Raw genomic sequence first — 144,179 nt, forward strand, 5'->3', positions numbered from 1 at the left:
TGTGGTTGTGTACGTGTGATATACATACACTTTTTTGGGATCATATTTTCTATTCCGTTATTTAATCAAAAACCTTTGGGGATCAGTTAAATTGGGGGATAGTCTGTGTTGGTACGTGTGAGAGAGATCCACCTTTCCAAGTTGTTGGGGTTCATCTCATACTTCTGAAGGTTTGAGGGTGCTGCCTGTTCCATACTCCCCCTACTCCTAGCCTTTTAGGGGTACAAACAATAGTAATTGGGGCCTAGTGTGGTTGTGTACGTGTGATATACATACACTTTTTTGGGATCATATTTTCTATTCCGCTATTTAATCAAAAACCTCTGGGGATCAGTTAAATTGGGGGATAGTCTGTGTTGGTACGTGTGAGAGAGATCCACCTTTCCAAGTTGTTGGGGTTCATCTCATACTTCTGAAGGTTTGAGGGTGCTGCCTGTTCCATACTCCCCCTACTCCTAGCCTTTTAGGGGTACAAACAATAGTAATTGGGGCCTAGTGTGGTTGTGTACGTGTGATATACATACACTTTTTTGGGATCATATTTTCTATTCCGCTATTTAATCAAAAACCTTTGGGGATCAGTTAAATTGGGGGATAGTCTGTGTTGGTACGTGTGAGAGAGATCCACCTTTCCAAGTTGTTGGGGTTCATCTCATACTTCTGAAGGTTTGAGGGTGCTGCCTGTTCCATACTCCCCCTACTCCTAGCCTTTTAGGGGTACAAACAATAGTAATTGGGGCCTAGTGTGGTTGTGTACGTGTGATATACATACACTTTTTTGGGATCATATTTTCTATTCCGCTATTTAATCAAAAACCTCTGGGGATCAGTTAAATTGGGGGATAGTCTGTGTTGGTACGTGTGAGAGAGATCCACCTTTCCAAGTTGTTGGGGTTCATCTCATACTTCTGAAGGTTTGAGGGTGCTGCCTGTTCCATACTCCCCCCTACTCCTAGCCTTTTAGGGGTACAAACAATAGTAATTGGGGCCTAGTGTGGTTGTGTACGTGTGATATACATACACTTTTTTGGGATCATATTTTCTATTCCGCTATTTAATCAAAAACCTTTGGGGATCAGTTAAATTGGGGGATAGTCTGTGTTGGTACGTGTGAGAGAGATCCACCTTTCCAAGTTGTTGGGGTTCATCTCATACTTCTGAAGGTTTGAGGGTGCTGCCTGTTCCATACTCCCCCTACTCCTAGCCTTTTAGGGGTACAAACAATAGTAATTGGGGCCTAGTGTGGTTGTGTACGTGTGATATACATACACTTTTTTGGGATCATATTTTCTATTCCGCTATTTAATCAAAAACCTTTGGGGATCAGTTAAATTGGGGGATAGTCTGTGTTGGTACGTGTGAGAGAGATCCACCTTTCCAAGTTGTTGGGGTTCATCTCATACTTCTGAAGGTTTGAGGGTGCTGCCTGTTCCATACTCCCCCTACTCCTAGCCTTTTAGGGGTACAAACAATAGTAATTGGGGCCTAGTGTGGTTGTGTACGTGTGATATACATACACTTTTTTGGGATCATATTTTCTATTCCGCTATTTAATCAAAAACCTCTGGGGATCAGTTAAATTGGGGGATAGTCTGTGTTGGTACGTGTGAGAGAGATCCACCTTTCCAAGTTGTTGGGGTTCATCTCATACTTCTGAAGGTTTGAGGGTGCTGCCTGTTCCATACTCCCCCTACTCCTAGCCTTTTAGGGGTACAAACAATAGTAATTGGGGCCTAGTGTGGTTGTGTACGTGTGATATACATACACTTTTTTGGGATCATATTTTCTATTCCGCTATTTAATCAAAAACCTTTGGGGATCAGTTAAATTGGGGGATAGTCTGTGTTGGTACGTGTGAGAGAGATCCACCTTTCCAAGTTGTTGGGGTTCATCTCATACTTCTGAAGGTTTGAGGGTGCTGCCTGTTCCATACTCCCCCTACTCCTAGCCTTTTAGGGGTACAAACAATAGTAATTGGGGCCTAGTGTGGTTGTGTACGTGTGATATACATACACTTTTTTGGGATCATATTTTCTATTCCGCTATTTAATCAAAAACCTTTGGGGATCAGTTAAATTGGGGGATAGTCTGTGTTGGTACGTGTGAGAGAGATCCACCTTTCCAAGTTGTTGGGGTTCATCTCATACTTCTGAAGGTTTGAGGGTGCTGCCTGTTCCATACTCCCCCTACTCCTAGCCTTTTAGGGGTACAAACAATAGTAATTGGGGCCTAGTGTGGTTGTGTACGTGTGATATACATACACTTTTTTGGGATCATATTTTCTATTCCGCTATTTAATCAAAAACCTCTGGGGATCAGTTAAATTGGGGGATAGTCTGTGTTGGTACGTGTGAGAGAGATCCACCTTTCCAAGTTGTTGGGGTTCATCTCATACTTCTGAAGGTTTGAGGGTGCTGCCTGTTCCATACTCCCCCTACTCCTAGCCTTTTAGGGGTACAAACAATAGTAATTGGGGTCTAGTGTGGTTGTGTACGTGTGATATACATACACTTTTTTGGGATCATATTTTCTATTCCGCTATTTAATCAAAAACCTCTGGGGATCAGTTAAATTGGGGGATAGTCTGTGTTGGTACGTGTGAGAGAGATCCACCTTTCCAAGTTGTTGGGGTTCATCTCATACTTCTGAAGGTTTGAGGGTGCTGCCTGTTCCATACTCCCCCCTACTCCTATCTGGAGGATGAGGAGGATGAGGAGGAGGAGGAGCTGGAGGAGGAGATGGAACCATGTTCACAGCAGGGTGGCACCCAGGCCAGCTCATGGCCATCACTGGTGCGTGGCTGGGGGGATACAGAGGACACGGACCATACACCTCCCACAGAGGACAGCCTTTCGTTGCCTCTGGGCAGCCTGGCACACATGAGCGATTACATGCTGCAGTGTCTCCACAACGACCGCCGAGTTGCCCACATTCTAACTTGTGCTGATTACTGGGTGGCCACGCTGCTGGATCCCCGTTACAAGGACAACGTACCGTCCTTAATTCACTCACTGGAGCGCGATCGCAAGATGCGCGAGTACAAGCGCACGCTGGTAGACGCCATGCTGCTGGCATTCCCATCTGACAGCGGGGCCACAGTGGAAGCACAAGGCAGAGGAGGAGGAGGAGGAGGTCGCCAACGCAACCAGGGCACCGCCAGCACCTCAGAAGGCAGGGTTAGCATGGCCGAAATGTGGAAAAGCTTTGTCAGCACGCCACAACAAACAGCAGCACCAGCAGCTCAGATGGAACGTCTTAGCAGGAGGCAGCATTTTACCAACATGGTGGAGCAGTATGTGTGCACACGCCTACATGTAGTGAATGACGGGTCTGCCCCCTTCAACTTCTGGGTCTCCAAATTGGGCACATGGCCTGAGCTTGCCCTTTACGCCTTGGAGGTGCTGGCGTGCCCTGCAGCCAGTGTATTATCTGAACGGGTATTTAGCACGGCTGGGGGCGTTATAACAGACAAGCGCAGCCGCCTGTCCAGAGACAATGTGGACAAGCTCACGTTCATTAAAATGAACCAGGCATGGATCCCACGGGACTTTTCCGTACCTTATGCAGAATAGCAATGGATACCGACCTTACCCACCCATTGTTCCATTTTTGCTCTTTCTCACTCTTTTGGGGTGTACCCTCATTTAAAATTTGTGAAAAGAAGCAGTGTTGGCTACCTCGTCCTCCTCCTCAGGGCCAGATTAATGTAGGGGCTATTGGAGCTGCAGCTCCAGGCCCCTACCTTTTATATAGGCCCCGGGTTGGCCATATTCACTGTTACCGCTCTTCTGTCACTTGTAAACACAGAAGTCTGGCTTCTATGCTCGCTTCCCCAGGCAGCACCCTCAGAACCTCCCCACACAGCGTGAAGGCCGGACAAGGAGGGACAGTTGGCGATGCATGGATGTGTTTATGGGCTTCAGAGACAGCATCCCATGTTGAATTAGGCATGCATGGCTGCACCCTTCCTCCTCTGGGTGCATGGCAAGGCACGGCCCTAAGGCCCTTCAAAATCCTCAGCACCAAGCCCATGATGCTGTTAATCCGGCCCTGGTCCTCCTCCACCGCCGCTTCCACCTACACCGCCCATAGGTGTGCGCAGCCTATTGCATTAAGGTGTGCACCCCAAAGTTGAAATACACATGCATGTGTTTGCCAGCAGGGAGAGTAATGTATCGGGGCCATGTACCTGTAGGCAAGGAGAAATAGAGCAGAGCAGGTCCCAGGGAGATCTTTCCCATCTCCTCACTGGCAATGCTATGTGCCCTAGGTGATTAGGGTGTGCCCAGGCACACCCAGCACACCCTGTGCGCACGCCTATGTCACCGCCACATCCACCACCACCTCAACCTCCCTCCTACTCCATATGGGCCTCGTCCTTCAGAGATGAAGAAGAACATTGTTTTATTTTTCTGTTTTTTTTTGTTGTTTTAAGTTATTTCCCTATCCACATTTGTTTGCAGAGCACTTGCCATGCTCTTAATTACGTTTTGCTGCCATTTGCAGCACTCTAGCCCTTTCCTTTGGTGTTTTAGAGCCATTTTAGTGCCTTAAAGTTCGGGTCCCCATTGACTTCAATGGGGTTCGGTGTCCGGGAAAAGTTCGGTAAAAGTCCGGGACACGGACCCGGACTTTTTTTTAAAGTTCGGCCGAACCCGTCGAACACGGACATCTAGGTGTCCGCTCAACCCTACTCCTGTAAACTATAAATCTCACAAACACGTGATCAATCAGTGCCTTGAAACTGCATGTGTGCAAAAATGCAAACATAAAACTACATATTCCTAAAATACATAGCAGCATATACAGTGAACCATTATCATATATTGCACATTTATAAAAAAAGAAATCAAACCAAAAAAAATCAATCAAATTTTCTTGCATAGTTCATAAAGTCCCAAAACAAAGATTGAAAATGTTTTTTCCGTGCATATAGTAAAGTGCAGAATCTTTAGAAATAATAAAGTGCGAACTCTTCAAAAATAAATGATTGATCACGGGTTTCTAAGATTTATAGGGTTTCTAACACACCCCTCGTGTGTGTTGCTTGTACTGTGCTATGTACTGTGATTGGCTGCAGCTCCTCTGTATCTCAGCAACGGATCAGCTTTGTGGAAACAAGGCCTGGGAATAGGAAAACGTAGAATATTTGATCAAGGAGCTTCGCAGACCCAAGTCCAGCATCTACTTTCTCTGAAAACGTAGAATATTTGATCAAGAAGCTTCGCAGACCCAAGTCCAGCAACTACTTTCTCTCATTGCTGTTATTTCAGAAGGTTGGGGGTACTTACAGTATGTACCGAAGTGAAGCCCCTCTCCTGGTATATCAGGTGTCACTAGTGGGCCCCCCAGACAGTTATAGCGGGGGCCACGCCCCTGAAGACGTCAGTCGTGACGAAACGCCGCGTCGGGCCGCCCTCGATGGACGCCTAATGTAATAGAGGACACTGGCTACCACTTTGCTGTCCAATTTGGAACCACGCAGGTCGGCGTGACATTTGCCTGTTATACCCTTTGTAAAAGCGAGTGCTGTATTATATTATACTTTCATTAAAGCGTATGAGAATATACTGCACTATGAAGGGTTTATTTCATTCTCTTCCTCTGAGTGGCTCCTATGAGATTTACTGTTAAGTTATCAGCTTGGGGAATCACCTGTGTGAAGAGGTCCGGTCTAATTTGTCACCAAGTGTGTTGCAGTCTGAGGACAGCTTAAAGCCCAATACTTCCAATTGTCTGGTAAGCATGTTTAAACACTCTTCTTGGTGGTGGATCTTCTTCACTCTACTACAATTGGTGGCAGTGCAACAACACTGGTGGAAATGGACTAATGATGGACTTTTTTATAACATTTTAGCGCTACATACTATATATGTTTATCTGTTTTCTACATACGATCAGTGTATGTATTGAGTGTAGCAGCTTTTAGAAAGATTTTATTGTGAGTTTATCTGCTCACCTTTTAAGTTTTTAGCGCAACTTCATATACCAGTATATTTCCATGACCACTGGGTTACGCTCCTGTTCCATGACAGCTGTTGGTCCCATTCCAGCATCCGTGTTTAGGCTGTAATGCATTCTCTATGACTGTATGTCTGTCCACCTGCAGGGGGATTGTTAGAGCTAGCTTTTGGGTGGCAACCAAACCTGATTTAAGCCAGCCAAGCCTGCAGTCTCCTGCTTGTGATAGTGTGTTTAACACATGCTTTAAGCTCCCTGTTTTGCTGTTTGGATTCCCTCATTTATGACCTTGAATTGAAACTTGGACTACTCTCTGAACTCTACCTGCCTGTCTACAGATTTGACACTGACTATTCTGAACCTTGCCTGCCTTGTACCTGGACTGTCACTGAACCACTCTGCCAACCACAAGTGCCAGTTCACTGTGCTCGGTTCATGCCTGCCCAGGCATTGTATCCAGGCACTATAACATTGTGTATAAGACCTGGGGGAAACGAAGTATTGGTAGGCCAGCTTGCCCTATGGGAAAGAGGACTGCTATAGGTGAGGAACAAAGAAGCCAGCTATAGTGTCTGACAACCTGGGTAAGGGCTAAACGTGACTGCCACCTGTATCAACTGTGTTGAGAAGATACCCCAACATTTATATTGACTCAGGAAGCACAGTCACCTTCAGCCAATCACCATGGAATTTGTAGATATTGATTGTCCAATATATGACCTATTTGCTATAGGTGAAGAACACAGAAGCCAGCTATAGTACCTGACCACCTACGTTGGGTGTAAGTGTGATAGCATGGCCCCCAAAAAAATGATTTACTTGAAAAAGGTCCTGGCCAGACCCTATGCCTATTGTGCAATTCAGCCATGGTCTTATTCATTCTAATGGCTGATCTGTACCCATGCAGCCATCCAGAGGGGAACCTATGCGGCCTCCGATCGAGACTTTTTACAAGCAAATGCTGTGTTGAGCATCAAAAAGATCTCTGGAGGAGGCTGAAGGAGGAGTTTACCTCTATGGATAGTGGAAAGGAGGGAAAGTAAAGGAGAACTTCATCAAAAGTCATCAATCCCAACCACAACACTACCTGCCTGGAGTTTGCATGTTCTCCCTGTGCCTGCGTGGGTTTCCTCCGGGTACTCCAAAGACATGTTGGTAGGTTAATGTGAGTTAGGGACCTTAGATTGTAAGCTCCTTGAGGGTAGGGACTGATGTGAATATGTAATGTATATGTAAAGCGCTGCGTAAATTGACAGCGCTATATAAGAACCTGAAATAAATAAAATAAATAAATAAATAATGGCAGCTTCCTTTTTCTGTCCTTACAGGTTCACTTTAATGAGGATAATAGAAGTTACCGTGTTTAGATATACGTTGAAGCTTTACAATGTTCCCTCTGGGATCTCTTGCAGTTTCCAGTTCTACAATCGCTGTGTATTTTTCCCTGTTTATATCAATGTGTATACTTTGTCTGTCCTCAGTCTTGGCCTTCTCCAGCTCCATGTTTGTCATTTTGTCGAAGGGAATAAATTTGTCTCCGCTGAAATATCCCCATTCCACCAGATTACTGTAATGCTCCGCCTCCCGCTCTTTCATCCTCTTATCTCGCACATTCTTTATAATGTCTTGGATTTTTTTACTGACCTCCAGGACATCTTTGCACACGCCCAGCACTTTGATGGTGGAACTCAGTGAGTCAAAAATAACAGTAACGTGATAGGTCTTCTGAAGCTGGCCCAAAGCCTCATGGTCCTTGTCATCAAACTTTGGGATCCAGTCATCTGTGATGATGTTCTCATTCTGCTCCTTCATTATCAGATCACGGAGCCAGACTTTCGTCTTGTCAACGGCGTCCTGACTTTCCGCACACAGCTGGATAATAGCTGGTTCAATATTTTCTCTTATCTCAAAAACCTTGGATTCCTCTTCTTCATCTTCCTCTGCATTATAATTCCACGTCACAAGACTCACTAAGCCTGTTTGGGAGACAAAAATTAAATGTATGTAACTGGACTCTGTGGGAAGAGTCACACCAGAAGAAGGACTTAAAAATAGGGTCACTGTAGACCAGGGATCCTCAAACTACGGCCCTCCAGCTGTTGCAGAACTACGATTCGGGAGGCATTGTAAAACTCTGACATTCACAGACATGACTAGGCATGATGGGAATTGTTGTTCCTGAACAACTGGAGGGCCATAGTTTGAAGGCCCCTGCTGTAGACTTTATCATACAATCAAAAATAAGCAGCTTCATTTTATATTTACTGCGGCAGTCAGCCCCTCACAGGCAAAGCGACATAGGACTACTGTGAGGCTCTAGGGGGCGAGCGCGCACCGCCGGAGGCGCGCTCCTGCCCCTGCTCGCTCCTGCACATCCCTGCGCGTGTGACCGGCGGACCTGATGTCCGCCGGTCACTCGCGATCGTCCGGTGCAGAGGGAGAAAGGCAGGCGGCTGATGTAAACAAAGCCGTCTGTCATTCTCCCCTGTGTAAGTACAGAGATCATACGGTCCTGCTATGTAGTATCGTATGTCCCTGTTGTTACACCACTAGCCACGCCCCTTTACAGTTAGAAGCACGCCCCTAGGGACACACTTAACCCCTGGATGTCTAATAAAGTTAACCCCTTCCCTGCCAGTGTCATTTTTACAGTAACAGTGCATATGTATAGCACTGATTACTGTAGTAATGTCACTGGTACCCCCAAAAGTATCAAAAATGTCAGTCAGGGGTCCGATCTGTCCGCCACAATGTCGCAGTCCCGCAAAAAAAAAAATCGCAGATCGCCACCATTACTCGTTAAAAAAAAAAAAAAACAACAAAAATGACAGAAATCTTTCCCTTAGTTAGTAAATGCAATAACTTTAGCGCAAACCAATCAAAATACGCTTATTGTGATTTTTTGTACCAAACATATGTAGCAGAAAACAAATTGGCCAAAAATGTTAAAATATTTGGATTTTTACTTTTTTTTTTGGGAATTTCATGTAAAAAAATTTGAAAAATATTGTTATTTTTGCAAAATTTACGCTCTTTTTTTGTTTATAGCGCAAAAAGTAAAAAATCGCAGAGGTGATCAAATACCACCAAAAGAAAGCACTGTCTGTGGGGAAAAAAGGACGTCAATTTCGTTTAGGTACAATATCACATGACCGCGCAATTGTCCGTTAAAGTCACGCAGTGCCGAATAGCAAAATAGGCCCTGGTCAGGAAGGGGGTAAAATCTTCCGGGGCTTAAGTGGTTAAGAGGGCAGTGCATAGTGCAGTATCAGCCGATGAGATTCAATCTATTGTAGGTTACTAAAAAAAACAGCCAACTAACAGAGCCCAAACATGATTGGTATAAAGGTATCAGCACTCACATTTCTTGATCTTAGAAAATCCAGACAGCCAGGAGGATTGTTTTGCTGCAGCAGATTCGGCCTTCACCTTCATGGCATTAAGGAAATCATCTACGATTTGCTGAAGCGGAGTGACCAGTTTCACCATTAGAACTGATCTGGGTGAGTTATGGCTGACAAATTCCATCACTGCATCTAACACGGCTTCGGCCACCACATCAGAGGATGTCATTCCCAAACCTGCCAATGATATGTGTATGTTACTATGTAATCATGAATTATACATACAGACACTGTGTGGCCTTACCAGCCTGGACCTGTATTCAAAAACGTATGTCATGTACATGTAGCACTGCCCCTTTATGAGCTGCTGGGTGTGGATTCCCCTGGGTTACCCAAAGCAACAGTCTGTAAAACTTATCACTTTAAGACTTGGCTCAGACAATGAACAGTCCAGGGAATTTGGTTTTTGTGTTTTATTTTAGGACTTGGATGGGAGAAGGGATGAGTGGGATACTCAACTTGAACTATGCACAATTTCTGTAATGAGTGCGGCAAGGCCGCTGCTTCACCTTGCTACAGATATGAAGTAGAAAATAGGTTCCTGACTGTATTATTCTTCAGGGACCTGACTTGGCACCCCCTTTCTCACTTCCTGTGCATGCTAGCCCCTTGTCCACTCACTCTCCACTGGAGTGGTCCCCTTCCTGGGCAGACCCCTGGCAAGCTTCCCGGTACTCATGGACACTGTTTTTCCCTGGTTTGCTCTGCCTTCAGCTCCACTTGTCAGTATCCTGGACCTCCTGGCTCAGCATCACACACTTGATCCACTAGACCAACTGCCTGTGACCACCTTCCTTGCTGACAGTAGGAGAGACAAACGTCACCCTCCTCCTGGGATCTGGCTTCCTGCCTAAAGACACATGTGCCCCTGGCTTTTATGACCTATCCCAGGATGCACCACTGTTGTGCCAACCCACTGGAACAGCCAAAAAAGCCTGTGTTTCACTGGCTGGGTTTCCTTCACTGTCCAACAGGCTGCCCTATTGGATACAGTGGGGACATTACCTCAGACCAAGTGAATCACACATGGACAGATGTAACAGGCAAAACTACAGATCAGGCTCCCCTGATAAGCAGATGGAGCAAACAATGCTTTTACCTAGCACCTACCTAGGAGGGTGCTGCATACATACAAGAACGAGGTCTACATCACAGGCATCATTCCACTGACCTGCAGTTATTGTATACATGTAATGGGGGTAGATAGCGATGGAAGGTTTGTATAATGTCGGGATAGGCAGTGCAAATAGACCATGTGTAGTGTACTTCGGCCTTTATTAACTCGCATTGACTCTGATCTATACTTATCTCATGCAATGTCTTTTTTATTTTACTTCCAGCCAGTTCTAGGACAAAATCACCCAGTGCCCAGGGGTAAGATGGGAAACTGTACCCCCAAGCACCCCACAACCTTCAGCCTATCAGACACTCCAAACTCCATTCCAGCCCGCTCCATTGGGTGGACAAAGGGACAAGGCCAATAGCCTATGTTTGTAAAATTTGTGACATACATTGAAAAGATACCAACGTTTCTAGTACACTGCAGCAAATTGAAAAGTTTAAAGTGGAGTTTCGGCCACGGGGGTGAAATTTAGATAAAAATCCGTCAGGGACAGTCAGGGCTAGTACATTCCATAATGGATAGCCTCTGAACTGTCCCGGGTTGCACTTACATTTTAGAAGAAATACTTACCTTGAAAATGTCTTCTCTAGCGCTGCCATCTTGGATGTGGGCAGCTGAAGCCAGCGCGTCCTCTTCTGCGTCCTCTTCCGTGTCCTCTTCTCCCAGAATGCACTGCACCGGCCCCGCTGGTCACTTCCAGTGCAGGCGCGTCATCCCTCCACAGCTTCTGGGCATGCCTAGAAGCTGTTTAGCAGGGAATGAGGCGCCGCACCGGAAGTGACGAGCGGGGATGGTGCAGGCGCATTGATTCCTGGGAGTGATGATGCTCATCTCCCAGGAATCAATGCAAAGAGGAAGTGACGGCGCGGGCCGCGGCCGCAGAGGGTGGAAGTGGAAGAAAGGTGAGTATATTTCCTTCTATAATAAGGTAAGTAAACAAAAAAAAAATCGTAACTATCCATTTGTTTTTCAGGTAACGAAAAGCAAGCGGATGGCCCGAAATTGATTATGTCGATTTTGAGGCCGGAACTCCGCTTTAAGGTCAGTGCACAAACAATGGCCTAACAGCGGTGAAAGAAAAACATGTCCTTGGGTTGATGATGTCACTAAAAAAGAAAAATGCCCTTCAGTTGGTGGTGGTGGTGGTGTCGCTTAAATGGAAAATGTCCCTGCATCGGTGATGTCACTGGAAGAAACACCACTACAAAGCTCTCCCCCACCCCACCCTCCCCTCCCAGTACAGAGCTCTTCCCTCAATCTGACACTACAAAGCTTATCACCCATCCCTTCTCAGTAAATAGCTCACCCCAGGGCACGTGCCCTTTCACCCCTGAGCCCCCCCCCCACCTTGTCCTGGCTCAGGTTGCTTTGATAGCGGCCTTCAGCTCCTCTGCATTGTTGGGTCTGGTGTCTCTCATCTTCCTCTTGACAATACCCCACAGATTCTCTATGGGGTTTAGGTCAGGCGATTTTCCTGGCCTATCAAGCACAGTGATCCCATGATCATGTGACCAGGTATTGGTAGGTTTGGCAGTGTGGGCGGTGCCAAGTCCTGCTGGAAAATGAAATCAGCATCTCCATAAAGCTGGTCAGCAGAGGGAAGCATGAAGCGCTCTAGAATTTCCTGCTAGAGGGGTGCACTGACTTTGGACTTGATAAAACACAGTGGAGCAACACCAGCAGATGACATGGCTCCCCAAATCATCACTGACTGTTGAAAATTTTGCATTTCATTTGGAAATTAAGGTCCCAGAGTCTGGAGGAGTGGAGTGGAGAGGCTTAGAATGCAAGTTGCATGAGGTCCAGTGTGAAGTTTCCACAGTCAGTGATGATTTGGGGAGCCGTGTCATCTGCTGATGTTGGTCCACTGTGTTTTATCAAGTCCAAAGTCAGCGCAGCCCTCTATAGATAAACTTTGTAATAAATGCCCATTGTCACAGTACACAGACTGACCACCTACTGACACAGCACACACAGGCATAGAAAACATAGACAGACCGTGAGCAGTTTGTTTTATACCCTCTATCAGCCTTTTGTTAACCTATATTTTTTTTACCTTGAAATCGTCCTCAAGTCTAGAGGAACTCTTGCTTATTTTAGGGGTCATGGGGAAAAATGCACCTTCCAACTAATAACTATTACATTATATTGGTGTTCCTTACGTTGGAGGTCAGTGGGAAGAATGTTCCTTACCAGTGGCGGCTGGTGCTCTAAATATTTTGGGGGGGGGGGGAGCAAACAGAAAAAATGTAATAGGCATTGCTTTGCGGCAAAAAACGCTGTAAACATTGCGTGACTTTGAGGTCACAAAAGTGTGAAAGAGGCCTTCAGTATTCAAGGTATAGTGTGCCCCCTTAAATGCAGAGTGACCAGCGTGCCCCCTTTTAATGCAGAATGACCAGCGTGCCCCCTTTCGATGCAGAATGACCAGCGTGCCCCCTTTCAATGCAGAATGACCAGTGTGCCCCCTTTCAATACAGAGATTAGTGTGCCCCTTTCAATGCAGAGAGATCAGTGTGCCCCCTTCAATGCAGAGAGATCATCGTGCCCCATTCAATGCAAAGAGATCAGTGTGCCCCCATTCAATGCAGAGAGGTCAGTGTGCCCCCATTTAATGCAGAGAGATCAGTGTGCCCCCATTCAATGCAGAGAGATCAGTGTGCCCCCATTTAATGCAGAGAGATCAGTGTGCCCCCATTCAATGCAGAGAGATCAGTGTGCCCCCATTCAATGCAGAGAGATCAGTGTGCCCCCATTCAATGCAGAGAGATCAGTGTGACCCCATTCAATGCAGAGAGATCAGTGTGCCCCCATTTAATGCAGAGAGATCAGTGCCCCCATTCAATGCAGAGAGATCAGTGTGCCCCCATTTAATGCAGAGAGATCAGTGTGCCCCCATTCAATGCAGAGAGATCAGTGTGCCCCCATTTAATGCAGAGAGATCAGTGTGCCCCCATTCAATGCAGAGAGATCAGTGTGCCCCCATTCAATGCAGAGAGATCACTGTGCCCCCATTCAATGCAGAGTGACCAGCGTAGCGTAGCGTGCCGTGCCCCCCCCCCCCCCGAGACAAGTGCACTTACCTGCAGCTTCTCCTCAGTCCCCCGGCGTCTCCTCGAGTCCCCCCGCCTCCTCCTCGGCCAATGGCATGGTTTTGCCTTTCGGCCAATCAGGAAGCGGGTCTCGGACCCGCTTCCTGATTGGCCAGGAGGAGGACCCGTGTAACAATAGCGAATTTTCATTTACTATTGTCACACAATGGTTGGGCTCGGGGCGCACTGCTCTGCCTATTGCCTCTGCCTCTGGCTCTAATCAGGTGACTCAGGAAAAAAAAAACCCCATTGAGCTCCATAAGTCCGGTGCCTCACATGCAGATTGGGGGGCCGGACGCATGGATAGGGGGGGGGGGGCGGACGCACCAGCCACCACTGTTCCTTACATTGGTGATTGGTGGGAAGAATGTCCATTACATTTGTGGTCAGGGGGAAGAATGTTCCTTACATTGGTGGTCAGTGGGAAGAATGCTCCTTACATTGGGGATCAGTGGGAAGAATGTCCCTTACATTGGTGGTCAGTGGGAAGAATGTCCCTTACATTGGTGGTCAGTGGGAAGAATGTTCCTTACATTGGTGATCAATGGGAAGAATGTTCCTTAAATTGGTGATCAATGGGAAGAATGTTCCTTACATTGGTGATCAATGGGAAGAATGTTCCTTACATTGGTGGTCAGTGGGAAGAATGCTCCTTACATTGGTGATCAGTGGGAAGAATGTCCCTTACATTGGTGGTCAGTGGGAAGAATGTCCTTTACATTGGTGGTCAGTGGGAAGAATGTCCCTTACATTGGTGGTCAGTGGGAAGAATCCTCCTTACATTGGTAGTCAGTGGGAAGAAGGAGGAGGACACACCCAAGGAGCTCTCTGTGAGATCCAGCCCTTTTCAAGCCTGGGCCTTGCTTGCTAGCTTGGCCCAGGAACAATGCCTGATCCTGGGGGAGGCCCTGGGAGGGATCCCCCTGATGACACGGGGCCTAGTGAGGAGGAGGTGGAGGACCTGTCTGTGGGTCCAGGCCCCGATGAGAATGCGGATGTCTTCAGCCAGAAGGTTATCAATCGTTTTAGGGCGATTGGGAGAGCGGAAGAAAAACTTAATGTTTTGAAGGCTGAACACAAATCCTTCAAAACCAAGTATTTCCAGGCCTGGAGTAAAAATCGCACAGCCATGAAGCCTGAGTTACAGGAATTGGAAGAAAGGGTAAAGGAACAAACTTTATTATTGGAAAGGCTGAAAGACAGAAGTGGAGCATTTAAAGAAAAATTTGACAATGAGAGGCGATTTACCAGCCAAGCATCAGCAAGTTCTGTGGATCAGCAGCCTCAGTTAATGGATGACCAGGCTCCATCTGCCTCTGCACCTCTCCCCCCATGCCAGAACTGGGAATCACCAGCGGCAACCAGCCAGGGGGTTGAGAGTGGACATGGATCCCTGACATTCATCCAGCAGATGGAGTCACCCCTGAAAGCAGACAGGTTTGTATTTTCTGATGATCCATCAGAAATCCCTGAGGATGGGCAGAGGAGATACAGGCCAGCAAAGCCAGTAATGGTGGAGAAATCCCAGTACACCATGCTGCCATCCAACATGTCTGCCCCATCTGCTGTAGTGGATGGTGTCCCAGGTGAGAAAGAGCTCTGCATACAGCTACCTATTGGAGTTACCGCTTTGGAGAAACCGAGTGCAGACATGCAAGCCCCGGACCATCAGACGAATGTGGATGGACCTGCATTAAACACCCCAGGCATGGATTTTGCTGGTCTGGCTGAGACCAGTAGTCCCACGGCAAGCAAAATGGCTGCCAGCTCCAAAGAGCCTGCTTCATGTTCACCTGAGCCTCCCAGTCTTCCAGTGCTGATTGCTGATGGGGGAGGGGATCAACATAGTTCTGGAAGTGGAATGGAAGTAGCAATGGAAATATCCTGCAATGCTTTACCTGCTGCTGTGTTAAAACAGAATGCTATTTCCACAGCTGAAAACCCTGTCCTAGTGGAAGAGAAGATGACAGCTGGAGTTCTTACCAATGCAGCAGCAACTATGGATTCTGCTGTGAAGACAACAGCAATAATAAGTATCCCAGCAAGTATAAAAAATGACAATGTTAAAGCAATGAATGTGGTGGGTGGTGGTGAAGGGGTTAGTAATGCTGGGAAAAATAAAAATGACATTTCTCCTCCTGCTCAGCAGAGGAAAGATTCGATTGCACAGATCAATCCCGAATCTGTGCAATCGTTATCTGCTAAGTGTGTGTCAGATAATTTAAAAAAAACTGATGGATTTTCTGCTGGGAGGAATGTTGGAAGCTATGCTTCAGCTTTGGGGAGTCACACCAGGGTGGGTGGTGGGAATTCTGTTATTAGTCAAAATTCAGGGAGGTTTGGTGGGTATAGGAGGAGGAATGTGGTACAGTTGAGGTGGGTGGGGGATGGAACTCCGCCAGTAAGGGGGAGGGTGGCTGAGTTGATTTTGGAAATGGGGTTTAAAGCTTGTGATATTTTTGCTTTAATTTGCCCGGTGGGGAGTTATGAATTTGATTTGTCGTTTGTAAAACCTGAAAGTTTGGATCTCTTCTGGGAGAGATTTAGGAGGTGCAAGGGCCTTCAGCAGTGGAGTGGTTTGGTGCCAAAAGTGATTTCAAGGCAGCCTCTGATAAAATCAGTGACCATTTTGGTGCGTAACGAATCCATACCAGAGGCTGATTTATTAGTATGGCTACGCCGATATGGCGAGGTCCTCACTCCACTGCGGAAGGTCCTTGATGAGCATGGGATATGGACAGGGGCCTGGACAGTGTCGCTAAAATTGGGGGTGCTGGGCGATGTAGTTCAGCACCTTCCCTGCTCAGCCTTTCTGGGTAGGGATAGGCTGACCATTTTCTACCAAGGTCAGCCTAAGGTGTGTAATAAATGTGGTGATAAAGGCCACTTTGCATCGTCCTGCACCCACAAGAAGTGCTCACTGTGCCAGGATTTAGGCCATTTGGCCAGAGAATGCACCCAGATTCGGTGCAATTTGTGCCAGCAGCTGGGTCATCCATATAGCCAGTGCCCAGAGGCACTGCATAACTTGCCAGGATTGGAGACTGAGCTGCAGAGGCTTGATAAAGAAGATGAAGCAGCTGAAGTTAGAGAGGAAATTGTTGTTGCCCCTCCTGTGTCTGTTGTGTCAGATTCTGTTTCCCCTAGTGATGTGGTCCCTGAGTCTGTGTCTGTTGTGTCAGATTCTGTTTCCCCTAGTGATGTGGTCCCTGAGTCTGTCCCTCCTGTTGTTCCTACATCTACTGTGCGTAGATCCTCCAGACTAGCGGAAGCTGCTGGGGGGGCGGGTATAGTGGATCTTCCCCCTCGGCCTACTCCACCTCCAGTCCCTGTCTCTCGACACCGCAAACGCGGCCAAGAGGGTGCAGGGGTGCTGGATGGTGGTGGGGTCGATGGGGTTGAGGGAGGGGTGTCCATGTCCCATGTCTCACCCTCTGTTGTGGAGGATTCGGATGATGAGGGGTGGGAGAGGACAAAGAGGAAGAAAAAGAAGAAGAGGAAGACCAGTAAAGCGGTCACTTCTTCCTTACAGTTAGAGCCAGGAGGGGTTCCTCTTGGCAACACATTTTCGGTTTTATCAGGGGAGGAGTTAGTATCCGATTTATCTACTTTATCATCTATGGATGAGGGGGAGTCACATAGTGTAAAGAGAGCTGTTTCGGGTGATGAGAGTGTGGTGGAGGTTAAGAAACGACTACCCCAATCATCCTGATGGCAGTGCCCGCTCTGATAAAGGTGGCGACCATTAATGTCGCCAGCGTGAAATCTGCAAGAGCTCGTGATATTGCCTTATTTTTGCTCAGTGAGTTTGATGCTGAGATTTTATTTTTGCAAGAGACCTGGCTCAATACTTTGGCCGATGTCCATCTAGCAAAAAGGGAGTGGAGATGCGGTCCCTCCTTTTGGTCTCTTGCGGCTGAGCCTTGCAGCGGAGTTGCGGTTCTTTTTAAAACCAATATGGTAACGTGCCGGCGGATAATTGAGGTAGAAATGGGGAGATGCATGGTCTTAGACGTCTCTGTTAGGGGGCAGGACCTGCGCCTGATCAATATCTATGGACCGCAGTCAAAATGGGACAGGAAATGCCTCTTCACAAAGATCAAGCCCTTCCTTTTTACATCCCAGCAGGTTGTCTTTGGAGGTGACTTTAACACCATAATTAGGCCTGAAGACAGGAGGGTCTCCATAGACAGGCTGGGTTATGATAGCGTTTTTCTTAGAGATATGGTTAGACAAGCAGGCCTGGTAGATGTGCACATTAAGCACTGCCCTGGCAGCACGGGATTCACGTTTCAGAGAGGGAATAGTCAGAGTAGGATAGATAGGTTTTTTTTAAAGGAGAACTCTGCTTTCTCGGCTCCTGAGTTGAGGGCGGTGGAGTTCTCTGACCACTGTATGCTGTCTGTGACTCTGAATGCCTCGGACACTCCACCCAGGGGAAGGGGTACCTGGAAACTGAATTCGGCTCTCCTGGAAGATGTAGAGGTAAGACAATCCTTTGAGGATTTTTTTCAGGCACAGGTTTCTATTCTGGACTTTTGCAGCAGTAAGTCAGAGTGGTGGGAGCTTGTGAAACAAAGGGCGATTGGACTTTTCAAGGCCATAAGTAAGAAGAAGCAGCTTGGTATGTATATTGCCTACCAGCATTTGCGGAGGAAGCTTGATCGTCTTGTCTCGTATGGAGGAGATCCAGGGGAGATCTCGGAGGTAAAGATTCTTCTTAGGAAGTGTCAATACGACCGGCATGCCTCCTTGGTTCTGGAGAGAGATTATGGGAAATATCACTCGCCTGATCCTTACCAGAACTGTAAGCAAGGCATAGCAGTTAAGACGGTCATAGGTCTGAGGGATAGTACGGGTTCCCTGGTGAAGTCCAGATCAGGGATCCTGGAGATCTTCAGGTCATATTACGCAGACCTTCTGGGAAGAAAGGACCTTAGTCGGGACAGGATGGAAAGCTTTCTGGATTCTACTCCAGGATTGGGAAATGATACATTGCCTTTGATGGATTTGACAGAACCAATTTCAGCGGATGAGGTAGTTCGTGCTATAGAGAAGCTGGCTACCAAAAAGTCGCCTGGGCCAGATGGGTTGACAGCTGAATTTTACAAGTGTTTTAAGTCCATTCTGGCTCCCTTTTTAGCGGAGGTTTATAACAGCTGTTTAGAAGAGGGTTCTCTCCCTCCCTCCATGAGGCAATCCGCTGTGATTCTTCTGTCAAAAGGTAAAGACCCCTCAATAATTGAGAACTGGCGCCCCATCAGTCTTCTCAATGTTGATAGAAAGATCTTGGCGAAGATTCTTTTTTGGCGCTTGTCGTCAGTAGCAGGCGATTTGTTGTCCAATCATCAGCACTGCTCGGTCCAGGGCAGAAGTACCTTTTCAGCAATTTTAGCTGTCCGGGAGGCTTTGGAGCGATGCAGGGCTGCTGGATGGAGAAAGTACTTGCTGGCATTGGATCAGGCGAAGGCTTTTGATCGAGTCAATCATGAGTACCTGTATTTGCTACTTGGTAGATACGGCCTGCAGGGGAGGTTTATTGATTGGCTGAAAACATTATATAAAGGGGCTGAGAGCTTCCCACTTGTTAATGGTTGGGTTGGACGGCCTTTTGAGGTTGGCTCTGGGGTGCGCCAGGGGTGTCCTTTGAGCCCCCTGCTATATGTATTCGCAATCGATCCCTTCATAAGAAGGTTAGAGAGTGGATCGTTGTGTGGGGTGCCTTTGGGCATTGCTGGTGTGCCGCCTTTGAAGGTCGTGGCCTATGCCGATGATGTGTCTGTTATTATCTCTGGGATGGAGGAGGCGCAGGAGGTGGTCTCTGTGATAGAGCAGTACACTGAGGCTTCTGGCTCTAAAATCAATCATGAAAAGAGTGAAGTTTTCTGGATGGGTGAGGAGGGTGAAAGCTTCGAACTTCCGGATGCCTTCCCAGAGCCCCAGCAGGAAATTAAAGTGTTGGGCATCAAATTTGGTCCTGGTGACTATGGTCATCGAAATTGGGAAAGCAGGTTGTTGAATGCCAATGCCAAGGTGGCAAGCTGGAAGAAATGGAAACTTTCCTTGAGGGAAAGGGTTGACTTGATTAAAACTTACCTGATCCCAATCTTTTTATATGTCAGCTTTGTCTGTATCTTGCCGGAATCTCTCTATGCAAGGGTGTACAGCTGCTTTTTCCAACTGTTATGGGGAAATAGGCTGAACCTGATCAAACGCAATGTAACTTACCTGTCCAGGCGGGAGGGTGGTCTAGGAATGGTCAACCCTATAGTTTTCTTTTCTCTGCTTTTTTTAAAGTATAATCTTGGTAATATGTTAGCAGAGACCCCGCCGGGATGGGTGGGTATTTTTCAATCTTGGTTTAGGCCTTTTCTGCGATGCTGGGAAGATGGCGGGCCAGTGAAAAGTCTGAGAGTCCGACATGGCAAGCTTCCGGCTTATGTTGCCCCGTGTCTGAAAATACTTAGGCAGTGGCAGGTGACAGTGGGGGATATCAAGTCCCTCCCCAGAAAGCTTCTGGAGAAGAGGATTTTGGGCTCTGCTTTCAGTGTGTCGCTGACCTTAAGGGATTGCCCAGGCCCCGTAATGAGGGAGGGGTTGCGTTTAATTAACTTAGGAAGAATCCCTTTGAAGTTTAGGGATCAAGCCTGGCTCGCTTTCCATGGAAGGCTCTATGTGAGAGGGAACCTGAAGCATCGCCCTGTGGATGATCGGGATTGTCCTAGAGCGGAGTGTGTTGGTAAAGTGGAGTCTATGGACCACTTTTTGCTCCAGTGTCCCTTTAACATAGAGGTGTATAAAAGGGTGGGGAGGGCTCTAGGCATCCCCTTTCTCTATCGCATGAGTTATGCGGAGTGGGTGTACGGGGCATTCCCGACTCTCTGGGATTTTGATTTGGATACACTTTTTCTAGTTAGTATAGTTGTCCGTTACTTCACGTGGAATGCACGGTGCCAGATTACCCTGCGGAAGAAAGTCCTCCCTGTCGAGGTGGTGGTGTACGATATTCTGGGTGAGGTTGGGAAGATTCGGGGTCTTGAGAAGGGCAGGGAGCCTCGAGCGGTCTGGATAAGGGCGTGGAGGAATATCAGACCTGCTTTTGGTGAACTGTCCATCTCTGGGTGAAAAGCTTTTTTCCTATGCTATTTCTTTCACGCCCTTAGCTTTTGTTAGTTAATATCTTCATTTTTGAAGAAGGGCTGCATGCATAATGGGAGTGGTTTTTGTTTCTTGACCTCGCAGGTTTGATGTCTGGTGTGGTGGTGTGAGTCTTATTAAGATTATTTTTCCCGGTAATGATGTGTTTCATGATGTGAGTTTTGTTTTTGCTGTAAAGCCATTCTTTATTTGAGAGCAGAACTTGCTATGTATTTTTTTTCCCTTTTCATGTAAATATGTATATATTTATTTATGTATATTGATTTTATGATTATTGATTGCAAGACTTTTAATAAACAAAAATTGGGAAGAATGTTCCTTACATTGGTGGTCAGTGGGAAGAATGTCCCTTACATTGGTGATAAGTGGGAAGAATGCTCCTTACATTGGTGGTCAGTGGGAAGAATGTTCCTTACATTGGTGATCAATGGGAAGAATGTTCCTTAAATTGGTGATCAATGGGAACAATGTTCCTTACATTGGTGATCAATGGGAAGAATGTTCCTTACATTGGTGGTCAGTGGGAAGAATGCTCCTTACATTGGTGATCAGTGGGAAGAATGTCCCTTACATTGGTGGTCAGTGGGAAGAATGTCCCTTACATTGGTGGTCAGTGGGAAGAATGTTCCTTACATTGGTGATCAATGGGAAGAATGTTCCTTAAATTGGTGATCAATGGGAACAATGTTCCTTACATTGGTGATCAATGGGAAGAATGTTCCTTACATTGGTGGTCAGTGGGAAGAATGCTCCTTACATTGGTGATCAGTGGGAAGAATGTCCCTTACATTGGTGGTCAGTGGGAAGAATGTTCCTTACATTGGTGATCAATGGGAAGAATGTTCCTTAAATTGGTGATCAATGGGAACAATGTTCCTTACATTGGTGGTCAGTGGGAAGAATGCTCCTTACATTGGTGGTCAGTGGGAAGAATGTTCCTTACATTGGTGGTCAGTGGGAAGAATGCTCCTTACATTGGTGGTCAGTGGGAAGAATGTTCCTTACATTGGTGGTCAGTGGGAAGAAGGAGGAGGACACACCCAAGGAGCTCTCTGAGAACCAGCCTTTTTTCAAGCCTGGGCCTTGCTTGCTAGCTTGGCCCAGGAACAATGCCTGATCCTGGGGGAGGCCCTGGGAGGGATCCCCCTGATGACACAGGACCTAGTGAGGAGGAGGTGGAGGACCTGTCTGTGGGTCCAGGCCCTGGTGAGAATGCGGATGTCTTCAGCCAGAAGGTTATCAATCGTTTTAGGGCGATTGGGAGAGCGGAAGAAAAACTTAAAGTTTTGAAGGCTGAACACAAATCCTTCAAAACCAAGTATTTCCAGGCCTGGAGTAAAAATCGCACAGCCATGAAGCCTGAGTTACAGGAATTGGAAGAAAAGGTAAAGGAACAATCTTTATTATTGGAAAGGCTGAAAGATAGAAGTGGAGCATTTAAAGAAAAGTTTGACAATGAGAGGCGTTTTACCAGCCAAGCATCAGCAAGTTCTGTGGATCAGCAGGCTCAGTTAATGGATGACCAGGCTCCATCTGCCTCTGCACCTCTCCCCCCATGCCAGAACTGGGAATCACCAGCGGCAACCAGCCAGGGGGTTGAGAGTGGACATGGATCCCTGACATTCATCCAGCAGATGGAGTCACCCCTGAAAGCAGACAAGTTTGTCTTTTCTGATGATCCATCAGAAATCCCTGAGGATGGGCAGAGGAGATACAAGCCAGCAAAGCCAGTAATGGTGGAGAAATCCCAGTACACCATGCTGCCATCCAACATGTCTGCCCCATCTGCTGTAGTGGATGGTGTCCCAGGTGAGAAGGAGCTCTGCATACAGCTACCTATGGGAGTTACCGCTGTGGAGAAACCGACAGACATGCAAGGAAAATCCCTGACCGTGGAATCCCCGGACCATCAGATGAATGTGGATGGACCTGCATTAAACACCCCAGGCATGGATTTTGCTGGTCTGGCTGAGACCAGTAGTCCCACGGCAAGCAAAATGGCTGCCAGCTCCAAAGAGCCTGCTTCATGTTCACCTGAGCCTCCCAGTCTTCCAGTGCTGATTGACCAGCTGAGTGCTGATGGGGGAGGGGATCAACATGTTTCTGGAAGTGGAATGGAAGTATCCTGCAATGCTTTACCTGCTGCTGTGTTAAAACAGAATGCTATTTCCACAGCTGAAAACCCTGTCCTAGTGGAAGAGAAGATGACAGCTGGAGTTTTTACCAGTGCAGCAGCAACTATGGATTCTGCTGTGAAGACAACAGCAATAATAAATATCCCAGCAAGTATAAAAAATGACATTAATGTTAAAGCAATGAATGTGGTGGGTGGTGGTGAAGGGGTTAGTAATGCTGGGAAAAATAAAAATGACATTTCTCCTCCTGCTCAGCAGAGGAAAGATTCGATTGCACAGATCAATCCCGAATCTGTGCAATCGTTATCTGCTAAGTGTGTGTCAGATAATTTAAAAAAAACTGATGGATTTTCTGCTGGGAGGAATGTTGGAAGCTATGCTTCAGCTTTGGGGAGTCACACCAGGGTGGGTGGTGGGAATTCTGTTATTGGTCAAAATTCAGGGAGGTTTGGTGGGTATAGGAGGAGGAATGTGGTACAGTTGAGGTGGGTGGGGGATGGAACTCCACCAGTAAGGGGGAGGGTGGCTGAGTTGATTTTGGAAATGGGGTTTAAAGTCTGTGATATTTTTGCTTTAATTTGCCCGGTGGGGAGTTATGAATTTGATTTGTCGTTTGTAAAACCTGAAAGTTTGGATCTCTTCTGGGAGAGATTTAGGAGGTGCAAGGGCCTTCAGCAGTGGAGTGGTTTGGTGCCAAAAGTGATTTCAAGACAGCCTCTGATAAAATCAGTGACCATTTTGGTGCGTAACGAATCCATACCAGAGGCTGATTTATTAGTATGGCTACGCCGATATGGCGAGGTCCTCACTCCACTGCGGAAGGTCCTTGATGAGCATGGGATATGGACAGGGGCCTGGACAGTGTCACTAAAATTGGGGGTGCTGGGCGATGTAGTTCAGCACCTTCCCTGCTCAGCCTTTCTGGGTAGGGATAAGCTGACCATTTTCTACCAAAGGCCAGCCTAAGGTGTGCAATAAATGTGGTGATAAAGGCCACTTTGCATCGTCCTGCACCCACAAGAAGTGCTCACTGTGCCAGGATTTAGGCCATTTGGCCAGAGAATGCACCCAGATTCGGTGCAATTTGTGCCAGCAGCTGGGTCATCCATATAGCCAGTGCCCAGAGGCACTGCATAACTTGCCAGGATTGGAGACTGAGCTGCAGAGGCTTGATAAAGAAGATGAAGCAGCTGAAGTTAGAGAGGAAATTGTTGCTGCCCCTCCTGTGTCTGTTGTGTCAGATTCTGTTTCCCCTGGTGATGTGGTCCCTGAGTCTGTCCTTCCTGTGTCTGTTGTGTCAGATTTTGTTTCCCCTGGTGATGTGGTCCCTGAGTCTGTCCCTCCTGTGGTTGTTCCTACATCTACTGTGCGTAGATCCTCCAGACTAGCGGAAGCTGCTGGGGGGGCGGGTATAGTGGATCTTCCCCCTCGGCCTACTCCACCTCCAGTCCCTGTCTCTCGACACCGCAAACGCGGCCAAGAGGGTGCAGGGGTGCTGGATGGTGGTGGGGTCGATGGGGTTGAGGGAGGGGTGTCCATGTCCCATGTCTCACCCTCTGTTGTGGAGGATTCGGATGAGGAGGGGTGGGAGAGGACAAAGAGGAAGAAAAAGAAGAAGAGGAAGACTAGTAAAGTGGTCATTTCTTCCTTACAGTTAGAGCCAGGAGGGGTTCCTCTTGGCAACACATTTTCGGTTTTATCAGGGGAGGAGTTGGTGTCGGATTTATCTATTTGTTTATCATCTATGGATGAGGGGGAGTCACATAGTGTAAAGAGAGCTGTCTCGGGTGATGAGAGTGTGGTGGAGGTTAAGAAACGACTACCCCAATCATCCTGATGGCAGTGCCCGCTCTGATAAAGGTGGCGACCATTAATGTCGCCAGCGTGAAATCTGCAAGAGCTCGTGATATTGCCTTATTTTTGCTCAGTGAGTTTGATGCTGAGATTTTATTTTTGCAAGAGACCTGGCTCAATACTTTGGCCGATGTCCATCTAGCAAAAAGGGAGTGGAGATGCGGTCCCTCCTTTTGGTCTCTTGCGGCTGAGCCTTGCAGTTGCGGTTCTTTTTAAAACCGATATGGTAACGTGCCGGCGGATAATTGAGGTAGAAATGGGGAGATGCATGGTCTTAGACGTCTCTGTTAGGGGGCAGGACCTGCGCCTGATCAATATCTATGGACCGCAGTCAAAATGGGACAGGAAATGCCTCCTCACAAAGATCAAGCCCTTCCTTTTTACATCCCAGCAGGTTGTCTTTGGAGGTGACTTTAACACCATAATTAGGCCTGAAGACAGGAGGGTCTCCATAGACAGGCTGGGTTATGATAGCGTTTTTCTTAGAGATATGGTTAGACAAGCAGGCCTGGTAGATGTGCACATTAAGCACTGCCCTGGCAGCACGGGATTCACTTTTCAGAGAGGGAATAGTCAGAGTAGGGTAGATAGGTTTTTTTTTTTTAAAGGAGAACTCTGCTTTCTCGGCTCCTGAGTTGAGGGCGGTGGAGTTCTCTGACCACTGTATGCTGTCTGTGACTCTGAATGCCTCGGACACTCCACCCAGGGGAAGGGGTACCTGGAAACTGAATTCGGCTCTCCTGGAAGATGTAGAGGTAAGACAATCCTTTGAGGATTTTTTTCAGGCACAGGTTTCTATTCTGGACTTTTGCAGCAGTAAGTCAGAGTGGTGGGAGCTTGTGAAACAAAGGGCGATTGGACTTTTCAAGGCCATAAGTAAGAAGAAGCAGCTTGGTATGTATATTGCCTACCAGCATTTGCGGAGGAAGCTTGATCGTCTTGTCTCGTATGGAGGAGATCCAGGGGAGATCTCGGAGGTAAAGCTTCTTCTTAGGAAGTGTCAATACGACCGGCATGCCTCCTTGGTTCTGGAGAGAGATTATGGGAAATATCACTCGCCTGATCCTTACCAGAACTGTAAGCAAGGCATAGCAGTTAAGACGGTCATAGGTCTGAGGGATAGTACGGGTTCCCTGGTGAAGTCCAGATCAGGGATCCTGGAGATCTTCAGGTCATATTACGCAGACCTTCTGGGAAGAAAGGACCTTAGTCGGGACAGGATGGAAAGCTTTCTGGATTCTACTCCAGGATTGGGAAATGATACATTGCCTTTGATGGATTTGACAGAACCAATTTCAGCGGATGAGGTAGTTCGTGCTATAGAGAAGCTGGCTACCAAAAAGTCGCCTGGGCCAGATGGGTTGACAGCTGAATTTTACAAGTGTTTTAAGTCCATTCTGGCTCCCTTTTTAGCGGAGGTTTATAACAGCTGTTTAGAAGAGGGTTCTCTCCCTCCCTCCATGAGGCAATCCGCTGTGATTCTTCTGTCAAAAGGTAAAGACCCCTCAATAATTGAGAACTGGCACCCCATCAGTCTTCTCAATGTTGATAGAAAGATCTTGGCGAAGATTCTTTTTTGGCGCTTGTCGTCAGTAGCAGGCGATTTGTTGTCCAATCATCAGCACTGCTCGGTCCAGGGCAGAAGTACCTTTTCAGCAATTTTAGCTGTCCGGGAGGCTTTGGAGCGATGCAGGGCTGCTGAATGGAGAAAGTACTTGCTGGCATTGGATCAGGCGAAGGCTTTTGATCGAGTCAATCATGAGTACCTGTATTTGCTACTTGGTAGATACGGCCTGCAGGGGAGGTTTATTGATTGGCTGAAAACATTATATAAAGGGGCTGAGAGCTTTCCACTTGTTAATGGTTGGGTTGGACGGCCTTTTGAGGTTGGCTCTGGTGTGCGCCAGGGGTGTCCTTTGAGCCCCCTGCTATATGTATTCGCAATCGACCCCTTCATAAGAAGGTTAGAGAGTGGATCGTTGTGTGGGGTGCCTTTGGGCATTGCTGGTGTGCCACCTTTGAAGGTCGTGGCCTATGCCGATGATGTGTCTGTTATTATCTCTGGGATGGAGGAGGCGCAGGAGGTGGTCTCTGTGATAGAGCAGTACACTGAGGCTTCTGGCTCTAAAATCAATCATGAAAAGAGTGAAGTTTTCTGGATGGGTGAGGAGGGTGAAAGCTTCGAACTTCCGGATGCCTTCCCAGAGCCCCAGCAGGAAATTAAAGTGTTGGGCATCAAATTTGGTCCTGGTGACTATGGTCATCGAAATTGGGAAAGCAGGTTGTTGAATGCCAATGCCAAGGTGGCAAGCTGGAAGAAATGGAAACTTTCCTTGAGGGAAAGGGTTGACTTGATTAAAACTTACCTGATCCCAATCTTTTTATATGTCAGCTTTGTCTGTATCTTGCCAGAATCTCTCTATGCAAGGGTGTACAGCTGCTTTTTCCAACTGTTATGGGGAAATAGGCTGAACCTGATCAAACGCAATGTAACTTACCTGTCCAGGCGGGAGGGTGGTCTAGGAATGGTCAACCCTATAGTTTTCTTTTCTCTGCTTTTTTTAAAGTATAATCTTGGTAATATGTTAGCAGAGACCCCGCCGGGATGGGTGGGTATTTTTCAATCTTGGTTTAGGCCTTTTCTGCGATGCTGGGAAGATGGCGGGCCAGTGAAAAGTCTGAGAGTCCGACATGGCAAGCTTCCGGCTTATGTTGCCCCGTGTCTGAAAATACTTAGGCAGTGGCAGGTGACAGTGGGGGATATCAAGTCCCTCCCCAGAAAGCTTCTGGAGAAGAGGATTTTGGGCTCTGCTTTCAGTGTGTCGCTGACCTTAAGGGATTGCCCAGGCCCCGTAATGAGGGAGGGGTTGCGTTTAATTAACTTAGGAAGAATCCCTTTGAAGTTTAGGGATCAAGCCTGGCTCGCTTTCCATGGAAGGCTCTATGTGAGAGGGAACCTGAAGTATCGCCCTGTGGATGATCGGGATTGTCCTAGAGCGGAGTGTGTTGGTAAAGTGGAGTCTATGGACCACTTTTTGCTCCAGTGTCCCTTTAACATAGAGGTGTATAAAAGGGTGGGGAGGGCTCTAGGCATCCCCTTTTTCTATCGCATGAGTTATGCGGAGTGGGTGTACGGGGCATTCCCGACTCGCTGGGATTTTGATTTGGATACACTTTTTCTAGTTAGTATAGTTGTCCGTTACTTCACGTGGAATGCACGGTGCCAGATTACCCTGCGGAAGAAAGTCCTCCCTGTCGAGGTGGTGGTGTACGATATTCTGGGTGAGGTTGGGAAGATTCGGGGTCTTGAGAAGGGCAGGGAGCCTCGAGCGGTCTGGATAAGGGCGTGGAGGAATATCAGACCTGCTTTTGGTGAACTGTCCATCTCTGGGTGAAAAGCTTTTTTCCTATGCTATTTCTTTCACGCCCTTAGCTTTTGTTAGTTAATATCTTCATTTTTGAAGAAGGGCTGCATGCATAATGGGAGTGGTTTTGTTTCTTGACCTCGCAGGTTTGATGTCTGGTGTGGTGGTGTGAGTCTTAAGATAATTTTTTCCGGTAATGATGTGTTTCATGATGTGAGTTTTGTTTTTGCTGTAAAGGCAGTCTTTATTTGAGAGCAGAATTTGCTATGTATTTTTTTTCCCCCCTTTCATGTAAATATGTATATATTTATTTATGTATATTGATTTTATGCTTATTGATTGCAAGACTTTTAATAAACAAAATTGGGAAGAATTCTCCTTACATTGGTGATCAGTGGGAAGAATGTCCCTTACATTGGTGGTCAGTGGGAAGAAGGAGGAGGACACACCCAAGGAGCTCTCTGTGAGAACCAGCCTTTTTTCAAGCCTGGGCCTTGCCTGCTAGCTTAGCCCAGGAACAATGCCTGATCCTGGGGGAGGCCCTGGGAGGGATCCCCCTGATGACACGGGGCCTGGTGAGGAGGAGGTGGAGGACCTGTCTGTGGGTCCAGGCCCCGGTGAGAATGCGGATGTCTTCAGCCAGAAGGTTATCAATCATTTAGGGTGATTGGGAGAACGGAAGAAAAACTTAGTTTTGAAGGCTGAACACAAATCCTTCAAAACCAAGTATTTCCAGGCCTGGAGTAAAAATCGCACAGCCATGAAGCCTGAGTTACAGGAATTGGAAGAAAAGAAGAAAAGGTAAAGGAACAATCTTTATTATTAGAAAGGCTGAAAGACAGAAGTGGAGCATTTAAAGAAAAATTTGACAATGAGAGGCGTTTTACCAGCCAGACATCAGCAAGTTCTGTGGATCAGCAGGCTCAGTTAATGGATGACCAGGCTCCATCTGCCTCTGCACCTCTCCCCCCAAGCCAGAACTGGGAATCACCAGCGGCAACCAGCCAGGGGGTTGAGAGTGGACATGGATCCCTGACATTCATCCAGGAGATGGAGTCACACCTGAAAGCAGACAAGTTTTTCTTTTCTGATGATCCATCCGAAGTCCCTGAGGATGAGCAGAGGAGATTCAAGCCAGCAAAGCCAGTACTGGTGGAGAAATCCCAGTACACTATGCTGCCTTCCAGCATGTCTGCCCCACCTGCTGTAGTGGATGGTGTCCCAGGTGAGTAGGAGCTCTGCATACAGCTACCTATTGGAGATTCTGCTGTGGAGAAACCGAGTGCAGACATGCAAGGAAAATCCCTGACCGAGGAATCCCCGGACCATCAGATGAATGTGGATGGACCTGCATCTAACACCCCAGGCATGGATTTTGCTGGTCTGGCTGAGACCAGTAGTCCCACAGCAAGCAAAATGGCTGCCAGCTCCAAAGAGCATGCTTCATGTTCACCTGAGCCTCCCAGTCTTCCAGTGCTGATTGACCAGCTGATTTCTGGTGGGGGAGGGGATCAACATAGTGCTGGAAGTGAAGTGGAAGCAGCTATGGAAGTCTCCTGCAATGTTTCACCTGTTGCTGTGTTAAAACAGAATGCTATTTCCACAGCTGAAAACCCTGTCCTAGTGGAAGAGAAGATGACAGCTGGAGTTCTTACCAGTGCAGCAGCAGCTATGGATTCTGCTGTGAAGACAACAGGAATAATAAATATCCCAGCAAGTATAAAAAATGACATTAATGTTAAAGCAATGAATGTGGTGGGTGGTGGTGAAGGGGTTAGTAATGCTGGGAAAAATAAAAATGACATTTCTCCTCCTGCTCAGCAGAGGAAAGATTCGATTGCACAGATCAATCCCGAATCTGTGCAATCGTTATCTGCTAAGTGTGTGTCAGATAATTTAAAAAAAAACTGATGGATTTTCTGCTGGGAGGAATGTTGGAAGCTATGCTTCAGCTTTGGGGAGTCACACCAGGGTGGGTGGTGGAAATTCTGTTATTAGTCAAAATTCAGGGAGGTTTGGTGGGTTTGGTGGGTATAGGAGGAGGAATGTGGTACAGTTGAGGTGGGAGGGGGAAGGAACCCCAATAGTAAGGGGGAGGGTGGCTGAGTTGATTTTGGAAATGGGGTTTAAAGCCTGTGATATTTTTGCTTTAATTTGCCCGGTGGGGAGTTATGAATTTGATTTGTCGTTTGTAAAACCTGAAAGTTTGGATCTCTTCTGGGAGAGATTTAGGAGGTGCAAGGGCCTTCAGCAGTGGAGTGGTTTGGTGCCAAAAGTGATTTCAAGGCAGCCTCTGATAAAATCAGTGACCATTTTGGTGCGTAACGAATCCATACCAGAGGCTGATTTATTAGTATGGCTACGCCGATATGGCGAGGTCCTCACTCCACTGCGGAAGGTCCTTGATGAGCATGGGATATGGACAGGGGCCTGGACAGTGTCACTAAAATTGGGGGTGCTGGGCGATGTAGTTCAGCACCTTCCCTGCTCAGCCTTTCTGGGTAGGGATAGGCTGACCATTTTCTACCAAGGTCAGCCTAAGGTGTGTAATAAATGTGGTGATAAAGGCCACTTTGCATCGTCCTGCACCCACAAGAAGTGCTCACTGTGCCAGGATTTAGGCCATTTGGCCAGAGAATGCACCCAGATTCGGTGCAATTTGTGCCAGCAGCTGGGTCATCCATATAGCCAGTGCCCAGAGGCACTGCATAACTTGCCAGGATTGGAGACTGAGCTGCAGAGGCTTGATAAAGAAGATGAAGCAGCTGAAGTTAGAGAGGAAATTGTTGCTGTCCCTCCTGTGTCTGTTGTGTCAGATTCTGTTTCCCCTAGTGAGGTGGTCCCTGAGTCTGTCCTTCCTGTGTCTGTTGTGTCAGATTTTGTTTCCCCTGGTGATGTGAGTCCCTGAGACTGTCCCTCCTGTGGTTGTTCCTACATCTACTGTGCGTAGATCCTCCAGACTAGCGGAAGCTGCTGGGGGGGCGGGTATAGTGGATCTTCCCCCTCGGCCTACTCCACCTCCAGTCCCTGTCTCTCGACACCGCAAACGCGGCCAAGAGGGTGCAGGGGTGCTGGATGGTGGTGGGGTCGATGGGGTTGAGGGAGGGGTGTCCATGTCCCATGTCTCACCCTCTGTTGTGGAGGATTCGGATGAGGAGGGGTGGGAGAGGACAAGGAGGAAGAAAAAGAAAAAGAGGAAAACCAGTAAAGCGGTCGTTTCCTCCTTACAGTTATTGCCAGGAGGGGTTCCTCTTGGCAACACATTTTCGGTTTTATCAGGGGAGGAGTTAGTATCCGATTTATCCATTTCTTTATCATCTATGGATGAGGGGGAGTCACATAGTGTAAAGAGAGCTGTTTCGGGTGATGAGAGTGTGGTGGAGGTTAAGAAACGACTACCCCAATCATCCTGATGGCAGTGCCCGCTCTGATAAAGGTGGCGACCATTAATGTCGCCAGCGTGAAATCTGCAAGAGCTTGTGATATTGCCTTATTTTTGCTCAGTGAGTTTGATGCTGAGATTTTATTTTTGCAAGAGACCTGGCTCAATACTTTGGCCGATGTCCATCTAGCAAAAAGGGAGTGGAGATGCGGTCCCTCCTTTTGGTCTCTTGCGGCTGAGCCGTGCAGCGGAGTTGCGGTTCTTTTTAAAACCGATATGGTAACGTGCCGGCGGGTAATTGAGGTAGAAATGGGGAGATGCATGGTCTTAGACGTCTCTGTTAGGGGGCAGGACCTGCGCCTGATCAATATCTATGGACCGCAGTCAAAATGGGACAGGAAATGCCTCTTCACAAAGATCAAGCCCTTTCTTTTTACATCCCAGCAGGTTGTCTTTGGAGGTGACTTTAACACCATAATTAGGCCTGAAGACAGGAGGGTCTCCATAGACAGGCTGGGTTATGATAGCGTTTTTCTTAGAGATATGGTTAGACAAGCAGGCCTGGTAGATGTGCACATTAAGCACTGCCCTGGCAGCACGGGATTCACATTTCAGAGAGGGAATAGTCAGAGTAGGATAGACAGGTTTTTTTTAAAGGAGAACTCTGCTTTCTCGGCTCCTGAGTTGAGGGCGGTGGAGTTCTCTGACCACTGTATTCTGTCTGTGACTCTGAATGCCTCGGACACTCCACCCAGGGGAAGGGGAACCTGGAAACTGAATTCGGCTCTCCTGGAAGATGTAGAGGTAAGACAATCCTTTGAGAATTTTTTTCAGGCACAGGTTTCTATTCTGGACTTTTGCAGCAGTAAGTCAGAGTGGTGGGAGCTTGTGAAACAAAGGGCGATTGGACTTTTCAAGGCCATAAGTAAGAAGAAGCAGCTTGGTATGTATATTACCTACCAGCATTTGTGGAGGAAGCTTGATCGTCTTGTCTCGTATGGAGGAGATCCAGGGGAGATCTCGGAGGTAAAGCTTCTTCTTAGGAAGTGTCAATACGACCGGCATGCCTCCTTGGTTCTGGAGAGAGATTACGGGAAATATCACTCGCCTGATCCTTACCAGAACTGTAAGCAAGGCATAGCAGTTAAGACGGTCATAGGTCTGAGGGATAGTACGGGTTCCCTGGTTAAGTCCAGATCAGGGATCCTGGAGATCTTCAGGTCATATTACGCAGACCTTCTGGGAAGAAAGGACCTTAGTCGGGACAGGATGGAAAGCTTTCTGGATTCTACTCCAGGATTGGGAAATGATACATTGCCTTTGATGGATTTGACAGAACCAATTTCAGCGGATGAGGTAGTTCGTGCTATAGAGAAGCTGGCTACCAAAAAGTCGCCTGGGCCAGATGGGTTGACAGCTGAATTTTACAAGTGTTTTAAGTCCATTCTGGCTCCCTTTTTAGCGGAGGTTTATAACAGCTGTTTAGAAGAGGGTTCTCTCCCTCCCTCCATGAGGCAATCCGCTGTGATTCTTCTGTCAAAAGGTAAAGACCCCTCAATAATTGAGAACTGGCGCCCCATCAGTCTTCTCAATGTTGATAGAAAGATTTTGGCGAAGATTCTTTTTTGGCGCTTGTCGTCAGTAGCAGGCGATTTGTTGTCCAATCATCAGCACTGCTCGGTCCAGGGCAGAAGTACCTTTTCAGCAATTTTAGCTGTCCGGGAGGCTTTGGAGCGATGCAGGGCTGCTGGATGGAGAAAGTACTTGCTGGCATTGGATCAGGCGAAGGCTTTTGATCGAGTCAATCATGAGTACCTGTATTTGCTACTTGGTAGATACGGCCTGCAGGGGAGGTTTATTGATTGGCTGAAAACATTATATAAAGGGGCTGAGAGCTTCCCACTTGTTAATGGTTGGGTTGAACGGCCTTTTGAGGTTGGCTCTGGTGTGCGCCAGGGGTGTCCTTTGAGCCCCCTGCTATATGTATTCGCAATTGACCCCTTCATAAGAAGGTTAGAGAGTGGATCGTTGTGTGGGGTGCCTTTGGGCATTGCTGGTGTGCCGCCTTTGAAGGTAGTGGCCTATGCCGATGATGTGTCTGTTATTATCTCTGGGATGGAGGAGGCGCAGGAGGTGGTCTCTGTGATAGAGCAGTACACTGAGGCTTCTGGCTCTAAAATCAATCATGAAAAGAGTGAAGTTTTCTGGATGGGTGAGGAGGGTGAAAGCTTCGAACTTCCGGATGCCTTCCCAGAGCCCCAGCAGGAAATTAAAGTGTTGGGCATCAAATTTGGTCCTGGTGACTATGGTCATCGAAATTGGGAAAGCAGGTTGTTGAATGCCAATGCCAAGGTGGCAAGCTGGAAGAAATGGAAACTTTCCTTGAGGGAAAGGGTTGACTTGATTAAAACTTACCTGATCCCAATCTTTTTATATGTCAGCTTTGTCTGTATCTTGCCGGAATCTCTCTATGCAAGGGTGTACAGCTGCTTTTTCCAACTGTTATGGGGAAATAGGCTGAACCTGATCAAACGCAATGTAACTTACCTGTCCAGGCGGGAGGGTGGTCTAGGAATGGTCAACCCTATAGTTTTCTTTTCTCTGCTTTTTTTAAAGTATAATCTTGGTAATATGTTAGCAGAGACCCCGCCGGGATGGGTGGGTATTTTTCAATCTTGGTTTAGGCCTTTTCTGCGATGCTGGGAAGATTGGGGGCCAGTGAAAAGTCTGAGAGTCCGACATGGCAAGCTTCCGGCTTATGTTGCCCCGTGTCTGAAAATACTTAGGCAGTGGCAGGTGACAGTGGGGGATATCAAGTCCCTCCCCAGAAAGCTTCTGGAGAAGAGGATTTTGGGCTCTGCTTTCAGTGTGTCGCTGACCTTAAGGGATTGCCCAGGCCCCGTAATGAGGGAGGGGTTGCATTTAATTAACTTAGGAAGAATCCCTTTGAAGTTTAGGGATCAAGCCTGGCTCGCTTTCCATGGAAGGCTCTATGTGAGAGGGAACCTGAAGCATCGCCCTGTGGATGATCGGGATTGTCCTAGAGCGGAGTGTGTTGGTAAAGTGGAGTCTATGGACCACTTTTTGCTCCAGTGTCCCTTTAACATAGAGGTGTATAAAAGGGTGGGGAGGGCTCTAGGCATCCCCTTTCTCTATCGCATGAGTTATGCGGAGTGGGTGTACGGGGCATTCCCGACTCGTTGGGATTTTGATTTGGATACACTTTTTCTAGTTAGTATAGTTGTCCATTACTTCACGTGGAATGCACGGTGCCAGATTACCCTGCGGAAGAAAGTCCTCCCTGTCGAGGTGGTGGTGTACGATATTCTGAGTGAGGTTGGGAAGATTCGGGGTCTTGAGAAGGGCAGGGAGCCTCGATCGGTCTGGATAAGGGCGTGGAGGAATATCAGACCTGCTTTTGGTGAACTGTCCATCTCTGGGTGAAAAGCTTTTTTCCTATGCTATTTCTTTCACGCCCTTAGCTTTTGTTAGTTAATATCTTCATTTTTGAAGAAGGGCTGCATGCATAATGGGAGTGGTTTTGTTTCTGGACCTCGCAGGTTTGATGTCTGGTGTGGTGGTGTGAGTCTTATTAAGATAATTTTTTCCGGTAATGATGTGTTTCATGATGTGAGTTTTGTTTTTGCTGTAAAGGCAGTCTTTATTTGAGAGCAGAATTTGCTATGTATTTTTTTTTCCCCCTTTTCATGTAAATATGTATATATTTATGTATATTGATTTTATGCTTATTGATTGCAAGACTTTTAATAAACAAAATTGGGAAGAATGTCCCTTACATTGGTGATCAGTGGGAAGAATGTCCCTTACATTGGTGATCAGTGGGAAGAATGTCCCTTACATTGGTGGTCAGTGGGAAGAATGTTCCTTACATTGGTGGTTAGTGGGAAGAATTCTCCTTAGATTGGTGGTTAATGGGAAGAATGCTCCTTAGATTGGTGATCAGTGGGAAGAATGTTCCTTACATTGGTGGTCAGTGGGAAGAATGTTCCTTACATTGGTGGTCAGTGGGAAGAATGTCCCTTACATTGGTGGTCAGTGGGAAGAAGGAGGAGGACACACCCAAAGAGCTCTCTCAGAGAACCAGCCCTTTTCAAGCCTGGGCCTTGCTTGCTAGCTTGGCCCAGGAACAATGCCTGATCCTGGGGGAGGCCCTGGGAGGGATACCCCTGATGACACGGGGCCTAGTGAGGAGGACGTGGAGGACCTGTCTGTGGGTCCAGGCCCTGGTGAGAATGCGGATGTCTTCAGCCAGAAGGTTATCAATCGTTTTAGGGCGATTGGAAGAGCTGAAGAAAAACTTAAAGTTTTGAAGGCTGAACACAAATCCTTCAAAACCAAGTATTTCCAGGCCTGGAGTAAAAATCGCACAGCCATGAAGCCTGAGTTACAGGAATTGGAAGAAAGGTAAAGGAACAATCTTTATTATTGGAAAGGCTGAAAGACAGAAGTGGAGCATTTAAAGAAAAGTTTGACAATGAGAGGCGATTTACCAGCCAAGCATCAGCAAGTTCTGTGGATCAGCAGCCTCAGTTAATGGATGACCAGGCTCCATCTGCCTCTGCACCTCTCCCCCCATGCCAGAACTGGGAATCACCAGCGGCAACCAGCCAGGGGGTTGAGAGTGGACATGGATCCCTGACATTTATCCAGGAGATGGAGTCACCCCTGAAAGCAGACAAGTTTGTCTTTTCTGATGATCCATCAGAAATCCCTAAAGATGGGCAGAGGAGATACAAGCCAGCAAAGCCAGTACTGGTGGAAAAATCCCAGTATACCATGCTGCCTTCCAGCATGTCTGCCCCACCTGCTGTAGTGCATGGTGTCCCAGGTGAGAAGGAACTGCATATTGCAGTTATTGCTGAGGAGAAATCCGGTGCAGACATGCAGGGTAAATCCCTGACAGAATCACCAGATTGTGAGAGAAATGTGGATGGACCTGCATCTAACACCCCAGGCATAGATTTTTCTGCTCCTGCTGAGACCAGTAGTCACTCTACAAGCAAAATGGCTGCAAACTCCAAAGAGTTTGCTTCAGCTGAGTTTCCCAGTGTTCCAGGGCTGATTGACCAGCTGATTGCTGGTGGGGGAGGGGATCAACATGGTGCTGCAAGTGGAATGGAAGTAGCAATGGAAATATCCTGCAATGCTTTACCTGCTGCTATGTTAAAACAGGATTCTGTTTCTTCAACTGAAAACTCTGTCCCAGTGGAAGAGAAGATGACCGCTGAAACTCTTACCAGTGCAGCAGCAGCTATGGATTCTGCTGTGAAGACAACAGCAATAATAAATTTCCCAGCAAGTATAAAAAATGACATTAATGTTAAAGCAATAAATGTGGTGGGTGGTGGTGAAGGGGTTAGTAATGCTGGGAAAAATGAAAATGTTATTTCTCCCCCTGCTCAGCAGAGGAAAGATTCGATTGCACAGATCAATCCCGAATCTGTGCAATCGTTATCTGCTAAGTGTGTGTCAGATAATTTAAAAAAAACTGATGGATTTTCTGCTGGGAGGAATGTTGGCAGCTATGTTTCAGCTTTGGGGAGTCGCACCAGGGTGGGTGGTGGGAATTCTGTTATTAGTCAAAATTCAGGGAGGTTTGGTGGGTATAGGAGGAGGAATGTGGTACAGTTGACGTGGGTGGGGGATGGAACTCCACCAGTAAGGGGGAGGGTGGCTGAATTGATTTTGGAAATGGGGTTTAATGCCTGTGATATTTTTGCTTTAATTTGCCCGGTGGGGAGTTATGAATTTGATTTGTCGTTTGTAAAACCTGAAAGTGTGGATCTCTTCTGGGAGAGATTTAGGAGGTGCAAGGGCCTTCAGCAGTGGAGTGGTTTGGTGCCAAAAGTGATTTCAAGGCAGCCTCTGATAAAGTCGGTGACCATTTTGGTACGTAACGAATCCATACCAGAGGCTGATTTATTAGTATGGCTACGCCGATATGGCGAGGTCCTCACTCCACTGCGGAAGGTCCTTGATGAGCATGGGATATGGACAGGGGCCTGGACAGTGTCACTAAAATTGGGGGTGCTGGGCAATGTAGTTCAGCACCTTCCCTGCTCAGCCTTTCTGGGTAGGGATAGGCTGACCATTTTCTACCAGGGTCAGCCTAAGGTATGTAATAAATGTGGTGATAAAGGCCACTTTGCATCGTCCTGCACCCACAAGAAGTGCTCACTGTGCCAGGATTTAGGCCATTTGGCCAGAGAATGCACCCAGATTCGGTGCAATTTGTGCCAGCAGCTGGGTCATCCATATAGCCAGTGCCCAGAGGCACTGCATAGTTTGCCAGGATTGGAGACTGAGCTGCAGAGGCTTGATAAAGAAGATGAAGCAGCTGAAGTTGGAGAGAAAATTGTTGCTGCCCCTCCTGTGTCTGTTGTGTCAGATTCTGTTTCCCCTAGTGAGGTGGTCCCTGAGTCTGTCCTTCCTGTGTCTGTTGTGTCAGATTTTGTTTCCCCTGGTGATGTGGTCCCTGAGTCTGTCCCTCCTGTGGTTGTTCCTACATCTACTGTGCGTAGATCCTCCAGACTAGCGGAAGCTGCTGGGGGGGCGGGTATAGTGGATCTTCCCCCTCGGCCTACTCCAACTCCAGTCCCTGTCTCTCGACACCGCAAACGCGGCCAAGAGGGTGCAGGGGTGCTGGATGGTGGTGGGGTCGATGGGGTTGAGGGAGGGGTGTCCATGTCCCATGTCTCACCCTCTGTTGTGGAGGATTCGGATGAGGAGGGGTGGGACAGGACAAGGAGGAAGAAAAAGAAAAAGAGGAAAACCAGTAAAGCAGTCGTTTCCTCCTTACAGTTAGAGCCAGGAGGGGTTCCTCTTGGCAACACATTTTCTGTTTTATCAGGAGAGGAGTTAGTATCCGATTTATCCATTTCTTTATCATCTATGGATGAGGGGGAGTCACATAGTGTAAAGAGAGCTGTCTCGGGTGATGAGAGTGTGGTGGAGGTTAAGAAACGACTACCCCAATCATCCTGATGGCAGTGCCCGCTCTGATAAAGGTGGCGACCATTAATGTCGCCAGCGTGAAATCTGCAAGAGCTCGTGATATTGCCTTATTTTTGCTCAGTGAGTTTGATGCTGAGATTTTATTTTTGCAAGAGACCTGGCTCAATACTTTGGCCGATGTCCATCTAGCAAAAAGGGAGTGGCGATGCGGTCCCTCCTTTTGGTCTCTTGCGGCTGAGCCTTGCAGCGGAGTTGCGGTTCTTTTTAAAACCGATATGGTAACGTGCCGGCGGGTAATTGAGTTAGAAATGGGGAGATGCATGGTCTTAGACGTCTCTGTTAGGGGGCTGCGCCTGATCAATATCTATGGACCGCAGTCAAAATGGGACAGGAAATGCCTCTTCACAAAGATCAAGCCCTTCCTTTTTACATCCCAGCAGGTTGTCTTTGGAGGTGACTTTAACACCATAATTAGGCCTGAAGACAGGAGGGTCTCCATAGACAGGCTGGGTTATGATAGCGTTTTTCTTAGAGATATGATTAGACAAGCAGGCCTGGTAGATGTGCACATTAAGCACTGCCCTGGCAGCACGGGATTCACGTTTCAGAGAGGGAATAGTCAGAGTAGGATAGACAGGTTTTTTTTAAAGGAGAACTCTGCTTTCTCGGCTCCTGAGTTGAGGGCGGTGGAGTTCTCTGACCACTGTATGCTGTCTGTGACTCTGAATGCCTCGGACACTCCACCCAGGGGAAGGGGTACCTGGAAACTGAATTCGGCTCTCCTGGAAGATGTAGAGGTAAGACAATCCTTTGAGGATTTTTTTCAGGCACAGGTTTCTATTCTGGACTTTTGCAGCAGTAAGTCAGAGTGGTGGGACCTTGTGAAACAAAGGGCGATTGGACTTTTCAAGGCCATAAGTAAGAAGATGCAGCTTGGTATGTATATTGCCTACCAGCATTTGCGGAGGAAGCTTGATCGTCTTCTCTCGTATGGAGGAGATCCAGGGGAGATCTCGGAGGTAAAGCTTCTTCTTAGGAAGTGTCAATACGACCGGCATGCCTCCTTGGTTCTGGAGAGAGATTATGGGAAATATCACTCGCCTGATCCTTACCAGAACTGTAAGCAAGGCATAGCAGTTAAGACGGTCATAGGTCTGAGGGATAGTACGGGTTCCCTGGTTAAGTCCAGATCAGGGATCCTGGAGATCTTCAGGTCATATTACGCAGACCTTCTGGGAAGAAAGGACCTTAGTCGGGACAGGATGGAAAGCTTTCTGGATTCTACTCCAGGATTGGGAAATGATACATTGCCTTTGATAGATTTGACAGAACCAATTTCAGCGGATGAGGTAGTTCGTGCTATAGAGAAGCTGGTTATCAAAAAGTCGCCTGGGCCAGATGGGTTGACAGCTGAATTTTACAAGTGTTTTAAGTCCATTCTGGCTCCCTTTTTAGCGGAGGTTTATAACAGCTGTTTAGAAGAGGGTTCTCTCCCTCCCTCCATGAGGCAATCCGCTGTGATTCTTCTGTCAAAAGGTAAAGACCCCTCAATAATTGAGAACTGGCGCCCCATCAGTCTTCTCAATGTTGATAGAAAGATTTTGGCGAAGATTCTTTTTTGGCGCTTGTCGTCAGTAGCTGGCGATTTGTTGTCCAATCATCAGCACTGCTCGGTCCAGGGCAGAAGTACCTTTTCAGCAATTTTAGCTGTCCGGGAGGCTTTGGAGCGATGCAGGGCTGCTGGATGGAGAAAGTACTTGCTGGCATTGGATCAGGCGAAGGCTTTTGATCGAGTCAATCATGAGTACCTGTATTTGCTACTTGGTAGATACGGCCTGCAGGGGAGGTTTATTGATTGGCTGAAAACATTATATAAAGGGCTGAGAGCTTCCCACTTGTTAATGGTTGGGTTGGACGGCCTTTTGAGGTTGGCTCTGGGGTACGCCAGGGGTGTCCTTTGAGCCCCCTGCTATATGTATTCACAATCGACCCCTTCATAAGAAGGTTAGAGAGTGGATCGCTGTGTGGGGTGCCTTTGGGCATTGCTGGTGTGCCGCCTTTGAAGGTCGTGGCCTATGCCGATGATGTGTCTGTTATTATCTCTGGGATGGAGGAGGCGCAGGAGGTGGTCTCTGTGATAGAGCAGTACACTGAGGCTTCTGGCTCTAAAATCAATCATGAAAAGAGTGAAGTTTTCTGGATGGGTGAGGAGGGTGAAAGCTTCGAACTTCCGGATGCCTTCCCAGAGCCCCAGCAGGAAATTAAAGTGTTGGGCATCAAATTTGGTCCTGGTGACTATGGTCATCGAAATTGGGAAAGCAGGTTGTTGAATGCCAATGCCAAGGTGGCAAGCTGGAAGAAATGGAAACTTTCCTTGAGGGAAAGGGTTGACTTGATTAAAACTTACTTGATCCCAATCTTTTTATATGTCAGCTTTGTCTGTATCTTGCCGGAATCTCTCTATGCAAGGGTGTACAGCTGCTTTTTCCAACTGTTATGGGGAAATAGGCTGAACCTGATCAAACGCAATGTAACTTACCTGTCCAGGCAGGAGGGTGGTCTAGGAATGGTCAACCCTATAGTTTTCTTTTCTCTGCTCTTTTTAAAGTATAATCTTGGTAATATGTTAGCAGAGACCCCGCTGGGATGGGTGGGTATTTTTCAATCTTGGTTTAGGCCTTTTCTGCGATGCTGGGAAGATGGCGGGCCAGTGAAAAGTCTGAGAGTCCGACATGGCAAGCTTCCGGCTTATGTTTCCCCGTGTCTGAAAATACTTAGGCAGTGGCAGGTGACAGTGGGGGATATCAAGTCCCTCCCCAGAAAGCTTCTGGAGAAGAGGATTTTGGGCTCTGCTTTCAGTGTGTCGCTGACCTTAAGGGATTGCCCAGGCCCCGTAATGAGGGAGGGGTTGCGTTTAATTAACTTAGGAAGAATCCCTTTGAAGTTTAGGGATCAAGCCTGGCTCGCTTTCCATGGAAGGCTCTATGTGAGAGGGAACCTGAAGCATCGCCCTGTGGATGATCGGGATTGTCCTAGAGCGGAGTGTGTTGGTAAAGTGGAGTCTATGGACCACTTTTTGCTCCAGTGTCCCTTTAACATAGAGGTGTATAAAAGGGTGGGGAGGGCTCTAGGCATCCCCTTTCTCTATCGCATGAGTTATGCGGAGTGGGTGTACGGGGCATTCCCGACTCGTTGGGATTTTGATTTGGATACACTTTTTCTAGTTAGTATAGTTGTCCGTTACTTCACGTGGAATGCACGGTGCCAGATTACCCTGTGGAAGAAAGTCCTCCCTGTCGAGGTGGTGGTGTACGATATTCTGGGTGAGGTTGGGAAGATTCGGGGTCTTGAGAAGGGCAGGGAGCCTCGAGCGGTCTGGATAAGGGCGTGGAGGAATATCAGACCTGCTTCTGGTGAACTGTCCATCTCTGGGTGAAAAGCTTTTTTCCTATGCTATTTCTTTCACGCCCTTAGCTTTTGTTGGTTAATATCTTCATTTTTGAAGAAGGGCTGCATGCATAATGGGGGTGGTTTTGTTTCTTGACCTCGCAGGTTTGATGTCTGGTGTGGTGGTGTGAGTCTTATTAAGATTATTTTTCCCGGTAATGATGTGTTTCATGATGTGAGTTTTTGTTTTTGCTGTAAAGGCAGTCTTTGTTTGAGAGCAGAATTTGCTATGTATTTTTTTCCCCTTTTCATGTAAATATGTATATATTTATTTATGTATATTGATTTTATGCTTATTGATTGCAAGACTTTTAATAAACAAAATTGGGAAGAATGTCCCTTACATTGGTGGTCAGTGGAAGAATGTTCCTTACATTGGTGGTCAGTGGGAAGAATGCTCCTTACATCAGTGGTCAGGGGGGAAGAATGTTCCTTACATTGGTGATCAGTGGGAAAAACGCACCTTACGTTGGAGGTCAGTGTGAAGAATGTCCCTTACATTGGTGGTCAGTGGGAAGAATGTCCCTTACATTGGTGGTCAGTGGGAAGAATGTCCCTTACATTGGTGGTCAGTGGGAAGAATGTTCCTGACATTGATGGTCAGTGGGAAGAATGCTCCTTACATTGGGGGTCAGTGGGAAGAATGTTCCTTACATTGGTGGTCAGTGGGAAGAATGCTCCTTACATTGGTGGTCAGTGGGAAGAATGCTCCTTACATTGGGGGTCAGTGGGAAGAATGTTCCTTACATTGGGGGTCAGTGGGAATAATGCACCCTTCATTGGTGGTGAGTGGGAAAATACCCCCCTTACAGTGATGATTAGAGTTGCACTCTTAGAGACTGATAAAATTCATCATTAGTGTATGACTGCCAGTTCTTCCATTTAGTACTGACCCCAGAACTATGCAGGCACTATTAGATGGGAGGTCTATCAGCCACAACTCTAGTCTTCCACCAAACCCTGGCTGAGAATGGCTGCTCTTGTAGTTGGAGTGGCACACACTGGATGGAGAGTCCTAAACGATTTCAGGGACTTAGGCGCTAAGTTGAGGACTAGGACCTCCAAGGTAGTATTTTCCGAAATACTACCTGTACCTCGAGCCACACCAGAGAGGCAGCGGGAGATTAGGGAAGTTAACGAGTGGCTGAGGAGCTGGTGTAGTAAGGAGGGTTTCGGGTTCCTGGAGAACTGGGCCGACTTCTCAGTCGGTCACCGGCTCTTTGGTAGGGACGGATTGCACCTAAATGGGGTGGGTGCAGCCGTACTGGGTGAGAGGATGGCCAAAAAGTTAGAGGGGCTTTTAAACTAGGGAATGGGGGGGAGGGTACAGATGTAGAATTAGCCAGTGAAAAGCAAGTTTCAGAGGGCAGAAATGGGGGCATTAGCGGTAGGGTGTTCGGAGCTCCTAAACCCAGGGTGGGTACGGGGAAAAATCAAGAGAACAGCCTAAAAACATCAAATGAGGATAAATGTAACCGATCAAAATTACGAGGCTTGTATACCAATGCCAGAAGCCTGGCCAACAAGATGGGAGAGCTGGAGCTGCTGATGTTTGAGGAGGACTTAGATTTTGTGGGGATAACTGAGACTTGGTTTGACAGCACTCATGACTGGATGGCGACCATTCAGGGGTATTCCCTTTATCGCAGAGATAGAGAAGGTAAAAAAGGGGGAGGGGTATGTTTGTATATTAAGAACAGTATACAGGTAAATATGAGGGATTATATTAATAATGGAGCTATGGACGAGGCAGAATCCCTATGGGTAGAGCTTCAAAGGAAAGGCACGCGGTGGGGAAGGTAATATTGGGCGTATGCTATAGGCTCCCCAACCAGAGGGAGAAGGGTGAGGTGGACCTCATGTTACAGATAGGATTGGCAGCAAGGATGGGAAATGTCATTATAATGGGGGACTTTAATTATCCTGATATAGACTGGGCAGAAGGAACCGCGCATTCAGCCAAGGCTCGGCAGTTCCTAAATGTTTTGCAGGACAATTTCATGGGTCAGATGGTGAATGCACCGACAAGAAACAATGCGGTACTTGACCTACTGATTACCAACAATACAGACCTGCTCACGGATATAGAAATACGGGACAACTTAGGGAACAGTGACCATAGGTCAATTGGTTTCAGTATTAATTACAGTAATAGGAAACACAAGGGTAATATAAGGACACTGAATTTCAAAAGAGCCAATTTCCCTAAACTGCGCTCGCGGCTAGAAAACATCAAATGGGATAGAACCCTGGGAACAAAGAACACGGAGGAAAAATGGGAGTGCTTCAAGAGCATACTTAACAAGGGGGTGGGCCAGTGCATTCCACAGGGAAATAAATTTAAAAGAGCAAAACTAAACCCTGGGTGGCTAAACTCCAACATAAAAATGTATATTAGAGCTAAAGAAAAGGCCTTCAAAAAATACAAGACTGAGGGGTCATTGGCAGCATTTAAGTACTACAAAGAGTGTAATAAGAAATGTAAAGACGAAATCAGGGCGGCTAAAATAGAACACGAGAGACATATAGCGGAGGAGAGTAAAAAGAACCCCAAGAAGTTCTTTAAGTATATAAACAGTAAGAAAGCGAGGCCAGAACACATTGGCCCCATAAAAGATGATAAAGGAAAAATGGCCACAGAGGACAGAGAAAAGGCGGAAGTGTTAAATAATTTATTTTCTTCAGTCTTCACAAAGGAATCGGGGGGCTACACGAACCCAGCTTGTAAGGCCGAACTAAATAATACACCTCAGGAAGTGCCGCCATGGCTAACAGAGGATAGACTTAGAGCTAAACTAGAGAAACTTAACATAAATAAATCCCCGGGACCGGATGGCTTTCACCCAAGGGTTCTTAATGAGCTCAGCCAGGTGATTGCCAGACCATTATTCTTGATCTTTAAGGATAGTTTACAGACGGGTATGGTGCCAGCTGATTGGAAAAAAGCCAACGTGGTACCAATATTTAAAAAGGGGCCGAGATATATCCCGGGTAACTATAGGCTGGTCAGCCTAACATCAGTAGTCTGCAAAATTTTGGAGGGGATGATAAGGGACCACATACAAGACATTAGTAATGAAAACTGTATTATAAGTAGTAATCAGCATGGATTCATGAAAAATCGTTCGTGCCAAACCAATCTATTAACCTTCTACGATGAAGTGAGCTGCCACCTAGATAAAGGTAAGCCTGTGGATGTGGTGTATCTGGACTTTGCAAAGGCCTTTGACACCGTTCCCCACAAACGCTTACTGTACAAACTAAGGAAGGTAGGTATGGACCATAGGGTGAGTACCTGGATAGAGAACTGGCTCCAGGGGAGAGTACAGAGGGTGGTGTGGAAAGTGGGGTCCCCCAGGGTTCTGTCCTGGGACCAATCCTGTTTAATTTATTCATAAATGATCTAGAGGAGGGGATATCTAGTACAATCTCAGTATTTGCAGATGATACTAAATTAGGCATGCCAATATCTTCTATGCAGGATGTGGAAATCTTGCAAGCGGACCTGAACAAAATAACGGGGTGGGCAACTACATGGCAGATGAGATTTAATGTTGAAAAATGTAAAGTAATGCACTTGGGGGCCAGAAACCAGAAAGCAAGCTACTCACTAGGGGGGGAACCTCTGGGTGAGTCTAGGATGGAAAGGGACCTGGGGGTACTGGTAGACAACAGGCTTGGCAGTGGCATGCAATGCCAAGCCGCCGCAAGCACAGCCAACAGAATACTGGGATGTATAAAAAAGGGGATTCACTCCAGAAATAAAGAGATTATTCTTCCACTCTACAAGGCTCTGGTCCGGCCACATCTGGAGTATTCCGTCCAGTTCTGGGCACCGGTCCTCAGGAAGGATGTGCTGGAACTGGAGAAAGTCCAGAGAAGGGCAACAAAAATAATTAGGGGAATGGAGGACATCAGCTATGAGGAAAGACTACAAGCACTGAACCTATTCTCTCTGGAGAAGAGACGATTGAGGGGGGATATGATATCAATGTACAAATACTGTACTGGCGACCCGAGGAACAAACTATTCAGAGAGAGGAGATACAATAAGACATGTGGCCACTCACTAAAACTTGAGGAAAGGCGGTTTAACCTTAAAGTGCGTAAGGGGTTCTTCACTGTAAGAGCGGTAAGGATGTGGAATTCTCTTCCGCAAGCAGTCGTATCAGCGGGGAGCATTGATAGTTTCAAAAAACTATTAGATGGGCACCTTAAAGACCACAACATACAGAGGTATACAATGTACAACATGCAGGGGTATACAATGTACAACATACAGGGGTATACAATGTACGGTTAAAAGCAAACACACACACACATCATAGGTTGAACTGGATGGACTGATGTCTTTTTTCAACCTCACTAACTATGTAACTATGTAACTATGTAACACGGTTTCCTGTGTTTATGAGAGTTTTGTTTTCCCTTATGTTGGCAGATTACTGTAATGAAAACCATTGATTTGTGTGAAGGAGCACAAACAGTCCAGAGATTTCCACAATGGGCTGAACATTAATCTTCCTATTCTGTCTGTGGATTGTATGTGTGTGATTATAAAGAAACCCTCCCTGACCTCTATTATATCTTACCAACCTGATTCCATGGCAGACAACACAACAGATGTATTTTTCTGCCTCTCGCAGTCTTGGAGAACATTTCTCACACTTTGTTTCAGCTCTTCTGGTTGGGATGTGTCAGAGATGAGGATCTTCTTCCGTGGAGTTCCCCTGATGTTCTGCAGTTTGTCCGTTTCTGTCCAGGAGAAAATGAATAATAGAATCAGTGTTGAGGCCAAGACACAGTTGAGTATTTTCCATGACACTTTTTTATTTGCACTAACAGGCACATTATCAGGACAACCTACAGAGGTGTCCGCCACCTTCTTCCATGGTCCAAGCGTTACCACTACACAAAGGTTTAGTAAAATAGCAAGAAAAACCAAAACTGATGTGTTATGCTTTGACAAAAGAAGAACAATGTTGCCTTCAATTATTGCAGAGCCAGTGTCTTTATCAGTGCTTAAAGGGACAATATTCTAAGTGCTCCAACATAAAAATCGGGCCCCAATGAGCTGGCCAACAGAGGAAAGAGGGTATATTACAGACTGATGAAATAGTTTGTTTTCATTGTATATTTCTTGCTATTGTTGAACTATTTGCTGTGTTATTACTGTTGTGCAAAGCTCTTTGGCCATTGGGGGACTACATATACATCTGCAAAAAATATTCCCCATCCAGCCAGACGTGTCATGGTGCTATTTGAAAAGTTGTGAGCACAGGGGACCTGAGAAACAGGTCCTTCTAGGGTAAGTGCTACATACATGATCAGTTCTATTTAAGGATTGGATAATAGACCCCAACTATCACCTCTGGGCCCCAGTGAAGCTGATCAAGCATAGAGTATGCTTGATCAGCTTCTTCCCTGGGCCAGAGAATGAGAGCTCTGACACCAAAATTGACAAGAACCTTGTTTCTCCTAGCTTTATTAAGTGCAGAGATGATCAGCGAACATATGTTCACTTATTACTCTTCTCTCTCCATATGGACACCCACCTTGGCCATTCTGTGTGCTCAGGAAGGGTATTAGAGCCTTAGATACATGGCAGAGAGAAAGCCACTGCTCAGCAGAGCTGTCCATTCTGATCCTGGAGCCCCCCCCATTCCACATGGACACACCAAACAAAAAATGATTGCACTTTGATATAATCACTAGTATATCCTTTTATTCTACAAAGACAGCATAACCCCACCTAGAGAGAAGTGGCCCTGGGCTGGGTTGTGCAGCTGGCCAGCTGTGTTGAATAAACACTCTTGTGATGGTGGAGGTGAATAGTAACAGCTGGGAGTCTCTTAACAATGTCCTAGCACAGCCATTCTCAACTAGGTTTCCGTGGAACCCTAGGGGTTCCTCCAGAGGTGTCTAGAGGTTCCTGAAGCTGCAGCTGACTGACCTCCAATTTTTTGAAAAATAAAACATGAGATAGTTGCACGCTGCCACCTAGTGGTAACTAAAGTGTGTAACTAAAGCAGTGGCTGCTGCTATCACCAAATGTGTTCCCACACCCACAGCATGTAAATGAATAATTAATATGTGATAGCTTACTTATGGGCTTTGTTGTACATTGGACATTGGCTTTATATGTGTGTTTAATTATCACGGGGTAATTAAACACTTTATGTTTTGATTTATTTTTGATATTGAGACACACTTATTTACAGGAGGTAATAAGAAGAATTTAATATTTTTTTCACTGCTGTATTTGCTTATACATTTGAGTGCCGCTGTTCACTTATAATTTGGTTTAAGTGTTTAAGTGTTCCTACATGCATTTAATATGTGATAGCGCGGCCCAAATATATTCAAAAATTAACTAAATATACACATATACATAAATTAAAAAAAAAACAAATTTCATAGCAATAACAATTAATTAATGTGCAAGTAATAAATCAGTGGAAATAAATATAAACAAGGGATCGACTGATAATTGGCAAAGCCGATATATCGAGGGCCGATATGCACTTTCCCCGATATATTGAAATCGGCCACCAAGGTGACCGATATTGCCGATATTTCAGGAAAGTGCTTGTACCGGAGTGATGGCTGCAGCTAGAGGCATCACCCCGTTACCGGCGTCCATAGCCGACGGTCGGCTGTCTTGTAATGATAACCGATGCGCCTGAGAAGCCGCTCAGCTGTCATTACAAGGAGCGGGAGGGGACGTCCCCCCCCCCTCCCCTCCCGCCACCTGCATAACACCAATAATCATTTTAGCTGTCTGTGACGGGGGCATTCCAACCACCACTATAAAGGGGCATTCGCCACACCAGCCACAAATAAGGGGCATTTTTCACAGGTGCCCCATGACCTGAAAATTATTTCAAGGGTTTCTCTGGGGTAAAATGGTTGAGAGAAGCTGTTTAAGCATGAAGGTAGGATGGAACGATCACCTCTAGGAGCTTTTCATCCAGGCTTCAGGAGGTAGGTAAATGGACTACGCCTATAACAAGGACATTATCCAACTTTAGTCAAAGCTGCACAGTTTGTTTTTATCTACGGAAACGCTTTGGGGCCCCTTTCACACTGATGTGGTTCTAAAGAGCCCTTAACCCCTTCATGCCTAAGCCTTTTTCAGACACTTGTTGCTTACAAGTTAAAATCCAGTATTTCTTGCTAGAAAATTACTTAGAACCCCCAAACATTATATATATATATATATATATATATATATATATTTTTAGCAGAGACCCTAGAGAATAAAATGGCGATTGTTGCAATATTTTATGTTTCACAGTATTTGTGCAGCGGTCTTTCAAATGCATTTTTTTTGGAAGAAATACACTTTCATGGGAAAAAAAAAAAGTAAAGTAGCCCAATTTTTAGTATAATGTGAAAGATAATGTTACGCTGAGTAAATAGATACCCAACATGTCATGCTTTAACCACTTAAGCCCTGGAGGATTTGGCTGCTCAAACACCAGGGCCTATTTTGCGATTCGGCACTGTGTGACTTTAACGGACAATTGCGCGGTCGTGCGATGCTGTTCCCAAATGAAATTGACTGCTTTTTTTTTTTTCCACAAACAGAGCTTTCTTTTGGTGGTATTTTATCACCTGTGCGATTTTTATTTTTTGCGCTATACACAGAAAAAGAGCGACAATTTTGAAAAAATAACAATATTTTTCACATTTTTTTATATGAAATTCCCCCAAAAAAATGTAAAAGTCTAAATTTTTTACCATCTTAGGCCAATTTGTTTTCTGCTACATATTTTTGGTAAAAAAATAGCAATATATTTTGATTGGTTTGCGCAAAAGTTATTGCGTTTACTAACTAAGGGAAAGATTTATGTAATTTTTATTGTTTTTATTTTAACTAGTAATGGCGGCGATCTGCGATTTTTTTTTTTGCGGGACTGCGACATTGCGGCGGACAGATCGGACCCTTGACTGACATTTTTGACACTTTTGGGGGTACCAGTGACCTTACTACAGTAATCAGTGCTATAAATATGCACTGTAAAAATTACACTGGCAGGGAAGGGGTTAACTTTATTAGAGATCCAGGGGTTAAGTGTGTCCCTAGGGGCATGCTTCTAACCGTCAAGGGACGTGGCTTTTGATGGAACCACAGAGACATGCGATCCTACATAGCAGGATCGTATGATCTCTGCAGTTACACCAGAGAGAATGACAGGCGGCTTTGTTTACATCAGCCGCCTGCCTTTCTCGCTCTCCTGAGTGGGAGATCGTGGGTGACTGGCGGACATCAGAGCTGCCGGTCACTTGCGCGGGGATGGCCGTGAAGGAGCGGGGGCGGGAGCGCGCCTCTGGAGGCGGGAGCGCGCCCCCTACAGGCTCCTGGGCGAGTGACGTAGTACTACGTCGCTTTGCCCAGGAGGGGCTGACTGCTGCAGTAGATGTACTTGCGGCGGTAGGCAAGTGGTTAAAATTGTGCATGCTCCTGGAATGGCGACAAACTACAGTGCTTAAAAATCTCCATAGGCGACTCTTTAAAAAATGTTTACGATGTGCAAACAATTGACCAACTGAAAGTAAGTGAGTCAGCGTTCACTGACATTAGATGAGACCTATATGCAGTGCTTTTTTTCTCAGAGAATAGGTGCAGGAACTCCCCCTTTTCGAGTCAGCCCTTTTCTCCGCCCCCCCCCCCCTACCCACCTCCGAGCACCATTCCTTGGTTACACCCCCCTACCCACCTCTGAGCACCATTTCTTGGTTACACCCCCCTACCCACCTCCGAGCACCATTCCTTGGTTACACCCCCCTACCCCCCTTTGAGCACCATTCATTGGTTACATCCCCTACCCACCTCTGAGCACCATTCCTTGGTTACATCCCCTACCCACCTCTGAGCACCATTCCTTGGTTACATCCCCTACCCACCTCTGAGCACCATTCCTTGGTACATCCCCTACCCACCTCTGAGCACCATTCCTTGGTTACATCCCCTACCCACCTCTGAGCACCATTCCTTGGTACATCCCCTACCCACCTCTGAGCACCATTCCTTGGTTACATCCCCTACCCACCTCACAGAATCCCAGAATACAGAACCAGTACTGTATCATTTTCAATCAATGATAACAAGAAAAGCAGGGAGATAGGTCTCCTGCAGCCAGTAACATTAGTCCCCCCCCCCCGCCAGCAATAATAGATCCCCTTAGCAACAATGGACCACCTGCAACAACCCCCCCCCCCCCCAGCAACAATAGACTCCCGGCAGCAACAACAGATCTCCCCACAGCCAGCATCAATAGACTCTCCGTCAGCCAGCAACAATATTCTCCCCCCCCCCCCCCAGTAGATCTCTCCCAGCAACAACTGACCCCCCCCCCCATCAATATAAGACCCACCCTAGCAACAATAGACCCCCATGCAAAAATATATTCCCTCCAGCTAGAATAGATACCCCAGCAGCCAGCATCAATAGACCCTGCAGCACACCCCAGCACCCAGTGCCATTACATACATTCAGTGATGGAGGTGCCGGAACTGCGTTCCCCCGCATTCCTGCTGAAAAAAAGCCCTGCCTATATGTGATTAAATGGAAATAGAAATAAAGGTAAAAATATGCAGACTGATAGGAACAGAAAAAAAATGATAATGAAATAATATTATGGTGTTTAAAGTCCATGTAGTCCATAGACAGCTGAGAACCACGGGATAAGAAGGCCAATGGGAAAAATGGCAGTTGGTGACTGGACAGAACACTCACAAGATGGCAGCTCCTTGTTTAGGCATGGGATTCCCTCGAGAACAAACATAAAAAGATAAAACAGGGTGCCAGATCTGTGCGAGTAAAAACAACAACACTTTATTCCAATATCTACTTACATCTGAATAACTTGCAGACTGCATGTAGAGGTGCTGTGGTATCGTGTTTGGTAATCCAAGACAGTAGACAGGGTGGGCTGGAGGGCTGCTGAAGATGTCTGGACCCGCTGAAGATGACAACTGAGGCTAATCGCATTAGCAAACTCCAAGGTTCCCACCGTCGTGTAACCGAAGATAAAATGGCCCAAAAGGGAGACCACCGCTCACACAAGTTTGGACCCGCCGCATGAGAAAGCGGGAGAACTGCAGCGTCACAGGCTCTCACAGGCCTGAAGAAGGAGGCTGGGCCTTGGAAACTAGTTGCAGTCTATCCCCTCCCCAGCTTGTGTGCCCTGTCTTGTTGCAGCCAGGAGCCTGCCTGCACCCAGGGCATAGAACGTTTGTCCCACCTACCTGTAGATATCTCTGTATACAAATACTGAGCCGGGATTAGGGCACAAATGACATTTATTATTTCTTTACCTGATGTGGATAAACTGACAATAACGTCAGCCATTTCCATGGTTACATCTCCTTTCTTCACCTGAAATGTGAGCGGTCCGATCTTCATCTCAGCTGAGCTTCTGACTGTTAGAGACACGGTGACAGTTATCAGACTAAGGAAAACCGTTCTACTGATCAAACAAAAATGGTCAATGAACTCCGAATGTGCAGCCTTCAGCAGTTCAGCCAAATCGCCCCTCGGGGCTGCGGAACTTGATATTGGGTTTTTTTGTGATAAAGTGACACTAAATGTTATCCTTATTTTTCTAATATACTCCATACACATCCTCTACTTATTGGCCCGGTAATCTGTTTTCATGAAATTGTTTCCTAATGTGTTTATCTGCCTCATCATAATGTCCTCTGTGAGTTTGTAGTCCATAGCCCATAGTCTGTAGTCCATAGCCCATAGTCTGTAGTCCATAGTCCAAAGCCCATAGTCCATAATCTGTAGTCCATAGCCCATAGTCTATCGTCCATAGCCCCTAGTCCATAGTTTGTCATCCATAGCCCCTTGTACATAGTCTGTAGTCCATACCCCATAGCCCCTAGTCCATAGTCTGTATTTCATAGTCCGTAGCCCCTGGTACATAGTCTGTAGTCCAAAGCCCCTAGTCCATAGACCCTAGTCCATAGTCTGTAGTCCATAGACCCTAGTCCATAGTCTGTAGTCCATAGCACCAAGTCTATAGTCTATAGTCCATAGTCTGCAGTGCATAGCCCCTAGTCAATAGTTTGCGGTTCATAGTCCAGAGCCCCTAGTCCAGGGGCTAGACTAGTCCTAGTCCTAGAACACAAGTGACGGAGAATGGGTGATAGAGCATGGCTGAGGGAGGATGGGTAATGGAGGACAGGTAATGGAGGATGGGTGATAAAGGACAGGTAATGGAGAACGGGTGATGAGGGATGGGTAAAAGAAAGGAAAAGGAGGCGCAAACACCTAGTGCATTACCCGTGGTACTGTTTAAAAGAATTTAATAAAATGCTGAATGCATACTCACAAACATGAAGAATTAAAATCGCATTGCAAATTCCCGTCACCCGTGTGTTTGGACCATGTCCTGGAAATTGCGACCGCTAACGCGTTTCGGGAGTCAAGCTCCCTTCCTCAGAGCTGTGAGGGCTTGACTCCCGAAAACGCGTTAGCGGTCGCAATTTCCAGGACATGGTCCAAACACACGGGTGACGGGAATTTGCAATGCGATTTTAATTCTTCATGTTTGTGAGTATGCATTCAGCATTTTATTAAATTCTTTTAAACAGTACCACGGGTAATGCACTAGGTGTTTGCGCCTCCTTTTCCTTTCTTTTATGCATTCGTTTGGAGTTCCCTGCCTGAAGAGAGCAACACGCCAGTCTTCCCCTTCGGAGTGAGCGCTTGGCTGATATATCTGATGAGGGATGGGTGATGGAGCACAAGTGATGGAGAATGGGTGCTAGAGCATGGCTGAGGGAGGATGGGTGATGGGGGATAGGTAATGAAGCATGGCTAAGGGTAGGATGAGTGATGGAGGATGGATGATGGAGCACAAGTGAACTATGGAGGACCAGTGATGGTGGATGGGTGATGGAGGATGGGTAATGGCAGACGGGTGGAGGTCCGGTGATGGTAGACATGTGATGAAGGATGGGGCAGATGTGGATTATCTTCTGCTATTGGGGACTGAAAACCAGCTGGTGATTTATATATATGTCGAATGTAAACACCACACCACAGGAAAGAGACTGCACACTGCATAGAAGAAAAGACTGCATACCAAGGGGAAGAACCGGACTACAGGGAAGAAGGGAGAGCACGCTATAGTACATAGGAGAAAACACCACCTACTGAACTATAGAGAAGCAAAGGCCGCACACAATATACATCATTTTATCTGGAAGTCACTTACCTGAGGTTTTCTCAGGCTCCTTGTGGGTCACAGTCTTTTTTTCTAGTTCGGCTGAGAATGCCTGATTAGGGGGAATAACAGATATAATATAATATTTGCTGATCACAGGGAATAACAGATATAATATAATATTCGCTGATCACAGGGAATAACAGATATAATATACTAATTGCAGATCTCAGGAAATATAACAGATACAGAGGTTTATCACTTCTCTGTACATTACTGGATTGTATGTCTGTGGTCAGGGTCAGGTGGCATATCTCGGTTTTTTTTTACCTTTATACTTTCAGTGTCTTTGGGGTGCAGCACGAAGTTCACCTCCTTCAGATGAGCCGGTTTGTTTTTGCTGCTAAACTTGAGAATTTCTTTAAACATTAAAGCAGCGACAGTAGATCTGGGGAAGGCCAGGTTCCCGGTCCCGATTGCCGGGAAGGATATGGAGATCTTCTTCCTCTCCTCTGTCTCACTTAGACACTTCTTTATAATGTCACTTAAAGTCTGTTTTAAATAATACGAATATTAGTTATTAACATTTTATGTCAAATAAATGCATGTGGTAGCTTCATACATTTTCTGTTGGCAGTCTAAGAACGTTTTTAGTAAGTACAGAATAACTCCTTTTGATCCTGCCAGAAATCCGATGTCTTTGTAACCTGTGCGTTGTGGGCTTAAATCTCAAACAATGTTATCAGCTTTCCTAACGATCTTCTTTGAACTATAAAAAACCTCCACCTATGTAAGGGTGATGAGAGAGGGGAGGTGTCTGTAGTCCACATCTGAAGTGAAAGGTGACAACACTGCTACTTCATAGATACAGTACGGTGAGTGTTGTCACCCAGGGAGAGGAAATGTGTTACTGGCAGGTTTACCAGGTGAAAATTAGCCTGAAAAAAAAAAACAAATAAAGCCACCACATCCAAGAACCGGTAAGCTGCAATGTATGACATTCTTGTTCCAGGGTTTAGACAATTAAAGTAGAATTACAACCTAAACCTAACTATTTCTAAAAATATCCCCTACCTCCTCCAAACACTGATGGAGCGCCGCCCCCCCCCCCTACCCATGCGTCCAGCCCCCTAATCTACATGCAGGGCGCCAGACTCAAGGATTCCAATGGGGTTTTTTTTTTTTTGAAACACGTGATTAGAGCCAGAGGCTCTAATAGGCTTTAAAAAAGGGTGGGCTCGGGGCGCAGAGCACTGCGCCCTGAGCCCACCCAGTTCTGAGACAATAGTGAATGAATATTCGCTATTGGGCGGCACAGTGGTGTAGTGGTTAGCACTTTCACCTAGCAGCAAGAGGGTCGCTGGTTCGTATCCCAATCACGACACTACCTGCCTGGAGTTTGCATGTTCTCCCTGTGCCTGCGTGGGTTTCCTCCGGGTACTCCAGTTTCCTCCCACACTCCAAAAGACATGATGGTAGGTTAATTGGATCCTGTATAAAATTGGCCCTACGGTGTATGTATGTGAGTTAGGAACCTTAGATTGTAAGCTCCTTGAGGGCAGGGACTGATGTGAATGTGTAATGTATATGTAAAGCGCTGCGTAAATTGACAGCGCTATATAAGTACCTGTAATAAATAAATAAATATTGTCACACGGATTCTTCTCCTGGCCAATCAAGAAGCAGGTCCTGATGTCGCGATTGGCTGAAAGGAGAAGCTATGCCATTGGCCAATGTGGAGGAGATGCAGGAGACCGATGGGGAAGCCGCCGCCGCAGCTGCTGCTGACTGCCCTCCACATGTCCCGGGTGAGTGAGCTGGTGACCGGGGGGGGTATGGTGTGTGGGCTGGTGTGGTCTGGGGGGGTATGGTGTGGTCTGCCGCCCCCCCTGGCTCATGGAGCACCAGCCACCACTGCACCTGTGTCAAGAAGATACCCCATCATTTATATCAACAAAGGTAGCACAGTCACCTTCATCCAATCACCATAGAATGTGTGGATGATGATTGTCCAAGAAGAGGATGTCAGGTGTGAGAGTTGTGGAACCCCCTGTGCTAATAAGAGTAGCTTGGGTAAGTTGCAAAATGTCCTCCGCAATACAAAACAAGTAACTGCTACCAGATACACCATGACCAAGATAATGAGGAACCTTCATAGACATGTACAGTATGTATTCTTACTTTCTCAGAAGTACCATTGGCACCATTCCAACGTGGAACCACAACATGAATGACGGTGTCACAGGCCAGGTTACAGCCATCGGTAACAAAAAAGGAGCCTTCCTTCACCTCCTTCCCCTGTCTCTCTGCATTTAGGAGATCCTGGAGGTTGTTTCCGCCCTTCCCAAACAGAGCCTGGGAGATGGCTCCACCACGAAGATTGAGCTCCGCCCCCACACTGTTCACAACCACATTAGTCTACAGAAAGAAAAAAATTACAATCATTATTGTACTAATAGCTCAGATCACCCCTGCCCCTTTATTGGTCACCTAAAAAGATGAAGTCACAGATACAGATCATGTCATCAGAGATTCCAGGGCGACTTTGTTTATTTTAAAGTGACTTGTCTTTGAAAGTATAATTAGGAATTGGGAAAATATGTTTAACCGCTTTACAACCGCCCGCCGCAGATGTACTGCGGCAGGCAGCCGCTCCCAGGCAAATCGCCATACATGTACAACGCTCGCTCTCGGGAGGCCAGGGGGCGAGCGTGCCCCGCCGGCGGCGCGCTCCCACCCCCCGCTTGTTAGCAGGGAAGCGGATGCCCAGGGCAGGTGGCTCCGATTGCCGCCTGACACCCGTGATCGCTCCCCGCTGAGAGAGAAGAACGGTCGGATGTTGTAAACACAGCTGACCGTTCTTCTCCCTGGAATGATCACAGAGCTCCTGTGATCCTTCTATATAGGAACACATGTCTCTATGGTCATTTCAGAAGCCACGCCCCCTACAGTTAGAATAACTCCCCTAGGCTCACATTTAACCCCTTGATCACTCACTTAACCCCTTCCCTGCCAGTGTCATTATTATAGTAACAGTGCATATTTTTAGCACTGATTACTGCAGTGATGTCACTGGTCCTCCCAAAGGTGTCAAAAATGTCAGTAAGGGATCCGATCTGTCCGCCCGCCGCAATGTCGCAGTCCCGCAAAAAATTACAGATCGCCGCCATTACTAGTAGAAATAAATAAATAAATAAATAAAAATTATTTAAATCTTTCCCGTAGATAGTAGACGTGATAACTTTTGCGCAAAGCAATAAAAATATGCTTATTTCGATTTTTATTACCAAAAATATGTAGCAGAACACAAATTGGCCTAAAATGTTAAAAAAATTAAATTTTTTTTTTTTTTTTTGGGAATGTTATTTTTTTTTTTTCAAAATTATTTTTCAAAACTGTCACTCGTTTTTTGTTTAGAGCGCAAAAATTTAAAATCGCACAGGTGATCAAATACCCCCAAAAGAAATCTGTTTGTGGGGGGAAAAAAAGGACATAAATTTTGTTGGGGTACAGCGTCGCACGCTGTGCAATTGTCTGTTAAAGTAGCGCAGTGCCGAATCGCAAAATATGGCCTGGTCAGGAAGGGGGTAAAATCTTCCGGTCTTAAAGTGGATAAAAATACGCTCATTGAGAATTTTTTTGTCAAAGACATGTAGCTAAATACATTTTGGCCTAAATATATGACAAAAATTGAATATATTGGATATTTTTTAACAGTCAAACTAGAAAATGTCAACTTTTCGCAAAATTTTCGCTCTTTTTTTATTAATATCGCAAAAAATAAAAATTGCAGAGGTGATCAAATACCACCAAAAGAAAGCTCTGTTTGTGGGGAAAAAAAGGACGTAAATTTTGTTTGGGTACAGCATTGCATGACCGCGCAATTGTCAGTTAAAGTCACGCAGTGCCAAGTTGAAAAAAGTGGCCTGGTCATTGAGAAGCAAAATCGTCCGGGGCTAAAATGGTTAAACTACGTTCAAGCCGACTGTGTTTACAGAGCAACAAGGCCGCTGTGCAATTTCCCTGCAGAACAAACAGCTTTGTCATCCTGTCACAGAAATTTGAAAAATAATGGATCTGCTGGTAGAATAACCCCACAATAGTATATAATACTTACCCTCATATCCTCAATATTCCCGTGTATGACATTGACATGCACTCCTTCTTTAGTCACCACCATGGAAAGGTCTCCTTTTCTCATTGTTTCCTCTCTCTTTGGAGTCTTCTTCCCGTGATGTTTTCTATTTGATATTTTGGGGGTGACCTGCACACTCTCCTCATTGTACTCTTCTATTAGGAATTTGGTTAAAGTCTTCAGTGTTTGGTCATCATTGTCTACAAGGTGGATGTTTTTGATGCTCTTGACCCCTTCTTCGTTTTCTGCATATTGTTTGATGGCAGAGATGTATAGTAACGAAGTAGAACTACTTAAGTACTGTACTTAAGTACCGAAATGCGGTATCTGTACTTTCCTAGAGTATAATTTTTTTCTCCTACTTCTACTTTTACTTCACTACATTTTTTTGATGATTTCGATACTTCTACTCAAGTATTTTTTTTTTGTGCTGCATAGTTACTCGTTACTTTTAAAAAAATTACCACTGCCAGAACAGTAGATGGCAGGTTGCATAAAGCTCAAAAAAATGTGTATAATGTCATTTGTAAATCAGCGCATACTAAAATAAAGGCTGTGTATAATAAAAGCTGCTATACCAAATCTTTCCAATAAAAAGAAAATATGAAACAAACAAATAAATGGTGCTACAGCGCTTAAAGTGCATCAAGAAACTACTAACAAACACAGGTTAATCATTTGAATAAATCATTTGAAATAATAAAAAACAATATGATGTTCAAACTTTTGACTTCTTTCTTTAATAACTACATAACACAGTACTTGTACTTCTACTTTCAGTACTTGAGTAGAAATTTTTTTTCAAAACTACTGGTACTTTTTACTTTTAGTACTTAAGTAGCAAATTTTTTGAAAAAACTACTTGCAATACTTAAGTAAAAAAAATGTTGAATACTTTAGTACTTCTACTTAAGTAACTTTTTCTGCGAGCACTTCCACTTCTACTTAAGTAACTTTTTGATCGAGCACTTGTACTTTTACTCAAGTAGAAATTTCGAGTACTTTATACAAGTCTGTTTGATGGATTTCAGAATATTCTCCACACATATGTCTACAGGAATTCCAGAGACTATGAAACCAGCCACAGAAATTGCAGCAGAGTTGAGAACATTCCCTGCAGCCGTCTCCAAGCTGCGGGTGATCGTTGTGCGCAGTAGCCGCTCGCATTTTGATTTATCCCTTTCACTATATTTAGGGCCAACTGTATGAATCACCTTCTTGCAGGGCAAATTCTCCACATCTGTTATCTCATTCTCCCCCGGCTCCAGCTCCCCTTCTTCCTGAACAATGCGTTCACATTCTTTCTGAAGTTTGGGCCCTGCTGCTTTTAGCAAAGCCAGTGCTGGTTCCCCAATGGGCTTTAAATCTTTATTTGAGGCAATAATGATGACATCAGCATTGTGTTGGCACAGGTCACATTTATATAACGCTATGGTGACTTCATTTTGGAGGCTGACTTGGCAAAGAGGTTCAGCTTGGCTAGGCTGATCACCTGAAATTCTGGTATCTCCATCCTTCTGAAAATATATCACACAGCCAAATGTATTCTTTGCTGTATTAATGTACATGTCTTCATTGTCAATACAGAATTTTTTGGCTCCAGGTTTGTCAATGTACAATGTGTCAGAATGAAGCATAGAATCCATTCTTGTTACACAGGCTTCTGCTTCTTCTACATATATTTTTGGACCGGACAAGGAGAGGAAATTCTGTTTCTTTACAACCTCCACATTCTTTAAAATTCCATTCCATTCCTTCTTCCGTTCTCCCTCCATAAACTGCAAGGCTGCCACCGACTTCAGCTTGATGTCCTTCTCCACCAAAGTGTTCTTCTCCACAAAGTCATGGATCTGCTGGTAAGTTGCTTCTACGGATGAAGATAGACCAGCGATCACCACCCCATTTCCTTCCTTTCCAGAGAGCTCCTCTATGGAAACTTTCATTCCGCCAGCATTACACATCTCATTTAGAAAAGACTTTAATCTTCCCCATTCCGGACTCTTAGTGATACTTTTATCCTCAACAGAAACCCGCTTACAGACCAATTCTTTCTCCAAGGTTTCTTCAGCATTTTTCAAATCTTTATCAGAGTAACCAAATACCATGACTGCATTATCTTCCACCTGAAATATTGCTGTAATGTTGTTAAGAAGGTTACGAGACATTTCTTCTTTGTCTACTGTCATCAGAAACTGGATGATGCTTGGATCACGATGAATGGATTTGGACTTCAGGCCTTGCCTAGTACTGAGAATTTTATATTTGGCAGTGAGCACTTCATCTTTCAGCCCATAAAGTTTGATTGACTTAGTAGCTCTTTCATAACTAATCTTCACATGTGGAGAATCTTCACTGATGCTTTTCTCAAGACCATGTGCCAACATTAATTTATAAGCTTCGGGTTCAAGAGACACCTCATCCTCCACCCTGCTCAGTTGCCTAGTGGTTTCTTCTACCAGCTTTTTGAATATTGACTCAATCTTATCAACATCTTCCTTTATACCCACAATGAAAGCCTTCTCTGCAGCTAAGTCTGGTTTTATGAGAACTCCATCATATGATGAACTGGAGACCTTTGTCCTGATGGCTTCCCACACTGGCGGCTTCAGGTCATACTCTATGACTTTATACTTCGACATTAGAAGAGAGAACTCTGCCTGGACTTTATTGCTCCAGGTTGGTGCTATCTTTGACAGGGTGCGTAGATAAGCGGAGAGGTTGCTAGGAAAGGACAGTGCAGTGAGAGGTTTGGAGGCGCCTGGTTTTGGCCATTTCACATCACAATAGTGATCTTTCATGTGCTTCTCTATACTTTGTTTTATTTCTTCATTGTTAAAGATAAACTCCTGCATTTGTGCACATATGGGACATTGTACAGGTCCAGGTGTCATGATATGCGTTTCTTTCTTTCCGTACAACCATTGGCCAATGGACGGGTAATATGGGAAAACGGAGAGGACCGAGACAGAGAATTGATGCTGCTTTGTCAGAACCGTCTTTACAACTGCAACAAATAGATGAAAATTGTATTAGTAACACATAGTGACCCATGAACAGCTCTTTGTTTAGATAGTTTTGGTCATGGCCTTCATGTCATTTGGAACTGGAGAAAAAAATTACCTAAAACTGTTAGGCCCCTTTCACACTAGTGCGACTTGTCCCGCGATTTTGGACCGCAAAATCGCATGACAAGTGGTTTTCCATTATTTTCAATGAGCCACATTCATATCAGTGCGTTTTGAAGTCGCACCGACTTCAAAGTAGTTCCTGCACTACTTTGGCACGATTTTAATGTGTTTTTTAGGTATATAGCCCTGAGCCATTGCTCAAAATCACGGCAAAGTCGCGTCAAAATCACGGTGAAATCGCGTCGCATAAGTGTGAAAGGGGCCTTAAACTCATTGGGGTCTCAGATCAGGTAGAATGCAGTGTGAAGGGTACATATGATCTGTTGTACAATGTAGCAAGATAGTGTTGATTTTCAACCAGTGTAGCTCCACCCCCGAAGGAGCCGCTTGGTAATTTTGGGTTTCCTGTTCTGCCCCTCTACTCCAGGAACAACCTCAGCCCCTCTGACACACATGGTTGAATGAATCACTACAAACACAAGTTGCAACAAAAGTGCACTTTACCTTTCACCTGAATGTAGGATATTGGCAATAAATGAAAACTCACACCTGTTTAATGGTAAACGCTCTTAGTCTATTAGTAGAATTTGCATATACAATGAGGGAAAAAAGTATTTGACCCCCTGCTGATTTTTTACGACTGACAAAGAAATATCAGTCTATAATTTTAATGGTCGGTTTATTTTACCAGTGAGAGACGGAATAACAACAAAATATCCAGAAAAATTCATTTCATAAAAGTTATAATTTGATTTGCATTTTAATGAGTGAAATAAGTATTTGACTACTTTGCAAAACATGTCCTAGTACTTGGTGGCAAAACTTTTGTTGGCAATCACAGAGGTCAGACATTTCTTGTAGTTGGCCACCAGATTTGCACACATCTCAGGAGGGATTTTGTCCCACTCCTCTTTGCAGATCCTCTCCAAGTCATTAAGATTTGGAGGCTGATGTTTGGTAACTTGAACCTTCAGCTCCCTCCACATATTTTCTATGGGATTAGGGTCTGGAGACTGGCTAGGCCACTTGAGGACCTTAATGTGCTTCTTCTTGAAACACTCCTTTGTTGCCTTGGCCGTGTGTTTTGGGTCATTGTCATGCGGGAATACCCATCCACAATCCTTTTTCAATGCCCTGGCTGAGGGAAGGAGGTTCTCACCCAATATTTGATGGTACATGGCCCCGTCTATCATCCCTTTGATGCAGTGAAGTTGTCCTGTCCCCTTAGCAGAAAAACTCCCCCAGAGCATAATGTTTCCACCTCCATGTGTGACGGTGGGGGATGGTGTTCTTGGGGTCATAGGCAGCATTCCTCCACCTCCAAACATGACGAGTTGAGTTGATGTCAAAGAGCTCAATTTTGGTCTCATCTGACCACAACACTTCACCCAGTTCTCCTCTGAATCATTGAGATGTTCATTAGAAAACTTCAGAAGGGCCTGTACATGTGCTTTCTTGAACAGGGGGACCTTGCAGGTGCTGCAGGATTTCAGTCTTTCAGGGAGTAGTATGTTAGTGTGTTAATATTTGTTTTCTTGGTCACTATGGTCCCAGCTGCCTTGAGATCATTGACAAGATTCTCCCGTCAATTTCTGGGCTGATTACTCACCATTCTCATGACCATTGAAACTCCACGAGAGATCTTTCATGGAATCCCAGACCGAGGGAGATTGACAGTTATTTTGTGTTTCTTCTATTTGCGAATAATCGAACCAACTGTTGTCACCCTCTCACCAAGCTGCTTGGCGATGGTCTTGTAGCCATTCCAGCCTTGTGTAGGTCTACAATCTTCTCCCTGACATCCTTGGACAGCTCTTTGTTCTTGGCCATGGTGGAGAGATTGGAATCTGATTTATTGGTTGCTTCTGTGGACAGGTGTTTTTTATACAGGCAACAAGCTGAGATTAGGAGCACTCCCTTTAAGTGATTCCTCCTAATCTCAGCTTGTTACCTGTATAGAAGACACCTGGGAGCCAGAAATCTTGCTGATTGATAGGGGATCAAATACTTATTTCACTCATTAAAATGCAAATCAACTTATAACTTTTTTTAATGGGTTTTTTTCCCACACGGAAGGAGTTGGGTAATAAAGTTCTTACAGGTGAGCTGGTGGGGAACAATCGTGGTGGGAAAACAGGTTTTGTCTGCCAGCTAATTTACCTGCAGTCCAATTCAGCTGTCAGGACCTGTGACTTTGACTCAAGAAGCAGCTGCAAATCCTGAATTCTATCATTGAGGATCCAGAGGGGAGTGTACCTGTAAGTCTGTGTGCTCTACTTTGAGATGGGCCTTGTGTTGCAGAAAGCTGAACTGTCAAGTTTAAAGTAGCCACTACCTGTCATTAAGTCAAGTTTATGTAGGCTGCTGTTCCACATATGCACAGAGGAGACAAACCCTCTGTCAAGTTTCTCCAGAAAGTTCATCAAGTTCTCAAGTTGTAAACTGTTACTTAAAGGGGTAATCCCCCTTATTCTAAAACTCCTTCCCTACTATCCTTGCAACTTAAAGGAGAAGAGTGCTTCAGCTCCTGTGTGGATGTGCAGCTGAAGTTAAGTCTGAGTGAGTTTATGTCGTGTTAAAAGGGAATTGTCACTAAAGTTCTACACAAATGCAGAGGAGGAAAGACTTTCTGCGAAAGCTTCTCCAGTCTGGTTTTCAAGTTTCAAGTTCAAGTATTGATCTGAACTGCAACTCAAAATGACAAATCCCCTGTTTCATAATCCCTTCCACTAATAGGGGTACCTTGGCTCATGCTTGGACATTCCATGCTAAAGTGAGTTCAGCTGAGTCCTACAATCAGGAACTGAACTGTTGTCCAACAGAGGGGGCAACCCTTGCTAATTATCAGGAGACATAGTTTTGAGCTGTTGTTAGAGAAGGGCAATGGCTCAATACAGGAGGCTCTTGAAGTTACTTTCTGCTCAGCAGGGGAAGGATCTCTTGCCAAGGTTCAACTACTACTTTAAGTTGAAAAGGAGTTGGTGCTCTTAATGCTGCAGAGCTGGCAGCACTGCAAATGTCAGTTGAGCTGAACCCCACATCTTCTGTTGCTATTTGTTGCTAAGTGTCGCTGGCTAAGGAGCTCTAATTCAATAAATTGAAATAAAAAGATGGGGCTTTGCAGGCCAGTGGGAGTAGAAGGATCAGACCAAAAACCAGTTTATAAAACCAAATAACATTTTATTTATACATACGTTAAAACGCATGGACCGCCATGCATCATAAATTTAGTTTAACATACAAATGAATAAAATCAAGCAAAATGGGTCATTAGCAACATAGAAATACATCCCATAAGGGAAACAAGATCAAAGCCTGTGTAGGATGGAGAGTGGGTCTCACGGTGGAATCGGTCAATGTAGGTCCCCAGCAAGCCGACGCGTTTCGCTCAAAGCTTCCTCAGGGCCTGAGAGACCATAACAGACCGGTATTTCTCCTTTGTTGATAATGACTCAGATCAGATGACAGGATTGTGACGGCACAGATACTGAATGAAGATTGCTGCTTCCGTATTTAGGAAATAGATTCAATGTTGGCATACATATATACTCTATTATATATGTATGGCAGGATGTCGGCACATTGCAGTTACTGAGGGCTTATGGAGCTCGGGATGTTATACCCCTTCTATGAAACAGAGTGATAGACATATTCATGGTCTCTCCTGCCTGAAGCTATCATTCCATTACAAATAGCCTTTCCTGTTGTGGCATGCGGGGGTCCAGATTTTTGAACACAGCATTAATAGAGTTTATATGTATGCCAACATTGAATCTATTTCCTAAATACGGAAGCAGCAATCTTCAAAGCAAGATATGTTTATTGAAGATGTCTAGATAAATTAGACTAGCTAGGAGTGTCTGTTTGCCACTGAGTGGGGCAGTTTGCTAAGAGTAGGAAGTGATGGTATTTGGTATAGTGGTTTATGTGCTTAGAGTTGATTGCGCACACCTGCATCAGTTTTGCATTCAGATATAACATTTAGGGTCAGGAATGTTATGTTTTAATATTGTGAACTTTTGGAGGGTTATCCCTGCAGGCATGATGCTTCCATTTTCATCCTGATAAGTAGGTTCTACATATTAGTTTGTTAGAATGTACTAACTCTGCTTTCTGCTAGGTGAAGAACTTCAGCTTCAGTACTAACCTATAATGGTAAATACTTGTGTGTGCTTATTAAGCAATAAAGATTAGTTAGGATTATGTATTGTGAGGGATTAGCTCGGTGGCGGGTGTGGATGACCCCTTGGGGGGTGCGTTTTCCCAGAGAGGTAGCCGACAAGTGCTTGCAAACAAACAGTGTGGTTTATTAAATGGTGTTTTCTTCACCAGGCTGTATGCAGCAAAACATCCAAAATAAAATAAAACAGAAAATAAATCCTTGCCTCTGTGGGCGGCTACCTTCTCACAACTGGAACCTGCCTAAGTGTCTGTCTCCAACCTACCGTCGGGCAGACTTCCTTGTCCTACAGCGGACACTCAATAGTCCTTTTATAATAGCTTCACAGGGCAACACAGTCCTTTGTTTCTTTCACATCAACAGTTCGTCTTCTCACCTTTGAGACGATTTCACCCTTGGTTACCGTCCCGGGCACACATCACTCCGGGGGGTCTTCTCCCAGGCCCACACATCCTGTCGGGAGGCACACGCTGACTGTCCTCCTGCTCCCAGCCCACATGGCTTCAGGACACAGCTTCTGGAGGCAGCCGTTTGTCTGCCTTCCTCTCCCAGCCCACACGGCGACAGGAGGCAGCAATCAATAGGACTTTCTCTGAACAAATTATAGAGCCTTAACTCCCTCATTCTGAACAGGTGAAGGCCTTTCAACTTCCTGCTGGCTAGCTCTGTAGCCAACACCCTATAGTATCAGTGAACTTTCTAAATCAGGTGGAAATGTATCTCCTTCCTGTGACTACATTCCCAGATTTACCTGACTTCCTGTCACATACCCCCCCCTCTTGTTTCAATCCTAGGGTTGGGACACAGATTTCCAGGCACGCATGTGTCAGGCACTGCTGACTCACTGATAAGCCTCCTATTATCCTCAAGCTTCCGGATGAAACTGTTTTGTCATCTTCATTGACGGATTTCTCATAAATGCCACACAGTTTGTCTCTCATCTCATATACACATTCTTCAACTGCATTTTTGGCATCATTTTGCTCCTTCTCGTTTCTGTCATCTTCATTGACAGCTTTCTCATAAATGTCAGACAGCTTGTCCCTCATAACCGTCTGTCCAATCCACCATGGAGGACCGTGATCCATAGGCAACTCAATTGGGCTAGTCTTAATGTCTTCAACATTCTTAAGACGCCTCTCTCTGCAATCCATAAATGTTTTCCACAAAACTTTGAGAACCTTTGCTTCACTAAGCTTTGTTCCAAGTAGGGACTCTTGACATCCCTCTGTGACTTGAGTTGCCTCTCCATACATCTGTACACAATCATTGACTTTTTGTTGTAAAAGGGAATGATCTTCCTTCTTGAGCTTTGCTTGCTCTAAGATGCTGTGCAGAGGATTTTCCAATTGAGACAACAGGCTGTCACACATTTCTTCAAAGTGACCCCTGTTCCTTTTCCCAGAGATATCAATATCATTCACCAAACATTTCATATTCATAGGCAGATCTGAAGCATTTGCACTCATCAACTTCTTAAACTTTTCGCCCTCCTGAGCGAGTCGCAGTAAAGGCTTACTATTTGATTTGATATTCAGTTTATATTTCTTGCCCAACTCTTCACAGAAGAAGCCAACCAGAACATCATCAACTTTCCTTCCACCAACATAGGGGTCAAAGGCAACAACACAGTTGAACCCAGCGATCTGGGTGGTATCCATTATAGACCTCCTCTCTGCATCAGTGAAGAAGCATGGAACTGTAACACATTCTTTTACAGGTTTCTTCAATGCACTTTCTGCTGAACTATTTGACCGCTCAAGGTCACCTAGTTCTTTTTCTCTATCTGAATTCCACATGGAATGCATCTCAAGATCACGATCAAACTTCTGCCACCCGTCTTTCACCAGTTCCATTTTGGAAATATTCCCTGAAAGGCACTTATTCATTTGCTTCACGTTTTCACCAACAGCCTTAGTTTTCTCCACTAGGTTTTCAGCCTGAACTGAGAAATCATCACATTTCTTACACAGCTCCTTTGTTTGCTGAAGTTCTAATGATACATTTTCCAATGCTTGAAGTTTTTGAAGGAACGGTTTATTCCAAAGGGGTGATTCAAGCCACATGTCGTCACATTTCTGAGGCTCACTCAGGACAGACCCCAAAACACTGATCCTTTTAAAAACTGCATCAGGCACACTATCCCCTCTTTGGGACAGATCCTCTGTTGCCTGGAATTCCTCTTCCAGTTCCTGCAACGGAATCTTCATCTCTTCTACTTGCTGTTCTAAGGCTCGCTTAGACTTTTCTAGCTCCTGAACGCTTTTCACAACATCATCCTTGGAGCTGACCAATTCTTCCATTTCTGTACGCAGCTGTTTAACACTTTCTAGTTCAGCCTTACACTCTAGAGCTTCCTCCAAAGAGCGAGCCAAGAACAGGGCTTTGCTCTCGTTATCACGCACCTCCGTTTCTGCACGTGCGCGTTCTTCTGCATATTTTGCAGACACATTCTTCTCTTCACCAAGCATCTGATCAAACTTCTTTTTCACATCTTCAACACACTGTAATGAACCAACGCTTTCTTCCATGCGTTTTTTCATATCCGCTATCTGAGCTTGCAATGTTGCGACTTGCTCTGATAGGTTTTTCTTTGCTTCCGCCTCCTCTTTTAATTGTTCCAGGAAGCCATTTTTCTCATCTTCCATTTGTTTGAGCTTTGTGCTAAAACTCAGCCTTTGACACCTCTCTTCCTGTAAGAGTTCCTGCGTGTCTTGCAGCTGCGATTCCAAGATAGAAAAATCTTCCGCAATTTCTCTAGATTTGCGGTCTGCTTGAGAAAGCCGATTTGTGACACTGTCCAACTCAACCTGCAATCGGTTTGCCTTCTCTGACAGCTTAGCACACAATCGGTCACCTTCTGACACCTTGACTTGCGATTCCAGAAGCTGTGCCTCTACTTTTTCCCTCTTATGTTCACAATCTCCTTTTCCCTGCATAAGAGCTTTCACCTCACTGGCTAGCATCTGAGGATAAGAATGTAATTCTGCCACACAGGCTTCTTTCTCCTTTAACTGCTGCTGGACACGTTGGGCTTCATCTTTCCAACTTTCACAGTCCGCACGCAATTCATCTACCACATTGCTCAAGGTAGTGAGCTCATACACAGTACTCAGTAATTTAGCCTCTCTTTCACTTTTCTCTTTGTCGCTGAGAGACAATGTCGCTTCCAGAGCAACATTCTGTTCCTGCGACTCCTGCAGGTCTATTTTTGTAGCTCCCAAAGACTGAAGACTTTTTTCCAGCTGATTACGCAACTCCAACATATCAGCCATACTTTGCTTCTGCAAAGTCTGAATTTCACTTTCCTTTTCCATGAGGATGGTATCTTTCTCCATTATAGTCTCTCTGCGTTTTTGCAACTCGACCAAAAGAAGAGCAGTGGATTCTTCCCACTGTGACACATGAGACTTGAGTAGTTCATTTGTTTCCTGCAAGTTTCTATGCTCCATTTTAAGCAATTCCAAGGCTTGTTCCTTTTCTTCCATTTTCCGTTGCAAGGCATCCAACTCAGCCCTGCACACATACTCGGTTTCCTCCAAACCGATGGCCTCCATTGGCTGCTGGCGTCTCTGTTTCCAGCCTGCCATGCTCTCTTGATGAGCCTTTTGTTGAGCTGCAAAGCTCCGCTGAAAATCCGCATTTGCCTGCTGTTGAGCTGCATTTGCCTGCTGTTGAGCTGTATTTGATATAATCAGTTGTTTCAACATCTCCTCCATTTTGAGTTTACTTTTCATCTGAGCACACTGCGTCTCCATAGCAGTTTCATCAGTGTTGCTAGGGACAACAACCTTCCTCTTTAGTAGACTCTCTTTAGGCATGGATGGGGCTGGTTCAGACGGCAACATCCCCTCCATCCATAGAATCCGGTCTCTCATTTCATCTATCTTTGCATTTTTCAGGCGTTTGGACCGCCCCATCTTCAATAACTCCACAAACAAATTTTTCACAGTCCAGCAAACAATTTTCAGACCACTGTCTCTTCAACACATGTAGTTTTTCTCTCTCTTGCAGGATCTCTTTTCCTGCGCACACAGTTTGTGCAGTCACTTGCACCAGACACAACAAAGTTCATCAAATAATTTTGAGACTGCTGTCTCTTTAAAACACTTTTTTTTTTCTGTCAGGATCTTCTCTCCTGCACACATAGATTGTGCAATCTCATGCACCAGATAAAGTTCATCAAACATTTGCACTTCCTTGCAGGGATCTCTGCTTATGCCCACTGCATACCTCCACCATATGTGAGGGATTAGCTCGGTGGCGGGTGTGGATGACCCCTTGGGGGGTGCGTTTTCCCAGAGAGGTAGCCGACAAGTGCTTGCAAACAAACAGTGTGGTTTATTAAATGGTGTTTTTTTCACCAGGCTGTATGCAGCAAAACATCCAAAATAAAATAAAACAGAAAATAAATCCTTGCCTCTGTGGGCGGCTACCTTCTCACAACTGGAACCTGCCTAAGTGTCTGTCTCCAACCTACCATCGGGCAGACTTCCTTGTCCTACAGCGGACACTCAATAGTCCTTTTATAATAGCTTCACAGGGCAACACAGTCCTTTGTTTCTTTCACATCAACAGTTCGTCTTCTCACCTTTGAGACGATTTCACCCTTGGTTACCGTCCCGGGCACACATCACTCCGGGGGGTCTTCTCCCAGGCCCACACATCCTGTCGGGAGGCACACGCTGACTGTCCTCCTGCTCCCAGCCCACATGGCTTCAGGACACAGCTTCTGGAGGCAGCCGTTTGTCTGCCTTCCTCTCCCAGCCCACACGGCGACAGGAGGCAGCAATCAATAGGACTTTCTCTGAACAAATTATAGAGCCTTAACTCCCTCATTCTGAACAGGTGAAGGCCTTTCAACTTCCTGCTGGCTAGCTCTGTAGCCAACACCCTATAGTATCAGTGAACTTTCTAAATCAGGTGGAAATGTATCTCCTTCCTGTGACTACATTCCCAGATTTACCTGACTTCCTGTCACAGTATGTAAAAGTTTGCTATGTCACCCCACCTCTCCCCTCTCCTTTTCTTTTTGGCGGGGGAAGGGGGCAACTTGTTGCTAGTACTCGAGAATATTGGTAGGACTCTACCAGATAAGTCGCATATGGTGTGTATGTATTTTGCACAGAAAGTATTTTACTACTGCTAATTTATTTGTATATACTCCTGATTGCCAATTAGTGGAGTGCCACTTGTCCTTTGTTAATTGTTAACCTCCCTTTTCCCCTCCAACTTTGTGGGATACTCTATCCTTTTGTAAAAAGCTTTTGTTAGAAGCTGTTTGCTCAGGCCAATGGGGACATGGCCTATTTTGGCTGGGGAGGGGGGGGATCTGAATGTAGAACCCTCCCAGATAGGTGCCAGGTTTACATAGATAGATTTACTGTGGCTCACTGTGTTTTGTGCAGCTGTGTTTTTGATCGGTAAAATTTAGCTTGTCACACTGTATTCAGTGTGGTTGCAAATCCCGTGTTCAGTATATTTAGTTGCTCACTGTATTCGGTGCAGCTGCCATTGAATAGTTAGGTCTGCTCAGTGTTCTCAGCTGCTGCTAGTCTGTTTACTCCCTCTGCTGTCCAGAAAATCTGTGAGAGCTTTCTAGATCATAAGTGTGGAGCTATGCAGATTGCAGCATGAATATTTATACAGCCCTGGCCAATTCCAGGGAGCAGGGCCTTGAAGGTTGCTGGGAGACTGTATATATTCTGCGAGCACACTGAGCTTGGGGTCTTTTCCTCGAAGAGGATAAGTCCAGTCTGGAAGGATTGCTGCCCTCCAGAGCAGTGCTGCCATGTTCTTACTGTTTGTGATGCCTCAAGTGGGTGACCTGAGGGCCTGGAAGCTACAGAGAGCTGACTGAGGTGCTGTCTGCTGTAGATCTGGTCTGCTATCACTGGAGAAAGGTGATGCTTGGAAGTTAGAAGGAGGCAACCAACTGTCCCTGGACAGTTTGTGAGTACAGACTGGTGTGAGAGATCTTAAAGATTTTGGGGCTGCTGCCACCCCTCCTATACTAGTGGTGTCCTGAAGAGCTCAGTCTTTCTGATTCCTTGTGAAGGGACTCTGCTCTTAGTGCTCTAAAGAACGAATTCTACTTTTAAACTGCAGCCATTACAAGCCAAGCCCACAGTTTGCTATATGCAAGGACTTCTGCTTCAACTTTACAGAAAGGAGTTCACTGTCCTCAACTTGTACATAGTTTCTGTTTTTGGAGTATCCCACTCAATTCCCTCAACCCTATTCAAGTTCCCAAAAAATAAAAACAACAAAAACAACCCTAGACTGGTTATTGAGGAAAAGTGTGGCTGAGATTGCGTGCTGACTGCGGGGCAATTCACTGGGGAAAGAACCCGGGAAAAATTCCAGCAACTCCTACGGGAGTAAGCACTACATAATCTTCTGGTAACTGTATAAGGATAATATTTGAAATAATAGTATTGAATATATAAAGTGCTGTAAACAACAAAATTATTTTCATTAATCATCTTGAAACAATATAAATAATAACATAGAAAAAATGAGGAAAATTAAATGTATGGGGTCATTTATAGTAAAAACATTGCGATAATATATGTAAAGTGAAAGTGCAGTGCTAAACAATAAGACCAGTAAATATAAAATGTATCCAAACAATATACAGTAAAACCTTGGATGTATATCTTAAAAAATTATAAAGGGAAAAATTGCCATTTGTAAAAATAGACAATGGTGGTCATGAAGTCCATGTACTAACTGTAAAACTCCACAATGAAAGAATAAGGATCCCGGGGCAAACACAGTGATGAGAATTAGCTGTACCACCATCAGTGTTTCAATCACCAATATGTGACAGTCCACCACCCAATGTGGATATTCTGCTTACCAGAGAATATGGACTCAGCGTCTCAGATGATGTCCTTAAGGACAAAAACGCGTCTGGTTTTCTCGCTACTCAGGCGATTGCATTCCATTATTTCTTGTTGGGTTTTGTTAAAGGCCCTTGTACCTTGGATGTGATGTGTTTTACTTTTTAAATAAAACCTAAAGTTACACAATGTGGAGGCTTCTTTTATCCCTATGGTCCAACACATTGCATGATACAATCTTTCTTTGTGGACTTCTACAGTTATCACATGGACTTCATTACCACCATTGTCTATTTTTACAATTGACACTTTTTCACTTTATAATTTAAAAGATATATATTGTTTGGCTACATTTTATATTTACTGGACTTATTGTTTAGCGCTGCACTTTGACTTTATAAATGTATGGGGTCCCCTAACAGTACTGGTCAGTGTAGGTATGACTTCTTGGGTCAGTTGAAAATTGTCCTCTTGTATTGGAGGTCTGTGTAGGTGGAAGATTTCCCCCTGCATGCTACTGAAGGAACCCTTAGCAATCTCAGGAAAAACCCTAGAGTGCCACAGAACCCTGGTTAGAGTTGGACTACATGAAACTACGGCTTGTAGCAAGTTGTCAGTGCTGCCTCCATAATATTATGACCTCAACAGGAGCCCCCATATTAGTAAAGATGAAGAAATGCACTTTGTGGTGCAAAATTTTAAAATACTACAAAAGACCGGATCCCACCAAGGGCCACCCCTAGTCCAGAATCACCCTTGTCCAGCATTTTTCAAGATTTTCAACACACCCTTGAAATACATTTCTGGTCTCAGGAAACCCCTGCTAATAATTACTGTATCTACAACTCAGTTACATTAGTGTGATGGTCATTGGTAAGAATGCTCCTTACGCTTGTGGTCATTGGGAAGAATTCCCCACTTACAGATAGCTAAAAAGATGAACGGTGTCAGTGGGAACTTATCTGAGAGGCAGAAATTGCTCATTGCTCAAAGAACCTCTGGAGGAACATTAGGGGTTCATAAAACCCTGGTTGAGAAACTCTGCCCTAGTCAAACCTGAAATTGGTTTAAACTCTTCTTTAATCCATCCGAAACTGGAAAATATGGCTAAAGTTCCACTCTGTGACTCCGTACAATATTTTAGCCTCAAATACAAAACACACAGACAGAAACCTTTTACCTTCAGCACTGGAGAATGTAATGATGGCGGCACCTTCTTCTGGTAACAACTCTGTCTCCTCTATCGGCCCACCTCCATGTTTTGCACTCTCAAAGTAAAGTCCAAGGAAGTCCTCCAATGTGTTGGCCGGAAGACCCTCCACCCTGACACTTCTGGTGTTCTCCAGACATTTGGCTCTAAGTTTTTGTTGTTTGACTTTTCGATTTCCAGAAAACCTTCCAATGAAGTCTGGAATATCTGTGAGAAGAGGAATCACAATCAGCCAATCGGCTCACTGAAGAAATGTGTACACAGGGGTAATATCCAAAGACATAAAGCAGAACTCCAGTCACGTTTTTTTTTTTTTCTTTTCTGCTGTGGGTAGAGTGGAGAAGGGTTGGAACCTCTGGAATGATTTTAGGCTTCATGCATACCATCGATTACCGCCGTACACTGTACAAAGCATTGTGTCTCTGGAAGCGGAGATCACAGGCGTATTGTATGTGCTGTCATGGTCAGAAAGCCTATACAAATCAATGATCGACTGGTATAGTATAGTTGGTATGGTTGAATAAAGACACCAGTCCATCAAGTTCAATCTGTGATGTGTGTGGGAGTTTATGTCAAAAATAAATCCAATATGTTGTATGTTGTGATCGTTAAGATGCCCATCTAAAAGTTTTTTGAAACTAGCGACACTCCCTGCTGTTACCACTGCTTGTGGAAGAGAATTTGACATCCTTACCATTCTGACAGTAAAGAACCCTCTACCCAGTTTAAGGTGAAACCACTTCTCCTTCAGTTTCAACGAATGGCCACCTGTCTTTTTATACTCCGTCCCACCAAGAAGTTTTTTTTCCCTATGCTAGAGTCACCAGTAAGGTATTTGTATATCGCTATCATATCCCTTCTCAAGTGGGGCTTGAGGGCCACTTATGGGGCCAATATGTTCTGGCCTCACTTACTTACTGTTAATATATTTAAAAAATGTCTTGTTTTTTTTACTCTCCTCCGCTATATGCATTTCATGGTCTATTTTAGCTGGCCTGATTGCGCTCTTACATTTCTTATTGCATTTCTTGTGTTGGAATGCTGACAAAAACCCCTCAGCCTTATATTTTTGAAGGCCTTTTCTTTTGCATTTTTATGCATTTTTTCATTATAGTTTAGCCACCCAGGTTTCATTTTAGCTCTTTTATATTTGGTATACACTGGTCAATACCTTTGTTTAGTATGCTCTTAAAGCACTACCATTTTTCCTCCGTATTCCTTCGTTCCAAGGATTTTATCCCATTTAATATCATGTAGCATAGAGCGCAGTTTAGGGAAATAGTTTTTTTTTTAAATTCAGTGCATTTGTATTTCCATTGTGTTTCCTTTTCCTGTGATTTATACTGAATGTAATTCACCTGTGGTCGCTGTTTCCTAAGTTGCCCTGTATTTCCACATCCACGACCAGGTCTGTTTTATTTGTAATCAGTAGGTCTAGTACTGCGTTATCCTTGTTGGTGCGTTCACCAACTAACCCATCAAATTATCCTGAATGACATTTAGGAAATGGCGAGCCTTAGACGAATGTGCGGTTCCTTCCGCCATATCGATATCTGGATAATTAAAATCCCCGTTATAATGATATTTTCCAGCCTTGCCGCCATTCCAAGCTGTGATAGGAGGCCAGCCTCCTCCTCCTTCCTCAGGTTCGGAGGCCTGTACCATATGCCCAGTATTACTTTCCCATTTTTTTCCTCTCTTGGGAGCTCCACCTACAAGGATTCTACCTCCTCCCCAGCTCCATTAGTGATATTGTCCCTCACATTCACTTGCAAATCATTCTTGATATACAGGCATACCCTTCCCCCTTTCCTACTCTCCCTGTCCCTGTGATATAGGGAATATCCCTGAATGGTTCCCAGCCAATCAGGTGAGCTGTCAAATCAAGTTTCTGAAATTCCCCCAAAATCGAAATCTTCCTCGTAAATGATAGGCTTAAAGTTGCTGTGGCTGTTGGCCTGTATCTGCGCACCAAGCAATAACATTTGGTTAGGAAGAGATGAGCAGCACTGGACGTAATGCAGGGCCGTTCATCTATCCCTATCGGCATGTTACCTGCTCAGTGTGTGGATATGTGAAAACAGCCTCTACGTTTACCAGCCTGTCATAGATATGTACAAGCTTCCTGACTGCAACTGGTCGCAAACACCCATGATCCTCCCTTGCAGAAATAAGCCGCTTAGTACAGTGTATGGCCACAAATATACTATGTAGCCTACGCTCATTCACATAGAGGAGGGGGGCTGGGATCTGGGGGCTTCCAGATTCTAATAAGCCCCCCATCTGCAGACCCACACAACCACCAGCCAGGGCTGTGGGAAGAGGCCCTTCTCTTGAGCCCCCCCTGCCCCAAAGTACCCCCTCATGTTGAGGGCATGTGAACTTGTATAGTTCGGGGGGGTGCACTGCTCACTCATCCCCCCATTTCCTGACCTGCCAGGCTGCATGCTCAGATAAGGGTCTAGTATGGATTCTGGGGGGACTCCATGCCATTTTATTTTAAAATTTTGGCATAGAGCAGGGGTACTGAATTAAAATTCATGGAGGTCCGCTTAGTAAAATCTTTTTCCAGCGGAGGTCCGAATCATGTTTGTGATTTGATTCAGATCCTTTACATTACAGCACCCTCTCCTAGGCGTTCCCATCTCTGCAGCTGGGGAATGCAGGTGAAACTGCACATGTTCCCGGCCCACAGAGGAACACGCCACACTTCAGCACAGCTTGGTGCTGCGCAATTTAAAAAAAGGGCCAGGGACTTGTTTTCCTGCATTTCTCATGGGTAGTGCAGCCCATTAAAATGAATGGGCTGACCTACCTGTGACACTGAGCCCCATATCACAATCCCATCCTTGCATCCGTTCCACATTGTCCACTGCACATCACAGTTCCCTCCCCCCTTTGTGTTATCATACCCCCTTAACATCAACACCCTTCTTATCCCCTCATTACAGTACCCAACTCCCCTACATTACTATCCTCAGCCCCCCATCACAGTACTCAGCCTACCAAATACAGTACTCAGCTCCCCCACATTGTCCTCAGCTCCCCATTAACGTATTCAGTTCCCCCCCCCCCCTGACATTATAGTACTCAGCCTTAACCCCCATTCCCCCCACATCAAAGTCCTCAGTCCCCCACACATATCAGAGTCCTCAGCCCCCCACACATATCACAGTCCTCAGCCCCCCACACATATCAGAGTCCTCAGCCCCCCACACATATCAGAGTCCTCAGCCCCCCACACATATCACAGTCCTCAGCCCCCCACACATATCACAGTTCTCAGCCCCCCATACACATTAGAGTACATAGCCCCCATACACATTAAATTACATAGCCCCCATACACATTAGAGTACATAGCCCCCATACACATTAGAGTACATAGCCCCCATACACATTAGAGTACATAGCCCCCATACACATTAGATTACATAGCCCCCATACACATTAGAGTACTCTTCTTTGCTGTACTCAGTGTCTCTCCCCCTTCCTACATTACGTCTCCCCTACCTTACACAGCCAGGAGAACTCGAGGCATAGAAGGTCTGGAGGAAGGAAGCTGCAAGATGGTGATTGGTTGCTTAGACTGCCATTCATCTTGGCAACCAATCACTGACTGTTCACCTCGGGCAGTTCCCGCCCTCCTTCAGAACTGTCCCGCCCTCCCTACAGAACTCACGCTGTCGGCCCTGCAAGTCTGCAAAGAAATCACAGCTGAAAGGAGAGCAGGCTGATAAATGGCATGACAGCTGCGGTCCGGGAGGGGGAAGGATGGGGGCCGGGAACGGACCGCGGGCCGCCATTTAGTGATGCCTGGCATAGAGGTTCCCCTTAAAAATCTATACCAGACCTGAAGGGCCTGTAATGGATTGGGGAGGTGGGGGGCCACGCTGTTTTTTTTCTCTTACTTTTTCATTGCTGTAAATTCTTTTTACATTCAGCTGATGATTCCTAGGTTATTAAGGATGCATCGGCCACCCACTCCATAACAACCATGTGTTTACTGGTTGTTAGGGACGCCGGCAGCCGCACACTCTTTGACAACCATGTGTTTACTGGTTGTTAGGGATGCTAAAGGCCGCCCACTCCTTGACAACCATGTGCTTACTAGTTGTTAGGGATGCCGACGGCCGCCCACTCCTTGACAACCATGTGTTTACAGATTGTTAGGGATGGCAGCGGCCACCTGCTCCTTAACAACCAGCTGTTCACACTGTTTGTTAAGGATAGCAAGCTTTCGCTACTAAAATACCACATAACTTCATAAAATAGTGCATGTCGTACTTTAGTAAAGTTTTTTAGTGAATGCCCAAAAACATTTTGAAAAGCATTTTGCAGTATCTTACCACATTACTCGGCTGCGGTAAGATACCGCTTTGTGAATGGAGCCCTAAACCCTTTATCTGGTATGACCTGGGTTAAATGTATTGTCAGGAATATTGGGGAGATTAAAAAAAAAGAAAAATTGAATTATAAAGGCCATGTTTATTCAGTCCTATATAGAGATTCTGAACAGTACAGCAACCATCTTGTATGAGATCATGGAAGGTTCATGTTCTTTTAGATGTCTCTTACAAAAAGGTCTTATATTTTCAACAGAAGATTTTCTTTGTATTTCTTTAAATCGTAAATAATGGGGCTTTGTGACATTTCACCTGATAAAAGCCTAGCCAGGATGGCACCAGATTTTAAGGGGGGTGATGTCTTCTTGATTGTCTGTATTTTACAATGAACAATAAGTTCAGTATATTTTTTTTTTTAAAGGTTCATTTAAAAATACGTTTTAGAAAACATCATCATATGTAAGATGTATATTAACGATAATACATTGTATTTTTATTATTGATATAATAAGTGTGAACTTGGAATTCATATAATGTTGGATAGATATATATATATTACAATATTTCTTTTAAGTGTAAGGACTTATGTGTCTTGAAACTAATTACTTCATTTTAAGGCATGTAAAGGGAGTGTTTATATAAGAATTGCTTCAATCTTGGCTATGTAATATAAATCCTACAAGCCAGACACAAAGTCTGACAGCATATGACAGAATTCAAGTTATTTAAGGATTTTCACTAGCCAGAGGTCATAGGTTATCTTTAAAAAAATAGTGCAAATGTATTCTATATACTGAATCTAAAGAGTAATACAATACTGCCCCCTTTGGTGACTACTGCTAAATGCAGTCTCGGGGTAAATCAGTAATTTCCAATCTATATATATATATATATATATATATTGTATTAATAATATATCCTTATTAAATGGCATTACCAAGTTCAATCCCTGCCAAGATACTTGATGGAGATATTAGATGGACATGTATGCATGTACTATGAGAGTATGGACGGGTTTTTATGTTGTTTTTATGATTATTCTTAATTGAAGAAATTATTATATAATTCTAATATCCAAAATACTGGATGATTAGTAGGGGTGTTGCCAATGACCTCACTAGTTAATGGATAAGTAATCCCAACCAATGGGGATAAAGTTCCTCCTTCTGGGTTCAGATTATGGTAATTTTACTGGTCTTTTCTTCAACACAATATAAAAAGGGAACCCAGATGTAACAGGACACACACATTACGACAACATTTATTACACTTACAACACACACGCTACTTACATCCATACATATACTCATCTATACATACACCATCTTGCTCAATCTTTCTCTGAAACTTTGAAGGACGCCAAACGAAACTCCTCCCTAACTAGCCACCATTTTGGGAAGGCAGCCATCTTAAGGACTCTGGTAATGACCATTTTAAGCTAGCAGCCATCTTAAGTGTGGTAAATATACCTTGCTGTTTATTTGATTATTATTTGCAATAGTTTATTTCCTTCCTTATATGTTTTATTTTTCATATTTAAGGGTAACGAGATTACAGTCCCAGCCGTATGAACCATATCAGATTTTTCTCTAAAAACTGATTTTTGTTTTTATACCTTTTTATCAATATCAGATTTAGCGCAATATTAGCGATATTAGTCTACCGTTTTGCATAGCCTATTCTCACTCCAACTGCAGCGGAGTGACTGTTGGCTGCGCAATTCGCAGACAATTGTGGTCTGATTGTATAGAACACTTATCTATGGTTTCTACTATACCTGGGGAAAACATAATCTTGCTTTCTTTTTAATTTCATCATTAAGCTACATATTACATTGCATTTGTCATTTTACGTTTGTATTTAATGTAAAGTTATCTTTTTGTGTCACCTCAAGTCTAATCATTTATTGTGAATACATGTCTTGTGAATAAATATTCTTATTTATATTCCCTACTGTAGACTGTATTCACTAAGATTGGTATATGCTGTTAAAAAGAAATTAATTGATTAAAAAGAATTCATTACATATTGATTTGTGGAAATAAGTTGAGATTATCCTAATTTACAGATCTTTGCTTATTTACATAAATGGAGACACTGTTATATCAGAGCAGTATAAATATTCTGACAGTATATAGCCCATACTAAATAAATATTGTATACAACTATCCCAGTATTTCAAATAAATAAGAAAGTTATATAATAAAAACTACATTAAGAAAAAAATACATGAAACAAAGAAATAAATGTGATATGAAAATGGGTAAAAAGTAATACAAGTGATCCACTTGGGTCATCCCACCGGAGAGTTCTAAAGACCCTCTCAGTGGTGGAGATGAGCGTGTCCACCAACTTTCCCCATAAAACCGATATCTCACCAATTTCAGAAGTAAAGGTGACCACAGCAGATTGAATCTCTGGAATCCTCTCCACATAGAAGTCGGTGTCCTCATTCTTCTCACTGATATTCTCCACCAGGAGGTTTAACATCTCAGGAGTGCAGCTGTCCTGGACGTTCTGAATCAGAACCTGAGAGGATGGGGGGTCCTGTGTCACCTCTTCGTCTTTTCTGGTGGGTTTCTCTGTTGAAGAGTTGTGACAATTACCAACATGTAAAGCTTTTCAATGTCAGATCCTGGTCTATACTGTTACTAGCTGAAACTGCCTACAAACATTGGATGGCGGCCACCTGACCCTAATGTGAAACAGTTTTAAGGAAAGAGCTTTCTAGTAATATGCAAGTTGACACTCCTATATATTTATGCCTATAGGTTGGGGCAAGCACTGGGGGTGGTGGCCTGTTGAAGGGAAATCTATAGTGATGGAAACCACTCCAGCCAACTGACTTTACCCCAAGGAGGGTACAAACTGATCTTTCCTGATCCAACCATGAATGCCTGGATGGGGCAAACATTTTTTATTATGAGCATGCATATTTTTCAATCTTTGTGAAAATATCAAGGCATTAGGTCATTTGACACTGTGAGACCTTTGTATCATCTTTACTAGAACAGCATCAGATAAGGTTCTTTGATCAACACACCTATAAAGCATGGCCTTATATTTTGGTCTGGGATGGAAGAAGTTGGGAAGGCTGATAGAGTTCCTTGCAGTGTTTGCGGAAGACGCTTCATTTGAGGTTTGCTATCTCATATGAAGCGTCTTCTGCAAACACCACAAGGATCTCTTAGGGATGACCGAACTTTTGAAAAGTTTGGTTCGACCAGAACATCCGAATTTCCCGAAAGTTTGGTTCGGATTCCAGAACCCCATTGAAATCAATGGGACCCGAACTTCAGGAATCAAAAAACACAATTTGTGTATGTATGTATGTATGTATATATATATATATATATATATATATATATATATATATGTGTATACCCTGGCATGGCAGAGTCAGGTCACCCTAAACTACACTACGGTCACCCTGACATGGCAGAGTTCGGTCACCCAGGCATGGCAGAGTCAGGTCACCCTAAACTACACTACGGTCACCCTGACATGGCAGAGTTCGGTCACCCAGGCATGGCAGAGTCAGGTCACCCTAAACTACACTACGGTCACCCTGACATGGCAGAGTTCGGTCACCCAGGCATGGCAGAGTCAGGTCACCCTAAACTACACTACGGTCACCCTGACATGGCAGAGTTCGGTCACCCTGGCATGGCAGAGTCAGGTCACCCTAAACTAATTTACGGTCACCCTGACATGGCAGAGTTCGGTCACCCAGGCATGGCAGAGTCAGGTCACCCTAAACTCCGGTCACCCTGACACTTAAAAGTATCCCTACAAAAACTAGATTATTGAATCTAACTATAGTGGTATATAGTACTCTAACTACACTGCATATCCCCTTCCTTACACTAAAAGAACAGTTCCATACAGCAGAAGATAATTGAAAAATGACACTGGAGCTTTACAAGCAGCAGGAGAAACACACATGCTTTCACTCTCTTCAAAAGTCTTTGTATCACAGTGCTAGAGGTTAGGCGGGGCTATGTTGTATACTGTGGGGCGTATTCACTCCTGATTGGCCTCTGGACCCCGTAGTCACTCCAATCACGTTCCTAGCAGACTTCTGCCCCCCTCATTGGCTTTTACTGATGTTTCTGGGCCAATTACGGGCTTTTAAAGCCCAATTCCTGTCCCATTGCATTTTGGGCGGTTCTGGTGACCGAATTCCGAACTTTTACCGCAAAAAGTTCGGAATTCGGCCGAATTTCGAAAACACAAAAATGTTCAGGTCGAACAGATGGTCGACCCGAACCGTTCGATCATCCCTAATCTCTATCAGCCTTCCCAACTTCTCCCATCCCAGGTCAAAATATAAGGCCATGCTTTATTTATTCAGGTACAGGCAACTACCTAGCAGTGTATGGGGGATCTAGGAGGGCCTCAGGAGACTCAGATCTGAGCAAAGCTGGTTCTTAATACTTCCAGCCAATCTCCAGTGTCTTTGCTCTAGTCTCCACTGATTAACAAGAATTAAGCCCGAGGTTGCTGGTGCCTGAGATTCTGAAGAGACACCCTAGTAGGACATATGCCTGTATTTGAGACATCATAAGAGAGTCTGATCATCACCATTTGACAACCTATGTGGCTTTTTCAGTTTCTTTCAGTATTAGGAGATAAGGTTATAACAGTAAGGTAACATAGTAGAGAAAAATCTCAGCCACCACACACCATACAAGCCCAGGTTGTAATAGGTGATAGCAGCCTCAGCCTAATTCCATCCAGGCCACACCCCCTCCTCTGACATGTTTCGTCCCACCCACGGGGCTTCATGACTAAGCCCTGTAGGCTGGGTGAAACATGTTGGGGACATGGCCTGGATGGAGTTAGCTTGGGGCTGCTAACACTTATCACACGCTGGGCTTGTATGGTGTGTGGTGGCTTAGATTTTTCTCTACTTGTTCTGTAGCTTACATGGAGTCAGGGTGGACTCCTAGCCTGACCTGATTCCTCAGTGGAACACACCAAATAAGGGACATAGATGCCGGAGCGGAGACCCTAAAGTTGGTTTAGCTAGGAACATGGGTAGTAGCTTTATGCATTTGGCCTACATGGCATGGGATTACATGAAGAAGAACTTGAGCTGTCGGTATTTTTATGGGCAACCCAAGGACTGGTAGATGTGACAAACGCCCACATGTCCAATTTTTGTGCTTTTTATAATCAATTTCAAAGTTCTTGCAATATTTGTATTCTTGACCTGCGGTGGTAAATTCTCTGCCTAACAAATGACCTGTAATGGACAATTTCCTGTTTGGTGTGACACCGCTTCACTTTCACTCGGACTCATTTTCCTGCAGTCTAGCAGAGGCGAGAGGTCAGTGTAATGGAACTGCCGACCAACACTGTACTTGTGGATTTCCATCAGTATACGGCTTCCTCCCAGTCATGAACATACATACCAGATTTTCCCAGCCGCCCTACATACAAAGCTAGCTGACAACTTAGCTTGTACTGGAATCTCTGTTTATTGAACAGTCACACAGAATTTATATACAGCATGGACCTCCCCCTCCTGATCCGATTATCACACACAGGTCAGGGGTTGCCTGATTACATTATCATATGCAGATGAAATTGAATACAAAAATAGAATTAACCTGAACTAATTATCTAGCCATCTGGACAGAAACAATGTGAGGTCATTAAAATGTAACTATGAAACAGACAGACTTAACACAATCCACATCACACGTCAATAGACAGACAATAGGGGGAGCCTGCCAGTGACAGTCTGTCCGCCTCCTACATTGAAGTACATGGAATACATATCTAAGCATTGCTTTGAGTATTTAGGAGTCACAGACTGAATGGCAACAGGCTATAGGTCTCACAGTGGGATTAAATCTTCATATTTCTTGAGAGATATTGTTGATAAATATTACTCTCCCATTTGAAGGGACCCAAACCATTTTCTCAGTGTCCATTAAGTATCTGTCTTTCACTCCCAGTGACGCTGAGTACTGTCACAGTCAGACTTTACTGAAGCCTCTCCTGACAAAATAAAGCAGGAAGTGGAGCCTTTAATTTCCAACTGCACCCCGTGGTCACCTAAAATGTTCTGGGAATATGAGATGATCTGATTGGTTGCTCTGGGAACAATATACAAGAAAAATTTCACTTTATCACAATGTCACCTATGATGTCCATTACCTTCTTCTCCTGGACTCTCATGTACTTTATGGTCCTACAAAGTGGGCAAAACACAGAATGTTATTGTCAGGGTGCATTGGAAAGTGATTAAAAGGGTCATAGAAGTGACGTCATAGAAGAAATAGAAATAAAGACATACAGTGCACAAAGTTATACTTAGAAACTTCTCTAACCGCTACATACCAGATCGAGGATGTGACTTTCTACAGAATTTAACCCATTTGCTATCAACTGCGTTCAATTATCGTTAATGTCCAGAACAAAGCGAATTAGAAGATAGGTTAAAAGGTGTTCATTGAAAGTAGAGGCAAGTACATTGACTGCAAAGTCGCATGACAAGTCATACTCTATGATTTCCAATGAGTACCGTTCATATCTGTGCGACTTGCACTACTTTGGTCTGACTGTGATGCGTTTTGAGGTGCATAGACATCAATATTACACAGGCATTGCAAAAATCGCAGCAAAATCACTGCAAAATCGCAGCCAAAAAATTGCGGCAAAATCAGGTGACTTTTAGGCTGCAAAAGTGTTAAAAGGGGCCTTAGGCCGGCCTGACATTATTCAATTTTCTTGTACAACTTTCCTTTAGATTTACCAAAACCGTATAATAGAAGGTCAGACCTAAACACTTTCAATTTGTTTGCAATCAGGCCCTCGCACTACATAGTTAACCACTTCTGGACCGGAAGGATTTTCCCCCTTAATGACCAGGCCATAGTTTGCAATTCGGCACTGCGTTACTTTTTTGTTGTAATTTTTTATTTAAAGAATACAGCACAGATATCAAGCAAATGTGCAGATAAATGAAACAACAGGTCTTCCGTTACAACACGAAAGTGCGGTTAAACAAAAGCGTACAGTATGAAAAATATATAAAGTTGAACCGTTGCTTTGAATTACAATTGCGCAGAGTACGCGCTATTCCCAAGGCCCTCGCAAGAGTGAGGCAAACTCGCCCTGGGAAGGCCGTCTCCGAAGTCAAGCCAGAAAACCAACTAGTGATGGACAACAGAGAAGAATAAACTCTCAAGTGGGTAGAGGCCTGAGCCTGTGTGCATCCAGAGGTTTTGTTTTTTTGTTTTTTTTGTTTTTTTTCAAGTGTGAAAGTGGAGAGGGAAAGGAAAGAAGCTGTAAGAGAGAGAGAAAAAAGATTGCGAAAAACGAAAGGGAAGGGGGAAGGGAAGCTGTAAGAGAGAGAGAAAAAAGATTGCGAAAAAAGAAAGGGAAGGGGGAAGGGAAAAAAAAAAAGGTAGATTTCCCCCCGTCCCCCATGCCAACCAAGGTGGGATGGGGGGGATTCTCGAAGGGATCTGACTGGCAAGAAGGGCGCCCAAAACGGGCTTCAAAAGTAGCAAGGACCTACGTGGCACCAGTTCCCTATGGAGGGTCAGAGTGGGGCAGATACTCGTCCGAGACACGAAATAGGTTCCAATGTATCCCCCTAGTCTTGTGAGCCTCCCTCGTCCCTCGAAGATTACATGTAAGATCCTCCATGTGCTCGAGTTCGTTCACCCTGGCAAGCCATTGCGAAACTGTGGGGGCAGATTGTTGTTTCCACATAGCCGGAATGCAAGCTCGGGCAGCACTCAAAAGGTGTTTAAGTAGGGATATGGTTATGGTATCTATTATGGTATGGTTATGGTATCTCTTCTTCGACATAGGCATGAGGTTAAGCAATACTGCTTTAGGATCACGCTGCAGAGCCACATCCGTGAACCTCTGAACAAGCTGAAGCACCGGTCCCCAAAAGGAGGCAAGGACAGGGCAGTGCCAGAAATTGTGTAAGAGAGTGCCCTCGGAAGAGTGACACCTCCAACACCGATCACTCTGTTGAGGGAAGAACTTGGCCAACACCGATGGCGTTCTGTACCATCTGGTCATCAATTTATAGGTAGATTCCTGATATCTGCCACTGAGCACCAACTTGTGCGCAAAATACAATATACGCTCCCGCTGGGGAACCGAAAAAGTAACCCCAAGCTCCTCCTCCCATTTTGCAAGAAAGGGGGGCTCGGACCCCGCCTTGAGCTCCAAGAGGAGCTTGTATGAGCTGGAGAGGGATCCACGGATTGGACCCTCCCCCAGACACAACTCCTCAAAAGGCGTGAAGATTGCGCTGGAAATACGTATGGTGCGGTAGAGATTGCAGGAAATGCGAGAGTTGATGAGAGGGCCATTGGTTAAGGGAAGAGGGGGGTTGACCAAGAGGCAGAATGCGGTCTACGCGTCACCCACCAGGACTCAGGAGTCGAGCAGCGCGAACCAACCCGCTTGCGGAGAAAAGACTAAAGTGAGAGTCTGTAAGCCTGGTCTGAAAGCCCAGATGTCCACTGATAGGCGACATAGGAGAGGGATAACCCTCCAAGGAGGCAATCCTGTAAAATCTATCCACCTCGGCCAGGGTGCCGCCTAGCAATGGATGCCCCAAAATGGAGGTCAAATGACGACGACCAGTCCAAGGCAATCCCGCGAGCTGTGCATCACAGGCCTCCTGTTCCAGCTGGATTCACAGCTTAAAGCGGAGTTCCGAGCACAAAATCGATCTTTTTTTTTTTGTGCCCGTCCGCTTCTTCACCTTCACTTGAAAAGGAATTGGATAGTTAGGTTTTTTTTTTTAAAACTCACCTTGTAATTGAAGATCGAAAATACTCATCTCAATGTACTTCCTCCCTCTGAGCCGCGGCTCCGCCGTCACTTCCTCCTTCGCGATGATTCCTGGGAGCTGAACGTCATCGCTCCCAGGAATCAATGCGACGGCACCGGCCCCGCACTTCACTTCCGGGGCGACGCCGCATTCCCTGCTAAACAGCTTCTGGGCCAGAAGTGACGAGAGAGGCCGGTGCAGGCGCATTCTGAGAGAAGAGGACGCGGAAGAAGACGCCGAAGAGGATAGTGCCGGTTTCAGCTGCCCACAAGAGAGATGGCAACGCTGTGGAGGAAATTTTATAAGTGAGTATTTCTTCTTGCAGGTAAGTGCGAACCGGGACAGATCAGAGGCTAGCCATTGTGGAATGTACTAGCCCTGACTATCCCGGGGGTATGTTTAGTGAAAAATGTTTTCTGTGCCCGGAACTCCGCTTTAAGGGGCCGATGCACCAGTCCAGGACTCTCTAGTCATACGGGCAGCAGTACAGTATAATAAAGGGTACGGAAAGCCTATGCCCCCCCTTTCCAGCACTTCATTACTTTAAAGGACAATTGCCCGATGCTGTACCCAAACAAAATTGACATCCTTTTTTCCCACAAATAGAGATTTCTTTTGGTGGTATTTGATCACCTGTGCAATTTTTTTTTTTTTTTTTGCGCTATAAACAAAAAAACAGCGACAATTCGGAAAAAATAAATATATATATATTTTGGGGGGAGCAGTGACATTACTACAGTTATCAGTGCTAAAAATATGCACTGTCACTGTAATAAGGACACTGGCAGGGAAGGGGTTAACACCAGGGGCAATCAAAGGGTTAAGTGTGAGCCTAGGGCAGTGTTTTCTAACTGTGGGGGGGGGTGTAGCTTTTGAAATGATCACAGAGATTTGTGTTCCTATATATAGAAGGATCACAGGCACTCTGTGATCATTCCAGGGAGAAGAACGGTAAGCTGTGTTTACAACAGCAGACTGTCCTTCTCTGTCAGCAGGGAGCAATCGTGGGTGCCCGGCTGCAATCGGTGCCGCTGATCTCGTGCATCGTTTGCGCAGGAGAGGCAGCCTGCCGCAGTAAATTTGCGGTGGGCGGACTTAATGACGTTAAAAGTAAATCTAAAGGGAATTAAACAAGAAAATTGTATAATGTATGGCCAGCCTTATGCCTCGTACACACAATCAGATAATCGAACGACTTATCGTTGGCGTTTTGTTGCATGATACTAATATCAAATTCAACAATGCGTACTAAACTTAAGATTTTTTTCGTACGATTCTGGAAAAGCTTCCTGGTTGCGTAGCTGCGTATCGGATAGTGGAAAACAAAAACAATGGCGGCCGGGCTTATTCCGGGCTATTTTCGTGTTTCTGATCATGCGCGGTCTTTGTCTATCGATCCCGGTGGACTCCGTTTTGCTCAGCAGGGTATCGATCCGCCGATCCCCACTGAGCAGGTGGATGACAGCTCTGTCTCCGCTCTGTGTTTGAAACTTCCGCTCTTTTGCTACTCCCCCCCCTCCAGGTGCCACATTTGACACCTTTCAGGGGGGAGGGGGTACGGGTACCTGTTTTTGACAGGTCCCCTTCCCCTCTTCCGGGATCCGGCGCTGCGGCAAAGTTAGGTCCCCTCCTCCCACCCCCCGCCGCTAAGCCAATCTGTACGCACAGCTCGCTTCACGCATGCGCAGTAGGGACCCGTCCGTGAAGCCGCAAGGCTTCACTGCCGGGTTCCCTTACCAGCAATGGCGGCGGCAGCACCCGACAGCCATTGAAAACATCAGCTGGGGTGCCGACATCGCTAGACTCCAGGACAGGTAAGTGTCCAAATAATAAAAGTCAGCAGCTACAATATGTGTACAGTGTGTGTAGCTGCTGAATTTTCATTTTTGGAGGGGGGGTGGCAGAACTCCGCTTTAAGGGGGTAAATCCTTTCCGGTCCAGAAGTGGTTAAAGGCACAAGTGAAGCCACCAGCCTTTGACCTTCTGACTTGCTACAAAGTGACAATTTACAGTCTGAGTGATTAATAAAGGAGAGGAGATTGAGATCTTCTGCAACGAGAAGCCTCCTATACAGCAGCAGTCCTTATAGGTACAGTGAGGGGAAAAAAATTATTTGATCCCCTGTTGATTTTATACGTTTGCTCACTGACAAAGAAATATCAGTCTATAATTTTATTGGTCGGTTTATTTTACCAGTGAGAGACAGAATAACAACAAAAATATCCAGAAAAACGCATTTAAAAAAAAAGTTATAAATTAATTTGCATTTTAATGAGTGAAATAAGTATTTGATCCCCGATCAATCAGCAGATTTCTGGCTCCCAGGTGTCTTCTATACAGGTAACAAGCTGAGATTAGGAGGATTCTCTTAAAGGGAGTGCTCCTAATCTCAGCTTGTTACCTGTATAAAAGACACCTGTCCACAGAAGCAACCAATCAATCAGATTCCAATCTCTCCACCATGGCCAAGACCAAAGAGCTGTCCAAGGATGTCAGGGAGAAGATTGGAGACCTACACAAGGCTGGAATGGGCTACAAGACCATCGCCAAGCAGCTTGGTCCCGCTAAAAATCGCAGATCGTCGTCATGTCTAGTAAATAAATAAATAATTAAATAAAAATGACATAAAGTGGGTGGGATATAGTTAGTGGGTGTGGTATAGGTAGCGGGTGGAGTATAGTTTGTGAGCGGGATATAGTTTGTGGGTGGAGTATAGTTAGTGGGTGGAGTATAGTGAGCGGGGTATAGTTAATAAACAGGAATAGTTAGTGGGTGGGGTATAGGTACTGGGAGGAGTATAGTTAGTGGGTGGAGTATAGTGAGCGGGGTATAGTTAATAAACAGGAATAGTTAGTGGGTGGGGTATAGGTACTGGGAGGAGTATAGTTAGTGGGTGAGGTATAGCTAGTGGGTGGGGTATAGTTAGTGCGTGGGGTATAGTAAGTGGGTGGAGTATAATTAGTGGGTGGAGTATAGTTAGTAGGTGGAGTATAGTTAGTGGGTGGAGTATAGTTAGTGGGTGGAGTATAGTTAGTAAGTGGAGTATAGTTAGTGGGTGGAGTATAGTGAGTGGGGTATAGTTAATAACCAGGAGTAGTTAGTGGGTGGGGTAAGGTTAGTGGTGGGGTATAGTTAGTGGGTGAGGTATAGCTAGTGGGTGGAGTATAGTTAGTAGGGTGGAGTATAGTTAGTGGGTGGAGTATAGTGAGCAGGGTATAATTAATGAACAGGAATAGTTAGTGGGTGAGGTATAGCTAGTGGGTGGAGTATAGTTAGTGGTTGTGGTATAGGTAGTGGGTGGAGTATAGTTAGTGGTTGTGGTATAGGTAGTGGGTGGAGTATAGTTAGTGGTTGTGGTATAGGTAGTGGGTGGAGTATAATTAGTGAGTGAATATATTTATTGGCCAGGGTACAGTCATTAGTGGTATAGTTAAAGGGATACAGTTAGTTAGAAGGGCATATTTAGCGAGGAAGGCGTAGTTATTGGGAAGGGTATAGTGGGTGGTCTATAGTTAGTGGGCGGAGTATAGTTAGTGGGTGGAGTATAGTTAGTGGGTGTAGTATAGTTAGTGGGTGGAGTATAGTTAGTGAGTAGAATATAGTTAGTGGGTGGAGTACAGTTAGGTCATTATTAGAATAGTTGATATAATATAATTGGAAAAACCCGCCCACACTGTTCAGTCTCCAGAATTTCCTCTTACAGACACTTACTGCTGGGACCCCCTGTGCGGGGGGAGGAGTCTTTGTGTCCTCCGAGGGGGCGGAGCTCTGTGTACTTTGTGTGCTTCCTTCCTCCGGTAATTGGACAATCAGCTGTAACGTCGTCCCATTTGGTAATTTCAGCTGATGGCTCCTCCTCTGCAGAACCCGATCCCGTGCTGTGATAGGAGGAGACAAGAAGGAAAATCATACAGAAAGTACGATGTAAAACCGGAACCGGAATCTGAACTCCAGGAACACCGACACCTTCTATCATCCCAGGAACACCGACACCTTCTATCATCCCAGGAACACCGACACCTTCTATCATCCCAGGAACACCGACACCTTCTATCATCCCAGGAGCACCGACACCTTCTATCATCCCAGGAACACCGACACCTTCTATCATCCCAGGAACACCGACAACTTCTATCATCCCAGGAGCACCGACACCTTCTATCATCCCAGGAACACCGACATCTTCTATCATCCCAGGAACACCGACACCTTCTATCATCCCAGGAGCACCGACACCTTCTATCATCCCAGGAACACCGACATCTTCTATCATCCCAGGAACACCGACACCTTCTATCATCCCAGGAACACCGACACCTTCTATCATCCCAGGAACACCGACACCTTCTATCATCCCAGGAGCACCGACACCTTCTATCATCCCAGGAGCACCGACACCTTCTATCATCCCAGGAACACCGACACCTTCTATCATCCCAGGAGCCCCGACACCTTCTATCATCCCAGGAACACCGACACCTTCTATCATCCCAGGAACACCGACACCTTCTATCATCCCAGGAACACCGACACCTTCTATCATCCCAGGAACACCGACACCTTCTATCATCCCAGGAACACCGACACCTTCTATCATCCCTCCAATGGAAACATTTTCACAATGATAAAGAAAGTTTTGCAGAAAAATGAAATAGCTTTGTTCTCTTGTTTGTTTTGCTACATAAAAGTCCCTTTGACATCCATTCATATCTCTTCATCTTTACAATCCATTTATGGCCTAACGAGACCAGCAGGAGAAAAGTTAAATATTTTCCTGTTACTGGAATTGTGTTGAATACAGCGGGACCCGGCGAGGTTGGGGAGCCGCCATAATACAAGTGTGGGGTGTGTACAGCCGGATCCCTTGTAGCGCCTTCATATGAATTCTGCCCGGGGGGAGTTATTTTGAGATTCAGAACTGACATCAGAATGAAAATTTTACTTTTAAAAGTAAATGGAGCTTCTGGCCGCGCAATGATTGTTTAATCATTTCTCAATAATGTAAAATTTGCTCGGCGAGATGAAGATTGCCGGATCTTCACTTATTGGTCATATTCATGGAGAATCCCGCATGGAGGAGGGGTAAGTGCGGCCATGAATTGTTCTAGTAATGCAGGAGCAAAATTGGGAGACGGGGACAGAACGTTGTCACCGTAACAGGAAGTGCCTCAACAAGAACCTGCATGGTGGGATCACCGGTTTTTATTTTAATTAAAAATTGCAGATTTAGGCTACATTCACATGTTGGCGTAGTGGATCGCAGGCAGAATCACCGTGATTCTGCCCGCGATCCTGAAATAATTGCAAATCGCGGGGTGCCTGTGCGTTGCCGTTGATTTGCAATTGCACCCCAAATGCTGTGCGATGTTACCACGATTTCCGCCTGCCGAATCGCGGTAACATCAAGTAAACAAAATCATGGGTCGCATGACGGCCAAAAAAGGTACAAGAGCTTCTTTGGGGCGTCATGCAACCCGCGATTTTGTTTGCGCGATGTTACCGCGATTCGGCAGGCGGAAATCGTGGTAACATCGCACAGCGTTTAGGGTGCCATTGCAAATCAACGGCAACGCACAGGCGTCCCGCGATTTGCAATGATTTCCGGATCGCGGGCAGAATCGTAGGTGATTCTGCCCACGATCCACTACGCCAACATGTGAACGTAGCCTTAAAACAGACCTAAACTGAAAACACGTTTTAATTCATTTTTACTATTCAAAACAAACTCTCCCCATCCAACCAAGTCTCCATCCATCCATCCATCCATCCATGTCTCCATCCAGGTCTCCATTAATCCATCCATGTCTAAATCCATATCTCCATCCATGTCTCCATCCATCTATCCTTGTCTCCATCCATTCATCCATGTCTCCATCCATGTCTCCGTCCATCCATCCATGTCTCCACCCATGTCTCCATCCATCCATCTCACCGCACACATAACAGAAAATGATTGGCCTCACACACTACACCTGGGAATAAATATAGATTACTTTCCCTCACCCCCCGAATGACAGCCAACCGCACCCAAATATTGTCCAATTAATAAACACCCCCCCTATACCAACCTACCCAAATGCTGACATTCATATCCTTTTCCCCTAAGACTACCTGAACCATTGCTACAGACCAATGGCCCCCTTCTCTGGACAATCATGTTCCCTCCACATTCTTTACCTTGTACTGTAGGAGGGCTTCCCAAAGTACTTACCTGCCTCCTCCTTGTAGTGTATGAGGACCCCCTACAGTCCTCAGTACTTTCCTGCCTCCTCCTTGTAGTGTATGAGGATCCCCTCCAGTTCTCAGTACTTACCTGCCTCCTCCTTGTAGTGTATGAGGATCCCCCTCCAGTCCTCAGTACTTACCTGCCTCCTCCTTGTAGAGTGTATGAGGATTCCCCTCCAGTCCTCAGTACTTACCTGCCTCCTCCTTGTAGTGTATGAGGATCCCCTCCAGTCCTCAGTACTTACCTGCCTCTTCCTTGTAGTTTATGAGGATCCCCCTCCAGTCCTCAGTACTTACCTGCCTCCTCCTTGTAGTGTATGAGGATCCCCTCCAGTCCTCAGTACTTACCTGCCTCCTCCTTGTAGAGTGTATGAGGATTCCCCTCCAGTCCTCAGTACTTACCTGCCTCCTCCTTGTAGTGTATGAGGATCCCCTCCAGTCCTCAGTACTTACCTGCCTCCTCCTTGTAGTGTATGAGGATTCCCCTCCAGTCCTCAGTACTTACCTGCCTCTTCCTTGTAGTGTATGAGGATCCCCTCCAGTCCTCAGTACTTACCTGCCCCCTCCTTGTAGTGTATGAGGATCCCCTCCAGTCCTCAGTACTTACCTGCCTCCTCCTTGTAGTGTATGAGGATTCCCCTCCAGTCCTCAGTACTTACCTGCCTCTTCCTTGTAGTGTATGAGGATCCCCTCCAGTCCTCAGTACTTACCTGTCTCCTCCTTGTAGTGTATGAGGATCCCCCTCCAGTCCTCAGTACTTACCTGCCTCTTCCTTGTAGTGTATGAGGATCCCCTCCAGTCCTCAGTACTTACCTGCCTCCTCCTTGTAGTGTATGAGGATCCCCTCCAGTCCTCAGTACTTACCTGCCTCTTCCTTGTAGTGTATGAGGATCCCCTCCAGTCCTCAGTACTTACCTGCCTCCTCCTTGTTTATGAGAACCCCCTATCCCCCTCACCCCAGTACCTACCTTTCTCCTCCTTGTAGTATATGAGGATGAACCCCCGGGTGCAGTCGGTGTCTCGGATCTCACATTCTCCTCCGCCTGATTTGCTTTTACTCCCGAAATACAGCTGCAGTTTATTCTTTAGTAATTTCAGCTTTTCTGGCCCCTGATCCCAGTGTAGGGCCACAGGGTGCTGATAGTTGCCGTCTCCCATCCTGGAGGGGAATGGGAGAGGCGGCGGTGTGAAGATTGATGTCTTCAGAAAATTTGAAATTTATTGTGCAGAATTTAGTTTCAGTTTTGGAGGTCATGTGACTTATTATAACCACAAATTATAAATGCCGAAGATACGAGGAGTATATATTATTCCATACTGTACATGTCTGGCACTGGAGGGATTTTATATTCATACAATCTGTATTAGTCATCAGTGTTTGTATCACACGGTGCACGTTCTAGAGTGTTCAGTTCCCTTCTTTTCCACAAAACTCTGTAGCGAATTCCATGGGTGCATTCCACATAGACTCCTGCCCCCCCCCCCCCTTTTTACTGCACAGTTATATGCATGTTCTGGGAGAGCTCCCACCAGCGGGGTCACATACCAGGACTGGATCTGGCCTGTCTAATGTGGGGGTGCAGCAAAAAATTGCAGGGGGGCAGAGGATGCGAGATCAGTATGGCTTTGTACTGGGGGTCAGCAGGGCAGAGGATAGGGTGAGCAGTTTGTGGGGCAGTTTACAGGAGCTATTAGGTTGTAGAGAAGTGTACAGAGGCTATTAGTTTGTAGGGCAGTGTATAGTGAGTTATCAGGGCAGTGTACAGAGATTAGCAGGGCAGAAGACAGAGGGCAGCAGGGTAGTGTGCAGGGGGTTAGCAGGGCAGAGGATATGGTGAACAGTTTGTAGGACAGTGTACAGAGGCTAACAGTTTGTAGGGAAGAGTACAGTGGGTTATCAGGGCAGTGTACAGAGATTAGCAGGGCAGAAGACAGAGGGCAGCAGGGTAGTGTGCAGGGGTCAGCAGGCGAGTATAGAAGGGTCGGTAGGGCAGAGAATGAGAGTTCAGCAGGGGAGTGTACAAGTGTCAATAAGGCAGATAATAGGGGTCAGCAGGGCAAAGGATGGGAGGCCAGCAGGGGATTGTACAAGAGTCAGTGTGCACAGGGTCAGCAGGCAAGTATAGAAGGGTCAGTAGGGCAGAGAATGGGAGTTAAGCATGGGAGTGTACAAGGGTCAGTAAGGCAGAGGATAGCGATCAGCAGCGCAAAGGATGGGAGGCCAGCAGGTTAGTGTACATGAGTCATTAGGGCAGTGTGCACAGGGTCAGCAGGTGAGTATACGAAGGTCAGTAGGGCAGAGGATGGGAGTTCAGCAGGGGAGTATACAAGGGTCAGTAAGGCAGAAAATAAGGGTCAGCAGGACAAAGGATAGGAGGTCAGCAGGGAATTTTCATTCGCTATTGTCATACAATGGGTGGGCTCGGGACGCACTGCTCTGCGCCCCGGTTCCAGCCTTTGCATCGCCCTATTAGAGCCTCTGGCTCTAATCAGGTGATGCCAAAAAAAAAAAAATCCTTATTGAACTCCATGCGTCCGGCGTCCCTGCATGCAGATTAGGGCGCCCCATATACACCAGCCGCCACTGACATGATACCTCCCAACTTTTTGAAATGGAAAGGAGGGACACCTATTACCAAAATAATGTAGGACACCTCCTGCCACGCCCCCTTAAAGGAGAATTATACAAAAAAATAAAAAGATTAGCTAAACCCAAAAGTGCTTTTTTTTTACCGTTATTATTCCTTTATATTGGCTTATAAAATTTAGAAATACAGCAATTTAGAAATTGGATGAAAGGTTTAGCACTGGGAAAAGTATAACTCCACTTTTGTTGAGAAAAAAACATTCCCCTCTGGGTGATCTCTGTACATTGCAGGGATTTTAACACACTTTGTTGCAGATTCCTTCCTTTTGTTATTCTGAAGAAATCCCTGTATGTTTGTCTGTGTCCATGTGCCTAGTGAATCTAATGGGAGTGGTTTCATATTTATCAATCAGCTGCTGCACTTGCAGGGCTCTAATGAGGAAAGTTGCTGGGCCTGCATCCCTTTAGACGTGTTCCTATTGGGAGTATCTCACCAAATATGATATTTTTTGTTGCAGGGGATGCCAGAAATCTGACTTGTATCTTAGTGCAGACTTCTGGGAAAATTGGTGAGCCAATCACACCAGCAGGAAATTATGTTTCTGGGGGGGGGGCTCTATATACCATCTGTGTACAGAGAGCCTCCAGGTGGCCATATTGCACTTTACAGAAAATGACTGCCGCTGCAAATTGAAAAGGAAAAGTAATTTTTAATAACATTGAATTACAATATGATTTGTGTCGCAATCATATATGCTATATTGTTTTTTTCTTTTTTTGCGATTTTTTTCCCCTCACAAAAGTGGAGTTACCCTTTAACCACTTAAGCCCCGGAAGATTTTACCCCCTTCCTGACCAGGGCCTATTTTGCGATTCGGCACTGCGTGACTTTAACTGACAATTGCGCGGTCGTGCGATGCTGTACCTAAACAAATTCCTTTTTTTCCCACAAACAGAGCTTTCTTTTGGTGGTATTTGATCACCTGTGCGATTTTTACTTTTTGCGCTATAAACAAAAAAAGAGCGTCAATTTTGCAAAAATAATATTTTTCACATTTTTTTATATGAAATTCCCAAAAAAAAAAAATGTAAAAATCTAAATTTTTTAACATTTTAGGCCAATTTGTTTTCTGCTACGTATTTTTGGTAAAAAAAATCGCAAAAAGCATATTGTGATTGGTTTGCGCAAAAGTTATTGCGTTTACTAACAAAGGGAAAGATTTTTGTCATTTTTGTTTTAACGAGTAATGGCGGCGATCTGCGTTTTTTTTTGCAGGACTGCGACATTGCGGCGGACAGATCGGACCCTTGACTGAAATTTTTGACACTTTTGGGGGTACCAGTGACATTACTACAGTAATCAGTGCTATACATTTCCAGTGTTACTGTAAAAATGACACTGGCAGGGAAGGGGTTAACTTTATTGGAGAGGGAGGGGTTAAGTGTGTCCCTAGGGGCGTGATTCTAACTGTGATTGGATGTGGCTACTAGTGATCAACGGTCCTACATAGTAGAACCGTCTGATCTCCATTCTTACACAGGGAAGAATGACAGGCGGCTGCGTTTACATTAGCCGCCTGCCTTTCTCCCGGTGTAACCAACGATCGCGAGTGACCAGTGGTCATCGGGTCCGCCGGGCACACGCGCGGGGGGGTCCGTGAGCGAGCGGGAGCGCGCCCGCTCCCCAGAGCCTCACAGACTAGCGACGTAGACCTACGTCACTTTGCCTGTGAGGGGCTGACTGCCGACGTAGATCTACAATAACAGTCGGCAAGTGGTTAAAGTAGTTCTAAACCTCCGAAATGGAAAATGAACAAAGAATTTCCCTCCATAGTTTGTATTGTTCTCAATCTAAAGCACGCAGTGCGATTTCTGTCTGCTCTCTCCTCCCTCCAATATCTGCATGAGTCACTTCTGACAGTCTCTGCCAACCCCAAGTAACCTCAGGAGATGGACCTGCCCCCCCCCCCCCCATCTCAGCACACAACAGATGATTGACAGCCTCGTCTGTGCATGTTTACCTATGAGATTGTATAGAGAGAGGGGTGTGCCCATTTCCTCCACTCAGGTCTCAGATTACACTCAGCTCCTTGCTCTATACTGTGCAGTGTGTGACATCTGATCCCCACCCCCTGCCTTCTGGAGCTCAGAAATGCGTAAATTCTGGACTCTGAATACCTAAAGATAAACAGGTACAACTTATGTAGGGGGATTTGTTTCATCTCTGTGTATCACCCGAGGCCAGTCACTGCACGGGGGGGAATGGGGGGTTTATACCCACTTTAGGTGTACAGCCATCGAGGGCCTTGTTTGTCCCCATGAGACACACACATGCGCAGGCAGTCCCATTTATGTCCATTGGGGGCAGCGGCTGCACAATGTAAATTGGCAATAACAATAATTCCTGAAGTTTTACTTTAATTTAAAAAATTTAAAAAAAATGAAAGTTGGATATAAATGTAATTTATTTTCTTTCATTGCATTTGTTTAGTTTATACCGTTACAACTAAAACAATACACAATTTTTTCAGCATCTTTCTTTTCTTTGTGAATACTGTCACCAGTGCCGAGACAAAGTCATCCAATGCCCAGAGGGAAGATGGGAAACTGCAACCCCCCCCCCACCCATACCAGCACACTGCCACCCCACAACTCCCCAACTATTGGACAACCCCCCAACCTCCATACCAGCAGACTGTCACCCCACAACCACCCACCTATTGGACAACCCAACCCCCCCCCCATCTCCATACCAGCAGACGGTCACCCCACAACCACCCACCTATTGGACAACCCAAACCCCCCCCCCCATCTCCATACCAGTACACTGCCACCCCACAACCCCCCACCTATGGGACAACCCAAACCCCCCGCCCAATACCAGCAAACTGCAACCCCCCACCCCCCCCACCTATGGGACAACCCAAACCCCCCCCCCATACAAGAACACTGCCACCCCACAATCCCCCACCTATTTGATAACCCAATCACCCCCATCCCAGCACACTGTCACCCCATAACTCCCCACCTATTGGACAACCCAATCCTCCAACCTCCATACCAGTACACTGCCATCCCAAAGCCCCCCACCTATGGAACAACCCTAACCCCCCCCCCCATACAAGTACACTGCAACCCCACAGCCCCCCACCTATTGGACAACCCATCTCCCCCTTCCCATCTCATCCAATGCCCAGAGGGAAGATGGGAAACTGCAAAATACCAGCACACTGCCACCCCACAACTCCCCAACTATTGGACAACCCCCCAACCTCCATACCAGCAGACTGTCACCCCACAACCACCCACCTATTGGACAACCCACACCCCCCCCCCCCATCTCCATACCAGCAGACTGTCACCCCACAACCACCCACCTATTGGACAACCCAAACCCCCCCATCTCCATACCAGTACACTGCCACCCCACGACCCCCCACCTATGGGACAACCCAAACCCCCCCATACAAGTACACTGCAATCCAACAACCCCCACCTATTGGAAAACCGTACCCCCCCCCACCCAATACCAGCAAACTGCAACCCCACACCCCCCTCCCCCACCTATGGGACAACCCAAACCCCCCCCACCATACAAGAACACTGCCACCCCACAATCCCCCACCTATTTGACAACCCAATCACCCCCATCCCAGCACACTGTCACCCCATAACTCCCCACCTATTGGACAACCCAATCCCCCAACCTCCATACCAGTACACTGCCATCCCAAAGCCCCCCACCTATGGAACAACCCAAACCCCCCCCCATACAAGTACACTGCAACCCCACAGCCCCCCACCTATTGGAAAACCCAACCCTCCCATACCAGCACGCTGCCCCCCCCAACCCCCCCACCTATTGGACAACCCAATCCCCCCATCCTAGCACGCTGCCACCCCACAACTCCCCAACTATTGGACAACCCAACCCCCCAACTTCCATACCAGCACACTGTCACCCGACAACCCCCCACCTACTGGAAGAACCAACCTCCCCCTATACCAGCGCACTGCCACCCCACAACTCTACACCTGAGTCAGTGAATTCACTGAAAAGAAAACATCGGTGATGTTGCAGAGAGAAACACCACAAAAAAGCTCCTCCCCAGTACAGAGCTCAAGTATGAGAACTCTTTGTGTGAGCGCTCCCTGCTGGCAGCCACTCCTCCTGCACTGAGCAGGAAAAGGATGCCGGCTTCTGCTTTTAGAACAAGTGACAGCGGTGAGCACCGGCCCGGGATAGTGCCGGAGATGGCCATACACAACCCCGCTAATTGGGTGGCAGTCACTGGTGACAGTGAGAGGCAGGGAGCGTTTTGTCATCAGCGCAACGTTTTCAGAAGCTTCTGAAGACGTCACGCTAATGACGAAATGCGTCAAACTAGGAAGCACGCTGCAACGTACTTTGTTGTAGGGGGAACGCACGCCGCCACTTGGCTGGTCCGGCTTACACTGCTCCCACTGGAGACCGCATGGGAGAGAGCTTCTTTTAACGGTTTATGCTTAGCCCTTACATATGGGCTCTAAATAAAGGCCATACCATACATTTTTAGGCTATGTGGAGTACGCTCTCCGCTTTTGTTTCCCATCTCCTGTATCCATTTTGGAGCTCTCATCCATTGTGAGGAAGGGGGACCGAAGGACCGGCTGGAGATTACATCCTGGTCAAGGAGACCATCAAAGCTTCCTTTGATCCTATTGCCATATGGTAAGGAGGATCAACTCCGTCTGGTGAGTGGGGATTTTTACACTCACTCTTCACGCAGGGCGTCACCTTTTCTCTGCTGGAAGTAATCACCTTTGGGATGCATGGACCGATCACGGCACGAGGAGTGAACAGTTTCCATTGAAGGATACAGGAGGACTTTCTTTGGGACTGTTCTCACCGGACATTTGTGTGCATTGGGTTTAGGCACCATTTTTTTTCTCTGTTGCACTAGTATGTACTGTATATGTTTTTTTTACATATGTTTTATTGATGCTATTTTTTGCTCAATTTGGATGGGTTTAAGGATTTTTGTACACCTTTAGAGCAAGCGCTGCTGCCTGCATAGAAAATGTCACTCTTGCGGATTTTATAACATTGTCTATCCACTACGTTCCCAACAGCAGCGGCTAATTCAATCACTTGTTTGACTGTTGCTTGGCGCGAGCGGGTTCACAATACTTGCACTATCAATTAGATGTGGCGGCTGCATTCGTTTTCTTTCTTTTAGGTTTTTTTACTCCCCTCTATTTTTACCTGGTGATCTGGCCAGTAACACACCTCCTGTATTAGAGAGCCCCCCCCCTCCCCACTCTGGAGGAAGGAGTACAGGTGGCACAGTCTGGGGAATTAGGCCCAGGCTAATTTTCAGCCTTTAGCGCTGTTGCACTTTAAATGATAATTGCGCAGTCATGCTACACTGTACCCAAATTATATTTTTATCATGTTTTTCACACAAATAGAGCTTTCTCCTTGTGGTATTTAACCACCTCCCACCTGGCCACTGCACATATACGGCCAGGTGGGACTCCCGTCCTTCTGATCGGACGTTCCCGAATGTCCTGCAGAAGGAGCGAGATTGCGCCGCCGCGGGCACGCGCAGCGGCGGGATCTCGATGTGCCTGTGTCCCTCAGACACATAGCAACAAGTTTTGGCAGGAGGGCCCTGTGATTGGCCCTCCTGATCACATGATGGCTGTTTCCAATCACAGCCGTCATGTTTTGTAAATACAGCAGTTGCAACGGCTTTCATCTCTTCTTCTCCCCATACAGAGCCTGTCAGTGAGGAGAAGAAGAGAGGATCTGTGCTGCAGCCAGGGGATCAGTGAGTTTGAAGCATTTCTTTTGCTAATTACTCACTAATCACAGGGGGGGGGGGGATTCTGTGCTGGTAATCAGAGCATTGATTACCAGTGCAGACCCTGGGGGTTGCCACTAGAGCCACCAGGGATGCCCACCCATGACCACCAGTGATGGCAATCAGGGCTCAGGGAGCCTGCCATTGGTGCCCTCCCTATCAGTGCTGCCCACCATTGCCATCTATCAGTGCTGCCCACCAGTGCCCATTATTGCCCATCAGTGCTGCCCACCAGTGCCCATTATTGCCCACCAGTGCCACCTATCAGTGCTGATCAGTGCCGCCTATCAGTGCCCACCAATGCTGCATATCAGTGCAGCCTATGAGTGCCACCCCATCAGTGCCACCTCATCAGTGTCTCCTCTTCAGTGCCTGTCAGTACGGCCTCATCAGTGCAGGAAAAAACGTATCTATTTACAAAATTTTATAACATAAACAAAAAAACATTTTTTTTTCAAACTCTGGTTTGTGCACCAAAAAAGAAAAAACCTTGCGGTGATCAAATGCCACCAAAAGAAAGTTATATTTGTGGGGAAAAAATGACATAAATTTGGTTTAGGTACAGTGTTGCATGACTGAGCAATTGTCATTAAAAATGCAACAGCGCTAAAAGCTGAAAATTGGCCTGGGAAGGAAGGGGGTGTAACTGCCCTGTATGGAAGCGGTTAGTCACCACTGGGGGGGGGGGGGGGGGGATTTTTTGCTGAACAAACAAAAAAAAGACAGAATATTTTGAATAAAAAACAAAAAACTGTTTTCATAGTTTGTTATAAAACTTTGCAAACAGGTAATTTTTCTCTTTTCATTGATCTGCACTGATAAGGTGGCACTGGTGGGCACTGATAGGCACTGGTAGGTGACACTGATAGGCAGCACTGATGATGAGGCACTGATTGGCAGCACTGATAAGCACTAATAGGTGGCACTGGTGGGCATTGATAGGTGGCACTGGTAGGTGGCACTGACTTACACTGGTAGGTGTCACTGACTTACACTGGTAGGTGGCACTGACTTACACTGGTAGGTGGCACTGGTAGGTGGCTCTGACCTACACTGGTAGGTGGCACTAGTGGGCACTGGTAGGTGGCACTAACTTACACTGGTGGGTGGCACTGGTAGGTGGCACTGACTGACACTGGTAGATGGCACTAACTTACACTGGTAGGTGGCTCTGACTTACACTGGTGGGTGGCACTAACTTACACTGGTAGGTGGCATTGGTGGGCACTGGTGGGTGGCACTTACTTACACTGGTAGGTGGCACTGGTGGGTACTGCTAGGTGGCTCTGACTTACACTGGTGGGTGGCACTAACTAACACTGGTAGGTGGCACTGGTGGGCACTGGTAGGTGGCTCTGACTTACACTGGTGGGTGGCACTTACTTACACTGGTAGGTGGCACTGGTGGGTACTGGTAGGTGGCTCTGACTTACACTGGTGGGTGGCACTAACTTACACTGGTAGGTGGCACTGGTGGGCACTGGTAGGTGGCTCTGACTTACACTGGTGGGTGGCACTTACTTACACTGGTAGGTGGCACTGGTGGGTACTGGTAGGTGGCTCTGACTTACACTGGTGGGTGGCACTAACTTACTCTGGTAGGTGGCATTGGTTGGCACTGGTAGGTGGCACTGACTTACACTGGTAGGTGGCTCTGACCTACACTGGTAGGTGGCACTAGTGGGCACTGGTAGGTGGCACTAACTTACACTGGTGGGTGGCACTGGTAGGTGGCACTGATTTACACTGGTAGATGGCACTAACTTACACTGGTAGGTGGCACTGGTGGGTACTGGTAGGTGGCTCTGACTTACACTGGTGGGTGGCACTAACTTACACTGGTAGGTGGCATTGGTGGGCACTGGTGGGTGGCACTTACTTACACTGGTAGGTGGCACTGGTGGGTACTGGTAGGTGGCTCTGACTTACACTGGTGGGTGGCACTAACTAACACTGGTAGGTGTCACAGCTGCAATATAAGAAATGTTTGCTTTTGGGTGTAATAATAATAATATGCGGAATGCTGAGATATCGGAGGACATCTTTCCCTCCAGGCGAAGGCTTGCAGAGACACGTCTTGGATTTTATTTCAGCAGTTTTTTTCTAAGAATTCCCTCCACAGAAAGGTGAAAGTAGATCTGACATTTCGCAGAGCATTCCTTATACGGGGAGACGCCCTGCGACTATCAGAGGATGCCGGAGGCTGCACCGGGATCACATCTCTGATCACCGCACTGTAACAACACACAAATATAAGACGAGATCTTTGTGGAAAAGAATGTGTAAGACCCCATTCACACTTGTGCCACTTGACAAGTTGTACCCCATGTTTTCCAATAACAATTCATACACAGTGTCTGACAAAAAGTAAGTACACCCCTTACATTTTAAATATAAATATAACATTTAAATATAAAATGAAATATTTTATTCTATCTTTTCATGTGACAACACTGAAGAAATGAGACTTTGCTACAATGTAAAGTAGTGAGTGTACAGTTTGTATAACAGTGTAAATTTACTGTCCCCTCAAAATAACTCAACACACAGCCATTAATGTCTAAACCGCTGGCAACAAAAGTCAGTACACCCCAAGTGACAATGTCCAAATTGGGCCCAAAGTGTCAATATTTTGTGTGGAAAAAACACTAAAATATAACAATGCCCACAGCAGGTTATCAAGTGAACTTATGCGCTTAGGAGTATGTGAAATCTAACAATCTGCTGCTACTTTAACCACTTGCCGACCGCCGCAAGTACATATACTGCGGCGGTCAGCCCCTCACAGGCAAAGTGATGTATGGGTACGTCACTAGCCTGTGAGGCTCTGGGGAGCGAGCGCGTGCCGCCGGAGGTGCGCTCCCGCTCGGTCACGGACCCCCCTGCGCGTGTGACCGGCGGACCCGGTCACTCACGATCGTCCGTTAGAGCGGGAGAAAGGCAGGCGGCTGATGTAAACAAAGCCTGTCATTCTCCCCTGTGTAAGAATGGAGATCATACGGTTCTACTATGTAGGACCATTGATCACTGTTCCTACACCTCAAGCCACAGCTAATCACAGTTAGAATCACGCCCCTAGGGACACACATAACTCCTCCCTCTAAAAAAAAGTTAACCCCTTCACTGCCAGTGTAATTTTACAGTAACAGTGCATATGTACAGCACTGATTACTGTAGTAATGTCACTGGTAACCCCAAAAGTGTCAAAAATGTCAGTTAGGGGTCCGATCTGTCCGCCACAAAGTCGCAGTCCCGCAAAAAAAAAAATTGCAGATCACCGCCATTACACGTTAAAAAAAAAAAACAACAACAAAAATGACAAAAATCTTTCCCTTAGTTAGTAAACGCGATAACTTTTGCGCAAACCAATCAAAATACGCTTATTGCGATTTTTTTTACCAAACATATGTAGCATAAAACAAATTGGTCTAAAATGTTAAAAAATTTTGATTTTTACATTTTCTCTGGGGGAATTTCATATAAAAAAATGTGAAAAATATTGTTATTTTTGCAAAATTGACGCTCTTTTTTGTTTATAGCGCATGATCAAAAAATCGCACAGGTGATCAAATGCCACCAAAAGAAAGCTCTGTTTGTAGGAAAGAAAGGACGTCAAATTCATTTAGGTTCAGCGTCGCACGACCGCGCAATTGTCCGTTAAAGTCACGCAGTGCCAAATCGCAAAATAGGCCCTGGTCAGGAAGGGGGTAAAATCTTCCGGGGCTTAAGTGGTTAATAGAATAAAAAATAAAAAAGATAAATAAATACTTCTGCTCAATCCAGCAGTGCTATTAGATACCAGTATTGCATGGATGGCAATGCCTCTATTTGCATCCAGAACTGTGTAAAAGAGGACAATAAACAATCATGTCACACCCACAGATGAAATAAGTGCTGAGTTTGCACAATAAAATATGGTCTATTAAAAAGAGTCCATCACAATTTCATATAATAAACTCTTGAAACTCCAACGTCTTGCAATTAACAGCAGGGAATAAGACTAAGTGGTCTTTTATAAGGATCACCAAAAAGAAGCCTCCAATAGCGTAATACAGTCTCAACAAAGTTTATTAAAAAATATATAAAATGTTGCACTCACATGTAAATGCAATATAAAAGCGCCCCCCCCCCCCGGTGAAGAAGTCAGGAAGTGACAAAACGCGTCGGAACGTGGCAAGACGGAGTCCACTTACTTACTACACGTAGCAAGGAGAGTGTCCCGGTTCATCTGAGGGGTCGGCGTGGAGCTACCGCCGGATCACAGGACGCGCCGAGCTCATGTATTCTATGCTTTTATATTGCATTTACATGTGAGTGCAACATTTTATATATTTTTTAATACTCTATTGGAGGCTTCTCTTTTTCTCCTCTATGAGGAAACTTAACAGTGGAGACTGCACCGCTACTGCATGTGAGATTTTATGCTCTTGAGTTTAACCGTTAAGCTGGGTGAGCCTGTTCCATGCAAAGGGGACAGGCATGGAAATCTGGTGAGTGGCCACTTTCAGTCCCGATACGGTGGTGGTGGAGCGTTGGTGGTGATCCTTATAAAAGACCACTTATCAGTCTTATTCCCTGCTGTTAATTGCAAGAAGTTGGAGTTTCAAGAGTTTATTATAGGAAATTGTGATGGACTCTTTTTAATAGACCAAATTTTATTGTGCAAACTCAGCACTTATTTCCTCTGTGTGTGTGACATGATTGTTTATTGTCCTCTTTTACACAGTTCTGGATGCAAATAGAGGCATTGCCATCCATGCGCTACAAATATTTTGTGTGGCCACCATTATTTTCCAGAACTGCCTTAACCCTCTTGGGCATGGAGTTCACCAGAGCTTCACAGGTTGCCACTGGAGTCCTCTTCCCCTCCTCCATGATGACATCACAGAGCTGGTGGATGTTAGAGACCTTGCGCTCCTCCACCTTCCATTTGAGGATGCCCCACAGATGCTCAATAGGGTTTAGGTCTGGAGACATGCTTGGGCAGTCCATCACCTTTACCCTCAGCTTCTTTAGCAAGGCAGTGGTCATCTTGGAGGTGTTTGGGGTCGTTATGTTGGAATACTGCCCTGCAGCCCAGTCTCTGAAGGGAGGGGATCATGCTCTGCTTCAGTATGTCACAGTACATGTTGGCATTCATGGTTCCCTCAATGAACTGTAGCTCCCCAGCGCCGGCAGCACTCATGCAGCCCCAGACCATGACACTCCCACCACCATGCTTGACTGTAGGAAGACACACTTGTCTTTGTACTCCTCACCTGGTTGCCCCCACACACGCCTGACACCATCTGAACCAAATAAGTTGTTTTTTTTGGTCTCATCAGAGCACAGGAGATGGTTCCAGTAATCCATGTCCTTAGTCTGCTTGTCTTCAGCAAACTGTTTGTGGACTTTCTTGTCCATCATCTTTAGAAGAGGCTTCCTTCTGGGACGACAGCCATGCAGACCAATTTGATGCAGCGTGCGGCGTATGGTCTGAGCACTGACAGGTTGACCCCTCCCCCACCCCTTCAAACTCTGCTGCAATGCTGGCAGCACTCATACGTCTATTTCCCAAAGACAACCTCTGGATATGACGCTGAGCACGGCACTCAACTTCTTTGGAAAGAGGTGAAAAAAAGTGCTAAAAGAATTTTCATGGATGGTGGGGGTGATTCCCAGTGTTGGATCAGGATGTGGGTGCTGGGTGAGGGAATTCCGTGCTCCCCTTCCTATATAGCCCGCACTCACCAGAGAGCGGCACCCCTACAGGGGTAACCAGCGTTGGATATTGGGGTATTCCCCGGTAAAACGTGGTGAGCCTCTTCTCTCCTCCTGGGGCCAGTTGTACTTCCTCCCTCCAATGGTTAGATGTTAGGGTACAATAAAAATAAAAATTCAGCGCTTAAAATCAAATGGATGGGTAAGCAGCTGTACACCAGGATAGGTCAAACCTACCAAAACCTATAATATGCAGTAAAAGAAAATAAAGTGCAGCGCTATAAAATTACAAATAGTGCATAAAATCATTCACATTAAAATGTATAAAATGCACAATAAAAAGCATGTGGATCATAAATCATAAAGTCCTTAAAAGCTGATTTCCAAAGTGAAAAACAGGAATATTTAAAACGACACTGCAAACGTGACTCCTCCACCACAGATAATACAGCCTCTCACCTCCTGTATTCGACCACTAGGGGTCACAACACTTTGTATCATTAAGCCATAGGCAGCCAGAAGATCTGTATATCCAGGATCCAACAGGTTCACAGAAACTCGTGTATGGCAATCCGGAAAAGATAAATATAACGATCTAATGCTCTCCGCTTAATTAAGGACATTTATTAAAGTAAAAAATAAAGCATCACTCACAAGCAAGGCACTGTCACAGTGCCAGATGAAAGCTTTTTATTGTGCATTTTATACATTTTAATGTGAATGATTTTATGCACTATTTGTAATTTTATAGCGCTGCACTTTATTTTCTTTTACTAGATGTTAGGGTAAGCGATGTATAATAGGGGTGTTAGGCAATGCTCCAGAGTAATAAGGGTGATGTCCAAGATTATATGGATAGAAAACACTCATATAGTGATGTACCGTAAGATGTATCCATTTATTTAAACAAATAAAATCAAGTACTCACATTTGAAATAAAGATACAGGATCTGTAAGCAAGTAGGGACCGCGAACCCCTCGTATAGCGGTATTTCCGGACGCCGTGCGTCTCAGCGACCGGACGTGCCTACGTAGGCACGTCAGTTCCGCACCTTGAGACGCACATCCGGTCGCTGAGACGCACGGCGTCCGGAAATACCGCTATACGAGGGGTTCGCGGTCCCTACTTGCTTACAGATCCTGTATCTTTATTTCAAATGTGAGTACTTGATTTTATTTGTTTAAATAAATGGATACATCTTACGGTACATCACTATATGAGTGTTTTCTATCCATATAATCTTGGACATCACCCTTATTACTCTGGAGCATTGCCTAACACCCCTATTATACATCGCTTACCCTAACATCTAACTATTGGAGGGAGGAAGTACAACTGGCCCCAGGAGGAGAGAAGAGGCTCACCACGTTTTTCCGGGGAATACCCCAATATCCAACGCTGGTTACCCCTGTAGGGGTGCCGCTCTCTGGTGAGTGCGGGCTATATAGGAAGGGGAGCACGGAATTCCCTCACCCAGCACCCACATCCTGATCCAACACTGGGAATCACCCCCACCATCCATGAAAATTCTTTTGGCACTTTTTTTCACCATATTGCACGTTTTTGGACTATTATATTGATCATATTTTGTGGACGTTTTTTCACTTATATTACAGACTATTCAATTTCTTATTTATATTTAATTATTTATTCACCAGAAATCTATTTATTTATTTCTGGGATCTTTTTAATTGTTCCTTAGAGCTCTGAAACTCTTTTATTTTTTTACTTGGCACACTATATATAATTTCTAATTAATTTTTATTCATCAAATTTCACTTGGATATCCATTATTGCACTGAATTATGAGATTTTTTTGCTTTTAGATATTGCTATTTATTTCTGATATAATTACAGCACCTGTCACTTTGCACCACGTATCACTTGTTTCACTTGGTTATCCACATCTAACAATTTTAATCAGCACTGCCACCTAGTGTTTACATCATTTATTACAAGAGTCACTTTATTTATTTTTAGCTTTGAGACACTGCTCACTGTTTTATATATTTTTTACTGCATTTTATTAAGTATTTATTAGTGTCACTAATTGATGAATTGTTGGTAATTTATTGATGTTTATAATACCTACTGTGGCTTAATATCAATGCCATTAGGTATATATAAGGACCATCACATACATTATTGATATTATTTATTGATCACCTATATATACCTAGATTTGTGAAGACACACCTTTGTATATTTTTCCTAATTTGGCAGCGCCAATTACCCTATCATATTTTCTATAATCTGATATAGTTTTACTATATTTTTGGGGTAGGCTGCAGCCAGTCATACAAGTAGATCCATTTGCGCGGAATTCTCTCTTTATATTATATACTCAACTTCTTTGGTTGACCATGGTGAGGCCTGTTCTGAGTGGAACCTGTCCTGTTAAACCGCTGTATGGTCTTGGCCACCGTGCTGCAGCTCAGTTTCAGGGTCCTGGCAATCTTCTTATAGCCTAGGCCATCTTTATGTAGAGCAACAATTCTTTTTTTCAGATCCTCAGAGAGTTCTTTGCCATGAGGTGCCATGTTGAACTTCCAGTGACCAGTATGAGAGAGTGAGAGCGATAACACCAAATTTAACACACCTGCTCCCCATTCACACCTGAGACCTTGTAACACTAACGAGTCACATGACACCGGGGAGGGAAAATGGCGAATTGGGCCCAATTTGGACATTTTCACTTAGGGGTGTACTCACAGGGCCGGTTAAATGGAGGAGGCAGGAGGGGCGGCTACCCTGGGCCCAATGGTTTATCGCAGGGATGGGGGCACCCTGACCCTGCCACCAAGAAAAGGGGGGGGCACAGTTTGGAATCCTTGCCCTGGGCACTGGATGACCTTGTCCCAGCACTGTGTACTCACTTTTGTTGCCAGCGGTTTAGACATTAATGGCTGTGTGTTGAGTTATTTTGAGGGGACAGCAAATTTACACTGTTATACAAGCTGTACACTCACTACTTTACATTGTAGCATAGTGTCATTTCTTCAGTGTTGTCACATGAAAAGATAGAATAAAATATTTACAAAAATGTGAGGGGTGTACTTACTTTTGTAAAATACTGTATGTGTAGCGAATGCCCAGGGCCGGTGCTACCACAAGGTGAACTAGACAGCCGCCTAGGGCGCAGGCACGGCCGCTGGTTTCTTTAGTCTCCGCCGCCTCCTAACCCTCTGCTGGCTTCCCCACTCCCCACCCAGTCCACTAATGTTCCTCACGCACTGCACCGATGTTGCGCATACCGCTGCAGGATTGGATGATGTTAGCTGGAGATGGAGCCGCCTCCTGCAAACTTCAGCCAATTCATGAATAAGATTCATCCAGCCAATGAGGTGCCGTGCAAGAGCTAACGGGGGGGGGGGGGGGGCATTGGTGCAAGTAGCTGGTCTTGCCTAGGGTGAAAAATAGTCTAGCATTGGCCCTGCAGGTGCTGCTCTGTCACCTGTGGCCCCACATCTCTTGCCACCGGGAACCGTGGCTGACCCAGGCTCTCATAGTGAGACACAGCCTGTCAGCTTCTGCAGGGGAATTTCCCTCCCCCTCTCCTGCTCACAGTACAGTATGTAAGCGGCGCTCGCAAGGACACAGCCGCCCCCTCTGTTCCCTCCCCTGCTCCCTCATTGGCAGGGGGAAGGAGGCAATTATCGGAAGAGCTGCAGCAAAGGATCCTGGGACATGCAGTCTCCAGCACAGGAGGTCTCATTCTTCTCAATGTGGAAGAAAACGAATAGGAGGGCGCTGAGGTCAATATCAAATTAAAAACACTTTATTGAAATAAGCAGCACACTTACATAGAAGTTATCATTACACAGAATGGATAGGGAACACCTGAGACCAAGCAGCTGTGATCAGTGCGAGGCTGTAGGCATCACTGGGGAAACAGAGACTGAGGATAACAGGGAGTCAGCCAATGCATTTGAAGAAGAGGGCAAAGTCCCTGGAAACGCGTCATGCACACCCCTTCTCTTGACATCCACAGGCATTTTTAACAGCTGTCATCCTTACCTGGAACTGGCTGAATCCCTGTCCTCCGCAATGTTGCAGTCCTGCTAAAAATCGCTGATCGCCATAAAAAAAAAAGTTTATAAATCTTTCCTCTAGTTTTTAGATGTAGATTTTGCGCAAACCAATCAATATTCAGTTATTGGGATTTTTTTTTTTACCAAAAATATGTAGCAGAATACAAATTGGCCTAAAATGATGAAAAAAAAAATAGATTTTTTTTATTGGATGTTTTATAGCAGAAAGTAAAAAATATTGTTTTTGTTTTTTTTTTAGAATTGTCGTTTTTTTGTTTATAGCGCAAAAAATAAAAATCGTAGAGGTGATCAAATACCACCAAAAGAAATCTCTGTTTGTGGGGAGAAGAAAGGACATCAATTTTATTTTGGTACAGCGTTGCACGACCGCGCAATTGTCCGTTAAAGTAACGCAGTGCCGAATCGCAAAAAAATGGCCTGGTCATTAACGGGGCAAATCCTTCCGGTGCAAGAGTGGACAGACAACTTTACCTTACCGGTACCCATGGGCATCCACAGAACTTTTTCCAAGGTGGGGCATCAGTTTAAGGTCAGCCATGCTCCGCCCCTTTTCAAAAATGTCATGAAAGGGAGGGGCTTAGTCATCATCACATAAAGTGCAGGCATTCAAAGGTTTGAGTATCCTGAGGCAAAAGCAAAGCTGGCCCTCTCTGTATTGGGTCCCTGCAGGCACATGACGTCAGTACAAGCTGTGACGTCACGTGCCGTGTCTCTGTGCATGGGGGCCACAAATCTCCTCAATTTCCTTGCCACGTGCTTCCCCTCTCCTGGAATGGTAGCACCGGGGCCTAGGGCTGAGCACTGCTGGTGTCAGACACCGTGCAAGCCGCGACTCGCGAGTATTTGTTTTTAAAGGGGAAAAAATAAGCCGCTCTTTACAAATTTTCAGAGCGCTGATCGCTGCTCACGTGACCCGCTGCCTCTCTCCTCCTCTCAGGCCTCTCCTCCTCCACTCACGACTGACGTCAGCGGGAAATCCTGGGCCCCGCCGCTGCAGGCAGCTGTCAGATGGGGAGAGGAGAGAGCTGGCGGGTCACGTGAGCGGCGATCTGTGCTCTGAAAACTGGTAAAGAACGTCTTATTTTTTTAAAAACAGACACAGGATTATTAAACAGACCGGACAGGATAGTATGAAGTGGCTTAACAAACACTTTAAAGGGGAAGTTGAGATTCCAGGGGGGGGGGGGGGGCATTTGCTCCCCCCCATGTGGACTCCCATGCCGGTACCCGAACCTGTAGAAACACTTACACCCGTCTGAGCAGCCATAGTATCTGCCATTGTTTACCAGAATACTGCCAGCATTCTGCACATCACTTTTCCCCTTGCCAGGAAACTTCTAAATACACTTCTCCCATCCTGCCAAACAGGACACCAACAGGACACCAACAGGACACCAACAGGACACCAGGCTAGCTGAGGACACCGGATATCTCCATTGTGAGGACCTTCCTGTTCAGTAGCAGTGATTTGGAGGTCCTAGTCATTTTCACTAAACAAGAACTCTAACGTGAATTCTAAAGTTGATAACTTACATTGTTGCCTATTTCATCTTCTGTTTGTTGCCTGGGTCTGTGATCTCAGGATTTCAGGGAATCACACTGACCATTATCAGCCCAGTCCGTTACCCCTTCATGCATGAGCACATAGGCCACTTTAGAGTCATTTAAGTCCGTTTAAGGCCCCTTTTACACTTGTATGACTCCAAAGTTGCACCGACTTTTTGCGATTCGGCAATGTGCGACTTTAACTGACAATTGCGCGGTCATGACGAAATTGACGTCCTTTTTTTCCCACAAACAGAGCTTTCTTTTGGTGGTATTTGATCACCTCTGCAATTTTTACTTTTTGCACTATAAACAAAAAAAGAGCGACAATTTTGAAAAAATAACAATATTTTTCACATTTTTTTTATATGAAACCCCCCCCCCCCCCCCCCCAAAAATGTAAAAATCAAAATTTATCATTTTAGGCCAATTTGTTTTCTGCTACATATTTTTGGTAAAAAAAAATCACAATAAGCGTATTTTGATTGGTTTGCGCAAAAGTTATTGGGTTTACTAACTACGGGAAAGATTTTTGTCGTTTTTGGTGTTTTTTTGTTTAACGAGTAATGGCGGCGATCTGCGATTTTTTTTGCGGGACTGCGACATTGCGGCGGACAGATCGGACCCTTGACTGACATTTTTGACACTTTTGGGGGTACCAGTGACATTACTGCAGTAATCAGTGCTATAAATATGCACTGTTACTGTAAAAATGACACTGGCAGGGAAGGGGTTAATTTTATTGGAGAGGGAGGGGTTAATGTATGCCTGGTGCTTACTGACGTGTGGGGGGGGAGGGGACTGAGTGACACAGGGACAGATCGGATGTCCAGCTATGCTGAACCCTGCAATCTGACCCTGCCTGTCACTTAGGAGATCCGCCCGCTTTGTTTACACAAGTGGGCGGATCTCCACACTCGATTCCCCGACGATCGGGGAAGAGCAGCGGTGATCACCGCCGCTCCTCCCCTGGCCCGACTCCCGATGTGACTGAATACAGCGGGAGCGAGCCTCCGGGGCGCGCCTCCGAGAAAGGGGAGTGTCTAGTGACGTAGATCTACGTCCTCAGACGTTATCGAGCCACTTTGCCGCAGTAGAGCTCCAGTGAGCAGACGGCAAAGTGGTTAAAACTGGTCAAAGCCAAAGTGATATCCAAGTTGCATCAAAGTTGTACAAGTGTGAAAGGGGCCCTAACCACTTCTGGACTGGAAGATTCGCCCACTTAATGACCTGGCCCTTATTTTGTGATTCGGCACTGCGTTACTTTAACGGACAATTGCGCGGTCGTGCGACGCTGTACCCAAATAATATTGTCGTCCTTTTTTCCCCACAAACAAAGCTTTCTATTGGTGGTATTTGATCACCTGTGCGATTTTTATTTTTTGCTCTATAAACAAAAAAAGAGCGACAATTCTGAAAAAAAAAAAAAAAATTAATCAGTAATCAGTGCTATAAATATGCACTGTATATGCAGGGAAGGGGTTAACCCCAGGGGCGATCAAGGGGTTAAATGTGTCCCTAGGGGAGTGATTCTAACTGTGGGGGGGCGTGGCTTGTGAAATGACCATAGAGACATGTGATCCTATATAGAAGGAGCTCTGTGATCATTCCAGGGAGAAGAACGGTCAGCTGTGTTTACAACATCCGACCGTCCTTCTCTCTCAGCGGGGAGCGATCGCGGGTGTCAGGCAGCAATCGGATCTGCCGGTCCCGTGTATCGGCTTCCCCAATACCGAGTGGGGGTGGGAGCGTGCCGCCAGCGACACGCGCTTGCCCCCTAGCTGCAGGCGTGCGACCGATGTAGGTCTACATTGGTTTGCGCAGGAGGGCCGCACTGACGCAGTAAAAAGGCGGCGGGCGGTCCGGAAGAGGTTAAATGAGGTATCGCAGTATTTTTATATTGTTTTATTGTTCATTTAGTATAATGAAATAAAAAAGTTTCCGGCCTATTCAGCAGAATATCTCCCGTTATTTCCTCTCAATATTTGTATATGATTGGGCACTCCCACCAAATATGTGACCTATTCCCTTTCATCCCGCATCCTCTCCAGCAAACTGACCATTTTTCTGGTTGATAGATATTTGCTATACTAGGAATCAATGTTCCCTTTAAGCTGCGCGCATGCGCGGACGCACAGTCTAATTGCAGGTTCCGTGCAGCACAAATTCAGACCGCGCAGCCGCAGACGACGTGAAGGTAACCCGGTCGCGGTTTTACTGTGGCGGCTGGGGAGCAGAGCAGTGCGCCCCGAGCCCGCCCATTGTGTGACAATAGCGAATGAAAATTCACTATTGTCACAGGGATCCTCCTCCTGGCCAATCAGAGAGGGGGTCCTCCCGCTTCCTGATTGGCCGAAAGGCAAACCCCATGCCATTGGCCGAGGAGGAGGCGGGAGGACTGAGGAGACGCGTGGACTGAAGAGAAGCTGCCGTGAGGTAAGTGCACAGGGGGTCTCGCGGTCCGGGGGGGGGGGTCTCACGGGGGGAATGCTGGTATCTCTGAATTGATTGGGGGCAATGATGTGGGCACTCTGCATTGATTGGGGGCAATGTGGGGGCACTCTGCATTGATAAGGGGCAATGCTGTGGGCAGTGCACTCTGCATTGATTGGGGGCAATGCTGTGGGCACTCTGCATTGATTGGGGGCAATGCTGTGGGCAGTGCACTCTGCATTGATTGGGGGCAATGCTGTGGGCACTCTTCATTGATTGGGGCAATGCTGTGGGCACTAGGCAGTGCAATCTGCATTGATTGGGGGCAATGCCGTGGGCACTTTGCATTGATTGGGGGCAATGCTGTGGGCACTCTGCATTGATTGGGGGCAATTCTGTGGGCACTCTGCATTGATTGGGGGCAATGCTGTCTGTGGGCACTCTGCATTGATTGGGGGCAATGCTGTGGGCACTGGGCAGTGCACTCTGTATTGATTGGGGGCAATTCTGTGGGCACTCTGCATTGATTGGGGGCAATGCTGTGGGCACTCTGATTTGATTGGGGGCAATGCTGTCTGTGGGCACTCTGCATTGATTGGGGGCAATGCTGTCTGTGGGCACTCTGCATTGATTGGAGGCAATTATTGATTGGTTGAACAGTTAATACGATTTACTAATATTCTATCACACTATAGCCCATATATGGTAACATTGCACTTTTTGTGACAATATAAGATTTTTGATGAAATTGCTCAGTAAAGGTTTGCGCTCAGAAATATTTTTATTTGCTCAGCACAGTAAAGAATTAGAGGGAAGAATTAGAGGGAAGATCGCCTGGAATTATTTCCCATCTTTACAAACATTTATAATTCATTTCCCTCCTTTTTCTATCTCTAGTTGTTCCGTTTGGTAAACTCACTATTTTCTCCTTTTCTTCCTCATTTTACATTGAGTTCCGCTTTCCATTTCTCCAAGTATTTTTCCTGGGGGTCGGCCTTTCTAGTAAGAATCCGGTATATCTCTCATGTTCCCTTGGCTTCGGGGTATTTTTTAATACCCGGCGATCGCTGCAGGGACTGACAGAAGGCGATGTGCCGGGGTAAAGACGTCACCCCGCTCATCTGTCACTGATTGAAGCAGGGCTCCTGTCTGTCTTCCTGTTATTTCCGAACACAGGAGCCTTGTTTCCATCCACCAAGCCTGCCCCCCCCACACACAGTTAGAAAACACCCCCTAGGCTCACATTTAACCCTTTGATTGCCCCCTGGTGTTAACCCCTTCCCTGCCAGTGTCATTATTACAGTAACAGTGCATATTTTTAGCACTGATTACTGTAGAAATGTCACTGGTACCCCCAAAAATGTCAAAAATGTCAGTCAAGGGTCCGATCTGTCCGCCGCAATGTCGCAGACTACAGCCTAGAGGAGGGTCACCTGCAGGTCAGGAGGAAGTTGGAAGGTCTTCTGTAGCAGAAGAGGAAGGAGGGTCACCTGCAGGTCAGGAGGAGGTTAGGGGTTGCCTGCGGGTCAAGAGGTCGGAGGGTCACCTGAAGGTTAGAGGGTCAGAGGATCGCCTGCGGGTCAGGAGGAGGTTGGGGGTCACCTGTGGAGGAGGTCGGAAGGTTGCATGTGGGTGAGGAGGAGGTCGGGGGTCACCTGCAGGTCAGGAGGTCGGGGGTCACCTGCAGGTCAGAGGGTGCAGTTTATGAGCTCTGTGATGGTGGATTTTTTGGGGCACCTCAGGGGAGTCCCCGAAACAGGAAATGAGGGGATCAGAGAAATAAAACCTCCTGGAGAATCCCCCTCTATACTCAGTCACACTGTGCGGAGTGTAGCCGTTATATGTCTGGGAAGATAATAACTCTCCACTCCTTCCTCAGGATTTCCATGGCTCCGGCACGATGGCGGATGGGGCAGAGCTCTGTGTTCTGCTGTTGGGCTTTGGCAAAATGGCGGAAGGGGCGGGCTTTAGATACAGTACCAAGGCCGTTGCCGGGGTAACCTGTCAGGTGGTACGGAAGCGGCTCCTGGCTCAGAGGAGTGACGTCACGTTGCCGGGGTGATGGATGGATGAAGATGGCGGCTCGGTATGGGGGGTCTCTCCTCACTGTGGGGGCTCTGCTCGTCCTGGCCTGCCAATCACCGGCCACCGCCATCAACTGCCGCCACCGAGCCCCGGGACCCGAGGAGGTGAGGGGGAGGGGACACCCGGACCTGTACTGACCCCCTCCCCCCCCATTGTATATATACTGACCTTCTGTATACATCTATATACCGGCTGTACATCTGTCACACACAGCGCAATACACCCCTCATCTACAAGTCTCATCATCATCCCTATCCTCATCATCCTCATCATCATCATCCCCATCATCCCTATCCTCATCATCATCGTCCCTATCCTCATCATCACCATCATCATCCCCATCATCATCATCCCTATCCTCATCATCCTCCCCATCATCCCTATCCCCATCTTCATCCCCATCCCTATCCCCATCTTCATCCTCATCCTCCCCATCCCTATCCCCATCATCATCATCCCTATCCCCATCATCATCATCCTCATCATCATCCCCATCCTCATCATTATCATCCTCATCCCCATCATCATCATCATCCCTATCCCCATCATCATCATCATCATCCCTATCCTCATCATCCCTATCCTCATCATCCCCATCTTCATCCTCATCATCATCATCCCTATCCTCATCATCCCCATCTTCATCCCCATCCCTATCCCCATCTTCATCCTCATCCTCCCCATTCCTATCACCATCATCTTCATCCTCATCATCATCATCATCCCCATCATCATCATCATCCCCATCATCTTCATCATCCCCATCATCATCATCATCCCTATCATCATCATCATCATTATCCCCATGCTTATCATCCTCGCTATCCCCATAATCCCCCTCCTCCTCCTGATGGGGGAGGAGTTTCCTGTGTATAGATTGGTGATGGGGGAGGAGTTTCCTGTGTATAGATTGGTGATGGGGGGGGGAGGAGTTTCCTGTGTATAGATTGGTGATGGGGGGGGAGGAGTTTCCTGTGTATAGATTGGTGATGGGGGAGGGGTGCTCTGTGTATAGATTGGTGATGGGGGAGGGGTGCTCTGTGTATAGATTGGTGATGGGGGGGAGGGGTGCTCTGTGTATAGATTGGTGATGGGGGGGAGGGGTGCTCTGTGTATAGATTGGTGATGGGGGGGAGGGGTGCTCTGTGTATAGATTGGTGATGGGGGGGAGGGGTGCTCTGTGTATAGATTGGTGATGGGGGGGGGGGAGGGGATGCTCTGTGTATAGATTGGTGATGGGGGGGGAGGGGTGCTCTGTGTATAGATTGGTGATGGGGGGGGAGGGGTGCTCTGTGTATAGATTGGTGATGGGGGGGGGGAGGGGTGCTCTGTGTATAGATTGGTGATGGGGGGGAGGGGTGCTCTGTGTATAGATTGGTGATGGGGGGGATAGGGGTGCTCTGTGTATAGATTGGTGATGGGGGAGGGGTGCTCTGTGTATAGATTGGTGATGGGGGGGGAGGGGTGCTCTGTGTATAGATTGGTGATGGGGGAGGGGTGCTCTGTGTATAGATTGGTGATGGGGGGGGAGGGGTGCTCTGTGTATAGATTGGTGATGGGGGAGGGGTGCTCTGTGTATAGATTGGTGATGGGGGGGGGAGGGGTGCTCTGTGTATAGATTGGTGATGGGGGGGGGAGGGGTGCTCTGTGTATAGATTGGTGATGTGTGATGTCTTCTCTATCAGATCATCTATGGAGTTCATCAGAAGAGCGCCCACCTCTGGAAGAGACACACCGACCAGCAACTGCGAGTGATGATCCACTATGACACCAGTATAGACCAGTGAGTGTCCCCCCACTTCCTGTCCCCTCCAGTATAGACCAGTGAGTGTCCCCAATACCCTGACCCCAGGAGCTTACACTTCTATACACAATCACATTTCTTCATCAATTTATCCCAAAATGTATTCCGCTACATTTCTTGTACAAAAGTTTTTATTTTAAGAAGAGGCATAAACATACATGAAAACATGGTACATGTGTACAATAAGACAAAAGAAAATGGAACGCATGGGAACAGATGGCAGCAAAACACGATACCGACATGGCGTGAGCCAACCGGGAAACATCACGGACCAAATAATGGGTATCAACAAGTGCAAATGCATAAATAGGGACCTAAAATCCCTTAGTGCTTCACAAAGCAGGAAGACTAACAAAATGAAAAGTCCTATTCCGTTCGAATGAGCAAACAGGGGCTGGGCCTGAGAGTACCGAGCCAGGAAGGAAAACAACATGAAAAGACAAGGAAAAGAGAGAAAGAAGGAGTGAAAAAGTAGGACAAACAAAGAGAAAAACGACAAAGAAAGAAGACTAGAGAAAGGGTGGGGAAGGGGAAGAGGGGGGGATGGGTCCTGCGGGGCGAACGTCCAGGAGGCTTTAAAGAGAGAGAAGGGTGGTCTGGAATCTGGAAGGGGCAACGTTCGAAATCCAAGGGTCCCACACCTTAAGAAACTTAGCGTGGGACTCAGAAACTATCGCAGTCAACTTTTCATTAACGAGGATATCATTCATACGGTTCTTGACCGCCTCAAAACTAAGCAACAGGGTCTTCCAAGATCGGGCAATGGTCAGTTTCGTAGCTGTAAACAAATGCTGAGCCAACTGACGTTGTGTAGGAGTCAGGTCAGGTATAGGTTTACACAAGAGTGCTTCATACGGGTCCCTCTTCAGAGTAACTTGAAAAATATTACGGAGCAAGGCATAAATCCTAATCCACAGTCTGCACACCTTGGGGCACTTCCACCAAATATGAGCCATAGTCCCTTCCTGAGCACATCCCCGGAAGCACAGGGGGGAATATGAGGGTATAAATTTAGCCAACCTAGCCGGGATATTGTACCACCGGTAAAATACCTTATAAGCATTTTCCAGAATCAAGACATTTCGGGAACATTTAGAGAGAGCCGCCGTCATATGCCACCAGTCTTCCCTGTCCAAACCGCCCCCCAATTCTAATTCCCAGTTAGAGTGATAGACCATGAAAGGGGGTGTATCGCAGGCAATAATGGAGGCATATAAGAGGAATATGAGTCCCAGCGAGTGGGGTCGTGCCCTGCAGAGGCTTTCAAATGGCGTAAGCGTATAGGGTAAGGGTCTATGTTTAATGAGTATTCCGCTACATTTCATTGGTTAAAATAAGTTACCCAAATCAGTGAATATTATTTACAGTATCTGACAAAAGTAAGTACACCCCTCCCATTATTCTATCTTTTCATGTGACAACACAGAAGAAATGAGACTTTGTTACAATGTAAAGTAGTGAGTGTACAGCTTGTATAACAGTGTAAATTTACTGTCCCCTCAAAATAACTCAACACACAGCCATTAATGTCTAAACCGCTGGCAACAAAAGTGAGTACACCCCTAAGTGACAATCTCCAAATTGGGCTCAATTATCCATTTTCCCTCCCCGGTGTCATGTGACTCGTTAGTGTTACAAGGTCTCAGGTGTGAATGGGGAGCAGGTGTGTTAAATTTGGTGTTATCGCTCTCACTCTCTCATACTGGTCACTGGAAGTTCAACATGGCACCTCATGGCAAAGAACTCTCTGAGGATCTGAAAAAAAGAATTGTTGCTCTACATAAAGATGGCCTAGGCTATAAGAAGATTGCCAAGACCCTGAAACTGAGATGCAGCACGGTGGCCAAGACCATACAGTGGTATAACAGGACAGGTTCCACTCAGAACAGGCCTCACCATGGTCGACCAAAGAAGCTGGGTGCCGTGCTCAGCGTCATATCCAGAGGTTGTCTTTGGGAAATAGACGTATGAGTGCTGCCAGCATTGCTGCAGAGGTTGAAGGGGTGGGGGGTCAGCCTGTCAGTGCTCAGACCATACGCCGCACACTGCATCAAATTGGTCTGCATGGCTGTCATCCCAGAAGGAAGCCTCTTCTAAAGATGATGGACAAGAAAGCCCACAAACAGTTTGCTGAAGACAAGCAGACTAAGGACATGGATTACTGGAACCATCTCCTGTGCTCTGATGAGACCAAGATAAACTTATTTGGTGTCAGATGGTGTCAGGCGTGTGTGGCGGCAACCAGGTGAGGAGTACAAAGACAAGTGTGTCTTCCTACAGTCAAGCATGGTGGTGGGAGTGTCATGGTCTGGGGCTGCATGAGTGCTGCCGGCACTGGGGAGCTACAGTTCATTGAGGGAACCATGAATGCCAACATGTACTGTGACATACTGAAGCAGAGCATGATCCCCTCCCTTCAGAGACTGGGGGGCAGGGCAGTATTCCAACATGATAATAACCTCGAACACATCTCCAAGACGACCACTGCCTTGCTAAAGAAGCTGAGGGTAAAGGTGATGGACTGGCCAAGCGTGTCTCCAGACCTAAACCCTATTGAGCATCTGTGGGGATCCTCAAACGGAAGGTGGAGGAGGGGAAGGTCTCTAACATCCACCAGCTCTGTGATGTCATCATGGAGGAGGGGAAGAGGACTCCAGTGACAACCTGTGAAGCTCTGGTGAACTCCATGCCCAAGAGGGTTAAGGCAGTGCTGGAAAATAATGGCGGCCACACAAAATATTGACACTTTGGGCCCAATTTGGACATTGTCACTTAGGGGTGTACTCACTTTTGTTACCAGCAGTTTAGACATTAATGGCTGTGTGTTGAGTTATTTTGAGGGGACAGTAAATTTACACTGTTATACAAGCTGTACACTCACTACTTTACATTGTAGCAAAGTCTCATTTCTTCAGTGTTGTCACATGGGAGGGGTGTACTTACTTTTGGGAGATACTGTATCTGTAGGAGAGTTCTAGAGACCGCACACTATGAGAGATATCTGATAATCCATCAATCCTGATGTACTGACCGCCCATCTCATTTCCTGAGACCCGAAAATGTCAGTACAAATACCCCCCCAGATCACCCCCCCAGTACAAATACCCCCCAGATCACCCCTTTTTGGAAAGTAGACAGTCTGCGGGAATTAGTAAGAGGTGTGGAGGAATGTCCGGTCCCCGGAGCTGCTGTCTGTCAGTCTCTGGGGGTGCGACTTTTCTTTCTGTCCTTTCACATCCCTGAGATTTTTATAAGATTGAATTTTTGTAAAAAGGCCGCATGCATGGGATAAATGTGTAATCATTTCTTAGCCTGAGGGGGGGTTTAGGTGGAGGTTGGGGCTTTGTTGAGTTTAGTCATAGTAACCATTTTCTGTTTCTATAATGATGTAAGCTATTTTTGTTTATATGTAAATATGTTTTTATTATGCTTGTGAGATTTTTAATAAACAAAAATTTACACTCTAATGTCCCCTCCCCCACAGTCACATCAGTCTCTGTACCAGAGGAGCTTACACTCTAATGTCCCCTCCCCCACAGTCACATCAGTCTCTGTACCAGAGGAGCTTACACTCTAATGTCCCCTCCCCCACAGTCACATCAGTCTCTGCACCAGAGGAACTTACACTCTAATGTCCCCCCACAGTCACATCAGTCTCTGTACCAGAGGAGCTTACACTCTAATGTCCCCTCCCCCACAGTCACATCAGTCTCTGTACCAGAGGAGCTTACACTCTGTCTCCTCCCCCACAGTCACATCGGTCTCTGTACCAAAGGAGCTTACACTCTAATGTCCCCTCCCCCACAGTCACACACTGTCAGGGGTGGTGTGCGGTCTCAGTACAGGTAGGTGGTGGTAGGTGACCACACTGATGGCTCAGGTTATGGGAGTGTCAGGTGTGAGTTTTCCTCTAATTCTTTCTTCTTTGTGTTTTGTAGATTGGTGGTGGTGAAGAAGAGATTGGTGAAGGTGAGATTTGATGTTTCTTCTCCTCCTGATGAATGTGAGGGGACAGAGGCAGCGGAGTCAGGATAGACCCCCCCCAGTCAGGATAGATCCCCCCCCAGTCAGGATAGATCCCCCCCAGTCAGTATAGATCCCCCCCAGTCAGGATATATCCCCCCCAGTCAGGATAGATCCCCCCCAGTCAGGATAGATCCCCCCCCAGTCAGTATAGATCCCCCCCAGTCAGTATAGATCCCCCCCAGTCAGTATAGATCCCCCCCAGTCAGTATATATCCCCCCCAGTCAGGATAGATCCCCCCCCAGTCAGGATAGATCCCCCCCCAGTCAGGATAGATCCCCCCCCAGTCAGGATAGATCCCCCCCCAGTCAGGATAGATCCCCCCCAGTCAGGATAGATCCCCCCCCAGTCAGGATAGATCCCCCCCCCAGTCCAGATAGATCCCCCCAGTCAGTATAGACTCCCCCCCCAGTCAGTATAGACTCCCCCCCAGCCAGTATATATCCCCACCAGTCAGTATAGATCCCCCCCAGTCAGGATAGATCCCCCCCCAGTCAGGATAGATCCCCCCCCAGTCAGGATAGATCCCCCCCCAGTCAGGATAGATCCCCCCCAGTCAGTATAGATCCCCCCCCCCAGTCAGGATTGATCCCCCCATACACCAGCAGATCTCTCATTATTATAAATGGGGATGAGAAATCCTAAATGCTTCATACATTCATTTCCTTCACACTATAGGCCCCCCAGCCAGAGGGAGGAGGGGGAGGCGGACCTCCTTTTACAGATAGGTTTGGCAGCAAGGATGGGAAATATCATTATAATGGGGGACTTTAATTATCCGGATATAGACTGGGCAGAAGGAACCGCGCATTCAGCCAAGGCTAGGCGGTTCCTAAATGTTTTGCAGGACAATTTCATGGGTCAGATGGTGAATGCACCGACAAGAAACAATGCGGTACTTGACCTACTGATTACCAACAATACAGACCTGCTCACGGATATAGAAATACGGGACAACTTAGGAAATAGTGACCATAGGTCAATAAGTTTCAGTATTTATCATAGTAATAGGAAACATAAGGGTAATATTAAGAGGCTGAATTTCAAAAGAGCCAATTTCCCTAAACTGCGCTCGCTGCTAGAAAATATCAAATGGGATAGAACCCTGGGAACAAAGAACACGGAGGAAAAATGGGAGTGCTTCAAGAGCATACTAAACAAGGGGATTGGCCAGTGCATTCCACAGGGAAATAAATTTAAAAGAGCAAAATTAAACCCTGGGTGGCTAAACTCCAACATAAAAATGTATATTAGAGCTAAAGAAAAGGCCTTCAAAAAATACAAGACTGAGGGGTCATTGGCAGCATTCAAGCACTACAAAGAGTGTAATAAGAAATGTAAAGATGAAATCAGGGCGGCTAAAATAGAACACGAGAGACATATAGCGGAGGAGAGTAAAAAGAACCCCAAGAAATTCTTTAAGTATATAAACAGTAAGAAAGCGAGGCCAGAACACATTGGCCCCATAAAAGACGATAAGGGAGTTTTGGCCACAGAGGACAGAGAAAAGGCGGAAGTGTTAAATAATTTCTTCTCTTCAGTCTTCACAAAAGAATTGGGGGGCTACACGAACCCCGCTTGTAATGCTAAACTAAATAATACACGCCCAATTTTTCAGTTTTTTATTTGTTAACAAAGTTTGAAATATCCAATAAATTTCGTTCCACTTCATGATTGTGTCCCACTTGTTGATTCTTCACAAAAAATTACAGTTTTATATCTTTATGTTGGAAGCCTGAAATGTGGCAAAAGGTCGCAAAGTTCAAGGGGGCCGAATACTTTCGCAAGGCACTGTATTGAACGCTCTTTATATAAATCTGGATGGAATTCGGGGTTCGGTGCGGTGATGGACATATTGAACACTCTTTATATAAATCTGGGTGGAATTTGGGGTACAGTGCTGTGATGGACATATTGAAGGTCCTATCTAGAGGTCAGGTAGGATTTTCGGTCCCGGTTCTGAGATGGAATTTGGGGTTCGGTCCTGTGATGGACATATTGAACGCTCTTTATATAAATCTGGTTGGAATTTGGGGTTCGGTCCTGTGATGGACATATTGAACGCTCTTTATATAAATCTGGTTGGAATTTGGGGTTCAGTGCTCTGAGGGGCGTATTGAACGCGCTTTATATAAATCTGGGTTGAATTTGGGGTTCGGTGCTGTGATGGGCATATTGAATGCTCTTTATATAAATCTGGGTGAAATTTGGGGTTCGGTGCGGTGATGGGCATATTGAACGCTCTTTATATAAATCTGGATGGAATTTGGGGTTCGGTCCTGTGATGGACATATTGAACGCTCTTTATATAAATCTGGATGGAATTTGGGGTTCGGTGCTGTGATGGACATATTGAACGCTCTTTATATAAATCTGGATGGAATTTGGGGTTCGGTCCTGTGATGGACATATTGAACACTCTTTATATAAATCTGGGTGGAATTTGGGGTACAGTGCTGTACATATTGAACGCTCTTTATATAAATCTGGGTGGGATTTGGGGTTCGGTGCTGTGATGGACATATTGAAGGTCCTATCTAGAGGTCAGGTAGGATTTTTGGTCCCGGTCCTGAGATGGAATTTGGGGTTCGGTCCTGTGATGGACATATTGAACGCTCTTTATATAAATCTGGATGGAATTTGGGGTTCGGTGCTCTGATGGGCGTATTGAACGCGCTTTATATAAATCTGGGTTGAATTTGGGGTTCGGTGCTGTGATGGGCATATTGAATGCTCTTTATATAAATCTGGGTGAAATTTGGGGTTCGGTGCGGTGATGGGCATATTGAACGCTCTTTATATAAATCTGGATGGAATTTGGGGTTCGGTCCTGTGATGGACATATTGAACGCTCTTTATATAAATCTGGATGGAATTTGGGGTTCGGTGCTGTGATGGACATATTGAACGCTCTTTATATAAATCTGGATGGAATTTGGGGTTCGGTCCTGTGATGGACATATTGAACACTCTTTATATAAATCTGGGTGGAATTTGGGGTACAGTGCTGTACATATTGAACGCTCTTTATATAAATCTGGGTGGGATTTGGGGTTCGGTGCTGTGATGGACATATTGAAGGTCCTATCTAGAGGTCAGGTAGGATTTTTGGTCCCGGTCCTGAGATGGAATTTGGGGTTCGGTCCTGTGATGGACATATTGAACGCTCTTTATATAAATCTAGATGGAATTTGGGGTTCAGTGCTCTGATGGGCGTATTGAACGCTCTTTATATAAATCTGGATGGAATTTGGGGTTCAGTGCTGTGATGGACATATTGAACGCTCTTTATATAAATCTGGGTGGAATTTGGGGTTCGGTGCTCTGATGGACATATTGAACGCTCTTTATATAAATCTGGGTTGAATTTGGGGTTCGGTGCTGTGATGGGCATATTGAACGCTCTTTATATAAATCTGGATGGAATTTGGGGTTCGGTGCTCTGATGGACATATTGAACGCTCTTTATATAAATCTGGATGGAATTTGGGGTTCAGTGCTGTGATGGACATATTGAACGCTCTTTATATAAATCTGGGTGGAATTTGGGGTTCGGTGCTGTGATGGACATATTGCACGCTCTTTATATAAATCTGGGTGGAATTTGGGGTTCGGTGCTGTGATGGACATATTGAACGCTCTTTATATAAATCTGGGTGGAATTTGGGGTTCAGTGCTGTGATGGACATATTGAACGCTCTTTATATAAATCTGGGTGGAATTTGGGGTTCAGTGCTGTGATGGACATATTGAACGCTCTTTATATAAATCTGGGTGGAATTTGGGGTTCGGTGCTGTGATGGACATATTGCACGCTCTTTATATAAATCTGGGTGGAATTTGGGGTTCGGTGCTGTGATGGGCATATTGAACGCTCTTTATATAAATCTGGATGGAATTTGGGGTTCGGTGCTGTGATGGACATATTGAACGCTCTTTATATAAATCTGGGTGGAATTCGGGGTTCGGTGCTGTGATGGGCATATTAAACGCTCTTTATATAAATCTGGATGGAATTTGGGGTTCGGTGCTCTGATGGACATATTGAACGCTCTTTATATAAATCTGGATGGAATTTGGGGTTCAGTGCTGTGATGGACATATTGAACGCTCTTTATATAAATCTGGGTGGAATTTGGGGTTCGGTGCTGTGATGGACATATTGCACGCTCTTTATATAAATCTGGGTGGAATTTGGGGTTCGGTGCTGTGATGGACATATTGAACGCTCTTTATATAAATCTGGGTGGAATTTGGGGTTCAGTGCTGTGATGGACATATTGAACGCTCTTTATATAAATCTGGGTGGAATTTGGGGTTCAGTGCTGTGATGGACATATTGAACGCTCTTTATATAAATCTGGGTGGAATTTGGGGTTCGGTGCTGTGATGGACATATTGCACGCTCTTTATATAAATCTGGGTGGAATTTGGGGTTCGGTGCTGTGATGGGCATATTGAACGCTCTTTATATAAATCTTGGTGGAATTCGGGGTTCGGTGCTGTGATGGGCATATTGAACGCTCTTTATATAAATCTGGGTGGAATTTGGGGTACAGTGCTGTGATGGGCATATTGAACGCGCTTTATATAAATCTGGATGGAATTTGGGGTTCGGTGCTGTGATGGACATATTGAACGCTCTTTATATAAATCTGGGTGGAATTTGGGGTACAGTGCTGTGATGTACATATTGAACGCGCTTTATATAAATCTGGGTGGAATTTGGGGTTCGGTGCTGTGATGGACATATTGAACGCTCTTTAAATAAATCTGGATGGAATTTGGGGTACAGTGCTGTGATGGACATATTGAAGGTCCTATCTAGAGGTCAGGTAGGATTTTCGGTCCCGGTCCTGAGATGGAATTTGGGGTTCGGTCCTGTGATGGACATATTGAACGCTCTTTATATAAATCTGGTTGGAATTTGGGGTTTGGTGCTGTGATGGGCATATTGAACGCTCTTTATATAAATCTGGGTGGAATTTGGGGTTCGGTGCTGTGATGGACATATTGAACGCTCTTTATATAAATCTGGGTGGAATTCGGGGTTCGGTGCTGTGATGGACATATTGAACGCTCTTTATATAAATCTGGGTGGAATTTGGGGTTCGGTGCTGTGATGGGCATATTGAACGCTCTTTATATAAATCTGGATGGAATTCGGGGTTCGGTGCTGTGATGGACATATTGAACGCTCTTTATATAAATCTGGGTGGAATTCGGGGTTCGGTGCTGTGATGGACATATTGAACGCTCTTTATATAAATCTGGGTGGAATTCGGGGTTCGGTGCTGTGATGGACATATTGAACGCTCTTTATATAAATCTGGGTGGAATTCGGGGTTCGCTGCTGTGATGGACATATTGAACGCTCTTTATATAAATCTGGGTGGAATTCGGGGTTCGGTGCTGTGATGGGCATATTGAACGCTCTTTATATAAATCTGGATGGAATTTGGGGTACAGTGCTGTGATGGGCATATTGAACGCTCTTTATATAAATCTGGATGGAATTTGGGGTACAGTGCTGTGATGGACATATTGAACGCTCTTTATATAAATCTGGGTGGAATTCGGGGTTCGGTGCTCTGATGGACATATTGAACGCTCTTTATATAAATCTGGGTGGAATTTGGGGTTCGGTGCTGTGATGGACATATTGAACGCTCTTTATATAAATCTGGTTGGAATTTGGGGTTCGGTGCTGTGATGGACATATTGAATGCTCTTTAAATAAATCTGGATGGAATTTGGGGTTCGGTGCTGTGATGGACATATTGAACGCTCTTTATATAAATCTGGATGGAATTTGGGGTTTGGTGCTGTGATGGGCATATTGAAGGCTCTTTATATAAATCTGGATGGAATTTGGGGTTCAGTGCTCTGATGGGCGTATTGAACGCTCTTTATATAAATCTGGATGGAATTTGGGGTTCAGTGCTGTGATGGACATATTGAACGCTCTTTATATAAATCTGGGTTGAATTTGGGGTTCGGTGCTGTGATGGGCATATTGAACGCTCTTTATATAAATCTGGGTGGAATTTGGGGTTCGGTGCTCTGATGGACATATTGAACGCTCTTTATATAAATCTGGATGGAATTTGGGGTTCGGTGCTGTGATGAACATATTGAACGCTCTTTATATAAATCTGGGTGGAATTCGGGGTTCGGTGCTGTGATGGGCATATTGAACGCTCTTTATATAAATCTGGGTGGAATTCGGGGTACAGTGCTGTGATGGGCATATTGAACGCTCTTTATATAAATCTGGATGGAATTTGGGGTTCAGTGCTGTGATGGACATATTGAACGCTCTTTATATAAATCTGGGTGGAATTTGGGGTTCGGTGCTGTGATGGACATATTGAACGCTCTTTATATAAATCTGGGTGGAATTTGGGGTTCGGTGCTCTGATGGACATATTGAACGCTCTTTATATAAATCTGGGTGGAATTTGGGGTACAGTGCTGTGATGTACATATTGAACGCGCTTTATATAATTCTGGGTGGAATTTGGGGTTCGGTGCTGTGATTGACATATTGAACGCTCTTTAAATAAATCTGGGTGGAATTTGGGGTACAGTGCTGTGATGGACATATTGAAGGTCCTATCTAGAGGTCAGGTAGGATTTTCGGTCCCGGTCCTGAGATGGAATTTGGGGTTCGGTCCTGTGATGGACATATTGAACGCTCTTTATATAAATCTGGGTGGAATTTGGGGTTCGGTGCTGTGATGGACATATTGAACGCTCTTTATATAAATCTGGGTGGAATTTGGGGTTCGGTGCTGTGATGGACATATTGAACGCTCTTTATATAAATCTGGGTGGAATTCGGGGTTCGGTGCTGTGATGGACATATTGAACGCTCTTTATATAAATCTGGATGGAATTTGGGGTTTGGTGCTGTGATGGACATATTGAACGCTCTTTATATAAATCTGGGTGGAATTCGGGGTTCGGTGCTGTGATGGACATATTGAACGCTCTTTATATAAATCTGGGTGGAATTCGGGGTTCGGTGCTGTGATGGACATATTGAACGCTCTTTATATAAATCTGGATGGAATTTGGGGTTCGGTGCTCTGATGGACATATTGAACGCTCTTTATATAAATCTGGGTGGAATTTGGGGTTTGGTGCTGTGATGGGCATATTGAACGCTCTTTATATAAATCTGGGTGGAATTTGGGGTTCGGTCCTGTGATGGACATATTGAACGCTCTTTATATAAATCTGGGTGGAATTTGGGGTTCGGTGCTGTGATGGACATATTGAAGGTCCTTATTAGAGGTCAGGTAGGATTTGCGGTCCCGGTCCTGAGATGAGGATGGATATCTGATGTCACCTTCTCTGTCCACAGAACAAGCTCTTCCCACAAGCCATTTCCTATCTACAGAAGACATTCCAAGTGCGAAGACCCAGCAGCTCCATCCTACTGAGCAGGTGAGTCCATCCCAGTAGAACCCCCCGGAATCTGGCCTAGGAAGGCCAAAGACGGGGAAAGTTGTTGCAGGAAAGAATTTTGCATGATTTTCCCATCAACACAGACAGTGCTTACAGGGGAATCCCCCTGCCGATCGCTTGTCTTCCCTGCCGTCCCCGCTGGGAGAAGACATTGATTATCACTTGCGGCTATTGCATCTCCTAGCGAAGATCACAAGCGAATCTGGCAGGCTGGTTGTACCCGAGTTGATTGATTCAGCAACTTGAAGACAATCAGCCTGCCCATTAATGGTTAGAATCTCAGCTGGTTCCTGCTGAACCGGCTGAGATTTGAACCGTGTATGGCCGGCCTTAGTGATTAATGATTGCACCCACTCCTATGAATAGTCTGAGAATCGAACGCTCGCCACACACTGCACAATCTGAATGTACAATCTCCTATGGATGTAGCAACAGAAGGTGTGAGACATCTGTCCATCCTCCTACCTGCCGCCATTTCTATGTAATTTTACCAATATGGAGCAGCAGCACACACATGGGTAATGCGTTCTTCTCCTTCATAACACCCATCCTGGTCCAGGACAAGGTTTGGACGGGAGGGGCGGCTGCCCTGGGGGCAATGGTTTACTGTAGGGATGGGGGCGCCTTCCTTCTGTTACAAGGCTGGCAGGAGTAGTGATAGCGGATCCCCTAAGCTTGCACATCATGAGTGGGGGAGGGGGGCGTAGTTTGGCATCTTTGCCCTGGGTGCTGGATGACCCTGTCCCGGCACTGCACTCATCACCCAAAGTCCCTGTCACAAACAAAGCTTGACTATGCCTATGGCCAGTCCCAGGGGGTATACTCCCACTCTCAGCTATCGGCACTCAGTTTTTTTTCTGCCTAGTCAGGAGTAAGGACCTAGTTCCTTGCTGGGTTCTTGGTCCTGGCAATTTTTTCTGTTTTTTCTATTTTTCCTGTGAGAATCTACAATCAACTGCCGGACTGGGCGACAGGCTGGATATTTTTTAAAAATCCAGTGGTCACCCCAGTCTGGCCAGCGAGCGCGCACAGACCAGAGCTCCGCGCTGGGTCGGCCGTGACAGGCCCCTTCCTGGACCGGAACGGCCAGCGAGTTATACATCTCGTGGGGACACATATGAATGGGCGCCAATAGTCCGCACCACAGTGTTACCCTGGCCAACAGCCCCCCCACTTCCTTAACGAGGAGGTTCTGTCTTGGGAGTGTTACCCGCACGCACGCTGGACTAGTAAGTAGATGGCCCCCTCCCTCCTTCCCAGACGGTTAGTGGGGAGCGGGTACTCCCTGGGGTGGTTGGTCCCTCCGGGGTTTACCACCAACCCCCCTCCCTCCCGGTGGGGGTCATGGGCTAGCATTCTACATGCCCTGTGTCCCATCTGGCGGGTGCACTGTTCCCCCTCCACTCTAGTGTTGTTTGTACTGGGGAAGGGCTCCCTTGGGCTATGTGTAAGGCCTGGGGAGCGGGTGATCGGACGGACCCACCGGTAATTTAGGCCATGGCTTTGGGGCCTACTGGTTGGATATGCTCTGTGGGGCGGCTCTGGTGAGGGCAGCTGAAGCCGCCGCTCTCCGCTCAAGCACCCGTCCTCCCCTCCAGTGCCTCAGTCGATCCCAGTTCCTTTGGAGCCACACACTGGTGGACGGACTGCAGAAAATTTAGGTTGCGGCTTGTGGCCTACTAGCCAGAAGCTCAATGGGGCGGCTCTAGTGCGAGCGGCTGAAGCCGCTGGTTTCAGTCCAGGCATCCACCCCCCCCGGACCTGTCAGTGAGGATATTCCCTCCTTAGCTGTAGCTACACTCAAAAGGCACTGGTTGCACACGGATTAAAATTTGTGCGGGAGGCTTTTCAGATGGACGATGTAGCTGAGGCTGCTGCGTAGCTTGCCGTTCCCCTTTTTTGACATTCAGTAGCCATCTCGCACGGCAACAGTGTTGCCTTCTCCCTCCTATTTTGACTAATGCCAAGATTGAATGGAAGCATCCAAATCGTTCCCTTATGTTTCCTAAACACCTTTCTGTGAGGTACCCCTTGCTGAGTTGCTACTCCAGAAATGGACCCAGGGTGGATAGAGCAACCATGATTCCAGTAGAGGAATTTCCAATCTTAAGGATCCGGCTGACTGGAAGGTGGAGGCTGTGGCCACAATATATTCTCTACTGTTGGCTCGGCGCATAGGCCAGTACTGGCCATTGCCTTGGTGTCACAAACACTAACTAAGTGGGTAAGCTTTTGCACCATGACCTAGAGGGTAAGCAGGTTCACCTGCCTTGGCTGAGTTAGCAGACCAGTTGGTTCAGGGACAGCAGCTTGTCTGTGATGCCTCTTTGGCTGCGGCTCTCCTGCTTTCTAAGCCGCCTGTTTTGGCAGTAGGCTTGGGTATGTATTTTGGCTTAAGTGTTGGTCTGCGGACCAGCCTCCTAAGAAGCTCTGACTGCCTTCATGGCGATCGCCTGTTTTTGATTGCTCTGGGTGACATCTTTTAAGAGTCTCACAGTGGGAAGGGTATTTTTTTTCGATCCAAAATGGAAATAGCTCCTCGTAGCAGATGTGGCCCGGCTTTCTCGGCTCACAAGAAGTTTTAAGTCCTCCTAGGGAGGTTCCAATCGGCCCTGGCCTGCCTTGCCAAGAGTGGGATTTTTTTTCTAGACCCGCAGACAAAGCATCTTCAGCCTGGAGGTCTGCCTTCAACCGTGCCTGGGGTGGGGGGACATTTTCGCTGGTTGTGGCCTGTGGACTTGGAATGGAGTCCATTCGCACGAGGTGCCATCACTTCTTTATGTGGACTTCCTTGCTTCTATCGGCATCGAGGATGCTTCCCTGTACATTCCAATGGGTGCCCGACTAGCGCTTCCTCTATTTTACTGTGGGAGAGAAGTATTACCAGTTGCGGCGTTGCCCTTGGGTCTCGCCTCCACCAACACGTTGTCCTCTGTGCTGTTATTGTTGCATAAGCAGGGGATCATGGTACTGGGCTACTTAGAAGACCTTCTTCTGCAAATCCCCTACGGCTCTGGTGGACAACTTGGAGATCACTGTATGAATTCTTGGGGAGTTCGGCTGGATTCTGAATTTTCAGAAGTCTGCTCTGGTTCCTTCCACAAAACTGGACTATCTGGGTCTGACTCTGGACTCAACCTTAGGCAGAGTGCTTTTTCCTCTGGCCATGCTCCAGAAATTGCAGGCTGCAATTCATTTTTTGTTATCCTGTAGACGGTCATCCCTCCGGATTTGCATGCAGGACGAGGTCCCTGCAGGGAGATTCTGGTCAAATAGGACAAGAATCTACAGTCTCTGGCCGATTTGATCCGGCTGAGCCGGGGAACGAGAGGGTCCCTGATCTGGTGGTTTCTTTCTCCGGCACTTTGACAGAGTAAATCTATTCTCCCCTTGTATTGGACAGTCGTCCCACGGCTGCCAGCCTGTCTGGGTAGGGAGGCATTCTCGGCAAAGATTCTGCCCAGGGGGTCTGAACCCTGGAAGGGTCCAGACTGCCGATCATGGTACTGGAAATCAGAGCGATCAGACTTTGTCTGGATCCCTGGACGGATCGTCTTCAGGGGTGTCCGGTGTGATTTCAATCGGACAATGCCACGGCTATGGCTTATGTCGATCACCTGGGGAGCACAGATGTGTCATGGCGGCTCTGACAGTAGCATTCTATGGTTGTCAGAATGTTTCGTTTCAGCCCTTTCCGCCGTACACATTCAAGGGGGTGAAGCGGATTGCCTACATCGACAGGTGTTGGACCAGGGGGAATGGTCACTTCATCCGGAGGTTTTTCATCAGTTGTGTCTTCGGGGGGGCACTCTAGAGGTAGACCTATTGGCCTGTCCGCTCAACGGGAAGGTGCAGAGGTTGGTGGCACGGTCTTGGTATCCTCTGGCGAACACCACTGGTGGCCCTTTGGGTCAGTATCATCTGATTTACACCTTCCCTCCTCTCAAACTTCTGCGATGACTTCTGCGCAGGATCAAGGCAGAAGGGATTCCGGTTATCTTAGTGGCCCCAGACTGGCCTCGCCTGTCTTGGTACGTCGATTTGGTGCGGCAGGTCGCCGAGGTTTTCTTGGAGACTTCCTCTCAGGGAGGATCTGCTGTCCCAAGGGCCAATCTCCATCCTGCTTTAAAGTCGCTGGTTTCAGTGGCTTGGCTGTTAAAGACCGTGTGCTGTAGGATAGAGGTTTGTCTGTTTCAGTGTTTCCTATGCTGTTAAAAGCTAGGTAATCTTCTTCTAGGTAGATCTATTATCGTACATGGGAGACGTACATCGCATGGTGCGAATCTCTTGGGGTTCATCCTCGCTCTTTCTCGGTTGCTCAGATCTTGACCTTCCTCCAGTGGGAGGGGGTTGAGCAGTGCCTGGCCTTGGGTACCATCAAGGGCCAGGTGTCAGCCTTGGCAGTCTTCTTTCTTTTAACAACCCTTTGCCACACTCTCCTTGGAGCATACCTTTTTTTCCGGGGAGTTTGACTTTTTGGTTCCTCCAGTGCGGTCTTCATTGCCGCCTTGGGACCTCAATTTGGTGCTGTCAGTCCTTCAGAAACCTCCCTTTGAAAATCTTAGGGAGATTCCCCTGCTTACGCTGTCCCTGGAGATGACCCTTTTTGGTGGCAAACACTTTGGAACTGGCGGCGTTGTCTTGTTGATCTCCTTCCTTGGTGGTTCACAGTGAAAAGGTTGTTCTTTGCCCCTGTCCGTCGTTCCTTCCAGAGGTCGTCTCTGATTTCCAATTGAATGAAGACATTGTGTTGCCTTCCCTATGTCCCAGACCAAAACATTCTTTGGAAATTGCCTTGCATTCCCTGGATGTGGTTCAGGCAATTCGGGTGTACTTGGCTGCTATGGAGTCCTTCAGGAAGTCAGACTCACCATTTGTGCTCACGGATGGACCTCGGAAGGGGGTTGACTGCTTCTTCTGCGACCATTTTCCAGATGGATCAGACAGATGGTGATTCAGACCTATTCAATTAGGGTCAGGCGTAGGCGTTCTCTACTCGGGCGCTTAGTGCCTCCTAGGCTTTCTGTCATTAGGCGTCGGTGCCACAGTTTTGCAAGGTGGCTACCTTGGTCGTCTGTGCACGCTTTCACAAAATTTTGTAAGTTGATGTGTTGGCATCTGTGGATGCTTCCTTTCGCCGTAAGGTTTTGCAGGCTGCTGTTTAGAGGACCTGGTCCTTTTAGAGGGTGTATTATTTATTTATTTTTCAAAGTGCGCTCCAGTTGCTTTTGAGCTCCTGTTACCTGGTTGGCTATGGTTTTATCCTTGGGAATTTTTTCTGCTTCCCACCCCTCATGTATAACACTGCTTTGGGACGTCCCAATGATTAAGTAGATCAGGAGTTGTCTGTCAATGAACAAAAGAGAAAATGGAATTTTTGACTTACCGTAAAATCCATTTCTCTGATGTTCATTGACGGACACAGCACCCACCTCTCTGTGGAATTGGATTTCTTCTGACACTGCTTGTAACAAAACTGTTACAGTGCTTATTGCTGAAAGTGGGAGTATAACACCCCCCCCCACCCCGGACTGCCCCATAGGCGTAGTAAAGCTTTTTTTCTGCCTAGTGTACTACTCCTGTAGGGGGCAGTATAACTCAATGGTTAAGAAGATCAGGAGCTGTGTCCGTCAATAAACATCAGAGAAATGGATTTTACCGTAACTCAAAAATCCCATTTTCTCTTACGTCCTCCGACAGTCGCCGCCCCTTCATATTCATCACCAATGGGTTATGTCCTCTTATCCGTAGGAGTAGCTAGGCAATAGAATATGTTAGTACAAAAGACTTTTAACATATCCCCACCCCCAGGGGGTGGTCCCCTCAGTACATAACCCTCCACTTCCTGTAACCAAAACAGTTTCATTTGTCTAGCTGTCAGGAGTGGCTGGATGTTTCTGTGCTGGGACACCTTGTCTCAGCTCTCTTTCCTTTCTTTGGATTTTATTTGAGTTTTTTCTCTCTTAATTGTTAGCTGTTATTTTATCAGCGTTAGTTAGTTCTTCGGAAGAAGAGGATCATGCGGGCTGCGTCTCGGGCTGACCCCCCTGGTCGCAGGTTGTGGGTCGGTGGTTTCTCAGCCCGCCATCGAGCGTTCAGTCAGGTATCGCTCCTGAGTTTTCTGAACGACCCATCCCTGTGTCGTGCAGGGATGCCAGGTGAGGTGGCTACCTCACCGGACGCTGTGCGGTTTCTCAACCCACCTTCTGATGCGTCCTAGATGCGACTCTCCCTGCCTTATGTTCAGCGGTTTGTTCGCCTGTGCGGGTTCCCCACGCCATGTTAGAGGTAAGTGTATGTATGTGGGGACCTGTCTGTCTGGGGGGTGTCAGTCTGGGACTGTGTTACCTTACCCTGTGTTCACAATGTTACTGTCTCCCTATCCCTCATGTTGCATGCTGTGGGCTGCAGGAGGGGGGGGGTTGTGCTGCACTCTGTGTCAGTCTGTATGTGAACGGCTGTGTGCTGTGGGGCTTGAGTTTCTCATGCTTGGGGCACATTACAGCGCCGCTGCGGCGGTTTAACATGCTTCCTTTTGCTGGGCAATTTGGATGTTTTTTTTTTTTACTTCACCCTCATGGGGTGTGGGAGCGGCGGTTTCGGCGCCAAACGGCGCCATTTTGGCTGCGATCGCTCCGGCCGCATGTTTTACATGCATGGTGGCCATTTTCTTGTAGCCTCCATAGGCTTTAATAGAGCGCCCTGTATACCAGCACTTCCTTTCCATCAGGAGCACCGCAGGCAGCAGCAGCAGCAGCGATCTCCAGGTTCATTTCCCTCTATTCCCTGTATCCTGCCTTGGTTTAATTGTCCCTGTGGGGGTCCCTTGTGTGGGGTGTTTGTGTGCAGTGGGCTACGATCGCAGCGCTCTCTTAAAGGGGCGGTCACCCATTTATTTTACTGCTACAGGGGCATGGATTCTCAGGAAAACAAATTTCCTACAACTTTAGTGGGAAGCCAGGGGTCTGCACTCTCCCCCCCTGGGGGGGATTTGGCTGCGATTGTGGCTAGCCTTGCGACTCAGGTGCAAATGCTGGTGGCTGCTCAATCCACAAAAAGGCCCAGAGTTTCAATTTCCTCTGATTCAGAGGGTGAACCCCTGCACTGATGATTTCCAAAACGCTGTAAAAGAACAGTGGCGTAATATACGCAAGCCATTTGCTGTACCTAGTAGGTTTAAGCTACGCTATCCCTTTACGCCTGCTACTGATGAACGCTGGTGTATTCCACCGCCGGTGGATCATGCGATAGCGGTTTTGAACAAATCCACTGCGATTCCGGCTGAAGACACCCCGGTGTTCCGGGATGCCACGGACAAGAGGATGGAATCTCTTGCCCGTCACACCTATTCTATTATGGGTTCTATGTTAAAAGCCTTATTTGCTTCTCTTATGGCGGCCCAAGCGGTCGCGAGCTGGACGCAGGTGCTTAGGCGGGTCCTGGTGGCTGATTCTGCCCCCCAGGCGACTTTGGATATGGTGGATCAAATCCACCAGGGTGTCATGTACTTGTGTGATGCGGACCTGGATATGGTTCCGTTGGCTGCACGTGTACACAGTGTGGCGGTGTTAAATCGCCGCCTGGTTTGGTTGAAGTGTTGGTCTGTGGATCAATCTTCCCGTAAGACTTTGGCCAATCTGCCTTATAATGGTTCTCGCCTTTTTGGCGAATCCTTAGATGCACTAATTAAGGGAGTCACGGGTGGTAAGAGCACGCTCTTGCCCCAATCCCACAAGCCCAAGGCGGCTCCTGGTAAGAAGCATGCTTCCTTTCGACCCCATCAGGGGTCCTTTCGTGCCTTTCGGTCACACTATAGGGGCAAGCCGTCAAAGGGTCAAGGCTCCCACAAGAAGCCGTGGGCTGGTAAGCAAAAGTCCGGCCAATCCGGTTCTGCGGCCCACAACAGTGCGGCCTGAAGGGGCGCCCTCACCCGAGTCTGGGGTGGGGGGACGCTTGCTCGCTTTCTCTCGGCCATGGCTGTCCCGGGTTCGGGACAGGTGGGTTCAGGAAGTCGTTCGATCTGGTTACAAGATCGAGTTTCTCTCTCGGCCGAAGAGCAGATTTTTTCCCTCAAATCTTCTGTTATCCCCGGAGCGTTTGCGGGACCTGCGTCTAGCGGTGCAGGACCTGAGGGCTCAGGGTGTGGTGGTCCCGGTGCCTCATCGGGACAGATTTCGGGGGTTCTATTCCAATCTGTTCACCGTGCCCAGAAAAGAGGGCAAGGTACGTCCGATTCTGGACTTGAAGGCGCTGAACCGCTTTGTGCGGGTGCGCAAATTCCGCATGGAATCCCTGCGGTCGGTGGTGGCTGCCCTGGTTCCGGGGGAGTTCATGGCTTCCATCGACTTGAAGGATGCGTATCTTCACATCCCCATTTTCGAGGGTCACCAGAGGTACCTTCGATTCGCCATAGCGGAGGATCATTACCAATTTGTGGCTTTGCCTTTCGGTCTCGCCTCGGCTCCGAGGGTGTTCACCAAAGTGCTGGCTCCGGTTCTGGCCTTGTTGAGAGCCCAGGGCATATCGGTCCTGGGATATCTGGACGATATTCTGGTTCGGTCTGCGACCAACCAAGGTCTGGTGAAGGATCTGTCCGTCACGTTGCAGACTCTGCAAGAGTTTGGTTGGACGATCAATTTCCCAAAATCAACATTGTGCCCGTCAGTCCGCCTCCCATACCTGGGAATGATTCTGGACTCTGTCCAGGCGAAGGTCTTCCTACCGGACCACAAACTCAGGACTCTTCAGGAGGGAGTCAGGTCCCTCAGGGACAATCAGTTCTCGTCCATTCGGACGTGCATGCGGTGTCTGGGATTGATGGTCTCGGCTTTCGAGGCGATTCCCTTCGCTCAGTTTCACACTCGGGGTCTCCAAGCGGAGATATTGTCCAAGTGGGACGGGCGACCGCACTCTCTGGATCTTCAGATATCCTTGAGTTCTCAGACCAGAAGGGATCTTCTGTGGTGGCTTCGGTCCCCCTCAGTGTCGGGGGGCAAGTCTTTTCGTCCCCTTTCGTGGACGGTGATCACCACGGACGCCAGCCTGTCGGGCTGGGGTGGTGTTCTGGGCGTTCTGTCCGCCCAGGGTGTGTGGTCGAAGGAGGTATCCTCCCTTCCGATCAACGTTCTGGAACTGCGAGCGATACTCCTCTGTCTTCGTCGTTGGACGGACAGTCTCCACGGCTGTCCGGTCAGGGTGCAGACGGACAATGCCACGGCGGTGGCTTACATCAATCCCCAAGGGGGCACCAGGAGTGCCCAGGCGGCTCGAGAGGTGGCTGCGATTCTGTCTTGGGCCGAGACGCATGTCCCGGCAATATCTGCAGTTCACGTTCCGGGAGTGGAAAATTGGCAGGCGGATTATCTGAGCCGCCAGACCCTGGACCAGGGGGAATGGTCCCTTCACCCGGATGTCTTCCAGATGTTGTGCGCGAAGTGGGGCCTTCCGGAGGTAGACCTGTTCGCGTCTCGTCTGAACAACAAAGTTCCACGGTTCGTGGCAAGGACGCGCGATCCTCGGGCAGACGCGTCGGACGCGTTGGTTGCCCCGTGGCATCAGTACCGACTGATGTATGCGTTTCCACCGCTCCAATTGCTGTCCAGGTTCCTGCGCAGGTTGCACTCGGAACCAACTGCGGTGATTCTTGTGGCACCGGACTGGCCTCGCCGGTCCTGGTACGCAGACCTCGTAAATCTGGCAATCGACGTCCCGTGGCGTCTGCCTCTTCGAGAAGATCTTCTGTCGCAAGGACCGATCTTCCATCCTGCTTTACAGTCGCTGGCTTTGACGGCCTGGCTGTTGAAACCGAGGTCCTGAAGAACAGGGGTCTTTCCCCTGAGGTCATTCACACCTTGATCAATGCGAGGAAGTCTTCCTCGGGGAAGGTTTACTACCGTACTTGGAAGGCGTATTTTGCCTGGTGCGAATCCAGGGGTTTCTCTCCTACCACTTATTCAGTGTCTAGGGTATTGTCCTTCCTTCAGACGGGTGTTGAACAGCGTTTGGCGCTGGCTACGATCAAAGGTCAGGTGTCCGCTTTGGCCGTTCTGTTTCAGCGTCCTGTGGCATCTAACGCTTTGGTTAGCACTTTTGTGCAGGGGGTACGTCATCTGATCCCTCCTAGGAAGGACCCTCTACCCCCTTGGGACTTGAATCTAGTCCTGTCTGTATTGCAGCGTGCTCCGTTTGAAAGGATCAGGGAGATCTCGCTGTCTTTGTTATCCAAGAAGGTCGCCTTTTTGGTGGCTATCACTTCGGCTCGTCGAGTGTCGGAGCTGGCAGCCTTGTCCTGCAAGTCTCCGTATCTGGTTGTGCATTTGGACAAGGTGGTCTTGCGACCTAACCCTTCTTTTCTTCCAAAGAGGGTTTCGGACTTTCATCTCAATGAGGATATTGTCCTGCCTTCGCTCTGCGCGAAGCCTAAGCATCCGACGGAGGTGCTGCTTCACTCCTTGGATGTTGTCCGGGCGATTAGAGTCTACTTGAAGTCGACTGAGTCTTTTCGCAAGTCGGATGCCTTGTTTGTTCTTCCGGAAGGTCCTCGGAAGGGCATGACGGCGTCGGCTTCTACAATCGCCAAATGGATCAGACAGACCATTGAACAGGCCTACGCTTTGAAGGGGAAAGTTCCCCCTGTACCTGTGAAGGCGCACTCTACCAGGTCTCTGAGTACGTCTTGGGCCTGTCGTCATGGGGCCTCTGTGGCCCAGGTGTGTAAGGCGGCGACTTGGTCGACCGTTCACACTTTCACAAAATTCTACAGAGTAGATGTTCAGGCATCGGCTGATGCTTCCTTTGGCCGCAAGGTTCTTAGTGCGGCTGTTCCCTAGAGCCCTTGTTGCGGGTTCTTTGACTGTTTGGGACTTTTGTTTTTTCCCTGGGTTTTCTTGCTCCTGTTGAGCGAGTGTTTTGTTCTTATGCCCAACTGGTTTCCTTCCTTTGGTAAGGTTCCTTTCTCTGATGGGGAGACGGCGTTGCCTTGGGCGCGGCTGCGTTCTTCCCACCCCTCATGTTTACACTGCTTTGGGACATCCCATTGGTGATGAATATGAAGGGGCGGCGACTGTCGGAGGACGTAAGAGAAAACGGAATTTTTGTAAAATCTTACCTGTAAAATTCCTTTCTCTGAGTCCTCCGACAGTCGCCGCCCCCGCCCCTCTTTTGGGGTTTTTCATGTACTCTCTACTGCTATTTCACTGAAACTGTTTTGGTTACAGGAAGTGGAGGGTTATGTACTGAGGGGACCACCCCCTGGGGGTGGGGATATGTTAAAAGTCTTTTGTACTAACATATTCTATTGCCTAGCTACTCCTACGGATAAGAGGACATAACCCATTGGTGATGAATATGAAGGGGCGGCGACTGTCGGAGGACTCAGAGAAAGGAATTTTACAGGTAAGATTTTACAAAAATTCCGTTATTTGCAAAATTTTATAACAGAAACTAAGAAAAAAGTTTTGTTTTTTTCAATTTTTTTTCTATTTTTGTAAAATTGTTTTAGCAAAAAAAAAAAAACCAAAAGTGGTGATTAAATACCGCCAAAAGAAAGCTCTATCTGTATCAAAAAAATTATAAAAATGTCATACAGTTACAGTTTTGCATGACCATGCAATTGTCATTCAAAGTGTGACAGTGCTGAAAGTTGAAAATTGGCCTGGGCGGGAAGGTGGTGAAAATGCCCGGTATTGAAGGGGTTAGGCATAGTTAGTAACAGAATTGACTTCTGCTAACAAACTGAACAGATTTAGCAGCTTTGGGACACCGTCAGCCTATCAGGAAAGAAAGCAGGATTGATGCCATCCGGGCAGACTTTCCTGGGCGTAGGCATTGCAGATCAGACTTCTGAAGGTAAGCTGGAATTCCACACAGAGTTTTCACAGCTGCTATCTAGATAGAGATTCCTTACTGCATCTTCTATGGACACGTTCTGTTAGATGGGATATGCAGCAGGTGGGATCGAGGAATTGCATGGATCGCTTTAGATTCACTTTAAGGCCCCTTTCACACTTGTGCAACTTCAAAGTCGCACGATTTTACAGTGATTTTGACGCAAGTTTGACTTGGCTTATAATGTCTTTTCCTCCAAAACGCATCAAAATCATGCCAAAAGTAGTGCAGGGACTACTTTGAAGTCAGCGCGACGTCAAGTCACACAGATGTGAATGGGGCTCATTGGAAATAATGGAGAACGACTTGTCATGTGATTTTTGCAGTCCCAAATTGCATGAAAAGTCGCACAAGTGTGAAAGGGGCCTAAAGGATTTGTAAAGGCAGAAGGTGCATTCGATGCATTAAGATAAAAATCCTTCTGTGTGCAGCAGCCTCCCAATACTTACCTGAGGTCCCTCTCTGTCCAGCGATGTCCATGATTGTCTCAGCTGCCCGGGACTCTCCCTCCTGATTGGCTGAGACACAGCTGTGGCGCCATTGGCTGCCGCTGTTGTCAATCAAAGTCAGTTAGCCAATCAGAAGAGAGAGGGGCCGGGGCGGGGTTCCGTGTCTGAATGGACACAGGGAGCTGTGACTCAGCTTGGGTGCCCCCATAACAAGCTGGTTCTTGTAGGGGCACTCATCAGGAGGGGCCAGGATCACAGAAGAGGAGGATCCGGGCATCTCTGTGTAAAACCAACTACACAGAGGAGGAAGTATAACATGTTTGTTATTTTTATAGGAAAAAAATGAGACTTTACAATCCCTTTAAGGAATGCAGTCAGCCTGAGAACCCTCGGGGGCGGGGGCGGCGGGAGGGGGGCGGTTTTCATGTTCATCTAATTTGCTGATCTTTTGTGTTCTCTCCCTGCTGACTGAAGACAATGTGCAAACAATCAGTACCTGAAGAAGAAGTCGGATCCTCACAGATACTGTCATGGCGCCTGCGCTCAGCACACAAGGTGCGGCCCGGTCGTCGTCCCGGAGGAACATCTTCAGGTGAGTCTCTTCTCTCCCTGCTCTCTTTATATTATCCGGGTCTCCGGTCAGTCTTCACATTTTCTGGTCATAAATAGAACACATCTAGACTCTGTAACTGTAGGGGGGGGGGGTCACATGCTCCTCAGCATGCCACAGCAGATTTTTTCTGAGGGTTGTAAAGGAGACATGGGGGAGCATAGTGAAGATGATTGGGGATTGAGGCTTCATGATGACCTGTCATTTTGCTAGGAAGGAACTTAAAGTGGTTCTAGAGCAGTGGTTCTTAACCTTGTTGGAGGTACTGAACCCCTCCAGTTTCATATGCGCATTCACCGAACCCTTCCTAATTGGAAAAATAAAATATGATTTTTTTCAAATTCAAAACATAGGTATATATTATTTTAGGTATATATGACCATCGTGCCCCCTTTCAATGCACAGAGACCAGTGTGCCCCCTTTCAATGCAGAGACCAGCGTGCGGCATGCCCCCTTCAATGCAGAGATCATCATTCATGCCCCTTTCAATGCAGAGATCATCATTCGTGCCCCCTTTCAATGCAGAGACCTGCGTTCCCCCATCAATGCAGAGATCATCGTGCCCCCTTTCAATGCAGAGACCAGCGTGCTACGTGCCCCCTTCAATGCTGAGTGAACAGCGTGCCAACTTGCCAAGCCCCCCCCCCCCGAGACCAGTGCACTTGACTTACCCGTTGTAGCGGCGACTTCTTCTCTTCAGTCCCCACGTCTCCTCGAGTCCT

The 144,179-nt window shown here is 46.3% G+C and overlaps 2 protein-coding genes across 2 annotated transcripts in view; one reads left to right on the forward strand and one right to left on the reverse strand.

Moving 5' to 3' along the window:
- Positions 1-7,296: 7,296 nt before the first annotated feature.
- LOC309558761 (protein mono-ADP-ribosyltransferase PARP14-like) lies at positions 7,297-94,119 on the reverse strand (the record flags this gene model as incomplete). The annotated part of the gene is made up of 14 exons (XM_082261809.1): positions 7,297-7,937; positions 9,324-9,542; positions 46,493-46,651; positions 52,220-52,324; positions 54,130-54,190; positions 54,409-54,630; positions 56,260-56,496; positions 58,196-58,458; positions 59,292-61,217; positions 73,547-73,783; positions 80,300-80,503; positions 84,090-84,123; positions 90,448-90,614; positions 93,930-94,119. The coding sequence occupies 14 exons, from the start codon at positions 94,117-94,119 to the stop codon at positions 7,297-7,299; spliced, it is 4,665 nt and encodes a 1,554-aa protein (XP_082117935.1).
- A 23,050-nt stretch (positions 94,120-117,169) lies between these two features.
- Positions 117,170-144,179, forward strand: part of LMLN (leishmanolysin like peptidase) — a 58,858-nt gene continuing 31,848 nt past the window's right edge. The window contains exons 1-5 of the mRNA XM_082261132.1: positions 117,170-117,314; positions 118,896-118,993; positions 122,953-122,983; positions 130,408-130,490; positions 143,321-143,438. Coding sequence (XP_082117258.1) covers positions 117,195-117,314; positions 118,896-118,993; positions 122,953-122,983; positions 130,408-130,490; positions 143,321-143,438 — 450 coding nt within the window. The 5' untranslated portion in view covers positions 117,170-117,194. The remainder of the gene's footprint in view (positions 117,315-118,895; positions 118,994-122,952; positions 122,984-130,407; positions 130,491-143,320; positions 143,439-144,179) is intronic.

The sequence above is a fragment of the Pelophylax lessonae genome, assembly GCF_965119305.1.
Source record: "Pelophylax lessonae genome assembly, chromosome: 6".
In the NCBI taxonomy this organism is placed as follows: domain Eukaryota; kingdom Metazoa; phylum Chordata; class Amphibia; order Anura; family Ranidae; genus Pelophylax; species Pelophylax lessonae.